The 134,798-nt window shown below is 42.2% G+C and overlaps 3 protein-coding genes across 6 annotated transcripts; 2 read left to right on the top strand and 1 right to left on the bottom strand.

Moving 5' to 3' along the window:
• Positions 1-15,037: 15,037 nt before the first annotated feature.
• LOC125303242 (aldo-keto reductase family 1 member D1-like) lies at positions 15,038-34,579 on the bottom strand. 2 transcript variants are annotated; one of them, XM_048256863.1, is made up of 10 exons: positions 34,123-34,579; positions 21,580-21,699; positions 21,085-21,252; positions 20,848-20,964; positions 20,568-20,645; positions 20,187-20,309; positions 19,852-19,961; positions 15,795-15,960; positions 15,389-15,471; positions 15,038-15,302 (listed from the first exon to the last, which is right to left on the bottom strand). In XM_048256863.1, exons 2-10 carry the CDS (start codon positions 21,670-21,672, stop codon positions 15,260-15,262), a joined length of 981 nt encoding a protein of 326 aa, XP_048112820.1. In that variant the 5' UTR covers positions 21,673-21,699; positions 34,123-34,579; the 3' UTR covers positions 15,038-15,259. The 2 variants fall into 2 exon arrangements, with proteins under 2 accessions (XP_048112820.1, XP_048112821.1); XM_048256864.1 differs by lacking the exon at positions 34,123-34,579 and having other exon boundaries at positions 21,580-21,751.
• A 39-nt stretch (positions 34,580-34,618) lies between these two features.
• On the top strand, positions 34,619-47,082 carry LOC125303241 (transcription intermediary factor 1-alpha-like). The gene is made up of 18 exons (XM_048256862.1): positions 34,619-35,277; positions 35,646-35,764; positions 36,042-36,186; positions 36,340-36,472; positions 38,161-38,277; positions 38,413-38,527; positions 38,671-38,817; positions 38,915-39,029; positions 39,421-39,809; positions 41,015-41,155; positions 41,449-41,524; positions 41,626-41,686; positions 41,841-41,949; positions 42,120-42,721; positions 44,638-44,764; positions 44,914-44,988; positions 45,245-45,400; positions 45,567-47,082. Exons 1-18 carry the CDS (start codon positions 35,001-35,003, stop codon positions 45,657-45,659), a joined length of 2,997 nt encoding a protein of 998 aa, XP_048112819.1. The 5' UTR covers positions 34,619-35,000; the 3' UTR covers positions 45,660-47,082.
• A 6,395-nt stretch (positions 47,083-53,477) lies between these two features.
• Positions 53,478-81,797, top strand: fbln1 (fibulin 1). Of its 3 annotated transcripts, none has more exons than XM_048257598.1 (17): positions 53,478-53,676; positions 58,058-58,169; positions 59,341-59,473; positions 60,307-60,490; positions 61,232-61,288; positions 61,438-61,527; positions 61,980-62,117; positions 62,469-62,606; positions 63,111-63,254; positions 63,413-63,538; positions 63,626-63,751; positions 63,977-64,096; positions 64,268-64,399; positions 65,323-65,446; positions 69,147-69,292; positions 70,592-70,732; positions 81,079-81,797. In XM_048257598.1, the coding sequence occupies exons 1-17, from the start codon at positions 53,622-53,624 to the stop codon at positions 81,216-81,218; spliced, it is 2,106 nt and encodes a 701-aa protein (XP_048113555.1). In that variant the 5' UTR covers positions 53,478-53,621; the 3' UTR covers positions 81,219-81,797. The 3 variants fall into 3 exon arrangements, with proteins under 3 accessions (XP_048113555.1, XP_048113556.1, XP_048113557.1); XM_048257599.1 differs by having other exon boundaries at positions 53,479-53,676; positions 60,307-60,460; XM_048257600.1 differs by lacking the exons at positions 69,147-69,292; positions 70,592-70,732; positions 81,079-81,797 and adding an exon at positions 66,175-66,999 and having other exon boundaries at positions 53,481-53,676.
• The last annotated feature ends 53,001 nt before the right edge of the window (positions 81,798-134,798 follow it).

Here is a 134,798-nt window from a genome sequence, read left to right as displayed (position 1 = left end):
AAGTGGAAAGACAAAGGCTATAACTTTTTTGTTTTTACCATGACTGTGTTTGAAGATGATCATGTCTGGTAGTTTCAACATTAACATGACTTGATATCACTTGTTAGGATGATATTAATAACTAGACTGCATTTCCGGCGGGAACTGCGAAAGTGTGCTTGCCCTGGTCCGGTCACAAACGTGAGCAGACAGTGACATACGCTATGCTGAACCTGGCTTGATCCAAGCATTCTAACAGTGCCTTTCAGTGTCGAATTTAGCTTCTATGACTAAAATCAAATCAATAAAATAAAACAACAGCAGTGATTGGCTGCAAAAATAAATAATGTCACACATCTTGCACCTCTCAAACTGGGCTATCAGGTAACCTAGAGAAAAAATTGAAATGATGAAATATGACTAAAGGCCCATTCACACCAAGAACGATAACGATAACTATAACTATAACCATAACGATAAAAGCGTTCACACTGAACAACGATAAACAAAGTCTCTCATTGTGTTAATAAATGTGAGGGCTAAAATTCGATGGGTTCTGATTGGCTATTAGCATTTTATCGTTGTGAAAATCGCTCTGAAAGTGATCCCCAACGATATCGTTCTTTATGTCGTTATCGTTATAGTTTATGTGTGAACGTCGTCATTCATATTAACGAGAACGATATTTATTTATAGTTATCGTTATCGTTTTTGGTGTGAATGGGCCTTAAGGCATTAAAATGCTGCTTGTTTGTCAGGATACTTTTTCACTGATTTATTTTAATATATTCCATCCCCTAATTCTGTTTTACTGGTTTATTTGACAAATAATCTATATGGATTTGCTCTATAAAGACCTTATGTCTGTTTGGGATTGTTTTGAGAGCCTATTGATGTATCTCAGAATAAAGGAATGTCCACAACATTAGTGATGTTTTTTGTGTGTGTGTGAATGTATTTTACTTAACTCATTGAATGTGGCAATGTAGCATTAACGCATGTTTCTAATAGCCACAATAGGAGTAATTTTAGCAACACCGTATTTTGTGTGGCCCATAACGACCCAGTGGATCATGAAAACGTGCTAAAAAATTCACATTCCTTGCTTGTTGTTGGTACATTTTAATCCCATATCTGTGATGTAAGAGTTCAGTATAGGTTTAAGGTCTGGGGCAGGGATTTGACATTTTGTGACTTCTTCATTGAGGGCTTGCTTGGCAGCACTGTCCGCTTTCTCATTTCCCCTCAGACCAACGTGGCCTGGGACCCAGCAAAAAACTACACTCAAGTTGTGGTTCTTTAGACGTTCTAGTTGATCAAGCTCAGGTTTGGTTGTACTTTTTGCGTGACATTAAAGCCTACTGGAAAGATTTTTAATTGCAATTTAATTGAATGCAATTTACTTTTACGATTAAATAAAATTAATTTATCCCTCTCACTCATAGTTTTCTATTTATTTACAAATGTACATAGGCCTACTGTAATTACATTTATACATAGTTATTCTACTGATCTTCATACTATTCATCCTGCACATAGACTTATTCTTACTACTCTTATAATGTTGTTTCTGCACTACAATGACACTGTTTCCACACTGCACATAGCTGTATGTTATGTACATATCTGTTATATATATGTCATATTGAATATCCATATTTATTCTGTTTTATTATATTCTGTTAATACACTGCATATATCTATATTATTATTTCTACTATTATGATGTTACTGCTACATCTACATACATTATTCTACCTATTGTATGAGATAACTGCTAATACACTGCACATATTTATATTAAATTCATATTACTCTAAACCACCTTCTGTAAATCAACTGTATACTACTGTTTACATTGCACTATATTTCTTGACCTGTCTCTGTATATTTCATCACCTTTCTATACTTTGCATCACATTGCATGCATACTGTATACATGAATCACAGCTAAGATCCTTGGTTGCTATAAAGGCCAGTCGTTCTAAATGGATGGTTGCTATCAAAGATTCTAGAGCGTAGCGCTCTAGAATCTTTGGTTGCTATGGCCAAAGGCCAGTTATCTCTGCCGTTGTCAAGCGGGCATATCCTAACTTTATCTTATTTTAAACATCTCTATTTTACATAGCCTACTTCCATACAGTGAGTCCCATTAAGAAGTGGCCACTTCATTCGCGCTTACCGTTATTCACGCAGCAACATTATTAAATTAATCTGTCACCATATGCCTATGCCAACGTTTGCAAAGAGGAGAATCTTTTAATTTGATTCACAATGAAACGTTACATTTAATGTAGGCTACATGTAAACAATGAGTAGGCTAGTTTTTGTTGTTGGTGGTGGTGTTACTGCATCCCTTAGTTATGCCTACAATGCAAAATTGTTCCCTTGTGATTGTTAGACGCATTTCAAAACATCGCGACGTGAAATCAAAGATTGTTAAGGCGGAGCAAGATATTTCATCAGGAGCCACTTCCGGGAACCCGGATCGCACGAGGGGGGAGGGGGGTCAAAATCCCCCTTTATGCAGAGCAGAGGCAGCGACTGCTCCATTGAAGTCTATGGGCATAGCTCAGAATTTCACCACATATGCTAAGGTCTTGGTTCTATAGAGTTAGGAATGTGAATTTCGGGCACATTTTCATGATCCTCAAACCCTTCTGAACATTTCAGGTACATTTTTAGCATTTTTGAGCAATCCAGTCTGGAGAAAATCAACCTTATATCAGGTGTGCGCAGGTTATTTCTGCCACTGCTGTTGGCCGGTTGCAACTTACGCTCGTCAATACGTCATCGACACGCCTCTTTATGCAGACAGGATTCGATCCCCATTTCGCGCCCATAGACATGAACTACGACGAAGTATCTTGCTCCGCCTTAACAATCTTTGGTGAAATACCACCACAAAACATTGTTTGTGAATCGGTCTTATTAGGAGTCCTCGCTTAAGCCGTCACAGATTCAGGCGCTACTTTTAGGGCTAAAATGCTTCCTGAATTACTCTTAGTAAAAAAAAAATAGGAGTCCTAAAGTTATGAGTGACGAAGTTACTAGTACAAGCATCTCATATCAAATGACCATGGCATTACGCTAAGCAACATAAATCCCATAACGTTACAGCAACATCTCCTCTCTATGACATAGCTAGCTAGCTTCTAGCCACACAAGAAATGAATGATGTTAAATCTCCGCTTAGCATTCTGATAACAGAAGGGGCACATTTATGTGGACCACTAGGCCTACAACATGACTCATTATGTCTGTAATTCTATAAAACACTTACTTTCATAAAGGAAGCACACCATCCAGCACATACACATGGAAACCGATATTTTAGGTACTTGGCCACAAACTCAAAACGTGTCTCTCTGAAGCTCTGTTCTAGAATCTTTGCTCTGAACGCTGTGTTGGTGGGCAACATCAAATAAACGAAATGAGAGTCTTTTCAAGGTATTAAAAGTGTATGTGTGATTACGAATGGATGTGTGTGGTTTGCAATTAGAATAAACAAGAAATAACATTTCCAATAATTTTCCATGATAAATTACATAATATTTGCACCTTCCTTACTTGTGAAGCTCACACCGTATTTCAAGTACACTAGTAAAATGTAATACAAAGTTGCCACCTAGCATTCAGATGTAGGCTATTTAACATTACCGTGACATTGCTTGCTTATTCTTTCGTCAACTCCATGCTTTTAGGAAAACAATCTTTTTATCATAGTTCCCTCTTCAATGAGCGATTACCAGCTCGTTTTTGTAACAGAGATAGCTGTTTATTGTCCCTAGGTTTACAGAAACACCTATTCATATTAATACGGATATCCTATGGAGTGCTGCCGACCACTGTTCATTACGGCCCAGAATGCCTTGCATGTCTTTACAACAAAACAACACAGTAAAGCCTAAATGCCCGTAAACATATGCATTTGCATACTTGTAACATTTTTAATAATACTCTCCCATCATGATATTTAACAATAATGAAAAATTTAATTTGAATACCGTGAATGTGAAAATAACTGTACTCCGTCAGAAATAAATAGCTAATGTTCTCCTTATTATTTCAGTTTGTAAGTCCATACTATCCCATGGCAGAGCAAGGATTTCATGATTGGGCAAGGTTGCCCAGAGACATTGTGCATATTTAGAAGGCATTGTGATAGATGTACAAGAACAACTGCAAGTGTGGAAGGTAATAGTTACCAAATACGGGTGGGTGGTTTGCCAAATGCTGGAAACTTTTGGAATGTTTTCTTTTTTTTTTTTAGCTTATGCACCCTCACATTGGAGTCCCGAGTTCAAACACAAAATTTGGTATCGATATGTGACAGTGTTCCTGAGATATGGACGACTTCCTGTTTCGGAGCTTCGCCGCCGATTTCATTTGTCTGTGACGGGCAAACGCTTTTGAAAATCAAAAATCCTTCTGGTAACTTTTGTGAGGCTTGTTCCAAGGATAATGTACGTCAAGTTTCGTGGCGTTCGGACCAAATTTGTGACCTGTGAAAATGTAGTTTCGCTTTCTGTTCAATCCAATATGGCGGACGAACGACACGCCCACCTGACGTCATCTTCGCGATCAACTTACACCGGTACTGACCGGATGATTTAAAGTTGGAACGGTGTCTCTGTCTCAAAGGGCCTAGGCGCTAGAGCTGACAAAAAATTAGGGAGACGGGAAAAATAAAACTTAAAGGGTGGTTCAGGATTTTGGACATAAGACCTTATTTCCAAGTAAGCAAGTGTGATATTTATCAGTGGAGACCGTTTTCAGCACGTTTCATCCAGTCCTTCTAATTGCAGAGTTCGCAGGTGCTAGGCTAGCTTAAGTCAACGGTATGTGCTAGCCTGCCACTAAAGACAGTCTTACCCACTCCAAAGTACACCTGAGGCAAATTCCAGACAATCGATGTAAATGTCTGTGTTGATAGAATAGTGTAAGAAATACAACTACCCTTGCATCGCGTTGCAATAGTTATACTTTGGTCCCTAAAGTTGTTAGTAGTCATTTTGCAACTCAGCGGCGGACTGATATTACCTGATATTTCGGCGCAGTACTACTAACCGGAGCAAGTATAATTCCGCCGCTGCTAAGAAACTAGTCCCTCAAAATGTAATGCGATCGTTGAAATGCAAGGATAGAATAACGTTAGAAATAACACTGTCAATACAGACATTTACATCGATAGTCTGGCGTTATAATTTATTTGCCTCGGGTGTACTTTGGAGTGGGTAAGACTGTCTTTAGTGGCAGGCTAGCACATACCGTTGACTTGCGCTTAGCCTAGCACCCGCTTAACTCTGCAATTAGAAGGACTGGATGAAACGTGTTGAAAACGGTCTCCACTGATAAATATCACACTTGCTTACTTGGAAATGAGGTCCTATGTCTAAAATCCTGAACCACCCCTTTAAGAAGAACAATAAGTGTGCTGCTTTGCAAGCACACTTAATAATACATAAATAAATGTTTAAAACTAAATAAAACTTTGATGACTTTGAAGGTGAAGGAAGTGTGAGAAGAATTTCTATGTGAACCACCTATCATATGAGTTACAAGATTCAGTTCGATGGCTAACGTCACAAAGTTAAGTGCGAGTCTGCGAAAATGCGATGGCAAAGCCAACTGAAAAACGCGCTCAATTCGGCGCCAGTGCCCTCCCATTGAAAACGACAGAGTCTGTTCGTCCATTTCTTTTACTGTCTATGGTTTCATCCTCTATACTTACAACCGGACCCGCGTCACACAGAGCAGGTTGTTTGCGCCATGCCCCTTTTGAGGGGAAAACATTCCCTCGGAACAAGCCAGAGTGAACCGGTAGACATGTACCAACCACACAGCTAAGAACCCTCCCCTGAGTTTTCTTTTGCCTACCATGTCCTCAAAAAAATCCTGACAGAAGAAAATTATGGCTACAAGCCATAAGAAGAGAAGACCGTATGACACTTCTGGTCACTGAGTGGGGTTGTTGCACCACTTCGTACTCAGGAGACTGAAGGGACATATTTTTATATTAATTGAATTAAGCTTTTGTAGGTATCTTTCACGGTCAACGACCGGCAAAGTGGTTATGTATTGAGTGTCATATTGATTTGTGGTATTTTTTGTTATTATTTACTCCTGCGATTTCTGTATGAATTACGTTTATTGACCCTAATTTGCGTTGGAGTTAATGAGAGGGGTTGTTTGTTTTCCCCCCGAAAGGAACACATTAAACAATGCTGCAGAAACACGAAAATATGACTTTGATATGAGTAGGCCATCATTTGAGTTCCTGTTGATATAGTACAGGATGGGAAATAATTTAAAGGAATCTAGTTGCCGTCTTGTAATCAGTGGATCCCTAGTCGTTGCAAAATCATGGTATTTGACTAGTCTGTGACTTAAAAACTCAATGAGTTGTCTTTTGATGTGAGACTGTAGTCTCTCAAAAAAAAATGTCCAAATCTTTTTTCCAAAGTTTTGCTAATATTTACATAAAATGTGTTTGCTTAGATATAAAAAGGTTGTGGTAGATTTAAAGTGTGTTATGCTAAATGAAATGTGCTTTGAACAAAATGTAAAGACAGAATGTAAGAACATAATGTACCAGCTGTAAGAAACTGTTTGTCAGCAAAACAAAAGTTGACTGGCAACTAGAAAAACCAAAAAGCAGAACCATAACTTAATGGCAAGGCAGAATACCAAACTAGGACATGTCCTGCCTGACCAAGAGGGGTATAAAAAGAGAACGGCCCCTTCATCAGGGTTCTTCTTTTTCCTTTTCATTTTTCTTTGGATTGAGCCTTTAGACTTAGAAACAGTTTTCTTTCTTTGTATTTTTTATTTGTATTTAACTCATTGAAGGCCAAGCTGTTTTCGGGAGCTTTGTCCTAGAGTGCCAGCAATCTAGACCATTGTTGATAAATTTTGAACACATACAATAGCTCGATTAAAAGGTGAGACTTTAAGCTCTCGGTGGGTGCAAACCGTGTATTTCTACACGCCTCTGTTCCTGAGAAATCCCAAGCTAAATAGTGGCTAGTTTTCATCAAAATCGCTGTTTTTTTCTAGAAATGGAGATATAACGTCTTTCATGAAATATGAAGTGTTGCCTGTTACTTACTTGTGTGAACTTTCCGGGAAGTGATCAGCGAGACCTGGCGAGACTGCCACCTAGTGATAGACCCACGAAAATGGCCTGGTTTTAACCTGACGTGCATGCGTCACTGATTCGACCCAAAGCGGCAACCGAGTTATGATAAAATGTCCAGATAAAATGGCCAGATTGTGCGTTTTCATGAGTTTCACAATCATAATATATTTTATTTCCGTTCATCACAGAGTTCCCAAAATCACATATAAGGTGTGTTAGAGTGTCTAGTTTCGTAATTAAAAAAAAAAAGCTAAAAACGTAATATTAAGTTTTTGGCACTCAACGCATGGGACGGAAAAGGCACTCAATGAGTTAATAAAAGTCAAAATCCTAACCTTTGGTTAGGGGTTTGTAAAAAGACCGTCTAGCGTTTTCTCAGATTTTTCTGCCTCTCCTGTCTTCGCTCCGGGTGAGTAGGCGTCCGTTTGAGGGCTACTTTCTAAGACACTGTATATGGGCAAAAAAAATACTGAGCACGCACTGACATACACAGGAGTAGTGAACTCAGCCAGGCATTTAGGAAGGAAAGTATGCTCCAGGGCAGACAAAAAAAACAAACAGGCTTTGTTAGCTAATTTATTTGTTGTGAAAAATTGTTTGTGAAACTAAGGTCTAGGACCCGTTGTGGTCTAAATGCACATCACACACCCAAGCGAGGATATGGAAATCTGTCTGATAAATACAAGTGTATTTAGAGATAGGACCTAAATGGTTATAGATCCGTTGTTGTCAATTGAAGTTCTTATATGTTACAAGAACTGTCATTAAAAGGAGCTTTATTTAATTTTGACAAGAATCCCCAAATAATAGGGTAATTGATTTTCTCAGATCTGAACAGGCAGACGAACATCTGTAGTGAGTTTCTGACCTCTCTCAGATCATGATGACAAACAACTCTTGCAAATACAGCTCTGAATTTCTTCCTCTTTTAGTGAAGTTAACCACATTTTGAAGTACGAACCAAGGGAATAGGGAACAGCGACTAAGAGATAGAAAGTGACTCTGAAGTAGTCCACCTTCCTTAGCCCCCAAACCCCAAATTAGAGAATTTGATTCAGATAGAGAAAACCTCTCAATCAAGTCAACCTTAACGTACATCCTAAACCCGTTGAAAAGGGGCCCTCGCATTAGACACACACACTAAGCGCTTTCAGACATACGTGTAAGACCGGAGGTTCTGCCGATGTTAAACGGTGGGGCCGTATATCTGAACGACATAACCGGTCATATGGAAGTCCGAATTCACCCGGTGTTTATACTACTCCCCCTAGTATTTCCTCCGGACATTATGTAAATGTGCTGTGTCTGAACGAGGAGTAAAACATGCGGTTAAAATTCACACCTAGTGAGAGGGTGTTGGTGACGTTTCTTTCGTAAGGCCCATGTGGTTAGATCTGACTTAAATGCCAGTGTTATGATGGAGTGGCATAGTGCTGTCCAGAAAATCTCCAACCTGGAAAGATGCAGACATCACGGAGCTACTGTCCATGAGGGCATACAACATTTTGATAGAACACCTGAAGGGAACGTTAGAGACACGTTAGCCTCCAACTGCATGGCAAGGACAAACGAATTCAGAAGACTGGATCATCAAGAGCAGAAGGCTGAAAATGCAGTAGCCTACAGCGACGCCGTTGACTTTACAATAACAGGAGTATTTAATAAATTGTTAGCCAACACGGTTTTCTGTTCATTGATAGCCTTCATGACCTGTTGAGCTCGCTGATATTTGCTGAGCATATATGCCTAGAAAATGAAACTAAGAAAACCCAACTTTGTTCCAAGCTCCTACGTAAATGCGACACATGGGGAGAGGATGCTTTTGGAAAAAAATAAACCATGAAAAACGAACAACTTCACTGTTATTAATGTTAGTAATTTGTTTGTTGCTTAAAAACGTTGTATGATCTTGAAGTCTTGAGTTAGCCTACTGAATTGGCTGGTAGCCTACCATAAAGTTTGTGCATGCTCTCTCTCCAACGCAAAACCAGATTTGGGGTTCTATAGCTAATTCTGGTACATAACGTTGAAAACAGATAAATGTGTTTATTTGAAGCACACATACAAATACTGTAGGCTAGGTCAATTTCAAGTGCGCACTTACGTGACTAGCCTACTTCAAGTATTAGCCTATGCACAATAGATTTCTCTTCTTTAGCCTACATAATGTATAGGCTACATTTTGTAAACAAAAAGCAGCTGTGACAGGCAGCGGCCGATATATTCTAAGGTCATATCTCACATCTTGTGAACTCTACAAGCCCCCACCCCTCACTCGACAACCACACGGAGATTCTGTAATGTGCGTGTATGTCGTTCACACATACGTCCGTATAAGGTCAGTATTAGGTCCGCAGGTTAGCATCATATCTGAATCATCCGAAGGGTAGGACCTCCGTTTGACAAACCTCCTCATATACTCCGGAGGTTATATCTGAAAGCGCTTTCTGAAAGATACTTCCTCTTTTACCCTGTGATATTATTACAGTACGAAGACAACTACACACAGGAGTAGCGATCTAAACTGTGTTAAAGGGAATCCCTTTAGACACCAGAGTAGCCACAAAACGCATACCTCCTCATTTACCCTGTGAAATCCTCACAGTCCGAAGACGAGCGCACCCACACCTACAGGAGTAGCGATCTCTACTGTGTTACGGGAGCCCCGTAGACAGCAGAGTGGACACAAAATGCAACATGGTGCCCAACGTGTAGGCAGTGATTGAGTTAGACGGATAAGTCACCATACTAGCCTGAGCGCTCGGACCCAAATACCCACGAGAGTATAGGAAACGATCACACAGCCTAAGCGCAGGAACCCAACATACCCAGAAAGAGTGTACAGGGTAGGCTTATACAGTCTAAGCACTCGAACCCAATATACCCGGAAAGAGTGTATTGGGTAGGCTTATACAGTCTAAGCGCTCAAACCCAATATACCTGGAAAGAGAGTATATAGGGTACGATCAGGCAACAAGAGCACTTCAGATAAAACCCGTAGAGCGCACCTACGCTAGGCCTACAAGCCCTTAACAAAGAGGAACAGTTTTTAAACAGCCGAGACTAGGGTGACATGGACAATGCAGCTGCAGATAGTGAATGGACGGATGACTCAGACCATGCCGAAGAAGCCGATGACGTGCACGACCATTTAACATGCAGGCAATAAGAAAAGCCATAGCCCGCCATCAAAGCCCAGTTAATAGGAGGCAGCGCCGTCAACCGGCAAGTATGTCTAATCCCACACGAAATTTCAGGTTGATCCTTGGAAGTGTTTTAGATTTAGACTTCGGCACTGACAGGAGCACATTCCTTAACCCCACAAACTTCCAACTGTCTCACTCAGCAGGAGTACCTGCTGCAGTGCAAGGACGATGGAGCAAAGAGACCCGAAATAATAGGGCTGAAGTCGGGAACAGTGGTAACACAGAAAATCATAACTGATCCACAAGTTAGCACCGTCCTACATGTGGCTTATGAGGCTGATGATGGGACAATGAACCACAACCAGCAAGTACAATACTTGCAAACAATACAATAAGCCGTATTAACGGCATCAGGGACAACAATAACCACACCATTTGGGTTTTCTGTTATGATGCAACAGCACTCAGGGAAGTGGAAGCACTCAGGAGCGTAATACTAATTCAGGGGAAAAGGTTTGTAGTAGTAGCGTTCACAGAAGAAGCCTTCCAAAGACTAAATACGGCATTAAGAAAACCCATGGCTCAGGCCCCTATAATTCAAAAGGAGACAAAGAGTAGTGTGACAAGCACCCCTACGGCACCCTTGTTAACCGACCTCACACCTCCACTGCCAGACACTCTAGCTCAGGCATTAGAGCCCGTGGCAGCTCAAACAGCTAGAACAGCCCCAAATACAGACTCAATTGAGCCTGAATTCCCAGACCCCCCTATAGGCCAAGAGGAACTGTAACTGTAACAGGGGGAGAACAAATGATATTATTAGCAGCACCACCAGATCAGGTGCCCTCTGTTATCATGGGAGCCTTAACCATATTAAGACAAGTTGACATTATGACAGACCCTCCCGAAGAAGCTGAAGTAAGGAGACATTTGGTTCAGCTAGATACCGTATAGCTCGTAGCACAGTGGCCATCAGCATAGGAGAGCCCAAACCGAAGAAATACAAAACAAAATGTGACTGTATTGAACTGAGTGGGCTATGTAAGCTGACTATGCATGTCCTGTCTGGATGGACAGGGCAGACCCTATAACATCTGCAGAATGGATCACATTATGACTGGAGACTGTTGTAAAAGGGATTCTATGGCCTAATCCTGTGCAATTCCAATCTGAAACCCCTGAACTCAAGTAGGGTTTTCAGCCACCCGGAGTTACACCGGTTACACAGACACAATGTGCTTACTGCACCACTCTGCCTGAGTGTCAGAGATAGAAGATTTTGGTCAAACAAGAAAAGGGTAAGTTGGCCCCTTACAACGATGTTTACCTTGGATACTGGATACCAGGCCCAGAGGAGGATTATGGAAAGGGAAGATGAAATAGAGCCTTTAGGTGGGCTTGGTAGACCTGTAGAAGGACAAAGGTTAATCAAACCACAAAAGTGGGTGAAAGAACAACAGTCCAAGTGCCCACGGGGACCCAGGTTCGAATCCGACCTGCGGTCATATCCCGATCCCACCCCATCTCTCTCTCTCTCTCCCACTTACTTCCTGTCTATCTTCACTGTCCCATCGGAATAAAGGCAAAAAGCCCAAAAAATATACTTTAAAGAACAACAGAAACTTCAAAAAGAAAAACAGGAAGTGCCGCACACTCACAGAATTTTTACTCATAATGACCATAGTGAGCGCCGTACTGGTGTTACTCATAATGACCATAGTGAGTGCCATGCTGGTGTTACTCATAATGACCATAGTGAGCGCCGTACTGGTGTTGCCATGGGTCAGTGCGAGGAGAACTGTCTGGAGAGTGTCGAAACCAGAAATAAAGTTGTCAGACCAACAAGCAATCACCCCTTATTATAACCAGTTACAAAATACTAGAAGACATCCCAATTCTCATACCAGGACAACTATCAGACAAATATCAACATAGGCTTGTCAGAAATTAGAGAAGTAGTGAAGCATGCCTTAAGCTTTCTGAGGCCAAACGTGTATGTCACAGACTACAAACCACAAGAAAACAGAACATCACTGGATTGTGAAAGCGACCAGTGGAACCAGTATAACGGGCCCCTATGCTAGGCCCTTTACCAGCCTACATGGTATGATCAAATCCAGCATGAACAATGTAATTGGATGAAACTTATTTGATGAGACTTTTTTGAAAGGATAAAGTCACCTGAACTCAACTCCTCATGCATTAGTGTAAACAGAGACGTGTGCACTGGAGAGGGGGGAGAGCTCAGAGCCACAATAATCTTCAAATGCACTGTTCTCACCTGCGCTAGCTTTATAGCACATGGGATAACCATGAACCCCTAGACTTTAGAGATAAGCAGAGCAGGACCGTTCAGATACGAGAACTGCTTATGTCAACAACACCTAACTAAGGAAGTTATTAGCCGCAGAATACCTGAATACTCAGAAATCCTGACCATGATGGTCAACATGCCTCCAAATATATCACTGGAACAAGAAGAAGTATCTACTATTAACACTTGGAGTTGTAGCATAGTTGTGTTGGTGAAATTATCCCCTTGCATACTACTCATTGTCATCCCTGAACAAACCAGTAAGATAGAAAATAGCAATTTCAGAAACAAGTGAGAGAGAAAAAGGGAAGTACGTGGAAAACTGACAGACAAATATGTTTATTGCTGTGGCAGTTGAACAGCCACATAAACTGGCTGGTTCAACAAAGCCACAAATCAAGACACCCAAGATGAACTGGCGAGACTAGACCTAGTGCAACAAATGTTTTCATGGGCTTAGGCGTCAAAAAGACAGGCCTTCCTGGTTGGGCAACCATTAATGCCATAATGATGTTGATAGGGCTGTCTAATGATTTGATGAAATATTACTTCCCTGAAGCATGGTGGGCCCCATTTATCGTACGGGCCACAGACTTGTTGGTATTGCTGATATATTTTGTCACAATAGCCTCAACTATGACAACAGTCAACCTCAAGGGTGAGATACTGTTTATTGGCGCTCAGCTCATAGCTCATTGACCACATGTGCTGTGCTTGAAGCACTGGAGCAACCCGCACGTACTCTTGTGTGCATATGTGTATGCTCATGTGTGCATATGTGTATGCTCTTGTGTGCATATGTGTATGCTCATGTGTGCATATGTGTATGCTCTTGGGTGCTCCTTGTTGGTGCCCCCCAATCCCAATCCTCCCCCACCTTTTTATGCAGCCCTTGCCACTTAATCTACTAAACCCTCTTCTACTGCACTTTTTACCCCCCATAAATGCACAAATAGGCTGACACCAGACATAATTTCACTGCATTTCTTACTTCCAGTAACTATATGCATGTGACAATAAACTTCCTTGTGTCCTTGTATCCTTGTATGTGTATTACACCGTAGGGAAGGCTAACCAAAGCAGACTCACTTCCACTATAGTATAGTTAGACGGGGAACCCAAAGGCCAACCACTATACTCTTTTCACAAACATCTGGATAATAAGTCAGCTAAAACCAGGACGGGAGGCAATTCTGCCTTCTGTGAGGCTTAGATCAGGCCCTTTTACACTCAATATTTTACCGTAGAACTTTGGGAAATCCCATTCAAGCCAATGGAGCGTTCTACTTGCCTTGTGAAGAGCCGTGTAATAACTCTGTATACTTACCACCACACAAAAAAAAAAACTAAATATCTTGGCAAGTTCCTTGATTCACACCTTACTTACAGTGAGCACATCCATAAGTTAACATAGAAACTTGCATCACAAACTGCAAATCACAAATGAGTGGTTATGGGCTAGGTTGAGGCAGGCCTTTGAGACCAACAGACCAACACTACTGGTCCGGTTACCCTCATTTCACTCAATTCATCTCTCCCTTGAATGTTTTTGTATTGTAGCTGTCATTGTCATTGTCTTTATTCCTGTTGACATTCTTTAGTTATGTTTTCTTTTGATTGTATTGTTGATGTGATCTTTGTTCTGACTGTTTCTTTGTCTTTGCCATTGTGTGTTATGTGTCCAAACACTGTTGACAGGATCATTAGCTTGCCAAGTCAATTACTTACCATTACATGATTTCTCAGATTCTATGTGCTATTTTTGAAGTTCGAGAAGTAGGCAGTGCATAATAAGACTGTTGTTCCTTGTCATTTGGAAGGTAAACATGTATTTTGGCATTTGCTTGGTGAAGTCACTTTAGTAATGACAACTCATGTGCACTTCAATATGGTGTGCCAAATGAGAAAATAAACTGAAAAAAAGAGTACCAAGGAGTGTGCGAACTTTTTTCCTAAAAAAACTTGACCTTTTTTTGTTCAGCACTTGGGATGTGCACAAAGTCTCCTTGGAAGTGAACACTTCAATATGGGCCATACACCAGTTACTTGAGCACACACACAGAATGAATAGGTACACAGCCATGTGCAGATTAAATGCTGAAGTTCACAAAAGCATAGACAAAAGCATGTTGAATTATATTTCAGGAGAGTACTTTTAAGTCTTTTTAATTTAGTGTCACTTGGGATTTTTAAATGTCTTTTGAACTTGAATATGTAGTACTTGTTGTGGCCACTGAGGGGCAGTGCTCCATTCCAATGGCATGTCCAACTTGCTTTGAATGAACTCCCCAGGCTCGCGCACTGGCAGAGTGTGTAATCAATGCAGCTGACGCCTTCTCTCTACGCCAATCACAACTCTTTAGATAAGAAGGATAACAGGAATGTACTCGTATCTTTTTGTGATATATTGCGAAGGACAATGATTCAGGAAAATGACTCAACATTTACACATAAACAAACGCCCATGTTGGGATTTGTTTTACTGTACACATCATCAAGCATTTCTCTGTATCTGAGAGGTTTCAGTATTTATTCATTATATATTATTCAGTAGCAATTGGTGTAGTGGTAGTAGCCTAGTACTGTGGTGGTAGTGTGGGTAGTGGTGTTTATGCTGTGTAGTAACATGACTAGTAGTGTTATTAAATATAGTACTTCATCTTCTGGTAATGTCTTCTCTTAATAGTCATCATGAAATGGGTATTCTGGATGGTCACTCCACCTTTTAGGAAAACAGAAAATTAAAAATGTCATGAGAAAAGTACCAGTAGGTTATTTCAAAATGAACATTGCAAGGATAGAACTTACATGAGAAGCTCAACAAATCGGATGTTTTTGTGTAGTCCTTCAATTGCTTTCATTTCTTCAGCAGTGAGTGAAAAGTCAAATATCTACAAAGGATTAGCGAGTTCAATAGTTGGATTCAACAACAACAACCTTACTCCCATAGTCACAGCAATGTAACACCTTACTCCCATAGCCACAGCAATGTAACACCTTACTCCCATAGCCACAGCAATGTAACACCTTACTCCCATAGCCACAGCAATGTAACACCTTACTCCCACAGTCATCTAATGCAAATATCCAACATTACAGTGGAATCTGTCTAGCAGTAAATAGATCACAGTATTTCACACTGACCTGTCATATGATGCTCATGTTTTTATTTACATCACAACTTTTAAGACAGAAGACTGTAACTCTGGTCAACCTGAAAGTTTTCCTTGATGCGTTGGGCAGTGAAGCTTTTTGGGATGACTGCCACACCTCGCTGTACATTGAAGCGTAGGGCCACCTGAGCACTGTTCTTGTTGTATTTCTTGCCAATGGCGACCAGCACCTCGTCCTCCAACATCGGTGGGCATTTCAAGTTGACCCTAAATGAGAAGGATTCAAAGATTCAAAGTAAGTTTCAATGTCATATGTAAAAAGTGCAGTGTGCCCAGTACAATGAAACTCTTATTTAATCTTATTTTCTCATTCTTACTGCTTGCCTCTCCATAATAGACAATTAAACAGAAGTACAACACTGCAGTACAATACATACAAAAACACACACAACAAATAATAAAATATCAAGTAAAGAATTTATATATTTTTAGTATATTATAGTTGAAAATACTAATATTCTTTCTAAGGAGCATGAAATCACTTTGCAAACCCTCCATATCTATTCTCCATCAGTACACTGACTGTTGATTAAGTGGACAATGTTTGAGAGCAATAACTTTTCTCTGCCTACGAGACATGCCATAATCTATGCTGACCTGCCTGTTACATCGTATAACCTAAATACTGTATCAGAAATGTACTTAAGAAGTCACACCTGAAATTGTCAAGTGGTACAAACTTCAGAGCCACAGAATGTGGGCTTAAAGCAATCTGATGTACAACCCCAAATCAGAAAAATTTGGGACGTTGCGTAAAATGCATATAAAAAACATATTTAGCAGCAAAAAGGACATATAAAATGCTGACTATTTCATGGAAAATATATGATCATTTGTAATTTCATGCCAGCAACATGTTTCAAAAAAAGTTGGGATAGGGAATGTTTATGTCTAACCCCCCCCCCTTCATAAAAGTGTCTGTCATCTGTTTACATGTTAGCTTTCACCATGAAAAGTGCTAAACAAACGGACTGTATTATTAGGGCCCAAGGACCCGAAGGGCGCAAGGCCCTATTGTTTTTGTAAGGGCTATTATTATTGTTATTCTACTTTTTTGCTTTCCTTTTTTGAGGTGGTTAACATGGTCGAAAACTCTTGAAATTTAGCACACACGTCAGGTGTCACGTCAGATAGGTACAAGAGCTTGGCCCCGGGCGTGGCCCAGGGACTCAGTAGTGCCCCCTTAGGTGATTGAGGCAGTGGTTGGCACATACTCTCAGCTAGACGCATCAAATTTGGTAGGTGTGTGTATCTCCCCAAGATAAACAACTTTCGTATGTACAATGCATTAGCCACGCCCAACAGGAAGTGAGGTATTTGGGATTTTGTGTGGACTAAAATGTGATGAATTGTGATGCCAAAAGAGGTGCTTCCCATCGGTGAAAACACATGAAATTTGGCACACACGTCAAGAGGTACCATGAATACACAGGGGAAAAGCCTTGGCACTGGGCTTGGCCCACGAACTCCATAGCGCCCCCTTGTGTCACTGTGACTGGTGGGTGTTTGTAACTCCCAAAAACAATCAACTTTTGTATTAACATGCCATTAGCCACGCCCACAGGAAGTGAGGTAATTGGGATTTTGTGCATTGTGGACATGATCAATTTTAACGTACTCCTCCTAGACGGTTAATCTGATTCATGTGAAAGTTGGCATACATGATGCCAATATGCTTCTGATTCTAAATTGTGAAGCTTTTTTTGATATGTTGTAATTTGACGAAATGGCAAAACTATGAATTTTAATACCCTTCCACATAAACAATAAATGTGTCTTAATTCACCATGCATGGCTTAAAATGTTTTAAATTCCACAGGTCTTTGAATACCATGGTAGTGATGATATTCAAATGCCCATAATGTATATTTGGCATAGCGCCACCACCTGGCAACAAAAAGAATGGCAATTACACTGATGTCACATGATCAATTTTAACATACTCCTCCTAGACGGTTTGTCAGATTCATGTGAAATTTGGCAAATATGATGCCAAGATGTTGCTGATGTGAAATTGCGAAGGGATTTTTGATATGTTGTAATATGTCATGATTTTAATATCTCACCATATAAACAGGAAATGTGTCATAAAGTCACAGTGCATTGAATGAATGGTCTGAAACTTGTCAGGTTAATAGATATTATGATTATGATGATATTCAGACACCTAGCAATGGGCCTGCCTGGCATAGCGCCACCACCTGGCCAAGCAGGAGAAAAGGAAATTGGTAATGCCTATATTGGTTGATCTGAAACTTTGCAAAATATTGGAAAATTGACAATTTCTAATATAGCACCACCATCTGGCCAAAAATTTCAGAAATGTTCAGGTTAACTGAAATATTATGATTATGATTATGATGACACACAATGGGCCTGCCTTGCATTGCACCCCCACCTGACCAAGCAAGTAAATGTGCCAGAAAATAACATGCAAAAACAAATAGCACATACATCAAATATGTACATTTTACAAATGCACCACGTCGGTGCTTTGTTGGATTCTGAAATGTCACGGGTTGCGGCCCACAGGTGCTCGGGCCCGCCATTGCCGCTTGCGTCTATATTTATTTATTATTATTATTATTATTATTATTATATTGTTATTAGGCTACCTCCGACGCCAACAAATGCACATAACCGCATGACGGCCTGCTGTCAGGGATGTTGGAAGTATTTTCTGAGAGGTGGTGCGGAGGATATTGGCGGGGGTCTGGGGGAGAAAATGTTTAAATTCTGACTGCTAAATACACTATTTAAACACAGTGTTCAGAGGGACACAAATACCAAGAGAGAAAGCAGCGTCCGTCTTCTGTCTGACTCAAGTGATGTGAACATTGCCTATAGGCCTACCTGCAATAGGCTGTCACTTCACTGCTTGACACTACCCCACATGGACAAATATCACACGTTAACAATGGAGAGAACCTTTCAGAAACTATGTTTAGTGCGAATGGGTTAGCAAAACCATAGTTTTGGTGAACGGACATGCAGATCATCCCCTCATTCATTTGTTTGCGCAACAGCCCATGTTCTGCATTCACTCCAGCAAGAGTGAAATAAATGTTTAGAAGCAGTGTCATCACCATAGGCTATTTGCTACGACATTTACCTCTGACTGTCACAAGTCGTGACTTATGCCCATTAAACTTTTAACTTACAACAGCCTAATTTCGAGTAGACTAGGTGTGATCCATGTCTGTATCACTGGGCTATTAATTTATCTGCGGACCAGAAATCTCCTCGTCGAGGAGGTCCTAACACTGCAGAACAGAGACAGAGAAACCATGTGGGAACGGAACACAGTTGCATGTCCAGTGTATTCATCTGTCTGTCTACACGAAAAATGGCAAGTGTCTTGGTGTGGTTAAATATTTTTAAATGAGATATAAACCATTATTTTCTTGGGGATGCTATGGGGGGGTTCTGTGGCTAATCCACATGGCGCTATAGCATCCCCTAGCACCCCTATAGCGCCGCCCCTGTGAGAGAGGGAGTGTATTGCGTGTGTGAGCAACCTACACGTTACTCATTTTGGGGCAGCTGTGGCCTACTGGTTAGCACTCTGGACTTGTAACCGGAGGGTTGCCGGTTCGAGCCCCGACCAGTGGGCCGCGGCTGAAGTGCCCTTGAGCAAGCCACCTAACCCCTCACTGCTCCCCGAGCGCCGCCATTGTAGCAGGCAGCTCACTGTGCCGGGATTAGTGTGTGCTTCACCTCACTGTGTGTTCACTGTGTGCTGTTTGTGTTTCACTAATTCACGATTGGGTTAAATGCAGAGACCAAATTTCCCTCACGGGATCAAAAAAGTATATATACTATACTATACTATTTTGCACTGGATCATCTTCCTGAATCTCATTATTCTCAATAAGACTGGGCAAGTATTTTGTAGTATATTTTAAATCCATACTGTATATCATACTGCCCATCCCTAGTCAGCTTTTGGATGGACAGTACAAGTACAGCAGGCCCTCCCATCTACTCTCAGCTTCTTCCTCAATAATAACGTTTATCTATATGTTTATCTATAAGGTGGATAAAACTGTATCTATGAATCCACTGTTCAGGTTTAGAGACAATGTGTTTAATTCGTACCAGGATGCATCTCGTGAAGTTCCCAGTGGGCTGTAGCCAACAACCACAATGCCATTTTGCTTACAGTACTCCATCAGTTTAGGCTGTGTGAAATATGGATGGCATTCAATCTGTACATGAGAACACAAGACATACCATTAACTTATGTACAATATCATGGAATATCATGATCACGGAATATCATCATCTTAACTACAATCTCATTATCAGTAATGTGTTGCAGCCCTGTAGTACACTCACCACCCACCCACCTAATAATGAACTATTAATAGTGTCTAAGACAGAAGATATGTACAAAATGAACATCATACAAAATGTAGATGTGTTGTACTTACTTGATTTGAGACAGGTCTGTGTTTCAGTCCTGGCTTTTTTAGTATAAGCTCTAGCTGCCTGCGATTAAAGTTGGACACTCCCAGAGACTTCACTAGTCCAGCATCTTTACAAGCCTCTAAGGCCTGTTAAAAGCAAAGTTCTGTATTACAACAGCAACAAATCACAACACAGGCACACTGACACAAATCTAATCATGGTATGAACTTTGTACGTCACCTCAATTTTATTGCTCTGGCCTTGACCCTGAGGCAGTTTTACATTGACATAAGCATATTATTCATACCATCATATCATAAATTATGTTAATACATTATCGAAATCTGTCAAATTGGGAAAGAACTGTATCATTCATAGAGATTAATCAAAAGACTTTAACTTACTTCCCACGTGGCACAGAGATCTGCGTCACCGTAAATGTACTTCCCATTCTCATCTTTGGGATAAAATACATCTCCAGGCTAGGAGAAGAACATACAAAGATAATCATACAAAGTAAGATTTTAATGTCAGTCAATTTCTTTTCTCATACAAAAATTGCCATCAGCACTGAAAATTCTCCATCTAACACGGTCATTGATTATATCAGACAGGAGCTTAAACACTGCTCAAGCCCAATCTAATTGCTGCATAATATGCTTATAACTAAGGTGCATTCCTCACCTTGAAAGCAATAGGAAGCTCGATGATGTAGAGATCTACATAATCAAGTTGAAGCGTCTTAAGAGTTTTCTCTAGGGCAGGTCGCACCATTTCTGGAGGGTGATAAGTGCTCCACAGCTGTCAGGGAGGACAACGAGTGTCAACGAAAGGTCACAAAAGATTTCACGTCTTATCTTTTAATGTGAATTTTTAAGCAGTTATGTTACCAGTGAACCACAGCCGAGAAAAATAACATACCTTTCCACAGTAAAAAATATCCTCTCGTTTTACGGTTTTATCTGCAATTTTCTCACGGATTGCCTGGCCAACCTCATGTTCATTGAAATATACCAGTGCGCCATCAATGTGTCTGTATCCCACATCTATGGCCGTCCTCACAGCTTCATAAGCAGTGCCTTTAGGTGTCTGATCAGAAAAGATGCAAAATGCCACTTACATATTCTATCTCCACAAATTGATTCAACAAAAATAGAGCAGGACCTAAGACATGAAAAGCATGCACCACAGTGACAAGTAAAATGGACCATTTGAAGGTAACAATTAGAATAAAACTCTATTGTATAGATTTGAATCAGAAGAGCATTAGCTCAATGTGCATGCATGTGAATGAGTGTGCACAGTGTGCGACCGTGTAGAGCAGAGGTTTAGGGAAAGAGATTTAGTATCAGACAAGAACAGGTCTAACAACTGATCGCATGAATAATGCCATTAAGATCAAATACGCAGCCTTACCGTCCTTGGGTCCCCATACGTCCCCAGTCCCATGAGGGGCATGGAGTTTCCATCAATCAGAGGGACAGAGTGCTTCTCCGCCGTCAGGTTCATCTCTGTTCCAAAGATGTAAAATCTGTCCTGTTCAGAAAGACCAGTCGAAGTTAATGAATAATGTTGTAGCTTACCTTTGCTCTCGTGTTTCACCTCTGTACATATTTATGTATAATCTGGGGTGAATGACTCCTAATGATCCATTTCTAGTGGGAGGCTTTTCACAGACTAGAGCATGTTTACGCCCACTGGTTTAAACCACACATGATAATATTCATTTTGTATATGCAAATGTAATGTACAACGTGATCTGCCTATCTGTTGTCTAGTTATCTATCTAGTAATAGGAATCCTCCTATTAACACTTCTAACAACCCAACACACATAACATGCACTTCCCTTTCCCTTTTTAAAAATACTTCAGCATTCAAAAGAACAAGTCTTTTTCTTTTTAATGTTTTGTGATGTAATGTTTATTTGGTCAATAATAGGGTATACATCCTTCGTATACATCCTGGTCACTACACTGTATTCCAATTTGCGTACTACTGTACTTATTATACCTAATTTGAGTGCATAAGTGTGTTCACACTGCCTCAACAGTCGCCATCTTGGCACACTTTACAAATGTACAAGCATGGTTATAACATTAAACTGTTCATGTTTTGACAGTAAGTATAACTCTGTCACTGTTGAATAGAGAACACCAGTTTAAATGTTGCGATCGTTATTTCTGTTAAGTGCACCGACTTGATGTTCCATTTGAAGCAACACTACCCTATGGACTCAAGAACACATTGCACATAGCGCACTGCATTAAAGTGTACTCATAGAAGTATGCGGATTGGAACACAGGTTGTTTCTCAAAGTCGAGGATCATCGAGAAGGACTGCTTGGTAGAACTGAGCCCTGCCGAGTCAAATCCTTCAAAGACGAGACCAGGCTTCTTCTTAGCATTCGGAAAACAAACAATGGAACAGATTAACAAGTGTGCAGGAAGCTGCAGGTGTGCGTTATTGAACATCATGCCTCTTGTCCATCATTCTCCCAGATCAATAAATTAAATTATTCATGATTGATTCTTTTGCTAAAATAAACCACATAATAGCAACCATTACGCAAAATTCCCAAGAGAAAAGTATACTAATTAGCTCGCAATTGTTCTCACTGGAAAAATTTTAAATACCCTTCCTAAATGCCTTCCTTACACGATTACAGTGTGAGAGTTCAAAGTTGTCAAAATGACCCGAGTTCATACTTCATTTCGGCTACTTTCGATAGTGACAATAAAATGATGTTTACATTGAAATGCATAGTGATAGTGACAATAAGATGATATTTACAGTTAAATGCATAGTGATAGTGACAATAAGATGATATTTACATTTAAACGCATAGGTCAGAGCCATAGAGAGGCTCTATGGCTCTGGCACAGGTTTTAAATCCTCCATTAATGTGCGCACAGGATTGTGGGTGTTCCAAGAACGCTGAGGATACACACGAATATGCGGCAAAACAAAGAATTTTGTCCTTGGTAGCATTCGGTACACTTTGATGGATATGGCAAGCGATTTTAACATTTACCCGCTAAGCTGGAATTAACATTGTAGATATCAACAACGTCTTTCTGACTAGTCGCAATTACATTGAATAGTTGGAATTGTCATTCAAGATATCTGTAACGTAATTGTGACTAGTCGAAACGTCAGATAGAGATATCTGTAATGTAATATCTGCAATACACATCCGCTAGACTGGATATGTATTGCAGATATCTGTAATTCAGTTTTGCTTAGTCAAAACGAACATTTTAGATATCCGCAACTGAATTCTTCCTATAGTCAGGACCAGATTTCAGGATTCTGTAACCCTGTAGGCATTTTTGAGGAAAAGTTGTTATACAGCATTTTTAGATAGTTCAAATTGTCCTTAATACAAATCCACCATATAACATTTTTTTTAGGTCCCCAGTTTCTCGGAATTTTTATTCAAAAATAGATGCCTTGCACTCAGGTGAGAAAAATATTGGTAGATAGGGTAAAATTTTAAACTTTTATGTATCACCACATAACTTTTACAGTTTGTCAAATACATTAAGAGAAGTATTTTTTGTATTACAAGTTTTCTGAAATGTAATGTTTAAATATGCAAATGAGGCTTAATCTACTGAAATATGCGCTAATATGCACAAATTTCCAAATTTGACACGTACACATTGGATGAAGCCATTTGAGGGGAAAAGTTGTTATACATGATATTTTGAAGGTTCAATGTCTCCTGAATATAAATCCACTATATAACATATTCTTTAGGGTACCAGTTCTTAATATTTTGTACTGAAACAATATGCGTCTCTCACACTTTCAAAACACCACCGTATGAATGGGGCAAAAAAAAAACAGATATCACCGTAAAACTCAGTTTTCTAAAATGTTACTTTTTACTTATTATTGATTCATACAAGTATCACATGACATTCTGCATTTGCAAGCAGCAGTACATGGGTTAGGCTTACAGTACAACTGCATCTTGCATTCTTTGGTGCAACCACAGGATATAAACTCCTCACAAGCATCCGGAACTGGAGGTAGTGACATGAGTTGAGGAACAAGTGAACTTTCCTCCATTTTCCATCCCAGGAAGTTGAGTCACTTCCAGTCAGCGCATGAAAACCTGGAAGCAGATCAAGGACCTGTGGTTCCATCTGCAAATGTTCCACTATTGCGTGCCTTCATCCAGATCTTTTGGCATGACATCATGTGGAAATGGGCAATAGGCAGTACCAAGATGTCGGTGTCTCTCGCTGAGACAACAATGTTTGATGCGTTGCTTCTAATGCAGTGAAGAACAATTCTTGTGTCTGCTTCTTCATGCTTGGCTTCCAAGCAGTCAGTGTTAAAGGTTGAATTAGAGGCTTCAACTCTCTCTTCATCACTGAAGCCACCTGCAGCAACTATGATCTTATTTGCTGGAGCTGTTGGGATAAAAAGTGTGCAAGATCAGCCTTGTTGTCTGCATGAGCAATAAAGTTCTCCCACTTTGCAGGAAGAGGCAAATCTCTGCTCTCAATTGGTCTTCTGATTGCCACCAAGTAGGGGTGGGCGATATGGACAAAAAATAATATCTCGATATTTTTGTGATTTTGACGATAACAATAATTAGTCGATATCCTTTAAAAATAATTTTAAAAGTCTGAGTTACTTTACAGCTCATTATTTATGAATAGCATCAATACAATAATAACCAATAACCTAACCTGTGACTTTTTAACCAAATCAACCAATGCATTGTCACTCTATGACACATTATAATATTAGAGAGGATGACTAGGCCTAACAGTGTCTCAAGAGAAAGTCTGAAGCTGAAGTTCCTTTCAAAAAACTTTACTTAGGATTCACTGTAAAACTAAGCAGACCAACAGAGTACATCTCAGTTATTCCCTTCGATGTTTTGTTTAAGAGAAATCATGTAGGCTAGCATTCTTACATAACTTGCACCACTATGCCACTTTCTTCATTACTCAGGTCAAACAGAACTACCCAAGCCTCTTATTGGCCTGACTTTGCACTAGTTTTTTATTGACTGTCTATGCACAATTTCAACAAAATTTTGCTGCTCTTATTTTTTCATTATTATATGTGCCCTCTTATTTACTTATTTACTTACTTTTTTGTTTACTTGAATGTTATGTTTGTCTGTGGACTTAAAATTGGTAAAATATGTCTTGTCTTCACCGTGGGATAGTGAGAAACGTAATTTCGATCTCTTTGTATGTCTGGAACATGTGAAGAAATTGACAATAAAGCTGACTTTGACTTTGACTTTGACTTTGATTCCAAGTTACAGAATAGAAACTAATGCGTTAGCTTATGGCTAATGTATATGAGAAATCCCATAGAGATGCTAACGGTTAGCATAATCGATACACGTAGATATTTAGAGCGAACTTTAGTCCATTTACAAAAGGGTTACATGAGAAGAGTTCTTTGTTTACAACTGACTACTAAAATACTCAAAGGCAAATGTTTTCTCTCCATATAATACCATGTAGGAAAAAAGGACTGTCTCATCAATGCTACGTGAACAGAAGTAGCTGCACAAAATCCCTTGTAGGCTAGCAGCTAGTTCTACGTCTTGATCTCACTACACAAAATAAACATTAGACCTGCCTGTGACAACGTGGACCCACTAGGGATCATGTGACACTTGTTCTGCTGCAATGGGGCTTCTCTTGCATACACCTCCTGGATTTAGTGAGTGTGGGGTTTCAATGCGTGATTTCGAGTGTTTTTCCCCCATAAGTAATTTAAATACTCGATAATGTAAATTTGCACATCGTTAAAACAACAATCACGATATTATCGCAGATCACCAAGTCTCTTCCACGGCGCTTTCGTGTTCCACTTTTGATGGAATGTGTGTGGTAGCGATCAAACAAAACATCAATTCGCTGGAATTGTGCTCCACTTCTGAGAACAGATTCCACAAAAACATCAGCAAGGTCCCCAAAACTCAGTTTTCACTGCTTGTGGCTTTCCAATGGCAATGACCAGAGCTTGACCATAAATGATGAGCATTGGTTCATCCCGAAGGTCTCTGTTATCAAGGTGGTTGGGACATGGAATGCCAGCAGCTAGAATCTTAGTAAACACTACCTTTGAACCTGAACGAAGCTGTCCATTTACATCTGCCAGAGACAAGGGCACAACAAATAGTTCATGCATCATAATGCTGTCAAGATTGACTGGGCGCCCTGCATCATATGCAGCAATGAGGCGTTGCAGAATGTTTCGTCTGCCTTGACAGTTTTCACCTTTCCAGTTTTTGGATCTGGCTTCTTAACTTCAAACAAAGACGCAAACGTTAAATACTTGTTCTTTTTAAGTTTGTCCCTGAACGAGACTCCCCCCCCAGATGGCAACAGCCTCTCAACAACAAATGTATCTAATTGACTTTGACCTTTCTGTGGTGCTGTCAACAGCTCGCTTTCAATATCCTGCGTGGCCAAGTTTGCAATGTTTTGCAGGGTCTGGGTAACCTGACCCTAGCCAGATGAATTTTGCTCCGCCTAGCTCCACTCATCCATCTGGAACCGATCCATTGAAGTGTTGCTTCAGAAGGCTGGGCCTCATCAAAAAATGCTTGTATATGATTGAATAAGCCACTTGTCCGTCATCTATTGACGTGCTACTTCAACCACTCACATCGAAGCCAACCCGTGACGCTAATAACAGTCTCACAGTCGCTTCTACCCATGGAGGTATTATATATAACTGGAGAGAGTGACTAAGTCCCGCCCTCCATACAAATGAATGGTGGAGGCTAGGCTAGTAAATCCCGCCAATTCATAGTCAACGCCATATTGAACACTGGGGTTCGGATCCAGCGCCAGTCGGCTCTGACCCACATGCGCCAAGTTACAAAGCTGGAAATGACGCATGGACCAACGTCGATTTTTATTGGATATTCTGTAAAAAGAGAGTCGTCCTCCAGTAAAAGGGTGGCGATAATGCACATAAAGTCCTTTGCCCTCATAACAAGAAGAAGAAAAGTTGCTCGAACGCCGCGATGGAGTCCGAGTGGAGTCGCCCTGAAGCGCAACTTAATTTCATTGATAACACAGTGGCTCTAACTAAGAGCGGTCTGCCTGCTGTCCTGCTGCAAATATGCATTCAACATGACGGAAATATCCGTAGTCGAACTATAAATAAACTATTCAGTTTTAGTGCCAAGTGTAGCGCATTTTACAGTCTATGATTAGTTTGTTTTTATTGTATTGTTTGCCATCTCATAGCTGGTGCTCTAAACGATTCTAGCTGGCCCATGACCAAATCAAGCCAATAATAGCCAGTAGCCACAATAATGACTGGAGCCAGAGCCCTCAATAGCCACCCTGTTTTGAAAATAATATTGAAGATATTCAATATTATTGAAGATAGTATTGAAGATAACGACAGAACGGTCAGCCTGAGCGACAATTACGCCCCTAACTCATCTAAAATGTGGTGTCTTTACTTTGAGTTGTACACCGCAGATGGTAAAGTAACGGTTAAAGAGAATGTTGTCTGCGGACTCAGCAAAAAACAGTTTACTTAACGATCCACGACATCCAATCTTCACGCCACCTGTGGAGTTACCATCCAAATGAGGCAGCGTATCAGAGGCACAGTAGACGGCCAGAGCATCGCCAGGAGTCCAACATCGTGATGATTGCACACTTTCCAGAAATCCTAAATTATGTCCAGGGTCTGCTATTTACTTAGACTGCAAAGCACAGGTATTTATTTGAGGTAGGCTTATTCGAGGCAGACCTTTATTTCTTACATTGTTCTTGTGAGACATGCGTTTTGTTTGGAGCGGCATGCTATCAAACGCAGACGATTTTCGGTTTTGGTATGGGATTTAATTTACTTTTTGACTTTTATTATATAGTTAAATGTTGAGACTGATGGGCATTTAAATCCAGAGGCTATTTGATGATCACTGTAAAGTTTCGTGTAGTTGAAAAAGTGTTGGAATTTCCAGCTGTTTATTGCGAGACAAGGCCTTTCCTTCATTCATTGAACGTGCGCTGTGCTCTAATGGAAACCTTATTGCATAGCGAAGTAGCCTAAATTGAGTTTTTTCTTTAATTATGCATGGTTTACTGTTTATTAAATTAGTAGGCTGGAATGCCTCGCGGCAATAATTGTGTTTAAATGTAGTAGCCTAGTGCTTCAGCCTCTGGCAAGCTCCAAAGGGGGCGGCTATAGGTTGAGAGCAACGTGTTGGAGACCCATGGTGTAACGAGACAAGGTTTTTATGCCGCTGTTGTGTAATTTATTGTCTTTAATCATGTTTAGGCTATGCTTGTTCGGGACAAACAACAACGAAACAAGATAAATACAATTTTCTTTACTTGTTTATTTGTCATATGATGGATAAACAACCATAATATGCCCGTCTTCTCATATGATCCTCAAGAAATACGCACTGAATAACGTTTGGCTGTAGCCGCCGGATAGGTACACGCCCACCAACATGTACGCGCATGAGAGCGCATGAGTGCCCAACACGGATTTTCGTGCATGGAGCTGGTTCCAAATGCTCCATGCAGCGCCATATTTGAAAATGGCGTATGCTAACATGCCGAAGCTAATCTGCACGCTCTTGACCCCCTGGGTTAGGGTCTGGGACAGTTGGCAGAGAAAAGGCCAAACCTCTGCAAGACTGCAAGCAAAGCATCTTCATCTGCATTGTCCCGTTTCATTCTGCCTTTTGTCTTCAAGACAGGAGCTGGCAGCAAGAATTGATGATTCAATGTTTACATTTACATACGATTACAGCCAACACCATTATGAATGGAGTTTCCTGTAGATGGTGCTGGTGCATTTAGTAGGCCTACTAATGTATGTAGGCTACGAAACAGAGATCAAGCCAGTTGATAACGTGAGAGTCTAATGAGAGAGACTGCTTTATTCTGCCTAGTCAAAACTGAATTAAAGATACTGTATCTGCAATTGTCATTTAAGATGTGTGACGAGTTGAATGTTGTTTTCAATGACGTGATGACAGATATCTGTAATTCAGTTTTGCCTAGTCAAAACTGAATTACAGATATCTCTCTCTGACATTTCGACTAGTCACAATTACGTTTCCAACTATCCAATTCCAACTATCCAAAATGTAATTGAGACTAGTCAGATAGACGTTGTTGATATCTACAATGTGAATTCCGGATAGTCAAACTTAGTGGTTAAATGTTAAAATGGCTTGCCATACTCCTTGTCTCTCAACAAACCTGCATGTACATTTAAAGAAAACATTAACAATCCTGCAATTGTTGACATAAAAGCCGACTAGCTAAACTGTGCTTAAATCTGCATCATAACCAAGCTGTGTTAATTTGTTAAAAACTGTTGCATTCAAGTTAATTCTGCATACCTACCACAAATAGAATTAAATTCTGTGGGAAACAGCTGCTTAATCAACATTTGACCTATTTTCATAACTTTGCACGAGTTTGTTTTTGTTGCGGAGTCTGGGCTGTCTACAGAGACCGTGTTTTTTTTTCCGGTGTGTTCAGGGGACAGGCTGCTTGCGGATAGTGAGCAGATGTTTGCTGTATGTGACCAAAAAAAATTAGCCTAAAAAACGTGTGACATCGCTTAGAGCACCTTGAAAAAGTGTCATAGCTTAGTCTAGGGTGCAATTGTTTTGGTTTGAATATTGTTTGATGATTGTTTGATTATTGAATGATCCCATAAATTAACAGTAGTTTGTAGTAGCTAGTTAAACACTACCCTAGTTCAACTTAAAAAGAGCACTGATCACCGATCTGATGAATGCTAAAGGAGAGGAAGGGTGGAGAGAAAAGGCAGTGCGTAATTTCTTTTAAAATTCCATGATATTCTGCAATTTTAACATCCAGTAAGCGATGACTCAACTGAGGATTAGGGATGTAACGATATGAAAATTTAACCTCACGCTTATAGTGACCAAAATTATCACAGTTTTCGGTATTATCGCAGTATAAAAAGATGCAGAGTGGCTACATGATACAGTACACGTTTTGCGGTGAAAATATTCCGCCTTTTAAAATCAGGTGTAAACTAATCCGAATCGCAGTTAAATACATCAATTAGACAACAGAATCAGTAGGGTACCAGTTTTTCTCATTGTACCAGGCCTACTGTATGTCAAAAGCAAGGTTGGATGAAGCTGGGAAGGATTAAACACACGGTTTCCACACCGTGGTAATCAACTGCGATAATTATGATATTTGAAAATGACATTATCATGGTTTACCATAATACCGGTAATCGTTACATCCCTACTGAGAATTATTGTGCAATAATCCTTGACATAAATGCTGACATAGGATATACTGTATGCAAGCATGATCACATCATACTTTCCCAGATATGGGTAGCATACTCAAACATGGGCATTATTTCAATTATATGTATTTAAAATACGTATTTAATTACTTTAGCGTATTTTGTAATTTGTATTTTGCAGGATTGGAAAAACTCAAATGTAGTTTGTAACAACATATTTTGAGGGATTGTATTTGAGTATTTCAACTACTTAAATGCTTCTCAAATAAGCCAAAATGTCATCACTCAATTAAATATACTACCCGCTATAACCATGACAATAGGCAATGCTTATCATAAAGCCAAAGGCCAGAATCTTGGTGAATCTGGTTTTAAGAATAGGCTGGGTGCCTGGAGATATCCTTTGGGCAATTCCCTATATTCAACTGTAAAGTTGACCTAAACATTTCATTACTTTTTTGGAAAAAAAGCATGAAATGTTTACCCATTTTCCATTTTCCTTGCTGTGGTATGCCACATTGTGACCAACTTAAAGGTGTTAGATCCAACTTTCTTCTATTACGATCCCCTCTGAACATGTGTAAAGTTGAAAAAAATGAAAAGAAAAGTCAATTGTGGGAGCCAAAATGGTCAACTTTATCACCCTTCTGTAAGGACAACATGGGGTGTAAACCCAATTTGTTTGTTTATGTCAATTTTTGTCACCCTGTAGACAACTTAAAGCCCCTTAGAACCCCTTAGAACATGTCAGGAAGTTGAAAGAAATTAAAAAAGTAACTAGAAGCTTGCATTAGTGTTGTCACGATACCAAAATTATGACTTCGATACGATACCTGCCATAAATATCACGATGCTCGATACTGAAACGATACTACGGCGAAATCCTAAGATATCTGGAAAAGAAAGGACTCATACCTCTTCCAAGTGTATTGAGTCATTTGTGTTGAATTCGGTGCACTTTTGTAGTGTGCAGGTCAATTCTTTGCTGAGGACTGTCGGCAAAGAACTATGTTTACGTTGCTGCGCGCGCACTCACTCAGAGCTGCCTGCTTGACACGCCCACTTGCCTAGATGCGTGCAAGGAGCAGTGAGAGCAGCAGTTCACACAGACACAGAACGTTATTCTTTTAATAAAGCATCGATTCTAAAACGCCGGAAATCGTGATCGCTTTTTTTTGCGGAAGGCACGGATGCCTTTTAGTATCGATACACAGTGCAACACTAGCTTGCATTGTCAGGTATGTTAAGTGCTACAAGACTAAAATTTGAGGGAAAATATTAGGACCACGGCCTTTGACCCAATAATAATAATATAATAATACGTTTATTTTATATAGCGCCTTTCTCAAACCCAAGGTCGCTTTACATAGTAGGAAGTCAGGGAAACACAATAACAAACAAACAAAACAATACAACAGAGACAAAGGCAGGGAAACACAATAACAAACAAACAAAACTATACAACTGAGACAAGTTATCTGTATGGAACTATGTGTTGGGTGTGGAGGAGAAGTGATCATTAAAGGGACACCAGGCAACGTTTTCGTGTTAATTAATCATCTTCATAAGTCGGTATATGGTTAAATGACTCATTACGGGGCGAATGAAGGCTCTCTCGCCCATGACCTTGAGTACCTAATAGCTGATGTTCATTCTTACTACAGGACAGTATTAAAACTTGGATTTGACATGAGGATTTATGTAAGGAGTAACATTCGCTGAGGTGTCCTGATATGCAGAAATAATGGAGGAGATGGAGACAAAGACCTCCCGGAGTGGAATTCTCTCCCAAGTTAATTCATTCCGTATATTGGGACACCTTATACTGTAGGTTGTTATTCTGTTTATCCCCCATGTTGCCAGCAGGCATGCATTTATTGCACAACAAGGGAAATGTAGTTCAGTTTAAAAGAGGTACTATTTAACTTTCATTCTGCTCTGGAAAAGCCAGTATTTGTAATTTGTAACAAAATAGTGTTTGATGTATTTGTGCCCACTTCTGCCTATAATGTCTTGAAATTTATATAGCCTAGCATAATAGATGGCCCTTAATGACCAAAGAGCTTAATAGTAAAATTGTTTTGGTGTGCTTTTGGTTGTTTGGTTGGTTGGTTTTTGGTTGTTTGGTTGTTTTGGTGTGCCACCCCAAGATTTGCAATGGCCTCAACTGGCCACCCCTGTTAACAATTTCTGGGGGCGCCACTGGCAAGCTAGACCTACAACATCAGTCCCCGCAGACCCTTATAATTAGCAATATAATCAGCAATAATCCGAGAGTAAAAACTAATGACATGTCCCTGTTAATACCAATTCATTGAAGTCCTTTTTAAGGTGTGATGAACATTTGTTTTGGCGCGCTCTATGCATGCGCATTACCTACAACCCTGAGGGCTATGCCCCCCCTGTCTTTCAATCCTAGTGAGGTCCCTGGTCAAAAGTACAGTATTTGTCTTTCAAATGTAGTAGAATGAAAGTCACAAGTTTCCACAAATATTAATACTCAAGTAAACTACAGTACTGTCCAGCTCTGGTAGTATTTAATATTGTAGTAGTATTTAATATTGTAGTAGGCCTACTATAAGGTCCCCTCTGCAATGTAGCTTGAATGTTATTGCTCATTATTGTAAGTCACTTTGGACAGAAGCTTCTGCTTTAAACAAATACATTTCAGGCATTAGGCAGGGTGTCCATAAACTAAGCTTTTTTAATGCAAAATGCTGGTAGGCCTACTATAGTACAGTATATGAATATTTACTGATGGAAACCAAATGCCCTTGCACTCTATCTCAACATTGTTCAGAAAGCTTCAAGTCCATTTGTAAACTTTGGCAGCTTTTTACCCTTGCCCAACTAAACTGCCAGTCTTGAAAGAAGTTAGAGGGCATATGCTGTGCAACAGGGAAAAGACAGTCGCAAAACAACCTACAGAGGGTTAGTCGAGTGTCCTTGAATATCTATCATTTAGACAAGACTGATAAATGACGACTCTATGCAATTATGGACACAACCACTTTAGTGGCACTGTCAAACATATGAATTCATATTTCAAAGAAAATGTCCCCAAACGTTTTGTGAAGGTGGTAGAGTAGAGAGATACGATACCCGATACCCTACAACGGGTCACTTGAATCGAAACTAAGCGTGCGCAGTGATCGTCCTGTAGGAGCAGTGGTTGGCATGATAGTAGCCTACAGGCAAGTTAGTCTGCGGGTAGCATCAGACAGGTTTAAACTTGGTCAATAATATTATTTAACATTCATGCATCTTAATTAAAAAAAAAACCCTACACAACTTCAGTCGCAATCTTTGTTAGAAGTTAGAACCGTCGCTCTTGGATTTGGTGTTTATAGAAAGGGTACTGTAGTTCAAACGCTCAATAGTAAATATGGGTGTAAAGTTTGGTGGTTGGAACTACTGGTTGAGATTGAGTAGTCGTTGTTGCGTCGTTCATGGTATTTTGCAGTTGTCAACATTTTAATTCCATTAGTTTGACTGGATTGACCCTCCATATTCATACTTGAACACCCTTCAACAGTATTTCACTTATCATTACGTTTTAAATTTGGCACATTCGTTCATCTTTGAGAGCAGGGGTGAAAACACATCTGCGTCCACAATATCCACTCATAACAACGGTATTCTCAGGCTACAAAACAATACTTAAGAGCTATTATGATACCTGGATACTTACTTAGCAGAAAGTCTGTGTGTCTCTCCTCGTGACTACTGGATTATTCCTCGTAAACTTCAGATCATTTTTATAGGCTTGCTTGACTACTCGTGCGTGCTGAAGACTGGACTGCTTATTTGGGGAGGGTCCATCATATGTTCCAAGTTTTCCCATTTAAAGCTGGCCTTAAAGGCTGCAGCCTAAAGCACGACTCTAATATTGTGAGCTATTGCTTTTTCTCTTGGTGATTTATTGAAATATGAACCCGAGGCTGGAATGGGATATGCTATTCTCAACGTTAATGCTACTCGAGCTTGATATTTTATCGGCCAGGATTCGCAGTTGGGTAGGCTATTCACACACAATCTAAACAACATAATTTGTGACTTGGTTATTGATTCACACATAGCCTATTAAATTAACATTGCGCCTACAATGCTTCCATATAGCGGGCATCAATCTTGTCCATCCCACCTCACCAGCGCATCAGTCTCCTCCCATTTCTTTGACACGGCTATTACGCGTTGTTTATTTAGCCAGCATCTATCTGGGCACCTAATTAGAAGAGGAGCATCAGAGGCTATACAAAATTGGACATCTCTTCCTGTTATTAACGAGCATGCTTTCCGTCAGTGTTCAGTCATTTAAATTGGTAAAGTAGGATAGGCTACCATAGACCGCTGAAGAACATGAGGACATAGCCTATCAGCATCGAGGAGGACATCTGAAGAAATTGCATGATGCTAATCTATACTACCCTTAAAATATTCAGATGCTGCATGTCTGGGATGGTCCATGATGGTCCAAGTAACAGCCTGCAAATTCTCTCCCTGAAATGGACAGTAAATTCATCGTTTACTCTCTTTGGATCAGCCAGTGATCGCTATTCTTTGTGAGCAATGCACGAAAGCTTCGAGAGAAAGGAAACTGTGGATGTTGCCTTAATGGAGAATGAGGCGGAGGGCGTATCAGTCAGGAAGGAAACTGGCAAGTTGCTATGCACCTTGAGCTATCTAGAAATCTGTGCAGAATGCAAGCAGCCTTTTCACAACCGCGAGGCTATGCTGTTGCCATGTCTGCATTCATTATGCAAGGCATGTGTGCCGTTGCCCTGGCGGAGTTTGGTGACCTCCGATCAACGAGGAGCTTCTCCAGCCAACGAAGGGACCAAACCACGTGAGCTTGTTTACAAATAAACCTGACACTTTGTTGTGTTCATACCAGCATGGATACTTTGCAGCAACCTGCGGTTCTAAGGTAGTAGGCTACTCTGCATTAGCCAATTATTCGTCCAACAATGAAATGTACTTTTTGAAACTTTAATTAAAGTTACTTGGTAAGTGCATAGGCTCACATTTCAGAAGCCTCAGCTTGGTTGAATGGCTGTTCAAAAGCAGTCATTGCATGGAGGCTGAACAACAGACCTCCCCTGGCCCTCATGACTTACTTTCATCATATTTTATATTTCAGTCATTTTGGGGCATTGTGTTTGTAGTCTACGTGCTTACCTGCAATGGGGAATCAATATTTCTGTTCCTTTCTAGTGAATGTGATCCGCTGTCCAGTGTGTCGACAAGAGTGCATGGATGTGGATGTGATGGAGAACTTCTTTGTGAGGGACTGTGTAGAGATGCCCAGTTCCACAGTGGATAAGCCTTCTCAGGTGCGAGATGTTCACAAGTAAAACAATAACATTGTTCATGATTTATACTTCAGGATCATGGATGAGATTGAGAAATGTAGCTATTAGTTGAACTGACAAATTAGGAAAAGAAAATAGAAAATGCACCGTTTTAGAAAAATGCTAGTAAGTCTAATGGTGAACTACATGGAAAAAGTGCCAAATTGTGTTTCAGGAGAGAGAAATAACAACAGTTCATCACCACTCTGCCCTCACAGGAGTTAGAACCATCTGATTAGATTATCTGTCTCCTCCACAGCTGTGTCTAAGTTGTGATGACAACACGGTGGCCTCTGGCTTCTGCGAGGAGTGTGTGGAGTTTCTGTGTGTCACCTGCATTGATGCCCACCAGAGGGTGAAGTTCACCAAGGACCATCACATCCGACAGCAGGAGGAGCTATCACGTAAGGGGTTCTACTCAGACAACCATTGTTAATGGTTAATTGTTCTTTGCTGTTGTTGAATTCATTCTAAATTCGAGGCCAATGGACTCTGGTTTTGAGTTTGTATCAGCTTTCACGTGACTGAATAGTAATCTCATCCATCCTGTTCTGCAGAAAGACGGGGGGTTTCCACACCAAAGCCAGTGTTCTGTGATGTTCATAAACAAGAGCCCCTCAAATTGTTTTGTGAGACATGTGATCGTCCAACATGCAGAGACTGCCAGCTGCTGAAGCACAAAGACCACAAGTACAGCGTTGCTTTTGTCTAGGGCTATTATTACTGTTTGTCTAGGGTTATTGTTTTACTGTTAGTCCATGAGCCAGGGGGTCGGTCGGTACCATCTGAGGAGAATAAGTCTCAGTGATTTTTGGTAAAGTATTCCACCCTAGAGTTAGAAAATAAGTGATAGCATTGCATTGGTTGTGGCTTTTTGTATGTTATCACCCTGTTTATGTCTATTATACGCTTCTGAGGGGATATATTACAGGTGAAGAGGCTATTATACGCTTCTGAGGGGATGTATTACAGGTGAAGAGGCTATTATACGCTTCTGAGGGGATATATTACAGGTGAAGAGGCTATTATACGCTTCTGAGGGGATGTATTACAGGTGAAGAGGCTAAAAACCTTAACCTCCACTGCTCTGCATTATTGTTATGTAAAGCTTATTATTTACATTTCGCTATTTTTTTTATTAATATTAAATATTATGAACACATATGAGTATGAGCCATTATCTAATGAAACATGCAATAATGTGCATACATTTCAAGCACAGAAATCCTAACATTGGATAAAGTCAGGTTCAAAATAATTTTGGTGACATATTTGAGTGAAATGTTATTCCTGAAATTCCTGGAATGCTGTATTTTTTGAGAATGTCTTCATTTGCTGAAAACCCATGTTATGTATATTCTATAACTTCTGTTTACTTTCCATACTATAGGTCACAAATAATATATGAACAGCCTCCTCTATAAAATCCTCCAGTATATAGGAGTATCTGGAAACTCTAGTGTTTGTAAGAACAATTGAAGAGAAGATTTCTGGTTCAGAGTTGTGAATATGGCGATAATAGATTTTCTTTAATGGTTATTGGCAGTATTTTTATATATTCAAAATACCCAAATTCAAAACATCCACTGTAATAACATTTCACTCTGATATGTCCAAAATGAAAAACTAAAATAATTTTGAACCTGATTTTATCCAGTGTCCACGGTTTCTGTACTTAAAATGTATGCAAATTATCATTATAATGGCTCATTTACATACTTATACATAACATTTCATAAAAGTTGCAATACAAAAGAAAATATTGACTTAATGTAGATAATCAGCTGTGGAAGTTTTTTGGGGATATCTATGAGTTAATTATTTTAGCCCATTTACCTGTAAGATATTCTTCCATAGACATGCAATGGACATAAACCAGCTGATAAGACGCAAAGAGAAACCCCAAATGCAATGCTATCACATATTTTCCAATTCTGTGGTGGTATACCTTGTCAAAAATCAGTATGAGACTTATTCCCCTGAATGGTACTGATTGACCAAAATTAGGGGATCTGGCTCAAGCAATTGTAGCAATTGTTTGTATCACCAGCCTTTATAATGGGTGTTTGGTAAATACATGGATTTAACTACGTCTGCTATAAAACTGATTCAGGTTAAATAGAAAATGACAGTCCATGTTCAATTTGCATTTTTAAATGAAGAATTTTCTAATTTGTATCTAATGTGCTATAACTAGCCAGTGTGTGTTGCAGTGCTGTGCTCGGAGGAGTTGGAGAAAGAAGCACTATATACAAATGCAGTCCATTTACTATTTACCATTTAATACTCATACTTAACAGTCCGTCTCATGCTACTTTGCTGTGACACTGAACCTTGTGACTGTTGTTGATGTACTCTTTTTTGTACATTTTTATTAGTTATCAGTTTTTAGAAGACGCCTATAGTAACCACAGAAGGAACATGGAGGATATGGTTTTTCAGCTACAAGAGAAAAGAAAATGCATTGAGGAAGTTTCCAACTTAATAAATAATGGGTAACTTCACCCCTGAAAAATGCACTTTCACATATGACATCATTTCATTGGTCACAAGGCACTCTTAAAGAAAAGCCATCTAGAAGTGTAGGCTATTTGTCAAGTGACTGTCCATGCACTATTTCTGTTTCTCAGGCTTGCTCAGGCTGATGAAAACTACACAACAGTTCACAATGAGATCAAAAGTTCAATGTGCAGTTTGATTTTAGAGATTAATAAAAAAGGGAAAATGCTGTTAAACCAGCTGGAGGTATGATTGCATGTTTAAGATTTTACAAGTAGTTTTTTCTTATTAGTGTCTATTTAATATGGATTATCTGTGGTCCTTTTAAAGTATTTCTAATATGTGTGTGTGTGTGTGTGTGTGTGTGTGTGTGTGTGTCTACTTTACAGAGTCTTACTAAAGATCACCGTAACAGTCTTAAAAAACAACAGCAGGATGTTAGTTCCTTATCCAGGCACTTGGATCATGTGATCACCTTTACTAAATGGGCCACTGGAAGCAATGGTGGCACTGCTCTCCTCCAGTGCAAACGCCTGGTGAGTTGGGGCCTCCCTGAAAGGACTGGGTGCTGGACAAACAGCCCAAGAATGTGTGTGAACTTTCGCCGTTATTTATGATGATTGCCTGTTTTAGATTCTTTTCCAGATTAGGAACCTGCTAAGGACCAAATGCAGCACGACATTTGTGCCACAGAGCATTGTCCACTTCCAGGGCAAGTCAGGATACTGGGCCTCCAATGTTGAACTCGGTGAGGTGATGACACGAACACATGGAAGAATGGTGTACAATCTGGTCCAAAACAGACTGCGTAACAGCTCCGTAACCAAAGTGATTGAAACTGCTAGACATTCTGTGTGACATGTTCTAAAGGGACAAATGCATTTGAATTGTGCAGAATGTGTAGTACTAGTGTAAAATGTAATGAAAACATAAGCACAAATAAAGCAGTCTTGGTAAGCATAAGGATGGTAAGGATAATCAGTGGGTGACTCTACTGCACCGATGGTGCAGGAGTCTATACATTACAGTGTGGCTTTCTCGAAAGTATCTCTTTTAAGTGGAGCAGCAGTGGAGTACACTCATTTAAATGGAGCAGCTTTTGCCTGCAGCATGCATACATTTCTTTATTTTTGCTGCAGGCTCTTTAGTGGTGGAAAACATCCCAGGTCTTCAGCTGAATGGCTTCCAGGGCCTCTGCCCCGCGACCCACCCCGGGCAGGGCTCTCCCGCCAGCCTGCCCCCGGGGCCCTCCCAGCAGCCCCAGACGTGGCACAGCACGCTGGCTCAGCTTCAGATGCAGGTGGAGAGGCTGGCACCACAGCAGCCGTCACCAGCAGCTCCCCCTCCCCACTGGGCGTGGTGCCAGAGTGTGCCCCTCCCTCGGCCGCCGTCCACCCGCCCCCAGAGAGGCTTCGAGGGACCGCAGGGCTTCCATCCCTTGGCTCATCAGGGCCGGGGGTTTATGCTACCCCAGCACCACCAGTTTCGCCCCAGCAGTGCTATGACAAGCCCTGGATCGCCAAATCAGGTGAGTGCTGCTGTTCATTATCCAGTCACTCGTTTAGTAAAGGAATCTGAGGTATTGAGCTGGGCTGATGACAGAGGAAGTGCTATGGACGGACTTCCAAACTGGAGGATTATCAGATACTGCACCAAGTTCTGTTTGGTTGACTTATTTGCTGAGAGAAATGATGATCAGCACCCCACCCCAAACTGAACCCATTGTGATGCCTCTGATGTCAGATCATAGAATGCTTTATAACCTCTAATCTTTTCACTTCATTGTGTTGCATCTGAATGTCAGCAAAATGGAGAGTTGCGTCTGAGGGTCTCTGATGGGACCAGGTCTTTGAGTGACATGAGGTTCCAACAGGTTCTGGCAGTAGATGAGGTTCTCCCAAATGGGGATGACAGCTGTCATGTCTTAGGCACTCTAAGCTCTGATGTGTCAAGATCTGTTAGAATCATAAGTCAGCCCTTACAAAAACAAAGACAGATCTCTTGACTATAAATCAGTGGAGGACCAGCTGGTTACATGTGTTGGGGAAAAAACACTGAATGTGAGCTGATGTCTGGGGTATAATTTGTTTAGTCTAGCTTTCTGCTCACTTCTTTTAGCTCTTAAAAAATAGTTCAATAAAAGCGATCTTGTTTAATAAGCAATGCTTATTTTCATGGGCACAAAGCAATTATACTCAAGTGTTTGGTTTTAGGAAATGAAAAAGTTCCCAAATACATTGCATCATCTTCCCATTAATGAGAAATGTGCCGTGAGATGTGTGTTTGGTCATTTTGTAAATATAAAGCCTTACCAAACCACATTATCATTTTTAACTAGAAGAGTATCTCTATGGTATGAGTGAATAAGGCATATCTACTTCTACTACATGCTGTCTTTCACTAATGCTTTTGTTTTGTCCCCAGACTGAGAGAAGCTTGCGAAATGTAACCAGAGTGCATAATCTTTCCCTGAAGTAGCCTCATAGCCAAGTCCCCCACCCACAGTCAGACTCAACAGATGACAAGATAAATGAAAATAGGCTCATATGCACTGTTGCCTTTCTTTGTCTGTGGAGATTGTGAAAGATCTAGTCAAGCTCTATTCAATTTTCGAGAACTCCAAATCATACTTTATTTGGACAGCTCAATGTTAAATAGTTCTTGTCTCACATAATACATTAAGTAAGACTTATTGTACTACTAAATTTGCACACTTCATCCTAAATCCTCCAGAATTTAAGGGGAGTTGTGATGAGCCCTGGCTGTTCACCCAGACACATGGACGTTATCCAGACTCGGAGCACACTCCTGTACTCCCACTGTCCACCTCTGGCTAGCCATGACCAACTGAGCTCTCCGTTCCCCCTACACCAGGTGAATGGCCATGTACACTTAACACACACACACATATCACCACAAAATGTATGCATGTAGGTAATGCTGCATATGGCTAGTCTAGACTTAACACACACACACATATCACCACAAAATGTATGCATGTAGGTAATGCTGCATATGGCCATGTAAATCCTTGCACGGCTGTAAACTGAAAAAAAGTATAATAATAAATCCATTATACAACACGCACCAGTCCAACCTTTGACTTATTCATGGGTTTTTGTGAGTTTGTTGACCCTGGTATGCTCTTGTCTTGATGTCTTCTTCAGAGGAATGACATGGGTTTCTCCTCCCCCTTGCCAAGACCCACCCTTCCACAAACAACCTTCATTCCAGGAAGTGGTGGTAAGAGATTTCATTGATGGATGATGGTGTTAATATGTTTATTTATTTATGTGTAGTTTTTTGTGGTAGTCTCGTGTTCAAAAGATGTTCTCCCTTTTCAGCTCCACCAAGCTATCAACATCATTGCAAATCTCCTCATGCACAGCCTGATAGAGAAACTAAGTACAATCTTTCAACTCCTTTGCATTTGTTGTGGTTATGTTGGCCTCTATTGGATAGAAACGTGCCATGCTAAGCTCATGGCCTATTGATATTGATATATCGCAATTCCATAACCCTCGTTCATTTTAATACATTTTCTACATTCTACCCTCAGGGTGTCTGTGGGGCCATGCAGCTCAGTAGCGAAACGCCGCAGGCGGTCATCTCCGGGCCCCGTCATCATCATTAAAGATGAGCCTGAAGAGCTGGACGACATGAGATATGTAAGACAATGAAATAGCAAAGCAAGCTTACATGTGATAGCACAAACCATCACTTCGCACTTAGTATTTAATTCTCAGTCAACGAAAGCTGGTGTTTGATGGTTTTTCTGTGTCATGATTTTAGTGCTAATAATGAAACAGTTGTGCCCATATGACATGTGCCCATTAAGATGCAGCGCACCCTGAGACCCAGTCTTCCCGACAGCACAGGGGATCAAGGCCAGACTCCACAAGATGTGCACAGAGACGGTTCTCACCACAACACGGGGGTCCAAACTGTGGTTTCACAACACAGAGCGCCAGACTGGCCACTAGTTGTTCAGCACGGGACTAAAGCGGAAACCTCGCAGGTTCCACAACAGGGTATGACTGACCAGTCCAGTGTTTCCTTACAGAACTCAGAAAAACAGACTTTGACCTCTCAGCAGGGTCCTGAAGGTCAGTCCTCTCTACACGCTGATGCAGAGCAAACCCAGGCCACAGAGTCCAGCTCAGGACCACTGCCTTCCTCTGATTCTTCCTCTAATGACTCCACGCAAAGCCCTCTCCAGAGCGCTGAGGCCCAGTCCAAAGGTCACGGCCAGAGAGCCAGCACCCCACCGGCCCCTTCAGGGAAGCATGAGGCTGTGCAGACACCAGAATCAACAGAGGACAGAGGAACAGAGGACTGGTGCAGTGTGTGCCAGACAGGGGGAGAGCTGTTGTGTTGTGACAAGTGCTCTAAAGTGTACCACAGCTCCTGTCACATCCCCGAGCTCCTCAAAGCCCCTCGGTAAGAACTCCAATGGGTTACTCCTTTGGGACTTGTGGAGGTTTACATCACTGGGAACTAAATCTCAGTGTCCAGTCTGTGACAATTGTGTAACCTTTTGCTTGTTTTTCAAATTGCTATCTGGGAATGCAGCTGTTCTATGTAAGCTTACGCAGCAGCAGTTTTTTGCTTTAGTTTTTAAGGTGTCTTTTGTAGGAAAATTCTATGTATTTTGTAGGCATACTATGCAACTTTTCACCTTTACGAAGCCAATTTGATGGTAAACAAACTTGTAAGAGGCGAATCGTTCACCATAGCTATACAGCATAGACCAGGGGTTCTCAATATTTTTGGTTCCAAGGACCCCTTTTTGGGGGAGAAAATATTCCGAGGAGCCCCTCATAACCATAACAATTAAGCATGTCATTTGTATTCTCTGAAGTTGTGGACAGGTCCACTATCCCATGTTTTTTTGGCAGATGTGCAACTTCGTCTTTTGTCAGTTTTGGATTTTGTATCACTTGACAACATGGACTGACTCAAACATTTATACATATTCATCAGCTAGCTGGCTAATAAATAAGCCAGGCTAAGCAGTAGTAGGAATGGTTCCTCATCATCTAAGTTTTATGGGTGAAAAGGGGCATCATCTGTAGATATTAATTTTTAAAATGATAAAAATCAACTTTATAATTTCAAGCAAATTATTTTGCGGACCCCTTGGCTATGGGTCGCGGACCCCACTTTGAGAACCACTGGCATAGACGTAGCGAGTCAGTAGATATAGCTTTTTGGAGATAGTGCATAGTGCGCCTTTAAATACCTAAACCTGCATAGTGCGCCTTTAAATACCTAAACCTGCATAGTGCGCCTTTAAATACCTAAACCTGCATAGTGTGCCTTTAAATACCTAAACCTGCATAGTGCGCCTTTAAATTGATATGATTGGATTTGGAAAAGTGGCTCTTTAGGTGCCATTTCAGCCTGAGTTGCATTATGATGCGTTACCCTAGTAATACACAAGTATTCAGGAACTGTTTATTGTCCCATTATTATACGGCTCTTCACAATGCAAGTAGAATGCTCCATTGATTTGAATGGGATTTCCGAAAGTTCTAGCGGTCATTATTTCTTGGGAAAGGACCTCTGAAAACAAGAATGACCGCTGTCAATGGCAACGGAGTTTGCGCTTGGAATTTCATTCAAAAGTGAAAGCAGACGGTTGATCAGCTGTGTTCTAAAGAATGTTTGATTCAAGTTCAGCGTGTGTTGCAAACTATTTGTTTCTCAGCAAAAGCCACAACGAAATGGTAACAAATAAGTGTAAAGAGACATATCATGGAGTTTATTTTTCCGTTTTGGCAAGTAGCCGTATAATAAGCGGGATAATGTATAGAACGCCGGTCATCATGGGAAAATAAGTCCCTTCAGGGTGAAACAACCGGTTCGCCCTGTCGGGACTTATTTTCCCCATAATGACCGGCGTTCTATACATTATCCCTTACTTATGTTGAGGTACCTCCTGATAAACGAAAGGCAAGCCCTTTGGCACATATAGCAGTTGTTTTTAGTTGGTTTGTTAAACCATAACACCCTGCAGCACAATGTTCTTACTTTTATGGCTATGCAGGAATCACTTCATATTTTTTGTGGTCAAAACATTTCAGAACAGTTCTTCAACTCAATGGCTTTTGGCTGCCAGTGTACTGAAAACATGTCCCATCAGATGCATATTCAAATTTTAATTTACAGTCTTTTAATGAGTTGAATTTTTTGTTACATAATTGCACAGACACTAAATCATTAGCCCTTGGTTTATTAACTTACATTAAGTCTGTGGCTTCCTCTCAAAAATAATTTCTGACCTCTTAACCTCCCAGAAAGTAATATTTGTGTTGAATCCTTCAACCCTCTTTGTATTACATGTTCCTCTCCAGTGGTCAATGGTTTTGCTCACTTTGTCGAGACATCTACAAACCTGAGATGGCGTACGACAGTGAAATTCTTACGGAGACCACAACGGAGACTGAGACCACTGCCATGATGGAGCCTGTGGATAGAAGGGTCAGTGTTGGTCAGAATGTACACTCCATCTCCATACTTACACTTTCAGACTGCAGAGAATGAGCCTTTTTATTAAACTAAGTTATAGAAAGCTAGAGATACAGTATGTGCACATCTTAAGTGTCTCATGTTTCCTTTTCCCCATGCAGAAATGTCAAAGGCTTCTACTACTGATATATTGCAGTGAATTAAGTGCAGAATTCAGGAGGTCATTGCCCCTCACAGTGAGTCCTTCCTGGTTGAATGGAACATACTGTAATTTGTGTTGTGCTAAGTAAGGGATATTGTATAGAACGCCGGTCATTATTGGGAAAATAAGTCCCGACAGGGTGAACCGGACCCCGATGCGCTAGCGGAGCTAACCCTAGGAGCAATTCATAATATTGTCCTATTCACTTGATCTTAAATCAAATAGTCATCCATGGCTAAGTATACTCTTTCCTGGAAACTGAGTTCAATCAATATTTTTTTGTGTTGTAGTTTGAACACCAACAATGTGACACAGATAAACCTCCAGTGCAGCTCTCCGTGGTGAAAAGCAAGCTCGAGTCACAGCAAAGTTCATGCTACTGCAAGCCAGCTGAGTTTGTCTCTGATGTGAGAATCGTCTTTAGAAACTCTTTCAACTTTTATGAGGTAAGTCTGGCTTTTAGCAGTAATGAGTTACTGAGACAAGCGCAACACAATGTAAATCACGTCACTAATAGACTCAATATTTACAAATACACATAAACACATGGAGAGTAATGTGAAATTGTTATACATGGATTGCTGTATATTGATAATCATTTCCCTTATTCAGACAGACTCAAATGTTAAGGTTGCAGCAGCAAACCTGGAGAAGTTATTTGAGGAACAGCTGAAGAGTATGTTTCTTGAAATCACATTTCTTTAAGTCTGGTATGGGGTGAGGAATTTATAGCTCAGACCACTTTTTCAATGGTGACAACTACTAAAGCATTTCAAAGAGTGCAGACAAAAGTTCTGACTCTTCACAATACAATGAGTACTGTGACTTGAGCCAGGAGGGCAGTTAATGCCAAAGGCCTCAAATCAAACCCATGGCTCACCAGCGCGGTCATGAACACAACACGACATTTAGAAATGAATGACGCAGACATGTGTCAGCAGTGGGGACATTCAGATGGTTTATTTACAATGTTGTGCTTGTTGTCATGCCAGAGCCACAAAACACACAACTTTAAGCAAGCTTCAGAAGAACAGAGAAATGACTTCTTTGACTTTGGGGCAGTGTGTTGGGCTTCTGTTCTAATCTTGAGGACGTTCCAAAACATGAGGGATTAAAGGGTTTAAAGTAAAGAGGAACCCATGCCAAGTTATCTTGACATAGAGACACAGCTGCCCTGTAACCCTTCCAAATCTACTCCGACAGACTAGAGCTGAATTCCAGTCAATAGATGTTAGATGTCTGTATGACGAAAACACAGATAAATCTTTCAATAATTTGTATCAGATGAAAGTTTATTTACAAAAGCATCCATTTTGATATGTAGTTATAATTTGCCTTCTTGTAATGTGACTGATTGGCAGGCGTATTGTACTGTGAAGCAGGGTATGAGAATATCTCCTTCATAGGAGTGTACAAATCTTTACTTTTTAATATGGTTTTATAGCGTTTGAAACAACCCAGACTACAGACAACACTCAATTGAATTGCCTTGTTAACAAACACAGAACCTTTACAGAATCTTCTGATATCTTGGGATTTGCCCTTTTCTCTTGGACATACAGAATAATAATCTAATGGCAGCCCTTAACAAGACAAGCAGCAAATCGGTAATGTACGTTTTCAGATGTTTACATGAGGCATGGATATGGGCTTTCCAGTTAAAATACAGTAAAGTTGTAATTAGTGTTTTTAGGATAACACACATCTGCACCTAATGCAAACCAAACAGATGTATAACCAACAGGGTGTTTTCCACAGATGTAGCAGTGGCAGTAAAAGTCTTCATTTTTTAGAATATGAATTGGAAAGCAGCCTACTGATATTTCTGTCAAATGGTGCAATCAGGGTTCAGCATAGTTATGGATTTTAAAATCCATTGACATTTTGTTTACATAGTTGGATTTGTTATTATTTATCTCTTAATGAATGTGTATAATGTTTTTGCCCTTATAATTGGGTGCCTCATTTTGTAGGTTACCGTCATCAGCATGAAATGTGATGGTGATTATGAAAATACATGTGAATGCATATATGGTCTATTTAAATATACGTTCAAACGCTTAAATATGTCAAATTGTTTATAGTAAATAAAGACAAAAGTGTTACATACATTTTGTGTATTCAGTGATAAACAGTGCATTTAGTCTTATTTTTCTCATAATTTGTAGCCAGCATAGTAATGCAATGTCATTTAGTAGGAATGTTGCTAAACCTTTGGGTTTTAATGAGTGGTTGCTGCATGAGTCAGCTCTTGCACAGTGTAACGGGCCAGAGTGATGGTGCTGGCTGGAGAGCGGGGAGGTGAGGGGCTAAGCCTTTAACTTGACTTGCAGGGTCTAGTGGTGCTCCTGGCTCTACACTGCACTGGCAAATAGTTTCAGTCGTTAATGGCCCACCGCTGAGTGACACAAACATGGCAAGACAAGGCAAGGTTTGCTTCAAAAGGAGTAGACTGCCCTCCAGAAGATTATCGCTGTTTAAAAGGTGACCTCAACTGCAGCAATTTCCCACATCCAAGAGACCCAGAGTTTGGACGCAGGCTGTTTCTTATTAAATCCTTCCGGGGGAGGGTCAATGGAATGAAAAAGTGGCAAGGATAGATTAGGAAGAGCCGCAAGCTCTGCAAGAACCCCTCAGATCTCAATCGTGCTTTGGTCAACCAGGGCCTTGACCTGTTTGTTATTATGGGGCATTATTTGGGGACCTTATATGGTAGTGTTTCTTTTACTGTAAGATCAGGTGCAGGTCAGTCACAAATCATTCAGTCTGTGGTTTCATCAAAAAGGCCGAACAGGGAGGCCACACCGGGCCTGTAACTGAAGCGTTCCATTTGCGATGCATAAAAACAATTTTAAAAGACTGGTCTATTTTTTTTAATGTTTTTTTAACTGGTGTAGCCAGTTCCATTGATCATAGTGGAAATGAATTGTTGCAGCAGACGCAACGCAAACGCAGCGCTTCAGTTACATGCCCGGGGTAGCCTCTCTGTAAGACTGGTTTCATCACAGGCTGAGAAGATTTGGTACCATTGTGTCAAGAATCAGACAATGCTAATTATCATTTCATATTGTATACATGGATGATAAATACACACATACACTGGGAAACACTAGTGATTTTTTGAAAATTAAAGGATCCACGACCACGTTTATTTTTCTCTTCTATGGAAAATCAAGAAATGAAGGATGGTTTATTGTGGAACTGGCCATATATTATAACATAGTTAATACTATTTTGGGCCATTTTTCAAAGTGATCTTGTTGATCAAGGATCCTACCACTGGTATTTGATAACATTAGCTGTCATGATTTGCCTGCCTCACAATGGTAGTGAGATTTCCCAAAGTCTTTCCACATCTCTTGTAGTGACATTTCAGACAAGGTTTACCACATACCAGCAGGTGGTGCTACTAACCTCTACTCCCTTGTGATGCTGCCAGTGTTTTGACATTATTGTATCGTATATTGGCACATACAGATGACAAATTGAAATCTTAAGTCTTTTTTTAGCCATTCTAAGAGGTTTTTAAAGGAGATAAATTGATTCAATACCATTCATGAGGTGAGGAATCAAAAGAATTTACATTCAAATCAACGGAACATTGAGGCAACTATTTTCTTTTATCTTGGTGTTTCTTCCATACCAAACATTCTTCTTTCTCTGAAGAAAGTGGAGCCACAGATATAGGCAAGAATTTAAATATCTAAATAAACCCACCGCCATCTTGTGACCACCTGGGTATTTATGTCCTCTTGAAAAATAAACTTCTGTTGCATATACAGTATGTGTAATGACATCCATCTTCAGTTTTTGGCCTGATTAGTCATCTTTTGACTTCAAAGGTTCATTGATCATATCATGGATGAAAAACATATAGACCAAAACATGGAGATGCCAACAATAGAGAAACGACAGAGAACTACCACTAATTTTAAATTACTATCTATTCTACTTTATTATATGTGGCCTAATCCAACAGGCCTCATTTTCTACAGTATCATGGCCTATATAGTATTGGTAAAGCAGGACTAAAAATATTGGTTAATGGGCAATTCCACGGAAAATGTCACATCCATAACGCCAGTGAAATTCCTTGGCATTTGTATGATGTGAATGATAGCATTCATTTTTTGTGCATTTTTTCTCATTTACATTCTTCAGCCAAAAAATAGCTGAATAAGAGAATAAAATTCTCAAATTTCATGTAATCATTCACATCATACTATACCATCACATTTTATTGGCGTTATGGATGTTACAAAAAATGTAATTTTCCATGGAATTGCCCTAATACTACAACAAACTAACTGAAAATAAGTCAGTATCCTCTGTATCATCTCCTCTGTATCGTCTCCTATCTCACTACACATGTCATGCCCAAAGAGGAGAGCAGTGGAGGTTTGTGCTGAGCTTCTGCTGGTTTTCATTGGGGTCATTCTTAATGTGCACAAACGTTCAACAGGCTATCACTTAGAGTTGCCTGTAAAAAGATATGGGGGAAATATATTTCCCCCCACACAGGTTCATCATCTCATCCTACCTCACAGACGTCAATCCTTTTGCTTTTTTCCTGCTACACATAGAGAAAAGTCTAAATTCAGACTCTGTCAGATTGGAATGGAAAATCTGCTAGAAGCATTTACACTGATTGTCCCAAGTGCTTTTATAGGGTGTTGTCGGTTAAAAACCTAGTCGATTTGATCAAACCAGTCACTTTGGCTCCTGGTGTTCAGCTCTGCAAGCTGACTGGTTTAATTTGATCCACAAACTGCAGTAACAATTGCCTTGTCAGGGCTTCCTCAGTGAAACATGGTTTTTCAATCAAATGGGGAACTATCGAGAATGATATTGATATGAACATCAAAACAAATATACTCTCTGTTTTTATGTGATGTGATTATGACTAAGGATCTCTCACCACCATCTTATTTGTGGTTGAGCAGCTACCTGACAGTGATTCCTTGAGACAATGTTTATCAGGGAAATGTCGTTGAGTTGTTGGCCTTCAATAAGTCAGAAGCATCAAAGAAACTTTTAAAGGAGTAAACAGGATAAGATTAAGTTGAAGAGGCTGACAGTGCCCATAGGCTGAAATGGAAAGAGTGCATCTCAAGACAGCTGGAACCCCTTCACCCTATGGCCTTTTGTCCTGAAGTACCCTCTGAACCCAACTGAACACATATTGATAAAAGTTTAATGCCTTGTCTGTGCCTTAAGTTACTTTGGACAAAAGCAGCTGCAAAATCAATGTTACCCACTTTTGTTAGGCCCCTGTGTGATATCAAATAAACCGCCAACAAGGTGAATGCACAAACAGTCTTTTTAAATACCCTGTATATAGCATAGATGTGTAATGATTTTTGAACCTATAATGGCTTAAAAGTATGATTTACTTTGATGTAGCGAAGTTGCCCACCAATGGTTATGCTATATGCTATAGACCCCTTCAATGTTTGTAAACATCCAGGGCCTAGGTTGGGTGTGTGTGGGTCAGAAAAATGGCACAGCTAATAGACCGGCATTTTAAGCTGTCATGAATTCACTGTCATTGTTACCCAAGGGCCGCGAATAGTACCTTAATAAATGAGTCTTAGCTAATGGCGATTGTCTGCCTGATTCTTTGCTGATAACAGAATGGGTAGACGACGTTAGCAAGTGGCCAGAGATTCATTAGCCCGACATATACCGCTATCCGGTTGACAAGCCCAGCATGTATACATGCAAAAAAGTAGTACAAGTAAGCATTTTTCTTGATGTTTCCTTGACGTTTCAGTCAATTCACACAATTCAATGGGATGGAAAGCTTTCTGACCCCCGACATGTGCACACCTTTTCTGTGACGTGGACCATGAAGGGATCTATTCAGTTCTAAATGCCTATTCTGGTCTGGTCTTACTCAAAACTGCACTGATATGTGTTGTTTTGCACCCCCAAAAAAACAAAACCCTCGTTATCATCCAGAAATAAGTTGTTGTTAGACTGGAGTTTCTCTTTAAGATCAATTTATTGGGTCACTGATGAAAGTGGGCTGCCTAATTCAAATGCACTATGGTATGGCCTAAACAGCTGACTTCCTTCTACTTCCTTCTGTTTGCTATGCAGAGGTAGTGTAGTGAGGGAGTGAGCAGGCACCATTTGCCATTCCCTACCATGAGCAGAACTATTTCCTTTTCATTGCTTGTCTGGCACTGGTTGGTTGCACACTCCTCTCTATCTTTTGTGGTTACGGGAAAGCCTTTCCCAATAACAGAAGCCCCATTGGACTGGCATGCAGTGCCTTATGCTCTATGCAAACATGAACATGTGAGTGCCAGTGGCAGAAAGTTAAGTGATGATCTAGAGTATGGGGTGGTTTTAGAGAGGTCAACCTTGGACATTCAGTCTTGCTTGTAAGTCCTGTGCACACTGTGTAGCGATTTCTGTTGCCAAGGCAATCTTGAAAGGCCCTCTTGAGCATCTACTCTCTTTCAGATAATAAATGTCACTAAGAGGCGTAGACAAGCTGACCTCTCAGTCTTCCCCCATCTCATATGATATTTTACTCTAGCTTCTACTGATTGCTAAACTAAGCTATGTATTTAGCCATTGACTTCTGGCTGCTTATTTTAGGGTAAATCAGACTACTATATCTGTATGGTCTGAAATTGCCTTGGACGGAAATGTTCATTCATTAATTTCACTAGCTGCTGGTATGCTTATCCTTCATCATCAGTGTCATTAGTCTTGGAAGAGCTGCTCGTGTATTTCAAAGTAATAATGTTAAACTGTCAGTAATCGTGTTTTTTTTACTGATACTGCATTGCTCTTCTTTCAGTGTGTTAGTTACAGTATATTCACTTATCTTGGCCATTTTGAACCTCAACATTAAAACAAAGGAGGTCTCTGCCCTCACTGTTCCAAAGGGACCTTTCCAACATATGCACATGTGCTACTGTACCTCTGGTAGAGCTAATGCAAGATGTGACGCTTGGAGTGAGGACAGTCACAACTGAAATATGTAGCTTTTGTTTGTAGAACAGTAAAACATCCCTTTTTGACATGAAGATCAGCATTAGGAAAAACACAAAGGTTGCTTTGTTTTTGTTGCTTTAGTTGGGCATTCAGGCTACTGCCAGCGCATGTGGTATCATTAAGGAGGTCCTTTATGGATCCTGAGTACAGCATGAGGCGTGTTTGCGACTGCCACAGCATCACATCATATTGTGTAATGTTAAATATGTTTGGGTGTTGATTGGCCCCTGTGGAAAATTCCCTACCTATAGCACATGGTACAATTTAACAGCTCTCCTGTGTGTATCTGAAATCAAGTTTAGCACCCTAAATATGCATTGACATTTTAGGAAAATTGAATCATTCACAGGTGTAGTATGTGATTTGTTACCTTAAAATATAGTTTAGTTTACAGTAGCCTACAGTTCCATGAGCAGTTGGCAATTTGAAAAAGATGTTTCATCCGAGGCTTCTTTATAGAAAAGACATGTGGCTTTGATTAGTGTGTGTGGCTTACTTTCAGCTCTGTCACCTTGCCCAGAACCAAAAGGGTGATTGAAACAGCAGACTTCGATGGTATAAAAACTGTTTATAATGTCCCCTTGCAATCCTACTTAGTCCCTCCACCTGGAAAGAGTGGTGATGATACACGACTAGTCCGGCGTCTGTCCACAACATAAAATATTTTAATTCTTTTTTTTTGGTTTTATAATATTTCATAAACACACAGTACCCCCAATATCTCCCGAGACAAAAAGGACATTGACCTGGTGTCAATACCTGCACAAACTAGATAATAAAAACAGTTTCTGTCTCTGCGTCTTATAAAGTGTTGCAGAAAGTTGAGAAGTCTGGGGAAAAGTCTAGAACTGCCTTTTCCACATGTCTGCGACTACTTCCCTAGCGCATTGGTTCTGCCTTTTCCACATGTCTGCGACTACTTCCCTAGCGCATTGGTTCGATGAAAGCAGAGGCTCACCACAAAGACGTCTGGGAGGATTCAATAAAATCAATCAGCTTCCTTGAGGGAGAGTTTCGTCAGCCGAAAATATTGTGGCGAGTAATTACACAAAATTGTCTACTGTGAAAGATCGTAAATATTACAAAATATGGAATATGCATTACATACTTCACATTTCACCTAACCAAAAATGTTTAAATATTTATTACACTGCCGTCTGGAGAAAACCACAACACATTTTGAATCGCCACAGACCCACTCCAGATGTTCAATAATCAGTAGGATTATGGCGACACAGCCAAAGAGCGTTTCAGAGTTAGATACCAATCAAACGAATATGTCGCTTAAATCAACATGGCTCTTGAGTCCTGCAATGTCCTTATTTTATCCAAGGGAGGGGAACTTTATTCGCTACAAAAGTCAAAACAGGTTTTCAGTAGGATTTGAATTGCTTGTTTCATATCTGTTTTAGCTTTAATGTTGGTTTTAGTTTGATGATAGCATGCTTGATACTTGTAAATGACTGATTGCGTATTGTGGAGCCCGCCCACCTAAAGGGACCGGTTAAGCTTAAACGGACTAATTAGGCGCTCTGAGACAGTCACGCTGCCTTACCGTACCGCTCGTCTGCAACCTTAACCAGCACTCTGCAGCGTGCAGCCAACTTCATACATCCGAATATTACAAGACAGACGATTTCCCGTTTGATTTTTTCCATGGCTCCCTTGATATTCATACTTTTTTCTATTTACGGAGTTCTCAATGGCCAAGGTAAGTCTCCCCCTTTTTTTAGTCATGTTTTGGTGCTTTTAATTGAGGTTAAGTTGAAACATCTGTGATCTATGAAGTGTGTCGTTTTTGAGATTCTGGTAATTTCACCAGGAAATTATTGTTAACATTGTTTGTTTGTGTGTCTCAGTGTGTTTAATAGCACATATATATATAAGTAGGCTATAGCTGACTTAAGACGCCAAAAAAGTAGGCTATATGTCTAAAATTTAAAAACTGTTATCCTATTAATCGAAATCCAGTCCTTTTGCAGAGGATATAAGTGAAGTCAGCGCTACTACCCACTACGACTCAAACCCCACTCATTTAATCAATATTATATTGACCATGTGTGGGTGAGTTGTAATTAAATTGGTGTTAAGTGAGTACATTTTTCTAACTATGGAGGTGTTTTATAGAGGTATACAAGATCATATGGATATAACATGGGATATTTGAGAGAGTGAGGAAGTGAGTGATAGAGAGAGGGTGAGAAAGAGAGAGAGAGACAGACTGGTGTTGCAGGTGATTGAGAAAAACCATTCCATCAAGACTGATTTACACTCTAACTGCATCAAGGGTCAGTGAGGCGTGGGAGTGTCTGTGCTCTGGGGCAGGGGTTCTCCAGGCTTACTGGGGGACATTCTCGTTATCAGTGGGGTTCCCTACTCCAAATGCCACGCTATGAATCAGACCGACACAAGGGTCACCCCATGGCACTGCACGCTTTAATGTCAATTAGAAACAGACTAACCACACTGATGACGATGACCCCTCTGGAAGTTCCAGACTGGCTCCGATGCCACCTTTGCCACGTTCAGTCCACTCTACTGCAACCACTCAATAGCACTGCTACTCAAATGATTGCGATGCATTGTGCACATTAAGAGAGTGACTGATTGATTGGTTGGACATTCGTTCAGCACGGGGCCCCTCAGCAGCCAGGCATCCCCTGAGGTGAAAATAATATCTCATCAGCAGCTGTCATTTCGTCTCAGGCAAAGGTATTTACACAGCGACGTGCTGACACCAATGGGCCGACCACAGAACGGCACTTATTGTAGATGACAGTGGGCCTGCTGGACACTGTGGACTGTGCAGCGGGGCATTCAGGAGCTGTGCTGGACGCTGTGGACTGTGCAGCGGGGCATTCAGGAGCTGTGCTGGACGCTGTGGACTGTGCAGCGGGGCATTCAGGAGCTGTGCTGGGACGGGGGCTCTCTGAGAGATGCGATTGCTCCAGACTCATTAGGGCGTGTTTACACACGAGCTCTCGGAGCGGGCCTGCTGTGTGCAGACCCAAACAGCGTGGCCCTTAAAAATCGCAATGACGTTCCAAGGTGGCAGCCAGCCTTTGCAGACAATGCATCACTGATGGGGGAAGGCCTGTGAGATCACTTGGGCTGGAGTAAAAGTGTCTAGCCGGGTAAAATAACAACAGCAAAGAGGGATGGCTGTTATGCTCCTACTAAAAGTTTGGATGGATAAGTGAGCTGCAGACCATCACCGATGAAAAATGACTCCAGGGCTCGACAGCCAGAGTAGGGTAGGATTAGAACAGCGTAGGACAGGATACTTATCTGCAAGACAAAAGCTCCATAAAACTTGTGCAAGAGACCGCTGCTTCTCGTCAACCCCCACAAAAAGCCTTAGTCACTCAGTGCTTGGAAGGGAACAGTTTTAATGCTTTGTCTAGGGGTTGGTCCTGGAAATCTGAATTTGTAGAGGCTTGCCTCCTCTTTAATAGGAAACCTTTGATTTCCAAGAAGAAATTTGGTGTGCTGGTGGTGTGTGTGTGTGTGTGTGTGTGTGTGTGTGCGCGTGTGTGTGTGTGTGTGTGGGAGGGGGTGGCTGCTAATGATAACAGACCAAAAGGAAGTCTGAAGAGCCAGCTAAAAGCAGTTTCTCTGTTGCACAAGAGGTGCCAGCAAATGGCTGAATGTTTATGTGCCTAACTAATCCCTGTAGGTGACCTCTTGCTTTCTAAGAACAGCCCTGTTGTTGGCCTCAGCACAGCGCGTAAAGTGCACCCTTATCTGTGGCGAGAGCGGCTCTCTAATAGGGATCCCACATGAGAGTTCGCAGGGGGTTTGTTAAAAAGGCCTCCTCATTTCCTCCTCTTGCTTTATTACCCAGAGCGGGAAACTCTCCACTCTGGCACCAGCATACACAGTCACTAACGGGGCCAGGTATGGGCTTCAGCTGTTACTCACTGGAAGCCGACCAGTCCTGACAAGCATGTCTTAATGGCTGGTTTTTACCATTGTCCTAAAGTGATTTTACCGATAACATGGTCTGGGGAAAGAAAAACAAGGTTGATAAATCATACAATTTGTCATGGGGTACATGAAAGCCCTCTAGCCCATAAACTTCCACCTAAATGTTCATTCGGTTGTGGCATTTTGTTTGCATGTGGTAACATGCTGGGTATTTGACGGCTCTTTACATCTTGATTTCTTGCTCCATAAAGTTTAATCACAGTGCTTGCCAGCACACGAGCAACTCCATCACTCTAAAAAGACTCTGCTGTATCTTGGGTTAGCAAAAACTTCTGTTCAGTCTTGTGTTCATGCTTCTCAAAAAAAGACTATTAATGCTTATTAAAATGACCACAATGCATCAGTCAGTCTAATCCTAACCATCATACACCATGGACTCGTGTTGTTTACTGGTCTGTTTGTTGATAAAGTACGAGTAGAAAGGTTCTTGACTGGCCCCACTTGTTTGTGCATGGAGCATTTTCCCACATTACATTTAATTAACCTGAACAATATAAAACTGTTCTGGTAAACAAAGTATGTGCTGAAGTTCTTTATCTAAACCACCGTTTTCTTAAGTGTTCAGTAACCTTAAACGTAAATGTTTCATAGACCAGTATTTATTTTGACATTTGGGGCAAAGAAAAGCCCAGTCCCAGAGTTTGGCTGGAAACAGTCCAAAACAGAACAGCAAAGACAATTTGTGTCATGTTTAGAAGAGAAAAATCACAAGATATGGTCCTTATTTTGGAGACTTAGTAGAGATAATACCTATTTGGCAGTAAGACTATATTGAGGCCTAGACCAAGAGTCCAAAGGACACATCTGCCAAAATTATTCCCAGCTTGGCGGATCACATAAACCACAACGTAATGAGTCTATTTGTTCGGATTGAGTCGGCCAGTTGTTGTTTTGAGGCCTTAGATATTTGCTGTTGTCAAGTCTTTGAGAGATATTTGAACTTATTCTGCAGATTAAATGACCCTGCAGATCACTTTCTCCCAGACCATTTGGTTTATTGGGAATATGTACAAGGAAAACATTTACAGTAGGCTGTAGCTTGCATACAGGTAACCTTCCAGGCACAGTCTACATTGGGAGAGAAATAAACACATTTAACATTGTCCAAAACATGTCTCTATCAATTATAGCCATTTCACATTCTTCGCAGTCTTTTATGGAGTTAAACAGTCTTTTTTTTTTCCAATATTTTTTTTTTTTTTTTTTGCCTTCGGATTCGGATAGGACAGTGAAGAGTGAGACAGGAAGTATGTGGGAGAGAGATGGGGTGGGACCAGGAAATGACCACAGGTTGGATTCAAACCTGGGTCCCCGTGGGCACTTGGGTCTGTAGGTGGTATGGGCGCTGTAGCCTGTCTTTTTTATGGAGCTTATCTTGAACCATTGATTGATGACTGATACAAGGCAATCTCTTTCTTGTACTAATTTCAGCCCTGAGAAAAATATCAGAAAGGGTGTGGTGAGTTGAACAACTAAGAGCACTCGCCCATCCGCCTCTCTATAGACAGCTAGATCACTCAGTTAGGCAGGCAGTGGGCTTTGATGGCTTGGGATTGTTTGAGTTGGGAGTGTCTGACTGTTCCAGAGAAAGGGATGCCCTGTGTTCAGCCCACTGATTACCCGCGATGATATACTTGGAATCTCACAGGCAAGGCAAGTCATGGCATATAAGCATATTTCAAACACACTCTAACAAAGGAGGCTCTCACCACTTCATATGAGAAAACCAATACAGATGAGTTCAAAACATTGAAGGACTGTGGCTTCATGTCTCCATAACATATTATTAATCTGGTCTTTGAAGTAAATTTCCCTTAGTTCCTAAAGCTTGTACATTTTATTTTTTGTATCTTTCAGTACCCATGTTTTTTTAATATACTCATCCTCAATCCATTTTGATTCGCTGAGCCATCTGATTTCCTCTATCAGTTCTTTCACCCTGGACAGAAAACACAGTCCAAATCAGCAAATCCAGATGGTTGATGCAAATTAGCCCTAGGGAACAACTTTCTGAATGGAATTTCAAAGAGCTTCCAAATGTAATCAGTGATAATATGAACCTGTTTTATTTGTCCTTTCCAACGCATTTCACATTCGTGCCTCAGAGAGCAGAGACCCCATATCCATGGAGGATTGCTGTAAGGACGGACGAGACCGAGGCCAGGAGAGTCAGGACTGCTCAAGCCTGCCACTCATCTCCGAGTCCACTACCTGCAGGTCAGTGGTGACGCTTTCATACCCACACACCCACTCTGTTACCTGGTGGCCCACCGCGTCTTTGATCCTCCGACACAGCTTAAACCTCCATGAGGAAGACGACCAGCCAGCACCACATCATTTGTCCTCTGCAAGTCCAGGAGATGCAGTAACTGGAGCAGGAACAGCAATAATAGGGAGTAACTGGAGGAGATGTGGTGGCACATGGGTCTGGGCGATTGCAAACCAAATCAGTCACCCAATCCGCCTGCCACCAGCAAAAGTGTTTCTTTTGGAAAGCAGCAGGATTTAGAATTTGTTCAGAGTAGAGTAGTGAGAGTACTGGGTGGGGGATGGTTGTATGGTTTTTGTGGGAGGGGGTTTAGCAAGGGGGTATTTCCAAATCCAGGAAATACCTAGGAGGTGAAACTATAGTCAAAGAGAGGGCTGAAAGGAGCAATAACAGGAAATCTGAGGATTATTTCAGACACATGAGGAGGAAAAAAATGAGGCAAAAAGAAAACGAAGACAAGCAGTGAAAAGAAAAACAGCAGCCCATGCCTGTGCCCTTAAAAGGCTCTGTTGTGGCTAAAGAACGATCCCCCGTTTATATGGAAAGCTTTCCTGTACGGCTCGATAAAGAGGCACTTTGGATTGGACAAGAGCAGGAGTGAGTGTCCCCTTGTGTCCGTCGGGCTGCGAGAGGCTGGCGGTGAACTACAGACCACACGCTGGCCTCAGGTTCAAGCTCAACCTGATGAGTAGACGAGAGGTCCACTGACCCATGGAGCTTGGCTCATGCTCAACCTGATGAGTAGACGAGAGGTCCATGGAGCTTGGCTCATGGGTGCATGGGGGCTGTCAGAGGCACTCTAGTTGTAGAGGGCCAATTCACTGCTCACAGTTGTCGTCTTCATAAAAACGAGTCCTGTGGTTTTGGAAGACCTCTCCTTGGGGAGACGTGATGCAGTGCGAAAGGGAAAAACAATGGAAAGTAAACACCACGAGTCTTTCGCAACTGCTGAAAGTATCACAGTGTCAGACTGGCTAGTCTTGTTATTGTTCCTTGTTTGTTTTCTTTTGACTTTTGTTGTGTTTCTCTTTTTCTCTCTCTCATTCCATCCCTTTCTCCGTCTCTCTCTCTCTCTGTGTCTGTGTGTGTGTGTGTGTGTGTGTGTGTGTGTCGTGACAGAATAGCCCAGGAGCAGTGCTGTGCAGCAGTGCTGGAGGACACCAGCTGCACTAGTGGCATAAACATGGCCAAGGACCAAGGTGCCTGCGAGGCCCTTCTCACAGGCAGCACCTGTGAGGCAAAGACTGCTAAGGTGAGCGATGAAATATGGAACTCCCTGCTCCTTTTCGTAACTCCAACATAAACTACATGTGTGTGTGTATTTGGGGAGGGAGGCTATAATAGGATGCACCTCCATTAAACTGTAAATAAGGCAAAACAGAAACAAGGGAATTTGTGCAGCCTGCCAGAGATTGTCTGTACACTTTAAATTGTGCTCACCTAGAGCGGATGTGCTGTGTCAGGACAAGAGCGATTGTTCCTGCCTGTGTTTACACTAAGCAGGATGAAACACGTTGCACAGAACAGCACTGGAACGTGTAGCTGTCGGTGTCGGATATAAATCTGAACCGTAGTGTTCTGTGGGCTCACGGCTTTGTGTCATGCACAGGAAACCAGGTTAATAACCGGGTGCTCTGTAGAAACCAGGTTAATAACCTGGTGCTCTGTATCCCTAATGTGATTACTGTGGTCTATGTATGTTGCTCATTGCCACTCATTACCACTCAGTAGCATCTGGACAGCTTCACTCAACATTGAGGACGGACGCCAGACACAGTGTGTCAGCCCTGTTAAGGATAACGAGAGTGCATGCCACAGTTCTTGACTGCTTATGATAGGTATAGACCCTTTCAACAAGGTAAACACAAACAATGCTTGAACATTCTATTTGGGCCCCAATCTACTTCCTCTGCATTAAGATAACATATGGAATGTTAAATCGGAAGCCTTGTGGGGCCAACTATGATGCTGATAATGGAACTCTCCTGAAAGGGTCCATATGAGCATGAATGAGAGTGATGTCACGAGTGGCTGGTTTGAACTTGTGCCTCCTCCACCCTTATCTCCCCCCTCTGCACCCCTCAGATGTGCTGCGACTGCTGCTTGCTAGGGAAGGCAGCGCAGGAGACGGGCATGGCCTGTGACCACAGTCTCTCCGTGAGCTACCAGTGTGGCCTGGTGTCCCGCGCCTGCTGCAATTATGGGAGCCCGGAGCTGGAGGGCAACGGCACCCTGTCAGGTGACGCCCAGGACAACAGCTCTCCACAGGGTTAGGGGCTCTAACGCTCTACACAAGTAGTAGTTTAATTCCCTGAGTTGTGCACCCTGTCAGGTGACGCCCAGGACAACAACTCTTCACAGGGTTAGGGGCTCTAACGCTCTACACAAGTAGTAGTTTAATGCCCTGAGTTGTTAGGGGCACCCTGTCAGGTGTGCCTGCCAGGTGGGACAACAGCTCTCCACAGGGTTAGGGGCTCTAACGCTCTACACAAGTAGTAGTTTAATGCCCTGAGTTGTGCACCCTGCCAGGTGACGCCCAGGACAACAACTCTCCACAGGGTTAGGGGCTCTAACGCTCTACACAAGTAGTAGTTTAATGCCCTGAGTTGTACACCCTGCCAGGTGACGCCCAGGACAACAACTCTTCACAGGGTTAGGGGCTCTAACGCTCTACACAAGTCGCTAGGCAACAGTGTATACGAATCAAGCATGCTGTCAGAGATTCACTTGTAAGGGCTCAGACCAATACTGACCCCAGGGAAAATACCATTGCAGTGTGTGTTGACTGGTGACAGAAAACTCTACTCCAGAGATGAAATGCATGGAGATGACCTAAAGAATACTATAAAGATCTCCCGTGAATAATTGACTCAGTAGTAGTTTAATGCCCTGAGTTGTACATCTTAGAGACTAAACCAAATTCCAGACATTTGTCAACTGTAGTCTGACCTCTAGTGGTAGCCTAGGCTATTACCAGGACATCCATGCTGACACCACTCTCTCCATATAGTCTCAGGCACGGGATCTGACTCTGCAGACCTCTCAGAGCCCAACGAGCTGTGCAAAGGTAAGCTACTTTGTAAAGTGTAGCGAGTAGAGCAACATGAGGGAGGGGGTGTCTTCTGGAATCTTATTTTGAAATGTCGTACTCTCTGTCTTCCGTCTCCCTCTCTCTACATGTGGCCATGGATGCATGCCTTTCTATTGGACTGGCAGAGGCTAAGTGTGGTCAGAAGTGTGAAGGTAATGGCACCTGTGCCTGCCATGCAGGGTTTAAACTCAAACCAGATGGGAAAGCCTGTGAAGGTAAGTGAGACGACTTCCTCTTCAACTCCCAGTTATTTTTACAAGCTTACCGAGGATCACACACATACATGCCCCAATAGTAACCTCATGTAACACCCGAGGCCAATGACATGCTTGCCCTGACCTCAGACATTATAGCAAAGTTAGACTTCCTGACTTCCTCTTCTTGATGATAAAACACATCACTACTCCTAAGTGCTAATAAACATATTACTAAGAGAGGCTGTGATTGGAGCTCTGTGAACTTTGAAGATCTAATGCAGTAATTTGTAAAATTACAGCATCATCCCTCTTCTCAGTGTACTGCAAGTTCAAAAAGTGTAATTTCTCTAAAATAAACACCGTGTGATTGATTAGGTTGAGTATTTGTCACTAGCGTGTGATTGATTAGGTCGAGTATTTGTCACTAGTGTGTGATTGATTAGGTCGAGTATTTGTCTTCTCCGGCGCAGATATAAACGAGTGTCTGCTGGGCAGTTACAGCTGTCGGCCCGGGGAGCGATGCATCAACACGCTGGGCTCATACCGCTGCCAACGTGATGTCAGCTGTGGCACGGGCTACGAGCTAACCGACAGCAACCAATGCAAAGGTCTGTTTCAGTGCTGCCACCTGCTGGTAAAAAGACCACAGTAAACTGGACAATGGCTGTGTCCCATGTGAAGTGGGTTTGGAGTTAGTACTTTACTTTAACCCAAAATACCTATACCCAAAACACAAAATGGGGTTCTCTCCAGTACACCAATACTGTTAATACACTGTTATATGAGCCAATACAAAACGTTCAGGGTAATTTCAGGTACTTAATTTTTATGATCAGTGTAAATTGTATATCAATCTGAAAATTCTCATTTAATTTGATTCTTCTTCATTTGATGGCTATGCTTAACTAATTTCTGAGCGCTCAAACTAAAACCCCGCTGTTTTGTTGATTTACCTCTAGACATTGATGAATGCGAGACTGGTACACATAACTGTCCTGCAGAGTTTGCATGCCAGAATACTCCGGGATCGTTCCGGTGTCGGCCCAAAGTGCAGTGTGGAGATGGCTACATACAGGACGCCCTGGGCAGCTGCATTGGTGAGGGAAGAGCTCAGGAGTCAGGAGTCTCTACATTCAAGGCTTCCAAAAAATCATTAATATCCACCATGCTCAGTCAAAGCAAATAGACCTATGTTGTCATAGTGCATGCATTAGTCCTTCTTGCTCTGATAATTCTTTGACCTTGTCAAATACTTGTCTATACTGTACAAAGAAACATTATAGTAATCACATTATTCAATAAAACAAGCATTAGGCAAACATTATGCAAACACTGACTGGATGAGTGTACCACAGATTGCCTTAACAAAATATTAATTATTATATATATATGTATAATATTCTGTATTTGCTGCCACACTGTCACTTTATAATGGATAAATGAATACAGGAAGGATAACACACAGCTATATGTTCCCAATATATTTGTGATTGATCCTCTCTGTACATCTTTAATCACCTGCTGCAATTGAATGCGTTAAATGGATGTATGGATATGTAATTTAGCACCTGAAGCTCCATGACTGTGTGTCTCTGTGGCAGACATTAACGAGTGCCTGAGCCAGAGTGGGCCCTGTCCCACTGGACAGATGTGCTTCAACACCGTGGGCTCCTACACCTGCCAGAGAAACTCTGTAAGCTGTGGACGTGGGTACCACCTCAACGAAGAGGGCACTAGATGTGTGGGTGAGTCAGATACCAGGTCCCTTCAGCTGCTAAAAGAGGGCCACACTCTATAACACACCTCTTTGTTATCATGGAAACATACTTCTAAATTATACATTAGATCTCTCCAGTCATTCTTACGACAATTATTGAGCTGTTTATCATGTGTTGTGTGTCAGACATTGATGAGTGCAAACAACCTGATGGTTCCTGTGCTGGCCATGGCTGTATTAACCTGGTGGGCTCATATCGCTGTGAGTGTCGCAGTGGCTACATCTTCAACAGCATCTCCAGGGTCTGTGAAGGTAAGGAGTGCTCCATTAGTCATCCCTTCCATGTGTTTGTGCTGTAACTGGCATGTTAACCTGCCTTTATTTACCTTTGCAACTCAGACATCAATGAGTGCAGGCACTATCCTGGCCGCCTGTGTGCCCACAAGTGTGAAAATATTCTCGGGTCCTACAAATGCAGCTGTACCACAGGCTTCAAACTCTCCAGTGATGGCAGAAATTGTGATGGTAAGGGGTGCTTCAAAGAACCAGAAACCTTAACTGTATGTAATGGTGTAATTGTCCTGTCTCACATTCCCAGTGTCACCTTCTGAATAAGACATTTTTATATGTAAATATCACAATATCATTGTAATTGTTACTAGACGCTGTGTAATTGGACATTTTGTTTCTGTATAGTATGCCTATATGTTTTAGTCATTCATTAACTTCATGTGATATTATTGTGTGTAGATGTTAATGAGTGTGAGAGCAACCCTTGTAGCCAAGAGTGTGCCAATGTCTATGGCTCCTACCAGTGCTATTGTCGCCGTGGATACCAGCTCAGCGATGTAGATGGCATCACCTGTGAGGGTAAGCTAGCTATGGATTGGTCACCTCTCACACACCATAGGAGATGTCCACAATTAGTTTGTTTGTTCAATTTTTGAATATCCTGTTGCAACAAGAGGGAAGGGATATCTTGCCTCGAGCGCTCCACCTCTGAGCGCCTCTTCACTCTTATTGGGTTGCTCTGTTTTCCAGATATTGACGAGTGTGCACTTCCCACTGGGGGGCACATCTGCTCCTATCGCTGTCACAACAGTCCGGGGAGCTTCCACTGCTCGTGTCCTGACACAGGCTACACACTAGCCCCCAATGGACGCAGCTGCCAGGGTGAGCAATCCCACCACTGTCCAGTCAGTCACTGATACCATAAAGCATGTTATGTAATTTTACCTAGGCAACTACTAGTATTTGCCAATCTCTCTTTCAGTTTAGTACAGGGATTACAAGAATGTAGGAAACTTGTTTGTGTACATCTAGAGGTTGCTTATTTCTTGCACTGATACACAGGTTTGGTGTCCCATAACCAGTGGCACCTTTGAAGACTGCAAGCTCTTTCCAGCAGGGGGTGCTCTAGAGGCTCTGTCTCTGGGATGTACTATTTGTTTGTCATGCACTGTATTTGATGACCTAGTCCTTTCTAACTCTTCATCAATGGCCATTAGCAATTAGTAACATTGCAGTTCTACTACAGTATCTCTTCCACTGTGGAGCTGGTGAGATCTAAGAGAGAGTAGTTTCTCAGGCATGTGTTAAACCCTTCAATTTCCCTCTGCTGGTAGGTTGCAGTGGTCTTTGAGATGTTTCATCTGAAGATCAGAAATAAGTCAAAAATGCATTTTGTGTTCAAATAAAGCTGCTTAATCATTTAACATTCAACATTTCTGAAAGGTACCAAGTAGGCCAAAATCTCCAATGGCAGGTTAATGTCATAGCGAATAATCTGACACAGAAAAATTAATAAATATTTATGACATTCTTCTTCTTCTTTATTCATCATTATTAATATTATTGCATAATTAATAATTATTAATTATATAATGATATTATACTATCACATTGACATAAGTGAATGCAGTAAAAGCATGACTAGGGATTAGCATGCTTGATCATTTTCATTTTCTACCACCATACATTGTTTTGACTAGTTTTCTGGAACAATTTTCTATCCTATATCAAGCCTCCACTGTACACACACATGCAAGCGAACTCCAGAGGTTAACCATGATTTTCATCCTGTCTTTTGTGCCCAGATGTGGATGAGTGTTTGGCAGGGACACACACCTGCACAGAATCAGAGAGCTGCTTCAACGTTCAGGGTGGATTCCGCTGCCTGTCGTTCAACTGTCCTCCCAACTACCGGCGCTCCGGAGAGACGTGAGTATTCCGCAGGCTTCTGCTCACACCCACTCTGCCCCCCAAAAATGCAGAAATCACTGCTCACAAAAGCAACACAACAACACCTAAATTGGACATATAAATCCGGGAGACTGCATGTGAAAATCCATCACACACTACGCTGTGTCAAAGAAACATGGTTCATCCTTATTGTTCACATTAGTTATAGCCTCACTGAGACCTTCTGTCTGTGTGAGGTGTAAGAGAGAAAAAGATAGTTTCTGCATGTGTTGTTGTCAGAGATTTTACAAAGAGAGTGAACGCCCATTGTGGGTACTCTGGAACAATTAAAGCTTCTTACTTGGCTGCAACGATCTGCATGTTCAATGCTGATGAGTTTACACATCAATCACAGCATGCATGTGTTCTCAGAGAATGGAATGCAGGCACATGATGAGATGAATAGAGGAACTGTTGGCCTGTGACAAATATGTGAATGCCAGACTTTACTGCACCTTTGGATAAAGTAGATGCATTTGCACTGAGGAAGAAGTTTGTTTGTGAAGCACGTGAGATAGAAATTCAAGTCTTGTGTGGATGTGTACCAGCCAACTTCTCTACCACACCACTTTGGTTTGCTTGCATGCCACCCACTGCATTCAACTCATCAACTCTTCCTCTGTGTCTCTCTCTCTCTCTCTCTGCTGTCTGTTTTTGTTTCTCTCCGACTCCTCTGTGTGTCTCCTCCCACTGTCTCTCCTTCACAGTCGTTGTGAGCGCTTGATTTGCAATCAGAGTAGCGAGTGCCTGACCTTGCCTGTGAGAATAACCCACTACCAACTCACATTCCCCATCAATATCCGTACGCCCACCAACATCTTCCGGATGGGGCCCTCCAACATATTCCCAGGCGACCAAGTCGACATCGCCATTATGGAGGGCAACGAAGATGGCTACTTTGGCACACAGAGGGTGCCCTCTGGTGGCGTGATGACAGTGCAGCGGCCCATTGACAAACCAAAGGACTTCGAGGTGTCTCTCGTGATGACGCTCATTCGGCATGGCATGCTCAGCACTTACATGGCCAAAGTGCTGGTGTTTGTCACCGAGGATCAGCCAAGCCTGCCTAACACTGTGACCCCTAACTGAGCATCACCATGGTTACTGAGATCATTTATGTAATCATCATGACAGATGAACAGATAACTCATATAAGAGAGCCACTGATACAGTCAAGTACTCACTAACCCACTTCTTCTCTCCTTCCGTTGGTTGAGGACGTTCCTAGGAGATCTTAACACATGCACAGGCTTTGAAGCACAAGTAGACACCTCGTATCTTTAGTCACTAGGTGGTGCTTTAGGGCTAAGAAATATTCTAAAAGGCTAATAAACCACCCAAACTACCTGACTACTTTAAAGAGACATTTGTGTTGTCCTCAAGTAGGTGTCAAATGTCTTCATTTTCTATTTTGTTCATGTTATTAATTATTTAGAGATCTCTCCTGTCACTAATGGATTTAATTTACAGCTTCAAGATAAATTAAGATTTTCTTGCTGATATTAAAAAAGAGATGTATTTCAAGAACTAGATACAAGTTGTATGTGGTGATGTTTTGGTTTGTTCAGCTCTCATGAGGATAAATCTCAGACACCTAATTCCATGGTTATGAAGTTTTACTACCACATAATTAAACAAATGACGGGGCACCAGTTACCGTCTTGTTTACCAGTCTACACTGATGGGCTAGCGGTTTTTGAGAACTCAGGGTAGGGGGACCTAAGAGAGCCACTCATTGTTTGTGATCAATTATAACTAGCCAGGTAGGCCTGAAACGGCAGAAGGAGGTGCGTCTCTGTTTTGTTCCTAATGTAATAGTATGACAGAGACATTTTTTTCCTTCTGACTTTCTGACATTGAGTTATGGGGATCTGGGTTCTGGCCGGTGGTCTGAACAATTTGTGGTGGAGCAACATCACCGCTCTGAACATGAATGATGGCCTACAGTGTTTATGTTGGGGCGTTATCAATGTCCCGACTATAAATAATTACCTAAAAAAATGAAAAAATTTCCTACTTGACCAGAAAGACTTCCATCCAAAGAGCTGTTTTTATTTCTGGCCTAAAATATTGGGATTTTGTGTCGAGCCACGTGAGCATAGAACTGCAGACCCCTCCTATGGTGAAGACTCGCAGGGCATAATTAGCCTTCCACTTGCTGCCTTACTTTGAAGTTGGTGCTCCGTGCCGAGTGGCAGTTCACCCAGGGTCATTATTTTCTCGTAAATTCACCCGATCGCCTGTCATGGTGCTTCGCCCAAATCCCTGGGGGCTTCCTCTCTGTGCTGCGCCTGAGTCGAGGTATTATAAACTAGGAGAACATTTTGTGGCTTGGCCTGGCCCAAAGCAAAACGTGGACCTCCCCGCTAATTGCTAATTATAAGTCGGTACCCAGCAGTGGCTTGACTTCTTGTCAGGGGCTTCTCCCAGCTCTTCATGAAAGTAAGCCTGCAACCCAATATTGGCTCAGGGGTTTCACCAGCATACAATCATGCTGAGGGAGCTCTGAGGGGGTGGGATATGGAGTCTCAGTGTGCATTGGCGCATTGAGACTCTAGACTCTACAGTAGGGCCTACCAACTGCAGTGGACCCTAGACATCGCTGTGGACTAGTTGAGTTGACAAATAAAAGGGATTTGCCTGGCCGCTTCAGATACAGTAAATGTAGATAGGGTGTCTCACTATCAAGATATAATTTAATGTCATCGTTATCTTCAGATTTGCTGCCTGTCCAAACATCTTAAGATCCCTTAATTTGTGACTTGTGGAGGAGCCACATCTGCACAAGCAACAACAGTTCTGGCACAACCGTGAAACTGATACGAAGTGGGTAAGACAGTGCAGTTTATTGAAGAAACAAGGCAAGGAAGATAACTTCTGACAGACCCAGAGGGAGTTTTTTAAGAGGCCTGCCTTTCTCATCGACTTGCAAGACCCAGATGTTTAAAGCTGAGGCCCCATTCCGGCACAAGGCATGTGGAAGTGGGGATCGTGCCTTGTGGCGTTGTCGTGGGTGCGTAGGTGGGGCTCATAAACAGGGCAAGCTGGAGGTGTGTGTGTGTGTGTGTGAGGGGTGGGGGGTGTTGCCCTCCAGCATACCCAGTTCAGACCCCAGAGCTGCCACTGATTAGGCATTGAAATAAACAAAACCCTAAATAATGGTGAGAACAAAACTGAGAGACAAGGGAGTTGTCTTGTCATGTTTTCCAGAATTTAGCACTCCCTTGCCCCATAAATTCTCTACGAGAGATTATCGGATATGAGTGCTGCGGACACTTCAGCAAACCCAAATATTTTCTCGTGTAGGCTGTGGAACAGTGTCTGACTGGGTGTAGCGTTTCATTCTCCACTGTGAATGCATCAAAACCATGAATGGCAGGACACAAGTTGACCACCCCATTTCTTACTATGTGATTTTTGGCAACTTGTTGTTTTATTGTTTTTCTTCCTCAGACACGATTGTTTGATTTAGAGTTCTATATCCAGCATGCTCTCTGTATTTGTGCAAATAATATTTGTGTAGTGGACATTTCGCTGGCCTGCTGTGCCGCTGATTATGTGGTGCATTGCTCCCTGAGATGCCCTGTCATTGTATGCCTAAGGGAGGATAGCGGTCGGGCTGTGAGGCCTTTTTATAGCCACTGCAGAAGGTCAGGAGCTTTTGTCTCCCCTATATTAGCAGGCCGAGGGTCGAGAGAGCTGACACCATCCGCTGTGTCAAGTCCTGCCAGCCTAACGACATCAGCTGTGTCCTGGACCCAGTACACTCAATTTCCCACACTGTCATCTCCCTGCCCACCTTCAGAGAGTTCACCAAACCAGAAGGTAGGCCACTTGGGTTCTTTCAGTTCACATCTGCATGTTTTTGTTGGTAAGGATGTTGCAATGGTTGCTATGGGCCATGGCTAATAAAACATTGCTAATCTCAGTACTGACATTTACTTAAACTGACATCAGCATTTCATCTGTAATATGTGGTCATTTTGGACTAGCTCAATCAAATCAGTTTTGTACTTGGATGAGAAATAGTTGTTCAGCATTTGCAGTTTGTTACTTATTTATGTATTAGTAAAACAAACTGTATAGCATATACTAAAAGCCTTATAAACTAAAAACCGCAGTAATTTTTCTTCATGACTTAGCTTAATGTTTGGGTTATTGTTCAGCAGATCAATCTGTGTGTAAGATATAAGTATGATAAATGGACACTTATGAGCTGCACATTAAGGAAAATCAGTTCTTTTATTTTATGAAAAGTAGTTTCGACTTAACATTTCTTTCAGCACCCTCTGAATTCAAGAGAAGCAGGGAGCCTTTACCAGACTTACCACAGCATTATTCTGAATATAGTTTTCACTCCAAGTGCTTATGCTTCTTATGATTCCAGGGTCCGACAGTGTATTCAATTTCCCCTAGTCTGATTTTACACTACACACAATTCCCCTGCACCCTGGTATAATTGCATCTTCAAAAAACACTTGCTAAATTAAATGTGTATGTTCTCAGTATATCAGAACAAGACTGTGGTGGATGTTAACACCTGTTGCTGTCTTAACTTTGTGGTATACAAGAGTATACAATACAACTGACTGGCAATTGTTTGAAAATCATTTCAAATGACTGCTTATGTTGGCTCACACACAACCAGACGGATGATACAATAGCTATGTAGCTTATTATGAATAAGAAGACCTTTTGTTTTACAATTTTACCTATAGTTTTCTCTGACAGAACGGCGAGGCATTTAAACTGCTCTTGTTCAATTAATTTGTAACATTCACTGCAAAGTTTTTCACTGAAAAAGGCTCAGTTTTCTCCTGATTTTCCAGTATGCTCTGAAAACCCTGTAGGCTGATTTTGGTGCTGAGCTTTTATTTTGGTATCAAACTTGATTGGATTTACTCTGATTGGCCAACATTTTTTAGGGATCTTCCAGGTGAATTGCTAAATATAAAATCAGTCTAAAAGTCTGAACCAATGTTTCATCCTCGACATGTTGTAATTCAACAGCTAATAGTTAAACCAGGAGCTTTGTTTGTCCTCTATATGTGTCTCATGAATTGGGGAAAAGTTTCAGTGGTAACAACAACCTTTATTTCTGTTCCCAACTGTCCTGTCCAACAGAGATCGTTTTCCTGAGAACCATGTCTCCAGCACACTCACTGCCTCAACTCGGCTCTTCAGACATTGTCTTTGACATCCTGGAGGGGAACATGCAGAACTCCTTCGACATCCTCAAGCGCTATGAGCATGGAATGATCGTGGGTGAGTGGCACTCTGGCATCCACTTGGCTAGCTAACAATACCCAGGGACCATTGACTAACCCCCGAGGCCTCCCTCAATTAAATTTGCTGCGAGACACAAAAGTGGTTTTCTGACCTAATTCTACATTATGATACAGCTCTTTATTCAACCAAACGAAATGCACATGTGTCTCTGTGTGAGGCCAGAAGGAGGGTTGGGGGTGGATGGAAATAGACCATCTGAAAAGCACAAAAATGTGGATGCTTGCACTACTTAAGTGGTTCTTTTAAGTTGCAACTTCACATGCCCTCTCTTGGGGAAAAAAGAAAAACATCCATGTGTCTATGGTTTAAGGCTGATGAAGCCTACTCCTCACCAGGAACTTGGCTTGATTTGTATCAGTTCAATTCCCCTAGTCTAGACAGTGCTATGGCATTTAGTAGCAGAGAATCACAATGGCTAGATAGACTCAGTGCAGAAAAGGATCCCAGACAGTAGGAGAGGACATACGTCTCCCTCCGCTGGGTAACTAAGAATGCAGACTGGAAATGGAAAAAAAAAGCTAAACCATAGTCTGTGAGAGTGGAGAAGAAATAGTATTAAATCTGGTCCACACTGTTAGGCGAGTCCTGCCCTTATAATTTATCAATCATTTAAAATAAATGTCTTTTTCACAAAAGCTCAACATCATACAAGATTCATAGGACAACTTTAGTCAGCTGCAGGAGTGGCGACGAGCTTAATTAGGCATCCCAGTGGACAGACGGAGCCAATCTTATTGTTGATGTCACTAATTCCCATTAACTGGATTTTTGTATACGAATGTGTGTGTCTACTGTACCCATGACTATGTGTGTGAGTATGTGTGTGTGCGTTTGTGAATGTGAATGTATTCAGACGTAATTCTGGCTGCTTTATTTCATGTGGTTGCCTGTATTGTTAGATGTCCTGTCGCGTCCTCTTGGTGTCTCGTCTGACTGTAGAGCTGTTAATTGCGGACCACATGAAAGGCGGTCTTGCACTCGTTGTAAAGAGAGTATTCTCACATGAGCTTTGGCTCCTTGCTGGATGCAGCTCTGGTGAGTGAGTCGCTGCTGCCCGCAGGTTGGTCCATTTCGCCAGAGGCCCCCTATCAAAGTCAGATGGCTCTCATAGGGTGCCTGGTGACGTGAGGAGGGCTCTGTTCATTAAACTCACTGGAGGTCGTCTGGCTAATGTGGTGACAGAGGTATGTCAGGGCCTCGCAATGGAGGGTACTTATAAATCTTCAGAGAAACATTGGGAAACATTGGCCACAGTGCTGTCAGAGATGGCGGACAAGTCATACAAGCAGGAATGACTACAGCGCGATTCCATAAATGATCTTCCGTCTCTTGGGTTTCCAAGTAATTAACAATACGTTGTTGTGAGCCATGCAGTGAGTAATGTCTATACGTCCTTGGTGGCCATGACATCGCTTTACATTAAGGAGCACAAGGAAAGCACTATTAACTGTACATAACTGTACGCACATAATATGTCCTCAGGGTAGTTTAGTTGTTATGACCATGTAGATAACCAGAAACACTTTGATCTTGGTTTGTTAGACATCAAGTGACATGAATCCTAGTCCTGGGGTCAGAACACTTTGAAGGTCTAACTGAGGCAGAAACATAATTTTATTCAATGTGTGAGACCCCTTTGAAAAAGATAAGTACGCATTATGTATGGCTAGAATGTAGGATATGTTAAAGTCTTTTGAAGTCACCATTGAAATCAATTAATGGACCTCATAGTTCACAGGATTTCAGTTTTCCTGTGCAGTAATGTAGAGAACAGGCAACCACATCCCGCCACATTCGATTTGGGTAATGGCTGGTAGTTGCTTGCTAAGATGCTAACACAAAGTAGGTGGCTGACAGATATATTGTACTGTATATAGCCTATCATCTCAGATGTATTTTTTGGTTACTAAAACAGATTTTTAAGATTTAATAGTGCTTATTTACTATTAACTTAAAACAAAATATAAGGGCAAACATATTTGTTTTATATTGAAATACCTTGTCTATGAGTTCCGTGACATCTGTTGGCAACAGTTTGTTTTTTGTTGAGTGGCGCTTTTTGCCTGAACACTTTACATTTATATAGCGCTCTCAACACTCAAAGCGCTTCACATGGAAAGGAGGACCTCACTAACCACCACCAATGTGTAGCACCCACCTGGGTGATGCATGGCAGCCAATATGTGCCAGAATGGTCACCACACACCAGCTTGAGGTGGAGAGTGAAGGAGTCAATTACAGTGGGGGATGATTAGGGGGCCAGATTGAATGAGCCAGGTTGGAATTTAGCCAGGATAACAGGAATCCCCTAGTCTTTGCGATAAGTGCCATGGTATCTTTAATGACAGTGAGTCAGGACCTCGGTTTAACGTCTCATCCTAAGGACGGCATCTCCTACAGTACAGTGTCCCCATCACTGCACTGGGACATTGGGATCTATCTTTTTGGCCAGAGGGAAGAGTGCCGCCTACTGACCACCCACCAACACCACTTCCAGCAGCAACCTAGTTTTCCAAGGAGGTCTCCCATCCAAGTACTAACCAGGCACACACCTGCTTAGCTTCAGTAATTCAGCTAATACAAGGTATCTGTTGATCTGGCTGGTGGGAGATGACTAATGGGAGCATAATTGCCTTCAAGACAATGAACAAATGGGTCGTAATATGAGCAAATTATGTGGTGACCAGCTGAACAGGAAGGCAACGCAGTGGTAACGCTACTAAGATAAAATAAAGTCTATTTAAATGCTATAGATTTCTTTCTATAGGTTTCTGTTCCGTGGACCAGCTAAAGTGGCCAGGCAGCTACAGTGCTACACTTTGGCGGGATGAACATTTGGGCTGATGAACATGGCGAAATTCCCCTTTAACACATATTTGTTTCATGACCTCAATGTTTTTGATGCCATTGACACTGGTTCTGTTAGGAAAACCATGATTTTCACTCTCCTAAAACACATAAGGAGGTGTAACAATGAATTAATCTTAAATCTAGAATCTGTAGTGTTGCATTACATGTAGCATTACATCTGATCTGAAGGCATGTTTAACTTCAAAGCCCTGTAAGATGCGTCTATCGGCAAGAATGAAGCTATTAGCTATTTATTCCTGATTTGACAGTAAGGTTACCATAAGGTATCATTTTGTAGCAAAGCACACAACTAATAAAGGTGGCCCACTGATCTCAAAGAACACTTGATCGCCGAGCAATTGGATATTCTTGCCCTATCAACTATGAGGACAAAGAATGTTGAGTAGTCTTTTTTAAGACTACTATGATATTAAAGTAATGGTACATTTATTAGGGCAGTGTGCTCATCTATTGTTGCCATACATTAGCAGTTAAGTTTGAGTTAACTCTGCTGTGATTTTAACTAAATTCTACAGCCTAGTTGTGAGAATTTCTGACAATCTTTGACATTGGACAATGATGTTGCCCATTGATTTTACAGGGAAGCTACACCAGGCGTGTAACCAAAGTCCTTTTAGGCAAGTCCCTCCACTCGGCGGCCATATTGCAACACTTTTTGGGCACTTATCAGGCATCTATTTTGGCAGAAATGTGCGTGCGCAAGGCTTCATGACAATGTACATGACATGGCTCAATGTATTCACAACACACCACATGATTGGCTCAATGTATTCACATGTCAACGTTTCTGTAGAGGATTTTTTGAGTGCTGTGTCTCTGGCGTAACTGAAGCGTTCCGTTCGTGACGCATATTTTTTTTTCCATTGATCGTAGTGGAAGCTAATTGTTGCAGCAGACGCAACACGAATGGAATGCTTCAGTTACACGCCTGATGTAGCTCCCCTGTTACAGTAATGAATACATAATATGCATAAAGCAAGCATATCTTGCATCACTCCCATGTTGATGCGAGTAAATTTCCGAATAGAATATGTTGCTTGTTAGACAAAAAAAAATTGTGGACAGTCTAGCTTTTAATTGGTGTTGAAATACTTTAATCAATTGACCGCCCTAGAATAAATTTATTGAAAGGTTTCTAAATCCCTCTAGTGTATAATTATACCTTTAGCTCACAGAAATGACCTGGAAAAAAAACACCCACCCACTCTTTCAGTGTTTCCCCAGCTCCATCTCCCTGGCCTGTGTGATGCACCACACACTGGGAGGACTGGAGCTTAGTTTGCCTCGGTCATCCATCACTGTCTGTCTGAGTGGAGGTTTTCTTTTGGGATTCACGTCTGGATGAGAACGTTGGCAGTCTGGTGCATCTGTACAAACACTGCGGAACCCCGGAGATCATGAGACAGCTTGATTGGAGCTATCAAACGCTGAGAAATCCAGCATGAAACTTCACCCCTCCATTTAGAGTGAAAGAAAAAAGATATTTGAAAACATATGCAGGCTCAAACCACCCAGTAGGTATCCAGACCCACGCCTATTGATAGTATATGAGCACAAAAACAACACCCCTCACATATCACACACATTTTCAGAAAGACAAACAGGAGATGAATGCATGACTCACACAATCATCCATCTTTGATTGGGATAGATTGTTTTAGCAAACCATCTCTCAACAGGCAGCTGTTCCTTTGGGCCTTTTCAAGCTATCCACCTCTCTGGTGTGTGGGCTGGCAACAGGTAGTGGTGGTGGTGGTGGTGGGTGGGTGTGTGTGTGTGTGTGGTGGTGGGTGTGTGTGTGTGTGTGTGTGTGTGTGTGTGTGTGTGTGTGTGTGTGTGTGTGTGTGGTGGTGGGTGTGTGTGTGTGTGTGTGTGGTGGTGGTGGGTGGTGGTGGGTGTGTGTGTGTGTGTGTGTGGTGGTGGTGGTGGTGGGTGTGTATGTGTGTGTGGGGTGTGTGTGTGGGTGTGTGTGTGTGGTGGTGGTGTGTGTGTGTGTGTGTGGGGTGTGTGTGTGTGGGGGTGTGTGTGTGTGTGTGTGTGTGTGTGTGGTGGTGGTGTGTGTGTGTGTGTGTGTGTGTGTGTGTGTGTGTGTGTGTGTGTGGGTGGTGGTGGTGTGTGTGTGTGTGTGTGTGTGGGGCATAGATGACGTTTCCTTGTGCTGATGCAAGTACAGAATTGCACGTACCCAGCCTCAGTGACCTGTTCAGCTTTTCCAAACAGGAGCGCAGGCCTCCACTTAGAGACCAATATTAGTGGAGGACCGCTCCCATTCTCATTCACTGCACGGGCTGCCAGTCAGTCAGCGCAAACCACGCTCCGGTAGGCAGGCAGGCTCTCTGGGCTGCGGATGACATAGCAGCCACAAAAAGAAGAAATGCCCAGGACTGCAGCGTTTCCCACCGACTATCACGGGCATGAGGAATTCACCAGAGCAACAGCAAGCGGAGGAGCGGAAGGTCCAGTAATCATTGGACTGAAGGATGTACAGCCAGTGTGCAGTACGTGTCCAGTAATCATTGGGCTGAAGGATGTACAGCCAGTGTGCAGTACGTGTCCAGTAATCATTGGGCTGAAGGATGTACAGCCAGTGTGCAGTACGTGTCCAGTAATCATTGGGCTGAAGGATGTACAGCCAGTGTGCAGTACGTGTCCAGTAATCATTGGGCTGAAGGATGTACAGCCAGTGTGCAGTACGCGGTCCAGTAATCATTGGGCTGAAGGATGTACAGCCAGTGTGCAGTACGTGTCCAGTAATCATTGGGCTGAAGGATGTACAGCCAGTGTGCAGTACGTGTGCAGTAATCATTGGGCTGTCTCAAGGAAGGATTCACAGCCAGTGTGCAGTACGTGTCCAGTAATCATTGGGCTGTCTCAAGGAAGGATTCACAGCCAGTGTGCAGTACGTGTCAACCACAGATGATTCCAATCATTTAAAACACCAGGTAGAGAAAGACTTCTATGGTCAGGGCCTAGTCCAAACAATAAAAACCCTTGATGCGATACTGTTGCCACAGCAGTGAAAACTTGAATGGAGATGTAAATTCGGTCTGGGCTTAGGTATGTGTCATTTGCTCGTATCCTTCACAGGCCACAGAGGAATTTTGGTTTGAGATATTAGTCCTGTTTGGGAGGGGTGGGATCACACTGAGGCTCAAGCAGGTGAATTGTTGATGGTTTTCAAAATATCCTACAAGCAGTGTATAAAACATGAGCTCAGATGAAAGTACTTGAGGAGAAATGTCATAAAAAAAAACAGGCCAGTCGGAATTCTACAGAGTTATTATTCATCACCAATTTCAAATCCTCTCACAAAATGCGGGAAAATGTGCTTTTATGGTTCACTGAACGTGCGAGTTGATGTATGACGAACGAGGAGAGTGTTGGGATCGCAGAGCAGAGCAGCGCAGCGCAGCGCAGCGCGAGGGCAAGGCAGGGCAAGAAGCCGAGGAGGTCTCCTGATGGGAAGAGCTGTCAGGGAATGAATCATGAAATGGCATCATTAGGCACACACAGACGGGCCAAGCCCACGAGGAATCCCTGCTCTGTCAAAAGAGGGATTACCGGAGATAATGAAAACAGTGTCTGCCTCGCTTGACAGCAGGCGCGTTGGCCGGGTGGTCTGGGCGCCGAGGCAGATATCACTCACTGCATGTGTCCCAGCGACTCCACAGAGACAGGGCAGAAACACTCATCATCTGAGCCCATTGATTTATTATCGGCTTTAATTTAGTACAGTCTTGGGTGCTTCTCTTTATATGTGTATATGTTTCATTTGACAGGCAAGAGCGATGTTGGATATTGCAATGTGAGAAAATATGGTGGAAATTAATTTTTTTTTTCATGTATGAACGAACAAAACAAGTATGCACTTGTTCATCTTTGAGAGGCAAGCAATTAGCTTACGTTGCATGTAAATCTTAACAAAGTGTAACTTTACGATAAAGCAAAAAGGTTGCGATAAGGTTGAGTAAACATCTATTAACATGTGAGCTCCCCACTGTATATGCACATAATTCAGCAGGAGCGGGTTGAACCAATCCTGCCACTTTATTTAGCTGACCACTGTGGGGAAAACACTTAAAACTTAAATTTGCAGCTCCATTCCACCATGGAAATACTCCACAGAGAGAAGTGTTCCAGAAAACTCTCCCGTGCAATTTTCGGAGATCAGTAGCAATGAGTCATCGTTAATTGACCTTAAGATGATACCATCCCACATGCCGTGCCTTTTAAAGGGCACAGGCCCAGCTCAACGTCCTCCTTTCAGGAGTGGCTACGGGGGGTGTTTGGTTAGGGTGACCAGAGAGCAGTAAGCAGGCGGGGGGGAAGCACACAAGAAACGAACGGGCCCATCTGGACCATGCCGCCGAGCCCTCTGGGGCCTGGATCACAGGTCTTCCCTGTGTGCGCTGGGCGCCGCTTGGGGCCGGACGAAAGGCTTTAACTACGCCGAGCCTGCATCCCACAACAGCCAGCGTGTCATTATACTACACTGTGGTGAGGCCTGAAGTCAAACTCTTCATTTGTCCCTGGTGTTAAACCCACTCATTTTGGATTTTGTCATACACTTCCTACCCAGGGTTGTAAAAACCATAAAACCCAGAAATTGTACTGTTTACATGTAACCCTTCAATATCGCAGCCCTTGTAGCCATTGAGGATGACAAATGCCTCCTGGCATTCACTTGACTTTGTTTTGAGGCAGTGCCTGTGTAGCTACCATACACTTAGGACTATTTTCTCTTCACTGGCTACTTTACAGTGCCACAAAATGCGCCGAAAAACAGGGGTTATGTGTAGATGGTTATGCGATAGTAGGGTCACCTCTGCAGCCACCACAAACATGACTGTGAAGAGCCCAAATGGCATGAGTGGTATGCTGCAAACCCCAAACTGCTCAGTGACCACTACTATTTAAGTGTCATCAATACTTACAAGGTACCGGAAGAAAAGATGAAAATTTATGAGCTAGCCGCAAATATCCTATCATGAAACAAAAAAATAATTAAGGACGAACGACTGACCACATTTTGCTGTTAATGTAAGAGATTTTGACAACATAAAAACTGGTTGTGTTAATAATACATTAATCACTCTTGTGTAAATACTGGATATGGACGTGTGCAAAGGCTCAAAAAGACTTAAGGTTTGGTTGACGTTTGTGTAATCTGGTATTTCCAGAAAAGTTCATATTGCCATTCTTAAACTGGACTCTTGTGGGGTGCTATTCTTAGACTCAGCACAGGCCAGAGGTTTGCTCTGGCCTTTTGTTTTACACCCCTTTTCAGTCACTGGTGCTCTTTTTGTCTTCATCTCTGACCACTCTCTGGCCTTCCTCAAGGAACAATCAGAAGGTCAAGTGTGGTCAGCCCATGTGAATGTGACATTTTATGTGATCCAAACAGCGAAGCTATTTCAATGTGAAATCAAGTATCATATCATTATGTCATTGCCATAGTACACATTGTCCAGTACATGTTCAATGTTAAGTATAGTGGTCATTCGGAGATTTCTGGTAAAAATATGGGAAAACGATTGAGGCACAGGATTTGAAGTTCTGATCAGTGCAAGCCAAGACACCTGAACTTAACAACTCAGCATCACTTCATACATTTGTGCTGAAAATTCATTTTCAAAGGGAAAATCTTTCCATGTCCCTCAATACTCAGAACATTACCACAGCTCTGCGTGAGTTCACAGAAAGGTTCCTACCCTAATGGCGTTCATGGTTTGGAAACAATAAAACCCCCATCCCGCTCTTCACAGTGGAGTGTCACTATGCAACAGAGGCCCAAAACACAAAAACAAGTGTGGCAACTCCTGGTAGCTGGGCCTCTCTCCTCGCCGACAGATGCTTATCGCCGGAATCTTCGAGCCCGCCGCAGTGATCTAGACGAGGAGGCTCAGTCGCTTTGCACGCACACTCTCGCCGGGTGGAACTGAATTGGGAGGCCCAGAGGAATGCCGACGGGGACTGCGGATTGCGTGACTCTAACACATGGGACTCATTTACCCTCCTGTGCCACAAACAAGACTGAGGATGAAGTGGCAGTGGCAGAAGCAGCCTTCCCAGTGCATCTGCCTCCCAGTGTGCTAATATCCCATTGGCCCCCCCACGCATTCCACTCATGCCCACATGACCATCACTTCTGTAAGGCCCCACCCAGAACCGAGATGCTGATCGCCTTCTTCTAATCCTGCAATGGCAGCAGTATCATGGAGGAAGAGTGAGAGTGTGGTAGGAAGCTGGAGAGCGACAGTGTCAGAGTTGAGGGTTGCATGGTATTGATTCTTATTCTGGCTGTGAATGTCTTCAGCCAGGTGCCTGATGTTCTGTAGGTGAATATAACCCAAAAGTGTGTGAGAGTGTGTGTGAATATAACCCAAAAGTGTGTGAGAGTGTGTGTGAATATAACCCAAAAGTGTAAAGTGTGTGAGAGTGTGTGTGAATATTACCCAAAAGTGTGTGAGAGTGTGTGTGAATATAACCCAATACGTGTGTGTGAATATAACCCAATAAGTGTGTGTGAGAGAAGAGGGACAGAAGAGAAGAGGGACAGGGGAGAAAAGGGACAGAAGAGAAGAGGGACAGGGGAGAAGAGGGACAGAAGAGAAGAGGGACAGGGGAGAAGTGTGTGTGAATATAACCCAATAAGTGTGTGTGAGAGTGTGTGTGTGTGGGATGGGGGGCATGGAAAGAAAAGGACAAAAAAGAGAGTAAAGGACATTAAGGACAGAAGAGAAGAGGGACAGAGGAGAAGAGGGACAGAGAGAAGAGGGACAGGAGAAGAGGGACAGGGGAGGGACAGAGGGACAGGGGAGAAGAGGGACAGGGGAGGGATTGTACTGCTTGACTGCATGCTGTCGATGGCTGTTCAAGCAGGACGGAGTTTAAATGTCACCAGTGCACGGTGGGGAGAAAGCTAGCGCTGACAACTTGTGTAAACACAGCCCCCCCCCTCCCTCCTCTGTAATCGCATGTTCACTTAAAAAGATCTTCCAGTGAATTCCTCTGGCATGGGGTAATCCTTGGTCGGGGCTGTGTTTTCCCCCGTATCACTCTCGAGCAGGGTGTCTCGCATCCGCAGGGAGAGGGAGGAGCACGCGAGGGAGGAGAGGGTGTACAGGGACATGGGGGGATTGGAAGAAACAAAGGCCAGATTCACAAGAAAGAGATCTGACAGTCCTGTCATCATGTTTAACCGAGGTTAGCGTAGAGTCTTAGTGCCTGACTGTGCATTCGTCCATCGCCCTCATCACTTCCAGGCGTTAAAATGTCCAGGCGGTTTGAGTCATGCTTCTCTCCCTCAGCGGGGTGTGTGTGTGTGTGTGTGTGTGAGTGTTTATGAATCCGCTGTTGAACAAAGAAGAGTGAGAGGAGTGCTGCCATGTTTGTTGACTCCTCTCACTTCCTCGTCTGACTGCTGCTTCTTTGTGTGTCTGTGCTCTCAGGGGTCGTGCGTCAGGTGAAGCGCGTCATCGGCCCAGTGGACATCGTGCTGAAGCTGGCCATGAACTACGTCACGTCTGGGGTCGTCTCGCATCGGAACATCGTCAACGTCCACATCTTTGTGTCCGAGTTCTGGTTCTAAACGGGGGAGACGCCTACTCTTTCCCATTCCCAGTTCCGTTCACACCATCCCCTGAAGTACATGCACCCACACATTTAGGCGAATGCAACAATGACATGCACACTCACTCACGTACCCAAGCACAAAACTGACATGTTCAAATTCACAACAACACGTAAGATGTCGAAATGAATGAGTTCACGTGATTATTATTTGCATGCAACATGTAAAAAGCTCATTAGCCTGGAAGATCTTACATGTTTGTGTTCTTATGGTGAGAAATCACTTGCTGCTTTTTTTTTTTACCTTTTTTTTGATTATACACAGAACAAATCTTCCTGATCTTTTAAGATGCAGTATGCTAGGTCTTAAGTGCATGGCTGAGTGTGCACATATAAGCAAGCTTGACCATGCCCAAGCTTTATGACATGGTGTAAACTATGAGGACTTCACAACATTGGAATGATGAAATGAAAAAATGTTGAATGTACCTGTGATCCTTGGTTGTGATGTATTCATTCATATTGTATTCAGTTACATATCACAATTCATTATGTAAGGATCAATTGATGAATAAAATGTTTACTATTTGACTTTTAATTGTGCACTATTTTCTGTGCAAATGGATAATGGGACCGTAAACCATGAATTACAAGATGGCCATGTTTTTAAATACCTGGTGGCTAGAAAACCATTTCCATATCCAGTTACATCCAAGTCTTTCCTACGAGTTATTCAATAATTCCCAAGATTATAGTTTGAGTATATTTCTGTTGAGTTGTTTCAAATCATTGATAAATTAAACTTTCCATGTAACTTGGCCTAGGTCCCTTCAACAGTAAAATAATATTACCATCTTCCCCATTACCAAATATTAGGAAGTAAAGTGAAATGTCAAAGAAACCATTGCATTCATGCTCTTTGCTGCCTTAACTATTTTATATCTCCGCTCGTGTTCAGTGTTTAAGTTTGGTTGGATTTTATGTCGGGTTTTAGGACCATCTGGAGGGGCCAAGCAGCGTAGAAAGTGGAGCCTTTGTGACCACAGCCCCTCTAGCATATGTCACTGAACCTAAACTGCCTTTTCCGTGAGGGGACATGAGACAAACTCAAACTCACTCAACCAGATGTCGGTAATGGCCTTACCATGGATCTCTAATCATCACTGTGGTCAAGCCAAACCACCGCTGACCAACGCTTCAAAGACAATAGAGCTGGAGAGCTATCTGTCATGGGCCAACTCCTATGCATAGACTAATGGCCTGTGCAGATTACACATTTTTGTCTTCCACGATGGTCTTTTACAATTGACCATGTCAGACTAGGCGATCAGAGAACCCCAAATTCTTGCCTGCGTCTTGGTCGGGAGATTGGCCACATTACAAGATCATGTAGCCTATCTATCGTAGCCTTCTCATCGCGTGTCGTCATAGTGTCAGTGTACACACGGGAGTCATAGGAGATTCCCCAAAAATTCTGACATGTTAGACTTTATGCTTTAGATTTTGAAATCGCGGGTCATTGAATATCTCACATTACAAGGCGCTTCCTCCTTCGACGTCGTTCTCAACTTTTAATATTAGGGCACGACCCTGGAAATTTGTCAGCTACGACAAAACCGTGGTTAAATCAGACTGAAATCATGTAGTCTGCATAGGGAATAAGACACACAATGAACACCTCAAACTCTAACGGGTTTTCCCCTTCTGAAGAGAGAAACGGAGGCCAAGAGGGCCAGGTTTGTGGTTTGACATGAAAAGTTCTTTCAAAACCCTACCCAGCATATATGCATCTGAATGGCTGCAAGTGTGCACATGTGATTGTATATGTGTATTGAAATGAACATGTATGCTTGCGTGCACACACTGAAACTCTTCCTCTCCCAAGACCTGAGGTTCCCTGCAGCCCCTTCACCCAGTAACATTATATTCTTGCAGCCGAGCGCCTTCCTTCTCCTCTGGCCTCATTAGAAGCCGCTGATGTGCCCGGCACCCTTAAAGATGGTAACACGACACTAGCTTTTAGTGAACAATAACCCACAAAAGCAGATGACATCAGCCAGCAGAAACATCACAGGGCCAAGACGAGCTGCTTGCTGTGTGGGGCTTAGCGTTGCAGGACAGCACTGGCAAAAACCACACACATGTGAAGGGGGAGGGGGGGGGGGGCTGGCTGCGCACCGCTCGCCAGACAGCTGCCCAGCTGCCAGGAGCCACTGGCATGGCACAGCTCAGCGCCAAAAACACTGCTCTGGGGAACAAACATAGACTAATTGCAGGATAGTGGACCTGTGCGAGTTTGTGTTTTTCTTTTTGCTGTTTTTTTCCCCCTCTTTTGGTCATGGTGGTGATTTGTACATGTGTATTTCACTGCGGCGCGATGCTGCAAAGGCATTTGAGGGAACGGTAGCCTCCTGGCTCCTCTGAGGGAGTGGGGTATGGAAGGTATCTGCCGAGGCGAGGCTGCCAGGACCAACCAGAGGCCGAGGGCCAGGAGCGTGTAGACTCTAGTGGGGGCTGCTGCACACGCACGTGCTCCACGGACTCCCGTGCCTGCTTTTTTCCTGGCTGCCTCCCCCGAACTTCACCGCAACACATGTTATAAGATATAAGTGAGTTCTTTTAATAAAATCAGGGTATTTCTTTTTTATTTTACAAACCGCTATTTCTCATTACAGAAAACACAAAAATTTGGCTCAAGTGAATCCTGCAGGCTGCAAAACTCCCCTTATATGCAGGCCTGGTTTTGCTTGTTAAAGAGTCTTACAGGTATTGTTCTTAAAGCAACAGCCTCCCTTAATGAAAGAAAAATAAATCAGCATGAATCCAACTGTGCAAAAAAAAAATTCTTTATTGGCAAACTGAATATTTGAATCCACAATTGTACTTCTATAAATAATTGTAATTATGTCATATTCCTATTCCATCCATATTTTTGACTTGCTTCTACGCCTCCATTTACAAATGCCTTAAAGAGCAATTACGGGTGCATAGGAATGTACAGACAAATATTTCAGATCTTATATTAACCTAATAGGCTGCTTTTGCTCTCCTGGTATTTTACGAAAGTCCAATAGGTGGCAGGCATATACAACATAATGACAGTCTTCTCATTGCAGTGTCTATCTGCTACGAGTCAGAGCTTCTATTAAGCCGTGCACCACCATTCACTGGAAACTACCAGTCTTTGGCTTCCCAAGGCTCTGTTCAAGGAGCAATCATGCAGACCCTCCCAATGGCGCTTGACAAGGAATCAATGAAATTCACTGAGGTTTAAGGGAGAAGTGATTAGCCAACAGCTCCACCTTCACCCGAAGCAGTGTGCTCAATAGAGGCGAGTGACTCCCCATAACTTACTGCTCTAGACCTAACCACCTTCCACCAGAGCTGAGCTCAAAGCCATGCCAGAGTATACACTAGGGCGATGGAGCTCAGAACAGGGGGATCGAAAGCAACCCCACACTCATGAAAATTCAAAGTCGAGGTTTTTCTGTTGTTGTTGTTCCTCTGAAAAGAAGACCAAAGTGCTACTCCTGAAGTTCAAAGAGCACTCTGTGACGTCCATGCAGCATGGGTGGATGGATATCGTATGGCCTAAAGGAAAGATGAGGCCCAGTGTACCTCATATGGTCACAGGCTACCTAAAATAGATAGTGACATCAGGTTGTAAAAGTTGCTTTTCATTTGGGATGCAATTGATGGCTTTAACATTGCTTTATTTATGACGGACACATATTTATTCTACTTTTATGACTTGGGGTGACATTTAAAACAAATGTGTTCTTCATAAGAATGAAAAGCACATTGTTTATTGAAGAAAATAAGCGTGCGCCAAATGACATACTGGCTGCGAGTTTGTAAATAGCCAATAATGGAGAATGCCACTTCAAAAGATAAAAGGCTTGTCTGTTGAAAATTATATGTGTAAAAAAATCCTCTGAGGCATGTTTTCCTTCTGCTGCCAGAGTTCTTAAGGAACTGAAATGCTATTATTTTCAGGGGGATATGTAGAATGGCAGCAACATTAGGCAGCGTTTTTAAGTTAGAAGATAGCTGTACCTCAAATGAATAGAATAAACAATATTAGAGTGTATGTAACATTTTAGAAGTTACTTATTTGTAATTAAGCTAAGGTGACATGAAAACATTAATGCATGAACATAAAAGGTCTTCTGTATATTCAGTGGTGGACAAAAATCTTTTTGTCTTCCAGCCAATGCCATTAGTGCAGTGTTGCACTGAGTGACTCAAAGAAGGCAGCAGTTAGCGCCAGATTCTGCTTTAGCTCTTCTGACATCACTGACCCTTTCACCCCGGAGTTTTAACTTTCCCTATTTTGCAAAAACAACTCTGAGTTTGCTGCGTCTGTCAGTGTGTTGTTTTGTCTTTGTCGGCAAACACACACCCTACTGTCCTCCCCTCGTGGACGTAGTGTGCTGTCTCACACCTCCCTACATGCAGCACGAGGAGACAAGGAGAGGGGGCCAGAGGGGGGAACTTTGCCTTTCACTGGGTGTCACACAGTGGGTCTTGCTTTGGACTTAGGTTTCAAAAGACCAATTACACAGAAAATGTTTTGATTTGTGGTGTCACACCAGCAATTGTACTGAACTGACATTGCACCTGCCCAGAAAAATCTGACACTTGCCGTCAGCATTTACAGTGAGTGAAATGGCATCAAGTTATCCATTTCAATTAGTAAACAATGAAGTCCAGACATGAGAAAAGGGCAGAGAATATAAAAGACTAATAGAGATCAGGCTACAGTATAATCTGCAGACCTGTTTTCCAACAGCGTTTATCAATCTTTATGGTTTGAAACACAGTTACAAATTTTAAAAGTACCACTTTGTCCTCCTCATTCAACTTTCTGTTTCAGATCATCTCTATGAAAACTGTGAACTGAATTTTAACATCTCGTGATCAATGATCCACAAACTGTATTTCCACGAAATGATCGAGCAATTCAGAAGGGTACGGTCTCCAGATCTGTGTCGTACCACTACCAATGACTGCGTTTACATGCACTTCAGTATCAATATCACTATTGGTATTTTGAATCCCAGTTTTGTGTTTGCACATGTAAACATCATATCCTGATTTCAGGACCCCAGACAAGCCCTTATCCCGATTTTGAGAAATCCGGTTATGCTAGCTGGAGTATGGCGAAAGAATCCGGGATCCTGTTCCATAGCCTACACATTATCCTGGTTCCTTCTGCAAACATGCGCTACTGTGCTAACAGAACTTTATTATTTGTAACAGGGATACTAGTATTTATTATGTATAGAGGGTTATTAATAACCACCTTTCTCTCTGTTCATATACACACCATACCCTGAATATGATCAAAATCAGAATAAGCATCAGAATCAGGATACTCAAGTGCATGTAAACACAGGCTATGTCTGTTTAAAACACAGAAAGCTAAAAGAAAGCTTTAGAGTGAGAGAAACTCCATGACACACATTCCAGCTGGAACATTAGATTTACAGAGAGTTTAACATTTAGCTGCTGCAGTCACATGATGTTCCTGTCAACTCCCCAGTTCCCCTTTTCAGCACCGTCACAGCTTTGAACCGCCTCCTGCTCTGGACCCACTTGCTGCACGTCTGCATGATTTTATTTCCTTTTCCAGCCGCTGAAAAGTACTAGACTGGGAGGCTGTTAGAAAGAAAGAGGCTGTCCCCCTGTTACAAATGAGTGCGAGATGTTTTGAAGTGAATATGTAATGAATGATTGGTGTGAGAAAACAAAATGTGGCAAGCTATTGCTAATAATTACTAATTGCCTGCATTGGCTCTTGAAAAGTGGGCCTTGGCTTCTTTTTGTTTGGGCACGCCAGGGTGAAATCCATCATTGTATTTTTGTTTTGGTACTAGTTAGCACACAGTCATAGCTGTTAATGTTTAATCTTATAGAATGACTGTGTGAGATATGCTGTTCCATCACCTCCTTGTTCTTGTCACAGAAGTGCATGTGTGTGTGTGTGCTTGTACGTGAATGAATACGTATATGCATGTGTATGGCAAGTAGACTCTGACCATAGTCTGTGTTGATTCAGAGCTCTTTTGGAGTGTCCACATTCCTTCTTCCCCTTTGAACAAAAGAACAAAGTCTTCGATCTCAAGTATGCCTCGGCCCCTTAACTCCAGCTCCCAACCGAAGTGCAGAGGAAAAATGCGCAGATGCAAGTACAGCTGTTTGCTAAGTTATAAAAGCCAGCATCCAGTTTGAGTGCATGGAAATCCCTTTCTGCCAATGGGCATATTTAAGTATTGTTCTAGAATTTGTCTCCAGGCTCTAGTGTCAGTGATGGAATTTAATGGTATTCGATCTAAACATTGTCTTTTGTCATTTGACATACAATATATCGGCTACCTGAGAAGCAAGTCTAGGTATTAAGTATTCTTCTTTGCCATTTCCTGGCATATTCCAATCATAGGGGATTAGAGTGAGGGGGTGGGATGGGGGGAGTTCGCAGTGCAGTGCAATCAGCAGACTGGTCGGATTTTCTGTAACCCAACAGACGACCCACCTCAGGGATCCCCCTTGACATGCTTAGTGAGAGGGTTAGCGAGGAAGTCTCCCCCATGTCTCAGCCCTTTGTTGTGGTTGCTGGGGCAAACGTTTACCAGCAGTGCAGCCGAATGGAAACCACTTGCTCGGCTCCTCAGCTGCATTAAACTATTAACCAGGAGATCCTGTTACTGTGGCTGGCTGGGGACATGGGGAACATCAAGAGAACCATGGATCCTTTCACTCCACTGCAATGCAAACAGTCAACCAGCCATCAAAGCCTGTGCCTTCTGCCCCCCATTTCCATAAGAAAAAACAGCAATATCTCTCAGCTCTGTCACCCTAAGTCAAGTAGGATATCCTATTATCCTATGCTATATATGAAGAAAACTAATGCATACGAATATATTAGAATATATTAATAAGATTATATATTAATATATAAGAATATATTATAATAATACATCTCACATAATTCCTCTCTACATGTCCAAAGTCTTTAAAACTCTCAAGACAATCCACATAAGCCAAAGCCCATTCCAGATCTGGTGTACAGGTTGTGTGATCCCAGTCCTACAATGTGGTGTCCTGGACATTTTTATATCCCACAAGTGTCTCCTCCAGAGGCAGCTGGAAATAAACAACTCTGACGACAAAAATGGAAAACAACAAGTAAAACGGGACTACTTGTCTCACAGACGAGGCTGTCTGGCTCACCCACTGCAGCTACAATGGGGATTTTTGTTTAGGTCTTGTGGCTTCCAACCCCAGAACCAGTTTCAAATGTGAGCAATAGTGCAGGAGAATGGTGGTTTACTCAGTCCCTTTGTTTTCCAGCAGGGCCCCTGTCGCTGAAATCTTGGCAAAGCCTGGTTCTATCTGCCAAGCCAATTAAAATCCGTGTTTTGTTTTTTGAATTTGTTTATTCTTTCTTTCTGTGTGAAAGTAAAAGTTTCACATTCCTAGCCAATGATTCTTGACAGCTTTTTAAAATGTTGTTTTGTGGCTATTCTTCCATGGAAAATGCAGTCTCTGCGAACTACTGTACCCCTTGTTTGTCTCAGAGATGAAACAAAAAAAGGAATGATCGCTGTCGCCACAATTGAGTGCAGAACATCTTTGTCTGGGGCATTGCAGAATTTGAGCATCTCTCCTCTCAACCATGTCAAGTTACAATGGGATTATGTCACTGTGAAAATATGAACTCTTCACAATCATACAGCTCTGAAGTTGATGTGGACAACATCGATCAAGGACAACACAGTGATGAAATCGTCAGCAACTCAGAAAATATTTTCTTGCCCTCAAATCTTGATCAACTTCTACATGAACACCATTGAGAACATACTGACTAGCTACATCACTGTCTGGTAATGCAACAGATCCCCTTGGTGACCATAAGGCCCTCCAGAGAGTGAGGAGAACAGCAGAGAGCATCATCAGCAACAAACTCCATCTATCAACAACAACGTCTGAGGAAGCCTCACAAGGCACTCATCAGGGACTGCAACCACACAACCTGTTCTGCCTGCCATCTGGTAGACGGGACTGCAGCATCCAGAACCAACGGGTATGACCTCATCTTAATGAACTCATCTAATACTTCTAGTATGCTAAAATGGTTCAATAGCACTTCATCTCACCTACCACTGCTAAGGACTTACTTGGATTTGGGAAATGACACTTGCTGTTTAGATCTGTGACATTTCACTTCTTCTATTACGGTGATTATGTTAAACCTTTTCAATATATATCACTAATTTAATAAATAATATTATTAGTATCATTAAATATTTGGTTAGGCTGTATGTTAGGTTATGAAGAGATGTGCATATCTGAATCTCACCGCAAGCATTTTATTGTACATATGTTCTTGACACTTTGTGTGCATATGACATAAACTTGAAAGATTCTGTTTTTCTGCTCATCAGGCTATGGCCTATGAAGCCTGACACTGCTCGTGGAATGAGTCATGTTATGTTTAATTAGAACAAATAATCAGATGTATGCATGAAGGACATTTTTTAAGCCATGGCAGTTAGTATGTGATTATAGTGGTAAGTTTCATCTTTCTAAAAATCAGCACAAAAACTGTGTATTTTGCAAGGTTCTTCCAGATTTCCTAAATTATGATTTCTTAACTTGAGAATGTGTCATTACCTCTTATGCACCATTGTGGATTTGGCCAAAGGCCTCAACTGTCCTTGGAGCTGCAGAGACCACACACATCACCTTGCCCCAGGCACGTCCTGGCCAGTGCCCGCTCACCATAGCAGTGGCTGGGGGATGGCAGCGGGCTCTGAGTGGGCTGTGAATGGTCACTGGTCACTCTAAGGCCTCAACGTCTAGCCAAAGCTGGAGGATCAGCCAAGCCAGTCTTTCTCTCACACGCTACTAGAACACATGAGGAACAACTCTACGAGAGGACCGACTCCTCCTGGAACTTGTCAAATACAGGCAATGCAGAAAAGAGACAACGGATTTTTTTTTTTTAATCCTGTTTTCACAATTCCACTGATGGTGTTATTTTTAAAGTGACTTGTCAGTGTACAGTAGCTAAATTGGTGTGTGAGTAATGCCATTTTCCATGTTGGCCAGGAGACATGGGATACGACTGTAGCACATCCCACGCTTCCTTACTCCAGCTCAGGAACACTGAATGCCAATTTGAGGGAAAGTCAATTAATTCCATTAAACCCACCAGTTAGAGAACTTTGTTGCCAAGAAGATGGTTTTACAAACTCGGGGTGAGTGTTGTTATTCTAAATGGACTGTGTGTGGTACAATAATTGTAGGGGGCAAAGGGGATGGCATGAAAACATTGTGGATTTTGCAAAAATGATGCTTTTCATTGGCAAGTGTCAAGTGACTATGGTAATTTAAAGATTTAGACAGCTCACGCTTGTGGATGGGCAACGGTCTACGTGGGGGCGGGGAGCTAATGCAGCACACCCCAAACCTGAACCATGTCAACACTTCACGAGCACGCCATCAATACACTTTTACTAAGGATATTACAGTATACAGTTTTCTGGATATTACAGAATCCAGTTTTCTGGGTATCAAACAAAATCCAGTGCATGTGCAGTTGACGATAGTGTGGAGCCAAAGATAGTGGCCCCTCAAACCACATCATTACACTGCAGCATTCATTTTTTTCCCCAGTCAAATACACTCAGGCGAACCACATTACCAATATGGAAACAACTGATATAGTTTTGGAGACATCCTAATCTGGCCAATTTAAAGGAGCTATCTTGCAGTCCAATGGCTTAAGACTGACTAACAGTGGGCTCCCTAGGGGCAGCTACAGTATGAGCATACCTTAGTCACCCAACTGCTGAGGAGGACCACATAAGATGGACGTTGCACATTTGCGGGAAACGTCACCTGAGATACATCACACTCCTCCGCTCCAGAACATTGGGTTTGTCTTTCCAATTTTCTTCCTTAACCTCAAATGGTCAAATTTGCATGCTGTAAGACTTTCCACGAAAAAGAGCTAAGACTCATGGCTTAGTCCGTAAACAACACTGTCTTGTGCAGTTATCATGATGTTATTCATATCATGTAATCATCCTGACCCAGACGGATCACATGCCTATGCTGAACAGCAGAGCGTATGAGAGGTAAACATGTGGAGGGCTGTTCCATTAAAAAGAATTTCACTCGCTGCCTCCATTGTGATGCATGGTGCACCTAATTGTCCAGTGGTCACCCACGGGTTATAAATATGGCCGGGAGACCACACAGTTTGACACCAGTCCACAGGAGGGAACTCTCACAGAGCTCATGTATCTGTAAAGCCTTTTTTGGTCATTGTTGCTTGTGTGTGATTTCTATTTAAAACATTTCCTTTCTGTGTCTCTAATCAAGTCCAAGGGGTGAAACGAGTCACCTCGACTTAATATACTGGGACACTTCCATCTCTCACTCTACAGTATAATCATCATAACTTGATATACTCACATTTTGGGGGCATTAAATCCTACATTAATCCTACACACAAAATTAGGACTAAAATAGCAGATTACGGTCATTATTGTTTGCATAAGTCATCTCCCAATCTCAGGACTGTTCCTGCCGTTAACCCTGACCATGATAAACAGTGCGGGAAGAAATGGTCATTTGAGACACTAGTCCTGTTCCCTTACAAACGAGGTGATAAGTAGCCAGCCGGCCAGAGGGTCCCCTTCATGCCACGCCTCTAACGTCCAAGCAAGTGATGTCTTTAGGAATATGTGGCTCTTGTGCGCGCATCCGCTGGCCTCGGCTTTAGGTCCCCCCCGCCCACTGCTAATGTCGCATTCAAATTAGCTGCGGTTGGGCTTTCTTCAAATACACAGTAGATTCACACAAATTCCTCTCCTCACCTCACCTCTCCTTGGTCTGGCGCGGCAGAACCACATGCCTGGGTCATTCCATTCCCAACCAGCCAAACCAGACCCATAATTGTGCTTTTGTTTCAGATGCAGCCTCAGTGCCTCAAATATAAGGATGGAAGCAATGCTTAGGAGGTCACAGCAAAGAAAGAAAATCAGAGGATGAAACGAGTGAATGGTCTAGCTTAGCAGGGCAGTGTACAAACTTTATGTACAGGAAGTGTTCTTTAATGTCAAGAATGGCAGTAAGGCCAAACCGCTGATCATTATACCCAATTACTCTATTTATGGCCGAGGGTCCGTCACATTAGGTCACTGTTTTATTCCCAGCTCCGTTTCTGTAATGGATAAAAGCACACTGTGTAATGTCAATCAGGTCGTTAGTATTTATTTGCCCCCTAATTGAAGTTCAGTGTGGGTTTCTTTCCCTGCCCGTGGCCTACAGCAGTAAGTGAATGACAGTTAAATAGGATGGAAAAGTGAACTTAATGACATTTTACGACATGTGATGAATCTACGAACAATTATGGCTTGTAAAGACTTATTCTTGTTTTCTTCCCATGATATTGTTTATGAGGGATGAAATGGTTCCTTTTATTCTTATTCAGTGGTTAAACATTACCATCCTGTATGTGCTTGCCATAAGTAATAAAGAACAATAATTCAGTTCTTAGTCTCTTAATATTTCTAAAACCGTAAGATTTACACCCTCTCTTGGAGCAAGGTCAAATCATTGTGCTTTGTTAACATAAAACACCTTAAGTAAACACAGAATGGTGTTGTGTTTAGACGAGGCTTTTAGTGACAAATAGATCAGCTACTAATTCTGTTTATGCTTAAACAGACACTTTGGTACCTGCGAGTCAGAACAATTTTATGCTTGTGAAAGGATCACCATAGCACAGCTTATAATAACAAGGCTAGGCCTTTTCTGTGTCAAGATTAGATCAGTTCTTCCTTCTGACTCAAGTCCATGGAGCTTTCTCTATTTGGTAACATTTTAATCAGTCATTTTAATAAGGCTTTCATGGGGCTTTTCTTATTGAGAACCACTTTATTAAGGGTAGAAGTTTCCATTTTGTTTGCTTTTGTTTGCTTGTGTAATAACTGTTGAAGTCTACACCCTGCTATTTCTAAAATAAGTGCACTGTGGAGACTTATATTATGATTCAGTGCAACATCCTCAAATATTTTTACACACAAAATACCAAGTGGAAGCACACGACTACGAGTGTAGGAGAAAACACTTTCTCCTGAGCCATACTCAGAAACCACTGTACCTACAGTAGTACAATATAATGCTTTCCATCTACTATCTATCTATCTATCTCATTTCACATTATGTAACAGGTTGTGTAATATATCTTAACCACAATAACATTATATGTGAAAGTTGGTCATTTCGACTAACTTTGATGATGGAAATTCTCTTTTGCCAACTTTATGATTGGTTTTGCATTCTACAACAACATGTATGTTGGCTCTCATAAATGGTTATTAAGCTGTGTAGACCTTCTCATACTCTCATCCACTTCTTTTCCAACTCCACATTTCTGAAAATGGTTTATGTGTACTTCAGGTCATTACGCGTCTTTACATACTTCTCTATCAGACAGTGTGCTGATTTTATCTCCTCACACACTCTTTTTTTTCCCGCTCTTTTTTCCCCTCGCCTGTTTTTTTGTTTTTCCTTTCTCTTCTATCCTGTCACTGTGGGCCTCAGCTCCCTGGAAACCTTACTGTTGGAAACCAGGTTTGCAAAGATGACATCTGGAAGCCCAGTTTTCCACATCTCTCAGTGCAAGTGTTTATGTTTTCAGACCACTGGCAAGTCTAATCTTGTCATGTTTTATTAAAGCCTTTATTAGGGAATCTATTCAGCGTAGACCAACATGACTACTACATAACTAGCCACTATTCAGATTTCCATACCAGAAGCTTTTGTGTCCAAGCAATGAAAGGGCCTTAAAACTGATAACCTAAATTTAGGTTACACAACATTTTTGTATTTGGCAACTGCTTAGTTCTGTCTAGGCACCTTCTAGCTGAATCCCATTCATGACTCCCTGACCATTCTGGTCAGAAAGTGTCTGGGGGAAGCATCCAGCCTTTTTATAGACTGAGTGATGGAAGATTTAATATCAGTTTAAAAAACACTTTGGAAAAGAACTCACTTTCACAATGTTACTGTTTACCACTATGGCCACATGCAGCACAAGCCACCTTTATACATGGGCCCATAAAGTATGCAAGGAAGTCAGCTTCTGCTCATGTGAACTACATTCATACCCAAAAAGGTTAAAGGAAAATTCCGGTATTTAGCACTTTGAGTCCCTTTTTTGGTTTGTTTTGGATGAACTAGAGTGGTGGACACCGAAATTTTGACGATTGGTCATGTCTCGACTTTTCTGACTCGTTTTGAATCGCCTTTGACTACTCAGAGTGGCTGCCAACAGGCATACTGTAGGCTACTCAAACATGTCCTAAAATAACCCTTAACGTTCGTTTTCAAAACTGTGCAACTCACAGAGTGGTTAGTGGTGTTCGTTGATTATTAAAAGCAAATATATCGGCGCAATGTATGATTTCCAGCCGTCTTATTTGCTATTGTGGAACTATTTATTCAGACACCTCAACCGCTCAATATTTGAACCTGAATTTTCCTTTAATGACAATGACAGAAGAAGAACAGCCAAGTGTGTTAAAACAGTACTATCTACTTTGAAAAAAAGTAGTTTGTTGCCATCATAATTCTGTCTGTAAGCTATAAAGAAAATGAGTTAGTGAACCAAGCATGTCAGAATGTGTCTACCACATTATGTACTGTATACCGAGTTTCACAACCGAATACAACTCCGTTATTATGGTCATACCTTACCTTTGTCCGTCCCCCATCATAACATCACAAATTGGATAATATGCTAGCTCAGAAAGATGAGGAGACTGTGTGATTTCCCAAACAATTTCACAATACAATATTTTCTTGTGTTACTTGTCCCAACTTATGAATTCATTTTTCGCATACACTTTTAAGTCTGACAAATATACATTAATATGAATATGAAATTAATATCTCATGAAACATAGATACTTTAAAGCAAATAGTGGTAATTTATCAAAAACCCCATATTCTATCACATATTTGTGCATAACTCACCAACTCTCTCTCTCTTTCTCTCTCTCTCTCTATGTTTATGGGCAACACATGTTAAATATGAACATGTTTATTTATTGCTACTTTAGAGATAGATAGATAGATAGATAGATACTTTATTGATCCCCGAGGGGAAATTCAGGATGTTGATGTAGAGGACTTTATTATGAAGAGTGGGTATCTCCAACTTTCATTGTTTTACTAAGAATAATCACCATATGAAACCGCAGATGAAATCACTATACATGTAATTATGTTGATTGATAGGGTCAGCCACGGGCACAATCACCTTTGTTTGAAGGTCTAGCTTCCTTGACTAGATGAACTGCGGCGGACGCGGGCATGGGAAGTATTCTGATTGGCTTGAGAGCAGCATGTTGATAAATATTTTTCTTCATTTACGGCCTGGAGTCTCTGCACACTCAGCTGATTTTACCCACAACTACAGAGGGAGAGTGGACGCCCCAGTGGCATATCGCTTACCTGGATCACATGTCCGCAGTACAGCTTTTCTCCTTGGCACCTCTCTTGGGCTGCAGATTTGATCCCTGGCCCTGGCTGCCCTCACACAGTACCCCTGACCCGCAACATCCATCTCCTGCTGAGGATACAAAAAGAATACATAGAAGAGGACTTTACTACACATCAAAATTATGCCTCTAAAATAAGGCCATGCACACTTTCCTGGATATTTTTTAAAACATTTTCTTAAGCATTTGGGTCTTTTGTCCACATGTAAGCATTTTAGCTCACTCAAATTGCTATTTTTTAAAAATGCCATTTTGCTATAGCAAGACCCGTAGCTCAAGTAATGTGTCATTTAACTCATTAATGGCAAACTGTTTTCAGGAGCTTTCTAGAGTGCCAGCAATCTAGACCATTGTTGATGATTTTTGTACAGCCACAGCATGTTCTGTGTTATAGCTATGAACACATACAATAGCTCGATTAAAAGGTGAGACTAAGCTCTCGGTGGGTGCAAACAGTGTATTTCTACACACCTCTGTTCCTGAGAAATCCCAAGCTAAATAGTGGCTAGTTTGCATCAAAATCGCTGTTTTTTTCTAGAAATGGAGATATAACGTCTTTCATGAAATATGAAGTGTTGCATGTTACTTACTTGTGTAAACTTTCCGGGAAGTGATCAGCGAGACCTGGCGAGACTGCCACCTAGTGATAGACCCACGAAAATGGCCTGGTTTTGACCTGACGTGCATGTGTCACTGATTCGACCCAAAGCGGCAACGCCAGTTATGATAAAATGTCCAGATTGTGCGTTTTCATGAGTTTCACGATCGTCATATATTTCATTTCCATTCATCACAGAGTTCCCAAAATCACATATGTTAGAGTGTCTAGTTTCGTAATAAAAAAAAAGCTAAAAACGTAATATTACGTTTTTGGCACTCAACGCATGGGAAGGTTGGCACTCAATGAGTTAATAACAATTCAACCTTGTTGTCCGTCCATAGAGCCATAGAGATGGCCTACTTACAGCTAAACAGTGACCGCCCACTCCGATTCTGGAAGTAAGGATCCAATTCATTTAGAACTGCAACTGGAAAATCTGCTAGTTTTATTCTGTAGTGATTTTGAATGCGGAGCACTTACAATCTCAAACTTTGTAGAAGTAGAGTCCATGAGGGAATGTTTATGCTGTACCATTTAAAATGGTTAGCTGTTTTATTCAAAAGCTATAAGATCTACAAAGTTGGCCTAAATAGGGATTTTTCTGTAAAAAAAAAAAACAACAATTTTATTGTTGAAAAGAAAAAAAGAATGTCAACTGAGGAAGCCAAAAGGGTCCACTTCATGCACTCGCTGCAGGACGACATACAGTACGGGCAACATCTGCTTGTGCCAATTGTATGCCACATATACAGTACACAGCTTATAAACATTAGATCTAACTTTTCTGTTTAATCATTCCCAAAGAACAGCTGAAAAAAATAATATTAGGAGCTTACAGTCAAGTGGGTCAGGTTACATGACTGAAAATGTCATGATAAAAATAGTAAAAACTGTGAGATAAGCACAACGCCAGATCTGCCCTCAGACCAGCTTCTTGTGTGCAATTCTACTTTTATTTATTTTTTAGATTTATTTCACACTACTTGGGCCAATGGTAGAATACTCTAAAAGCAACATGGGATGTTGATATTTTATAAAGCCATGAATGAACAAAAGTTCATCAAGCCAATGATCCAAATATACATGATTAAATAGTCAGGCCTACTGACAGGCAGAAGTGACATGCTAAATTCTCAGCTTTTGTGTCTTGAAATTATGTTTGAAAAAAAAGACTTGTATTTTATAAGTTAGTGAAAACAAGTTGATTAGTAGGCTAGTTGAGTTTGTTATAAATAAACATAACAACTAATGTCGGGATGAGCAGGAGGGCTACCATAAATCCTCAAATTATGCCCAGGATTTATTCTATTTATAGCCGGACAAATAAAAGCCATCCCCAAATACAAGACGGGGTAGAACACATAGCCTAATGGCCTTCAGTAGGGCTATCAATCCACCTCCCCTTCGAGCTTAGGCTGAAGTATAGGTTACTAAACACAATTGTTGCCGCGACTGAAGGCATTCCAGCCTACGAATTTACTAAAAAGTAAATCATGCATAATTAACCAATAAATCATTTTAGGCTAGGCCTACTTGGCTATGCAAAAAGGTTTCCATTACAGCACAGCCCTCAATGAACGGTTGTCTCGCAATAAACAGAGGTGGAAACTTAACGGGACAGTGTGGAATGTTTTCAGTTATTTGTTAGCTACAACCCCAAAACAGAAAAAGTTGGGACGTTGTGTAAAATGTGAATAAAAACAGAATGTAATAATCTGCAACTTTCTTAAACTCATATTAAGTTGCAAAAAGGACACAGACAATATATCAAATGTTGAAAATGACAAATGTGACTATTTCATGGAAAATATATGTTAATTTTGAATTTGATACCAGCAACATGTTTCAAAAAAAGTTGGGACAGGGCTAAAATGCTGGAAAAGTTGTGTAATGATAAAGAAAACAAAAGGAGGAATATTTCACAGCTAATAAAGGTAACTGGCAACATGATTGGGTATGAAAAAGAGCATCCCAGAAAGGCAGGGTCCCTTAGAAGTGAAGATTGTAGGGTAGGGGTATTCATCACTCTGTGTAAACCTGTGTGCATAAATGATGAAACTATGTAATTTAAATGTTTCTTAAGATGCAATTGTGAAGTATTTGGGGAGTTCGTCATCTACAGGACATAATATCATTAGAACATTCAGAGAATCCAGAGAAATCTTTGCAAACAAGGGAAAGAGCTGAAAAACAAATTGGATGGCCATGGTCTTTTGGACCTCAGATGGCACTGCATCAACACCAGACCTGTTTCCAGACCTGTCATTGTTGGGGCTCAGGAAAATCTCTGATAACCATTTGATACTCAATTCAAAAACTACAGCCAAAATTGTAACAGTCAAAACAGCCAACATTGTATTGAGACATGATACAGAAAATACCACCGTCTTATCTGGGGCTAAAATGGACTGAGGTAACATGAAACAGGTCCTGTGGTTAGACCAATCAAAATTTGCCATTCTTTTTGAAAATCGTGGACTCATCTGGGCTAAAGAGGAGAGGGCCTATCCAAGTATCCAACCTATCCAACTTGTTTTAGTCTTCAGTTCAAAACCCAAGATCTATGATGGTGTGGAGGAGCATAGTGCCTACAGCATGGGCATCTTGCACATTTGGCAAAGCACAATCAATTCTGAATGATGTATACAGGTTTCGAGCAACATATACTCCCATCCAGGCAATGCATTTTCCAGGGAAGACCTTGAATATTTCAGGAAAACAATGCCAAAATGAATTCTGCACATATTTTAGTATTTCTCCATAGACCTAGTCCAGGTGCTAAAATCGCCTGTCTGCAGTCCAGATTTGTCAAATTAGGTGCATAATGAAATGACAAACATGACTTAGAATACCCCATACTGTTGAGCAACTGAAATCCTATATTGGGGAGTAATGGGACAACATTTCACACTCAAAACTCTAGCAGTGATCTCCTCAGTTCCTTAACATTTACAGAATTTTGTTAATTAAAGACTTGAAGCAGCACAGTGGTAAACATGCTCCGGTCCCAACTTTTTTATGTTGCTGGCATCAAATTCAAAATGAACATATATTTTCCATGAAATAGTCCAAATTTTCATTTTCAACATTTGATGCATTGTCTATGTCCTTTTTGCTGATAAATATTGGTTTGGGAGACTTGTATATTATCACATTCTGTTTTTATTTGCATTTTACACAATGTCCCAACTTTTTCTGTTTTGGGGTTGTAGGCCTAGGCCTATATTAACAGTTCCCATTCATAAATGTCAAAGTCAAAGTCTGCTTTATTGTTAATTTCTTCACATGTCAAGACATACAAAGAGATTGAAATTGCGTTTCCTACTATCCCACGGTGGAGACAAGACATCTTTTACCAATTTGGTCCACAGACAAACATAACATTCAAGTAAACAATATAAAAAGTAAAAATAAGAAGGCACATACAATGAAGAAATAAGAGCAGCAAAATTTGGCTGAAATTGTGCAATTGTGCATACAGTAGAATGTGGCCTCATTCATGTATAATTACCACCACCACCGAAGCATACATGGGTGATTCTCAACTACAGGCACTTTTGTGTCCTTGTGGTTGTTTTTGTGGAAAAATATAGCCTAATATTTTTGTTTCAATCATGTCAATTTCCAAAGGCCAGATCACCAGTATCCTATAAAAAATTAATCATGCCTATATATTCTGATTTACTGCTCTTAGAGGGGCTTTTATCAGTGGATTTGGTTGTTTTGAGCTTGTCCCCAACCCAGACTTGTAACCTTTAACTGTTAAAATACACTAAAGACCTAAACCTAGATGATTTTGTACCATGTTTGTTGCAAGAAATAGTTAAATAAACACATACCATTTCAATTTCTAATGCAAATAATATATTTATACTATTTTTTAGGGAAAACATCAGTGTCCCCAGGTTTTCCGTCATTTCCACCACACAAACTATTCACCCCGCAAGTGACGTCACATTTTGTTCGCGCCACAGCAAAATAGCCTAGTGGACGGCAAGAACACGAATCAAATCAATGGGTTGTAATGGGACATATTGCACAGCTAGGAGATTCTAGTGAGATTTAACCGTAGTAATGCCCTTCCACGACTGTTGGCTTATTGTTTGGAATACAACAACATCCCATGTTCTTGCATAGATATATTTTGGGTTGTTTTCTTTGTGTTTCGGGAGTATTTCAACCACAATTGCATGCTTATCTCCTCAGTGAATGAAGCACAGCAGCGGTTGCTATAGCAACCAAAGACTCTGAACAGGACGGCAGATAGCACTTAGGCAAAGTCTTTGGCAAGATCTGAATGTAAACAGATAATACCGTTCAAGTTTTTTTTTTAATTTCCTATTTCTTTCAATTCTTTAACTTAAGACATGTAAGAAGTAAGTTTATTCGCTGGGCAACGTACAAACTGACGAGTTACATTAGCCCTAGCACTATGAGCTACGATAAACGTTAGCTAGAATAGCTAGCTTCTAAGTGCGGCAACTAGTTATTAAGACCGCCGCGCAGCGAAGCGGCGGTCATATAGGTTTAGTCAGATTATTTTTTTTTTTTTTCTTTTCGCATTCCCAAATTTCCGTCAATGATTCCCGGGACACTGAAAGACCGGAGTACACGAAACTTGGTGGACATGTAACCCTACATGGATAGCATGGAACCATTGTTTTTCGTTTTGATCTGTAGCCCCCCCGCTGAATTGGACCCCCCGAAAGGAGGGTAGGGCAGACACAGTTTTCTGTGAATATCTCGAAAACCGTAGGGTTTAGGAGGACCATTTTTTTTTGTATGTTGATCTCAAGGGGACATGTCAACCCATTCCATAACCACTCATTTCATGTATAGCGCCACCTAGTTAAACACCAAAAAGTAAAAATGAGGTGGTGTAATTGAAGGTATCTGTGACCTAACATAGTCAAAACTGCACGAAATTGGAAGTGTAGGATCATTATGACACCCTCTGTATGCACGCCAAGTTTTGTGGAATTCCGTTCATGGGGGGCCACACATTATATTAATTTATGTTACACCAACTGGCCTGTAGGTGGCGGAGACAGTTTTCTGTGAATATCTCGAGAACCGTGGGACCTAGGAGGTCCACCTTTTTTGTATGTTGGTCTTAAGGGGGCATGTCAACCCATCCCATTACCACTTATTTCATGTATAGCGCCACCTAGTTAAAAATTAAAAAGCAAAAAATTAGGTGTTTTCATCTCAATATCTCTGGCTGACAAGGTCAAAACTGCACGAAATTAAAAGTGTAGGATCATTATGACACCCTCTGAATGCATGCCAAGTTTTGTGTACTTTCGTTCATGGGGGGCCTTACAATAAAATAATTTATGTGTACATTTAGTGACGTACACCAACAAGGATTCCCGGGACACTGAAAGACCGGGGTACACAAAACTTGGTGGGCATTTCCACCACAGTCCCCACAGTCATTTCCACCACCAAATGACCATCACGACATATGTTTTAAGGGAAAAAAACATAATTCCAGGTGACATAGACTTATACTATTTTCAGAAACTATAATCCATACTTCATTATTAATAGAAAAACATGTGAGAATCATTTATGTATACTTTAAATAAAGAGTATTTTTGATTATGAAAAATATAATTCATTGTACCGAGCAACATAAGCAATATACATTTAGTTCACAAAGTCTTAGGATTTGTTATGTGGTATGATTAGGTAGTCATAGACATGGTAACTGATATATAATGTAACATAATGAATTATATTGTATAATCTGCAAATAAAGGACATAATTTGAGGTGTGGTGGAAATTACATTTTCCTCTTACGATTTAGAAAACTGATAAAAAATAACAATATTCCATGTCATGCAATTGTGCCCAGTATCATACTTTGTTTCAAGACATATTAATGAGTGTATCAATGATTTTGAATGTGTGTTTGGAGATAATTAATTTTCTAAAAGTTGAAAGGCCAAAAGTGCCCGGAGTTGAAGAAACACCCACATATGGGCTTAGAAATCGCATAACATACATATCAGAACTCCCCCATTACCGTCGGTCCTGTATTTCCGCCGTCTTGTGTATGTGTCACTTAATATCCATTTCTATACAAACCAAGACGGCAGATTCCTAACGAAACACAAGCACCCACACCATAGGTGTATCTAAATGAGCTATGTACCAAAAATGACATTTTACCGTGACTCAAAGAGCTGAAAACAGTGTTGTAAGGCTGCGTGTACACATCCGCTTGGAGCTCCAGTGGAATTTTAATTTCATGACGAGAATTCTCAGTCTAACCGTTCATGTGCCATTGAAACGGCGTAAATAGGCGACCCATCAGGCCAGCACTATAATTCCGAGCGTGGTAATCAAAATCGGATATTTCAGGCAGTAAATGCTCCCGTTAAGAACCAAACCAGATTTTGTTCAAATCTACAAAAATGAAAAATGTAAGGTTTATTTAGCAAATGTTATTTTGAAGTGTTAAAAAACATCGTTGTTTTAGAATTTCCTAACTAAAGTGGTGATAATTGGGGTTGTAACGCTCCATCTACGTGCGCCATTTTAAAATAACGGTGAGCAGCTGGGGACATTTGTGAAATACAGCGCCTTCTTTGGCATGCGAAGAAAAACTTTCTTGGATTCATCTGCTGAATTTCCCTACATTCAGTGATGTAAGTTATGAACTAATTTTCTACAAACTACATGTCTTCGTAACATTCCAACATTGGCATTATATTTTAACGAAACACATATTAAGAGAAAAAATAACTTTATTCGTGATCTGTCACTGTCTCAGCAAAGCTCTTGTGCACAGCCACCTGTTCAAAGTGCTCTAGACCCAGAGACAGTTACAGATAAACTAACCTACCATAGTTTTGCTAGAACTAGCGGACTACCACACAGTTGCTGAATGTATGTTATTTCAGGTTAGTTTGCAACAATGTATCATACATTGACATACATAACTGTTCAATGCCTCACTTAAGGGAAGAGGAGAGATAGACTTCTCTGCATAGTCTGTCTGCCTCTTCACCCCCTCCATGTTTGGTACTGTCTGTCCACTAGCCACTTGTACCACTGTCTTTATGCCTCACTGTTTGCGTGCTATATTAGCACATTAGCACATATGCATAACCCCCCCCCCCTCCATGCCACAGCCGAACTGTGGCCACACTTTACTTTACACACTTTTCTACACTTTACTTTACTTTATTTCTGCATTGTTGCACTGTTGACTTACTCATTTGCACTATCACCATGACCACTATCACCATTGCACTACCACCATGACACTCCTTCACACAGAGCACCTTACCATACCTTACTATGCACAGAGAATCACAGGCTCAGTCCCTGCCTCAGTCATTGCAAAGCCTCTGATTTATTAATCACCACTATGTGGATACTGTTTTTAGAATTGATTTAGATTAAGTGTTAGTATAATTTGTATTTTTGTAATTTGTATTTTAGTATATTTTTATATATTGTATTAAGTGTTAGTATAATTTGTATTTTAGTATATTTAGCATATTCTTTATCTTCTACTGTCCTTACTGCTTAGTTGTGTTTTTATATTATATACTTTAATTACTCTTTCTGCTGTTGAAGAATGTGTTTGTGTTGTATGTATGCTGCTGAGACCTTGAATTTCCCCTGGGGATCAATAAAGTATCTATCTATCTATCTATCTATCTACATATAGGTTTAACTAAAGTCTTTAGCTGCTACCTAGCTAGCGAACATCACTAGCCATCATTCCCATTCACTTTCAGTTTACTATGCTAACGTTACCTAACTAGCTCGGTTAACAGACAAAATTAAATGATTTATTCCATGTCCGAAAGTGTGTTTCATTGGCATCACACACAAGCAATGACAAAAGAGAAAAGTTTATGTTTTGACACACCTATTTAGGAGTCCGAAACTAGGGCCATCATCTAGGTAGATTCGCAACGAGATGAGCTGCGACTAGATATAGGTAACGTTAAATGCTTTCCAATGGCTTGCAACAGCTGGCAACAACGTGCACCATTTAATTCACACAGCTGCAACTCCTTCTGCGACTGTTTCGTCTCAACGCGGATCTTTGGTGTGAATAGGCCTATCTCATCTAAAAATGGCGTCTCTTCCGTTTTGCGATGTTAAGACGGATCGCTACTTCCGGTCATGCGGAGCACCATTCACGGTAAATGGCAATGGCACAGACGATTTGCACAAGGCGGTATTGTGTACCTCTGTGTACCAACAGCAGACCAAAATAACCATATTTGAGCTTTCACAATTTTCCCCGTGATGTGGACCGTCGAAGAAAATGGATTTAAGCCATCAGGAGAGAGGAAGGCCCACTGTTTAACGTCTCTAATTGCACAGTCGTTTCTAGTATGCATTTTCCGTAGCAGTGACCTGTACAAAACACCTAGTGGTTTTAACAAACCAGAGTTAAACAAGACGTGGTACCTTTTGTTTTTTCATGGGTCTCTGACACAACCCAAGCCAGGAAGTCTGTTTTTGAGAGGACAACTGAGAGACTGGGGTTTGATGTTAATGAAGTCCAACAACCTTGTGGAATCGAAGATGTTGATGTTGCTAGCTGGCTTAGCTAGCTAGCTTAGCTACGGACCACGACTACGACGCACGACCATCCCCTGGTAAGATTTGATCTGAGTAGATGAACTGGCAAGGAGATAAATAGCCAGATGTACATTTGCATATACATTATGTTTATTTGGAGGATTTTACTGGCTCTGTGCACTAGATAATGAGTACTTCAATTGTACTAAAACGTAAGAAATACCGTTCCAATGTGCAAGTGTTAAGCTTCTTAAAACCATGGGTGACTGATGAGCACTGGTGTGCCAGTCTGCTCGGTTTCAAGTCGATATTTAAACGCAATTTTAGCTTCCACCTTTTTCCTAAATACACCAGCCTACGGCATGATATGAAAGACGAACTTCGTGTTTGTGTTATGGTGGGTGAACGGCACACGTTTCTCGCTCGTTGTAATCGCTTTAAAAAAGCACCTAAAGATGAATGCTTCAGTTGTGCCAAAATGTATGAAATACAATTTATGCAAGTGTTTTACGCTTCTTAAACCCGTGGGCAGCTCCAAGGAGCACTGCTGTGTGCCAGTCTGCTCGGCTTCAAGTAGATATTTACGTGATTTTAGCTTCCACCCGCCCAGAGGTGGAAAAAGTACGAAAATATTGTACTCAAGTAAAAGTACCAATACCTTGATGAAATATTATTCAAGTACAAGTTAAAATACTGTAGCGTCGGTGGATGTACATGTTTAACGTTGAATGAGTGTCTCCCAGAATGCAGTGCGAGTGAATGCTAGAATGTGTAATGTCGGTTATAATAGTTGTAGTTACGTTTAGCATGTTGTGTATTTGTTAGCGTGTTAGTCTCTTTGGTTGTACCTCATGTGTTTATCCACGTGTTGATGTGTGTGGTGAACCCTTATTGTGTGTTACATGTGCGGCTGAGACTACCCCTGTGTTGCCCTATGTAGTTGTCTGATTGTGTCCGAGTCTTCCTGTTCCAATAAATGGCCGTCCTGGCCAAAGGTGAATCTTGTCTGAGGGTGAGATCGCTACAATACCGATCTGAAAATGTACTCAAGTAAAAGTAAAAAGTAGTTCATTTAAAATGTACTTTAAGTAAAAGTTACTTAGTTACTTTTTTTTTTGGGGGTACCAGAACAACTAGTTTTACCAGAGACTTTCTAATGAGGAGATACAGCACTCAAAAAATCCTCCATAGTAATGCATGGGGTTAGTTTGTAACGCAGTTGTCTACACATATCACAACCCTTCTACGGCAAAACGTCGACATGTAAGTACATTGAGCCAATCATGTGGTGTGTTGTAAAATACATTGAGCCAATCAAGTGGTGTGCTGTGAAGACATCGTGCCAATCATCTGTTGCGATCTCGCTGCTGGAGCAAGATTGGTGTCGTGAAGCCTTACGCACACGCATTTCTGCGAAATAGATGCAACGATAAGTGCCCAAAAAGTGTTGCAATATGGCGCCCGAGTGGAGGTTCTTGCCTGATAAGGACGTTGGGAAATGGAGATCTATGTGAAAAATCACCGGAGTTCTCCTTTAAGTTTGAGCAGTAGCTGATTTTCAAAGTTAGCTGCACTCATCCTTGGGTCACTTTGCAGTGAACAGTAATCCAGCACAACTGAAAAGCCCCTCACAGGCAGCTGAGGCAGGCAGGCCAATGTTGAGTTGCAGAAAGTTTTTTTGAAGAAACGCGAGCAGAAGGTTTTTTATATTTGGAAACGAAAAGCAGAATTGAAGAAATTTTTATATGTGTGTTAATATAATGTGTGGTGAAAATTTCGAATATACTCACTGAAAGTTTAGGCTAATTACTGAAAAACAATTAAGCGTTCAATACTTATTTCCACCATATATTTATTTTACCTGAATATTTTAACTTACAAATTAAATGTCAAAATGAATGTCAGACGAAATGTAAAGTTTGACTAACTGGATTTTGTATACAAAACATAGTGAAAACTGTCTAGTTCACAGTCACGAGTTGGGTCACGATAGTCTGTCATTTTTAAAAAGTAGGTCCCCAGAAAAAAAGTTTGAGAAACACTGGTCTAAGGTCACTCTCACTCTCCCTTGCTAAAGAGCTAAATGGTTTAGTCCACCTGCACGATTCATAAGGTAGTCTATCTTTTGTTTATTTAGTTGAGCACGCTTAGTGGACCGCTAATTGTTGTGCTGCTGGTGCAATGTCTTTCTCCAAGAAAGCCAAGTAAGGTTACTAAAAACAAAGGCCAAAACAGGAAAAAGAGAGACATCAACATGAGGGGAAACAACTGCTAATAAACTTCTTTCCAAAGAAAGGTGAGCACAAACGCCAAAACACCTAAATCCCATGGTGTTTGCTTGAATATCTCCGCAATCATTGGTGCTAAAACGAACTGAGACAACCCATTGGAATAGCGGAAAATACACTTTCATAGGTTAGGCTAATCTGATGCATCTCGTGATCCAGCTCCACCTCCATCACTTTCCGAAAGACTGCATGGTGCCAGCTTGATTCATGTTCTGTTGTAGGCTACATGCTGATCATTATCACTAGGCTAGTGGTTTAGGGCGCGATTCTTTTTCTCTCCCTTTCTGTTTTCGTTAGTCTTAACTTTTTGTTTTACTCAAGTAACGGATGGGATTTTTGATGTAGCGAAGTACAATACTTCACTCAAAATGTAATCAAGTAAAATTTAAAATACCAATTTTACCAAACTACTTAAAAAATACAAAATACACAGAAAAACTACTCAATACAGTGACGTGAGTAAATGTATTTCGTTACTTTCCACCTCTGCACCCGCCTACGTGCACTAAGTGGAGTTTGTCTCTACCTAGTGCACAGAGCCAATAGCCCTAGGTAACAAAGCAAAGATATAGATAGTAATGTTAGCTAGGTTTAGACAGCAAATTGTGTTAGTGTGTCTGTGTCTGTTTTAAACTAAACAAGATTATTTCATGCTTATATATTTCATACACCTTTTACTGAAACACAGATTATTGTGATTCATTTTGTGTCACAGCACTCATAACTTACTACAGTATGTCATCATTGCACACTACAGTAATTGTAGTGTATCGTAATTAATTAATTAGCATTGTTGTTTACAGTTTACCAGGATGTCAGCATCAGGAAAATAAGCTATTCTTGATATGGACTGAGTTTAAAGAGGTGTTGTGATCTGTTTCATTATTTCTCTACTTGTCTATTTGTTTGCATCAGGTAGGTGCACTGGATGCAGCTCACTCGAGGATAGTGGAACTGGAGGTGCTGGTGTTGTCACGTGAGTATTTTCACTTCCCTGCTCTTCTACATGCATACGCACCCATTCACTCCCACATGCCAAGTTGTTAGTAATAATCACTGAATCCAAAATCAAGAAAATACATCAAGAAATACGTCACACACACATGCTGATCAACAGAATAATTGTAAAACAGACAAATTGAATTTTTTACAAAACATGCACGCATGCACACACACACACACACATACTATTGAAGAAATACATCCATAAATGTGGAATGATAAAAAAATACCTTGAGTACCTTGTCTCTGTGATAGGACGGCTCCTACGCCGGTTTCGGAAGCATCGACTTCAACCACAAACGGTCTGGAGGGATCCGGATGTTTGAGCAGGGGGGCCGAAGTGAAGCGCTAGGAGGGACCCGGATGTTTGAGCAGGGGGGCCGAAGTGAAGCGCTAGGAGGGATCCAGATGTTTGAGCAGGGGGGCCGAAGTGAAGCGCTCCTTTAGGTTGTGGAAAGCAGTAGCAGCAGCTTCTCCCCAGGCCAATTTGCGTTGGTCCCCTTTCAGGAGTGTAGTGAGAGGAGCTGCCACAGTGCTAAAACCCTGGATGAAGCGGCGATAAAAGTTGGCGAAGCCTAGAAACCTCGTCAGCTCTTTGATGGTCTTGGGTTCTGACCAGGTCTTGACAGCCTCTACCTTCTGCTCATTAATTTTTACACCCTCGGCACTGATCTTATATCCCAGGAAAGAGATACTGGATTGATGAAACAAGCACTTCTCCAGTTTCACAAAGAGGTGATTGTCAAGGAGTCGCTGGAGCACTTTCTGGACAAGAGGGATGTGTTCGTACAACGTGGCAGAATGAAGGAGTATGTCATTAATGTACACCACCACCTGTCCTCCCAGCACGTCACGAAAAATTTCATTAATGAATGCCTGAAAGACAAAAGGCGAGTTAGACAATCCATAGGGCATTACCAGATACTCATAGTGGCCATTGGTGGTCCTGAAAGCAGTCTTCCACTCGTGTCCTTCGCGAATGTGGATGAGGTTGTAGGCACTGCGGAGGTCGAGCTTGAACCCCGGAGTTGTTCAATGGCAGATGGCACCAGAGGGAGAGGATATCTGTATTTGACCGTCACAGCATTAAGACCTCGGTAGTCGATGCATGGCCGCAAGCCTCCGTCTTTCTTCTGCACAAAGAAGAATCCTGATTAGGCAGGAGAGGTGGAAGGCCGAATAAACCCGTGACTCAGTGCCTCTTGGATATACTCGTCCATGGCGCGTGACTCAGTGCCTCTTGGATATACTCGTCCATGGCGCGTGTCTCAGTGCCTCTTGGATATACTCGTCCATGGCGCGTGACTCAGTGCCTCTTGGATATACTCGTCCATGGCGCGTGTCTCAGTGCCTCTTGGGCCCATGGGCGTGACTCAGTGCCTCTTGGATATACTCGTCCATGGCGCGTGACTCAGTGCCTCTTGGATATACTCATCCATGGCGCGTGACTCTGCCACAGACAATGGGTAGATCTTGCCACGTGGAGGGGAGGCACCAGGTAGGAGGTCTATGGCACAATCCCATGGAGGAGGTCTACGGCACAATCCCATGGGCCATGAGGAGGCAGGTGGGTAGCCCTAGCCTTGGAAAAAACCTCCTTCAGGTCGAGGTAGGGTTCAGGTATCATGGGTTGATGTGAAACTGGGGGACTCTCCACTAGGGTCGAACAGCATGGCAGGCTGACAATTCCTCTGGCAGAAGGTTGACCAAGTGATACTCAGGTCTGATCAGGAGATGGAAGGGTTGTGAGTTGGAGCCACTGGAAAGCCAAGAATTATTCTATGGACTGGGGCTTGAATGACTAAGAAGCTAAGACTCTCCTGATGGATCTGGTCAACAGTTAGGGAGAGGGGGTCAGTAAAATGTGTGACTAATCCTGTTCCTATGGGTCTTCCATCCAGGGCCTTCACTGGTACTGGAGAAGTCTGACTGGAATCTGTAATTCTTTTGCTAAAGCCTCATCTATGAAGTTCCCAGCAGCTCCAGAATCAATGAGTACTGAAGTGGAGAACAGTGTCTGATTGCAGGAATCAGAAATGACTGACAAGGGATTTGAAGGTTTACTCACCCCAGGAACAGAAGTTGTTCTGTCTGCATCACCTCTGGGATTAAACCTGGCTTGAGATGGTTTCAACTTGCAGTCCTGTAGTTGATGGTCAGCCGCACCACAGTACCGACACAGGCTCAATGGAATGCGTCTTCGCCGCTCTGCAGAGGGTAGACGGGCGTAATCCACCTCCATGGGCGGGCATTGATGTTGTGGTGGGGAGGAGTCGTGGATCCCAGCAGCGTTCTCGTAGTAGCTTATCCAGCCAAATTGCTAACCCAATAAGAGCATGCCATGCGATCATCTCTGCAGGCCAGTTCTGTCTGAATATCTGCTCGCAGACCTCTTCGAAAAGTGTACACAGAGCCAATTCATTCCAGCCACTTGAGGCTGCAATTGTTCGGAATGGAGTGCATAGTCTGCTGCTGTTCGTGCACCCTGTCGCAGCTGCAACAGACGCTCACCAGCCTCTTTGCCTTCGGTTGGGTGATCAAAAACTGATTGAAGCAGTGCCACAAAGTCATTGTAGGAACGAAATTCTGCATCGCCCTGCTCCCAAACAGCAGTAGCCCACTCAAGTGCACGTCCAGTCAGTAGGGTGATTAATGTGGAAATCATGGAGGAATCTGAGGTGCCTGCATATGCGTAGTGAGCAAAGTAAAGAGAGCATTGTAACAAAAAGCCCTTGCATTTGGAGGGGTTACCATCATACTTGTCGGAGAGCGCAGGTTTGGGCCGTTCAGAGGTTATGGAACAGTAACAGAAGAATTAATGGTATGGGAAGTGTCTTACCATGTACCAGAGATGTTCGAATAGGCTCTGACCTTCGGTCTTCTCTGCACAAGGTGTGGGTCTGTCTTTTTATTGTGCCGTTTGGAAACAGTGTTGAAGTCAGTGGAACAAAAGTTCCAAATAGTCTGTTGGCGTTAGTCAATGCAACTCTGATAAACTGAATAACTGTGCTTCATGGTTCGCTGTCAGATTAAACATAGCCGATCTTATGGTAGAATTAGAATTATTTCCATTTTCAGTTGAACAGGTCGGTATTTAGACTTTAACTTTACAGAGATACATTCCATGATTCTAATCACTTTTCAAAATCAAATTTACTGAATTGCTCCTCACAGACTGGGACATGGGAAACTTTTTTACTTCTAAAAGTCTTGGGGTGGAAATCATTCTTATTCTTCAATCTGAAAATTGAATCATATAGGCTCGTTTTGTAGTCCTCATAAGAAATATAAGCAATTTTACAGGCAAATGTAGTGGATGGTACATTGTTGCAAAAAATATGCTTTCACACATAATGGTACCCCCACCTTAATCTACATAACTAATGAAATAAATGAATCAGTATTTTTTATGTAAAGGGAAACCTGTTTTATATTTGTTTATTATGAAATATGTCATATATTACCTAAATGCATTTTGTATGCTATAAAGGTAATAAAAAGTGGAAATAACATTTATTTGACCGGCTCTATCACATAGGGCAGTGATATGACTGTGACATGGCCTGATGTGACAGGTTCTAACAGTCACCATCTGAACTGCAATTGTGCTGCCTGTAAACATGCTAGAATCAAAAGTGACATTTTTGTTTTACAAAGACACATTTTTTCTGGGATGTTTTAATCTGACAGGACCTGACTCTTAATCACGTCCTGCTAAGATAAAAATGCAGGTTTTACCATCACTTGATACAAGTCTATGACTCAATCAGAATCAATGTGTCACCTTTGTCAAATGATTTCATTTCCTCTGAAAGGTGTATTGGACACTTTTTATGTGGTGTTTTATGTAAACGTGACAGGACTTGACGAAACCATGGGGACAGTTGTAAAATACAAATGTAGGCATAATGTTCTATTCATGTTCTGTTCAATGTTCTGTTCATAAATCTATTGCTGTTCATTAAGCCCCCAAAAAAAAAAAAACAAGACAGTCCATTTTTTTCAGGATTTTTGTAATTTTTCTGTGAATTGTGCAGACCAATCAAATTGTCCGGACGGGCTTTATAAAATGACAGATGAGCAACAGTGCCTATTCTTTCATGTGACCTGAGTGTCTGTTGTAAGATATGGCCAGCGCAATAACTTAAAAAAACAAACAGAAAACATTGATTAAGGCTGATGTTCAGACTGTTCTCTGCAGGATTTACAGTAGGCTATTTTGTTGCTCTGGTTAGGTATATCAAATTGTGTGCAGAGGCATTTTTGATCCTACAGTACTTTTTCGCGTAGAACCCATTTCTGCGTGGGACATTTTTATATCACGCATAGTTAATGGGATAATTTACATATTTTAATACATTAGTGAATATAAATGCATAATAAAGAAATGTATTGATAATATAGCTGTAGATGGGTTAAATAATGAGACAGAAGAGTAAGTCAAGCGGTATTGCAGCTTTATTGCAACAGGAAGCTTATGTCTCTTCACAATTGTAACAAAAAGGCCTAAATATAGCACTTAAAGGAATACGCCACCCCTAGGTGAAATTGGGTCACTCCCCGCAGTCCCTAGAGTTAGATGAGTGAGCCAAAGCGTTTTATAGCCGACCCAGCCATTGTCCTATTCTAGAAACGGCCCGGTTAGCTTTAGCTTAGCGTAGTCGCTGTAATCCGGCGATTCCAGATAGCATGTCGTTGCAAAAGTGAATCAAATAACTCAAGATTTTTATAATTATTTCTTATGTTATGTGCTTGGGCATTACTGGCCAGAATCATGAATAGGCTAACGGGTGAACTCAAATGGGTTATCACACTCCACACTCAAACACCACCAGTTCGTGTTTGCTCACCAGTTCTCTCATCCGTTCTCTCATCCCTTTAACTAGTCGCTTAACGTCCTCTCTTCCCAGATCCAAAGCTCGCGAACTCCTCTTAAGTGAACTCAGGTTCGAAAAGGTAGGGTCTTGGATCTTGGTAGTCGAAGTCATCATCTTCGTCTATCGTGTAATCTTCCATATTCATCGCCATTAGAACTCTTAGAGAAAGCCCACCTGTCAGTGTCAGCCTAGTAGCAGAGAACTTGGTAGTCACGCTGGTGTATTGCCGGAAGTTGAGGGTTTTCAGATGCTGCGTGATGTTTTTTATGCCTGGCAGCTGTGCTTTGCCGGTGCTCTTCGAAAAATAGTTCCAAATCTAAATTGGTCTAGTAAATCCCTTCATGTTAATTTGCATTGATATTTGTACTCGATGTGAATGTACAGGTTACGAGAAATAATTATAAAAAATCTTGAGTTATTTTATTCACTTTTGCAACGACATGCTAGCTGGAATCGCGGGATTACAACGACTAAGCTAAAGCTAACCGGGCCGTTTCTAGATTAGGACATTGGCTGGGTCGGCTATAAAACGCTTTGGCTCACTCATCCAACTCTAGGGACTGCGGGGAGTGACTCAATTTCACCTAGGGGTGGCGTATTCCTTTAACATCAATTCTCAATTCTTAACCATAAGCACCTCTCCTTTAGACTACAACCTACCCCTTCTGAACATCACTGGCATCACAAGAATTTCAGTCATTCAGATATTTTTCAATCATACCATTTTGTATTATTTTTTTGACAGTTTTTTGTGTACATATACATATGATGTGTCATTTGTGTCCATGAGTATTTCAGTCTTTGTCCTGTTTTGCATGAGGTTTGCTTTTTGTTAAAAATCTGATTGTTAAACTACTGAGGAAATTATATCTGTCACAACTTCCATTTTCATTGAAACACGTTTTCCTAAGGTTTCCAGGCGCTGTGTGTGTGTGTGTGTGTGTGTTTGTGGTATTTATTTTTATTTTTTTTTTTTTTTTTTTTTGGGGCATCATATGTGAGCATTTACTTCAGGCTGACAAATCAACTTTGTCAGTCAAAATTAACAAATGGAATGCCTCAGACTGTGGCAGTAATTTCCATAAGGTTAGCCCCTTTCAATTAGTGCCCTAGGCCTCAATTTTACATAAAGGGCCAAATCTGTGGTTGTGTGGACTGCACAGTTATCTTTTCCAATCAAATGTCATGACACTTGGGTATTTCATGCCCTTATTATGTTCAATTAAATATACTTTTTATTTCCTAGTAGGAAGGTAAGGCTCTGGGTCCATGTGTTATCGCTTTGGCTTGATCAGTTTACTTACAGGGAAATCAGAATACTGAGGCAATTTGGCAAACATTAGCATTTAAGTATAAACTGATGATAATCTTAGAAAAGAAAAAGTCTCTTTGATTAGACTTTGGCAATGATTCATAAATTGGAGTTCTGCATATCAGTGTTTTACATTTTTGATTCCTCAGTGGGGCAAGAATAACTAGGAATGTGTGTGATGGAGCATAGCTTCAGTCTATAATCAACTTGAATTTTTGGCAACTTTAGTATCACTCTTAGGGGGTTCATCAACAAAAGACACATGAAAAAAACAGTTTATTTGGCTTCATAGTAGATTTGACATGTTGACTCTTCATTTTAGAAACAATCTATTGCAGAGGCATGCATGGAGTGTAGCATGTGCCATTTGTGGCTTATTTCAATAATGGATGTTTGTGTTGAAGTCCAACCACCAACATTTACTGCAAACTGCTTGACTGACTCCCTGTTGGGTTCCTTTGTCCTAGTTAAAGGAGACCAAAGTGTTTCACTCAATCCACAAAAAGAATAAAAAATCATATGACAAACTAAAACCTGCCAGGTCCTATAGCTTAGTTTCACCTCTGCAAACACAGTTAGCCACTGGCAGCCAGAGAGGCCAGATGGTTAAATAAAAATGTGAAAATGGAATTGTTTGTGGGTCACAGACCAGTTTCCATGAAGAATTACTGTAAGTAATCCCGTTCTCTGCATTGCACTTGCAGTTCATGAGTCAGCACAGTAACAGTTTGTTCATAGTTGTGATGCTATGGCATCAGCAATTTGTACACAGTGTGTTAGGCCAATGTATTACTAAGATTAACTTTTATAAAGCCATACAGAAATATTGAGCGTTATGTGCTTGGGCATTACTGGCCAGAATCATGAATAGGCTAACGGGTGAACTCAATTGGACCTGTATATTAAATGTAACAGATCATACTAATTTGAGGAAATTATTTAAAACAAAACTGCCATTTGAGGATACTGTTTTGACCTTGTGTTAAGGCCACAACAAAAGGAGGGAGATGAGGATGAATTTTTAACAAAAATTGTTTAATTCACTTCATGACAAATAAGCCAAGACTGTGAGATGTGTCCAAGTCAATCATTGGTAATGCATGGGTGTTGTTCGGTTTGAAATGCGGCTGAGCGCTGTGTGGTTTGTTCAAAACTCAAAGAATGACCTCCAAACCTAGCTGTTCTTTTAACTGGAGACACCTTTCCACCTACACACAAGTGTACCTCATCAGCCATATGCTGACACACCTGCAGACCAACCAGCAGACAGACACAAAAAAAGCAGAAGGCCTAGCAGGCCGTAACAGTACAAGTAGACATTTGTTGCTCTTGTGAAATAAGCTATGCACCTTCTGTTTGAAATACTGCCTCCAACAGTGGGGAAAAGTAGAAGTGTCACTGAATAAGGCTTCATAGTCTGTAATTAAAGTAGGGATGGGCAAAGCGAGGCTTTATGAAACACTGAAACAGTCGAAGCAATTGTGCCGAATTGTTCCGAAGCTTCGAAACAATTCCGACACCTCAGAGCTGTTTAGGGTGAAACAAATCTGTCAAATGCTTCATATTGGAGATGTAGTCTTTAAAGTTCGTGTCTCGCTGTGTTACCTGTGTTCAGTCTTTAAGCAGTCATGAGCTTGAAGTCACAATAAAGAGAATGTTATTGCTGCCACTAGTGTTTTCTAAATCACTTTCTTCTTATAAAAACTCTTGATTTTTGACCATTCTGAGAGTTTAGTTGAAACTGTGTGGTTAATGATGAAGTAAGAAAACATAAACAGATACGATCTGAAACAATACCTTACAAATCAAACGGGGATCGAACCACATTTGAGCAGCCTGGGCTACCGTGCAAAAAACACCCTCACTAACCACTACACCATCATGGTTATTGCTTAAGAAAAGTTTACACTGTTAATTGAATGGGCGGGCACACCTGCCGACACCGGTGAAATGCACCGAAGGTTCACTTAACTTTGGTCACTTGACATTTTGAACGATGTTTCGAAGCAGTGGTCACATGACATGGCTGTTTTGAACCACGTTTCAAAGCAGTGTTTCCAAACACTTGTGCTTCGAAGCCTCGACACTGATTCGAGACGTCGGTTTCAAAAGTCACACCCCTAAATTAAAGGCTTGCATCTAACCCTCAAACCGTCTTCATAGTTCATTCAAAATTGTATAAAGGACACAACGACCAACTATCCCTCCTCCCGAAAAAGAAAGTGAAATTTAAAGATATTCATGAGATGGCGAGCAGTTGTTCACAACAGCTACAGTACATCTCTCATCAGCAATCCCAGTTATTCACAACAGCACAGCTACACATCTCTCATCAGTTATCCCAGTCCTCCTGCATCTGAGGGCAGCAGCCTGATGTTTCTGCAATGTGACGAAAGTAGCATTAAATAATTTCTTGTATGTGCCTCCTGGAGTCCCAGGATCTCCAAAGTATGCCCCATTGCAAAAACTCTCAGAACAAGCCCACTACCATGGGAACCAAATCAGTGCCAGGATCAACCAACATGTCTTGCCATTGCGCACTCTGGTAAACTCATGGCATTTCATCACTGATTAGTAGGATATGAACAGTTCATTGCAGTCAGGTGATGAATTTGGAAGAATTTGGAAGTGATGTATGTGAATACTTCTGGTAGTTCAGTGGTGGGTTTGTGTCTGAAATGATATGTATGTGCATATTAATCATTTGACCATTTAATGGTTATTCTGGTAGCCAGACTTTGTTGACATATTTAATAAAAACTCTTTGTTACAGCTGGATTAATCTCCAGGAAAACCTCAGTCGTTTAGCCAGTTGTTTTCTTGTCGGTGTTGAGCAAGGCATTTTTGATAAATTAATTTCCTAGTGGAACGATACAGTAAGCCATGTAAACATCACAAAAATGAGTATTTACTCTCTCTTTTAATGAATCCTTGTGGGTTGTTAACAACGCCCAAAGTACATATTATGTATGGAGAGAACACAACGAAATGGATTCTCTGGACAGAGTGTCTGCTGGCAGAAGTGACCAGTGGAATGCACTGGATGAGTCGTATGTGTGAGCCTGAGCGTCAGTGTCTGAGCCATCCTCTTCCTCTGTATGTCCCCCCGCTTGGAGTTTGGAACCCTGCTGCAGCCTCTAAATCCACCTCCCCTCTTCTCGCTGGTGGGAGCAGACTTCCTGAAAACAATGGATTGGACTAATCTGCGGATTTAGCGGTGGATTTTATAAAGGCCGGTGTTCCTGGCCAAAGTTTCTCTGACCTCTTGTTAAAAACTTCTCATCTCTCCCTCCCCAGTGCTTTTTTTTTCTCACTGGACAATGGACTGGACTGGATGGAGAGTGGATTAGTGGAGGTGCTGTGTCTCCAATTAAAGTCTTCTCTCTCACACACCCCCTCCTCGCACAGATATCCCAGACCATTAGCCAGGCTGAAAAGGCCCATGTCGCCGTGTCACAAAGGTGCCGAGTGCTGCAGTGCCAGGCCAAAAGTCAAAGGTCAATCCCGGAAGGCCAGGGGACAGGCCTAAGAAGCAGCTCTTCGTAAAAAAAAAAAATGTAATCTCCCTGAGACTGCTGGAGAATCCACCCTGCCCTGTTGTCAACTCCTTGAATCATCCAAGACTATTTGAGGAAGTCTTTTTTTGTTGTTGTTGTAGTTTGTCTCTCTAGCTCTGTTTGGTAAGATGGCTTTGCTGTTCAAAGCTGCACTTTTAGGGGATTAATTTAGTTGAAATTTACTGCCACCCCTCATCTCCCTTCACGCTCGCCCCATGGGTCCTCACAGAGCGCTCCCCAGCCAGCCAATTTGAATGTCTAACTAGTTGATTCCCAAGTAACAATTAAAATTCCACCCTTTGGCTGGCGTTCCGCGGGCTGTCATGATGTGAATAACACAGGCTGGCACAGGCTGGGCGGCCCTGGCATGAGCTTTCAAGATGAGGGTATTATTTTAATGGAAAAGAGTTGCCTATTCATTATTTGCATGCGGCCATCACCAGGACACAAAGCACAGATAATGAAGGGGACCAGAAGCTGGCAGGCAGCCATACTTGCTAACGGCTCCAAACCTCGACCCCTAAACCAGGCAGCACAAGACAATGCCGCAGTAAACAGTCTTCGTCCAGGGCTTTGCTGCAAGGCTCATTTCATAAACAGCTCATTTGTTTCTTCTTACTTTACTATTATTTTATAGTCTGTCATCTTACTTAAAAATCTCTATGAAATAACTTATTCCCTAAAATGTTGCTGTGTGTGTTCTTTTTTTTTTCTTGATGGACTCCTGGCTGCCCTTCTCTGTCTTTCCCAGAAATAGTTGCCTTTGCAATGAAGACAATTCACTCAGACATATGCCAAGCTCAAACAGAGGTGGCAGAATGAATGGGGCCTTCTAAAGCTCTCAGGCTTCCTGTTTATACACAAGTGCTCTTTTTCATATGCAGAAGTTGATGTTCTATACATGCTGTGTGTGTGTGTGTGTGTGTGAGAGAGAGAGAGAGGTTATGGTGTTTTGTATGTGTCTGCTGGTATAGGAGAGCCACACAAGCAGTGGCGCATGTGGAGTTCTCAAACAACAGACCACCTTTCAAGAGATGCTTGCTGTTTGAGTGCTTTGTGAACCACTGCTCAGACTCTAAGTCACAACATGTGTCTGTTCTGTACGGAGTATTTGTTTTTGGAGGAGACGTGCCTAGATGATGAACCCACTGACTGATGATCTTGCAAAGCACCCATAGGCAAGCAAAATGTGAACCATGTGCATGATGCACTCCTGGAAGGAAAGCCACAATGGCAGGTCAAGGAGATGTGGTGTGCAGGGCCACTGAGAGGACGGAAGTGACATATTCAGGACTTTCAACCTCTCCGCAAATATAAAAGTCTGGGGAAGGCCCACGTTCATGTTTTTCGCTTGTTTATGAAGCAACCGCACTGTTATTGTTTTCCTGTCAATATAAATTACTGTAGAGTGAGAGGAGCCCTCTTTCTTGTGCTTCAGACGTTTTCTTGACTGCAGTTCCAAAGCTCCTCTGTTAAAAATACTCAAGCTTAGGTCATGCATTTAACTGTCCTTGTGCATGGAAATAAACAGAGTTCAGCAACACTTTCTGTCCCAGACAAAAGCAAGCTTAGGAAGATTTTGAGAAGATTGTTTGTATATTTTAGTCAGTGAGGGACGTGAGCCTGATTGTATAGTGCAGCTGCCAGTGTACAGGTGGGTAGCAGGGCTCTTGCCTGCATTCACTAGCCAGACTTGTAACCGCGGAGGGACGCTGGCTTTCCCTTCTTTGATAATGACTCAAATATTGGTCATGAACTTGAAAGACAGTTGAAGTTGAACACTGCAAATTTTTATGTAGAACACTCATGATTATGTGTCAAAGGACTGAACATACTGAATGTTGTACTGCAGTTTGAAAGTTTTCTTTTACAACTGGCAATCTACAGTGTAGCCATGTGGAATCACTTCATTGATTTTTCGCTTGAACCATAGTGACCAAAGAAAAGTTACTGCAGCTAAATTACAGCTCAGGATTGATGCCCTTTGTGTCCAGGGTAGGACAGTGAGACGTATCATGTGGCTCTCTAGTGTATGCTATCTCCACCCACCATCTAAACACAAAACATCTTTGGAGAAAGAAAGACCATTGGATCTTCTTTGTAGCTCTGGGAACTGGCAGAATCCTCCACCAAATTCAAAAATAGAAAAAAAATATGGAAACATATTTCCAGCTTGTTCAGGAAAAAAAAAATTGGACAAGCCGGTCAAGAAGGCAATATGAACCATGGAAAGACTACCCCAATAGAAAGACATACTTTTACTGCTTGCTGAGAGCCCAGAGATGTGATAATTGAAATCAAGCTAACAATTATGGTTTCCATTGTGTAGAAACGTACAGAGGAACATGGAGATGCTGGCGGCTGGACTGCTCTTTTCCCCTGATGTATTTGACTTGGCATGCCCCACCGAGATGGCATATAGAGTCTTTAATATCTCTCCAGAGAGTTGTGACCGTCTGAACTTATGGGAAGCTATGCTTCGCGCCAGATACAACTCCACCATGTTGCTATTAAGTTAGAGTTGAGATGCATTGAAGACATTTTGAAAAGGGTCTGTTTAAAGTTTCCCTCAGACACTTTCTGTGAGACACATTTCTTGGATTGCACAACTTCCAATTGTCTCATGACGATGGTTTTAGACACAGTGGAAAGTTGTTTTTTTTCTTTCTTTAACTCCTCTAATGTTTCCCTGAGTACAGTGGCTGTAGTGTTTTGTTTTCAAAAGCTTAAAACAACACAATGTCCCAGATGTTCAACAGTGTAGCTGATGAGTCTGTCACCGTCTCAGAAACACAGGCTCTTGAAATCGGACGCAGTGAGGACCAGGTCTATAAACACGGGGGAGTCCTGCACAGCTAGTTCCTCACCTGCTATTTCTTGTTATCCGATGATCAGCGGTGTTCTCTGAGTAGATGCAGTGTCCCTGGCCGCAGGTCCAGCATCATTTTTCATGTTCTCTTTATGTTGGTTGAGATGAAAGAGGTTGGAACAGCAGGTTCCTGATCACTTGATTAGGGACTAAAGTAACCAGAGCCTGTCGAGCTAGCACTATAAGCTCTCCAATTATCTGATTTGGCGTCTCTCTAAATCGGAGGGTATCTTGGATGCATGGTAGGCTGACAGCTTATTTTCATCTAACATGTAGGTCATTATTTTACACCGAGATAAGCTAAGAGGCTGATATTCATTTTAGTCACTGCTGTTTTTCCATGGACCACACCGTCGCCCTGTCCCCCACTACTACTACCCTGCGTTGTATTTATCTCAGGCTTGTGCAAAATTCCAGAATTTAATTGAAACTGCCTCTTAAATTTAAATTCAATTCTTGAATTTCACTTGCATTTCAATTGAGGTAGCAAACAGGAAGCAGAATTGCAATTCGAATTTTGCACAACCCTGTTATCTACATGTAGTTATTGTACATTGTAGTTGTATGTAGTTATTCAGGTTAGGCGTCAACCTTGCAAGTTGAATTGACTAATGATGACTTGAAGAAATACTTATAAGTCCTTTTACAGTGTGAAGCGTTAAACAAGCCATGAATATGGACAAGCTCTGAAAGAGCAGAACATCTTACACAATACAGTGTGGCTTTAATTTCCTCCCAAGACTCATTCTCTGTTTGGCAGGATAACCTTTAATAATGTATTTTCCTTTGCATTTAAAGAGCTAGTATTTTAATGCCAGTCTACTGCATGTTGAGGCTGAGTGATGGCCCACACACTGGTCCATTGTTTGGTGCCGGGCAGTGGTAGTCGGTGTTTGTCTCCCACGTGTGTGCTGATATGGATTTAGAAGGCGATGCGTACTAGTCTGTGCTCCATGCTGGCTTTTGGAGGGGAAATAGTGAGGAATGGTTTGCAGGGCTGCATGCCTCAGTGTGGTCAAAAGTTATTTCAACACTGGGTCACAGCTGCTCCATGAAAGCTGCGTTGGGATGTGTGGATTGCGAGCTCCTGACCCTCCTGCGGTCTGGTGTCACCCGAAGGTGTCCGATGCGCTTGGCTGTCACGCTCGAGTGGCCTTCCCCACAGTTCGAGGTTTGCACTGCTACGCACAGATTAGCAGCTATCTCAACTGGGCTCCAAGCTTTTCTTGGAAGCTCGATTTGTTGATGTTGTTGTTTTTGGATTTTTATTTTTTTGGTCTCAGTTTGTGTGCTCTGCGTTCTAGGTTTCAGGGTGACCCGGCAAACCAGAAAGCTCTCCAGATCATTTATGCGGTGAGTAAATCTGGTTGGAGCCAGGAGTCTTTGTGTTGAGTGAGCTGAGATCTTGGCCTGGTAACCTATACTCCCGCATTCCACAAAGGTATGAGACTTAATTGGTAAGGCATCCGCAATGTGAGATTACTAGGTCTTTTCCTTGGAAGTTGTAAACAAAACTGCATCTCTTTGTCTGCCTGGTTGCAACGGTCACTGAACTCCACCCTTGCTATCATAAACTGGTAGCATAAAACAAATTATATTGATTTGTGCACATACTATTTAAGCAGGATGATTGATTCGCGGGAAAACTTTTCCAGAAACAAGTCATTATTAAATCCAATTTTCTTAGACCAGCACAACTGCTTCCAGTAAGACTATTGTTTTTAATTCTTTATTGCAACACAAGATTAATGAAACATTCAATCATTCAGGAGGAAAAACAGAAATCCAGTTAACATCCATCCAGAGGCTAGTTAGCTGTATGAACCCGCTCCAGCTCTAGGAACCCTGTTGCCTGTGTGGGCCTTGGCAGGGTGGGGGTGGAGGGGTGGCTGCCATCCCCTATCCCCCTGAGCCATGATCCTCAAATGACAATGGGGTAAGCCAAGCCCAGAGCCTGACATGGAGTGAAGCAATCAGCTCTTGGGTTGCCAAAATACAGTCAGCAATACCCCTCCAGAGGTTTCAGCATACAGCCCAAACATCCTGATAAGTCCTAATAAAGCTGTCATGTGATAGAGAGGAGCTTCTCTTTCAGTGCCTGATTGTCTTGAGCCTTTTTAGTATAGATGAACTCAGGCCAGTGCCCACATAATAAGGCCCGGAGGTTACTGCTGAGACATGGCTTGCGCCGCTCATGTGTATTCACTGACCCGCCAAGCCTGCATATTACCCAGAGTTCATATCTTGAGGGAACCTCAGAGAGGTGTCTCTTTTCACCCTTGCTCACAAATATGTTCAGTTGTGAGAGAGCAGTTTCTGGTTTCCGCTCAATCACATTGTTGCGCCGCTTTATTTGCAATTCACCAGTAAAGTTGTCTGTGACACCTCATTATAATGTGGTGATAGCTTAATAACATTTGACTACAGCCAGTGGCAGCAAATTGTGAGACTCTTAATGGGTAAAGTTGATTTCTAATCCAACCCAACTTGATATATGGGGTGTGTGTGAGAGAGAGATAAAGAGATTGTTTGTTTATGTGCTGGACACCAGCTTCCTCTGGTCTCTGGTTGTCTGTTTTTAGTTCTGATTTCAGATATTTGTAGAGGGAGTTTATTCTCTCCATCGCAACTAGCAGTTGACTATATTTATTATTAGTTTCACTCTGTATGACAAATAGTAATATCACTTTGGATATGTTTCTGTCTTCTCAATGCTGTCTCGTTGTTGCCGTGGTTGGCAGTATATGAGGACAGGGCATGGGTGTTCAAGACTCTTTGGTGCAATAAGTGTGAGGGCTGTCACAGCAGCATTCTCAGAAGAGTGTGTGTGAGAGAGGGAGAACGAGAGCGACTGGGAGAGGGCTCTGGTTTGAGTGTGGGAGGGAGAGGCACGGCGCCAGCCCGTCTTTTCACCAGGGGATGAGCCACTAATCTGAGTTTGTGTCCCTCTAATGGAGCTTCCTGACCAGTGTAGGAAGTTGTCATCATTGGTTAATGTTGGACTGGAGCATGGGGCAGGGCAGGGAACATGCCTGCCAAGTTGGCGCTGCTAAATGAATTGATGCAGCGGAGGGGTCACTGTCAGTCAGCCGTCGCTTACCCGTTCTCACCTGCTTTTTGCTCCACTTCCCCTGGCTTCTGCTTAGCCATAATTGTTGAGTATTGAGTGTTTTTTTTATTATTAAATCAGATTGCAGTGGTGCTCAACAGTAAAAAGTGGTCTCTCAGCAGTCAAATATTTGTGCATTTGTGTAGAGATTCTAAAGGTACTACACCTCACCAGGGTGAAAAAGCCATTTACTGCTGTGGTCACCTCAGACATGTTTCTGGTGAGGATTATGGCTGGCCCTTGAGAACATTGCCAACCCTAACGCCCACCATCCAGACAGAGAACATGTGGGACGGGTATATTTATTCGCTTTAAAGGTTGCAAGCGGGCATTTTGGATGGCACAGGGTGCCCACCGTTTCCATACCGCAGCCGAGGTATCCCACTTTAGGGAGGGAGCAGGCACAGCACATTCCCTCCGGTGGAGGCTGGTGCCAGGCCGCGCTCATGGGGGGAGAGAGATGGATGGGCACCCTCATGGCGTGGCCGGAGCCTGGGGAGAAGGCTAGACTACCACCCGCGATACAGACAGAAACTGTATTGTCTCCCTTTCATGACTGTGGGTCTAGACTAGTCTGCCACCTCACTCTCTCTCTCTCTCTCACCACAGACAGATAAGTCTGCCCCCCTCCTCACTCTCTCTCTCTCTCTCTCTCTCTCTCTCTACTGTATTCAGTCTCCCTTTCAGTCTGTCTGTCCCCCCCCTCACTCTTCTTCTTACGCACACGGCCTCCCTACAGGCTGGAACATGAGGTAAGAGGGATGGGGAGCCTGTCTGCTCCTCCTCACACCACGGGAGTTACTCAGAACTTCTGCTCCTCCTCACACCACGGGAGTTACTCAGAACTTCTGCTCTGTCTCCTCCTCACACCACGGGAGTTACTCAGAACTTCTGTTCCGTCTCCTTCTCACACCACGGGAGTTACTCAGAACTTCTGCTCCGTCTGCTCCTCACACCACGGGAGTTACTCAGAACTTCTGCTTCGTCTCCTCTTCCTCTCCGTCTCCTCCTCCTCCTCCTCACACCACGGGAGTTACTCAGAACTTCTGTTCCGTCTCCTCCTCCCCGCACATCACATCAGCAAACACATGCTAAAAAAAGGAGCCCCCTCATACAGTAAGCTGTTCAGCATCTGCTGAAGCCTGCATCCTGCGGCAGACGTGAGCTCGGAGCTGGGTGCAATAAATCCTCAGGCATGCCACACCACTGTCCGCCACTGTATTCACCCAACCAACGAGAGGATGTGGCAGGTTTTCTCTGAACTGGTGTGTGTGTGTGTGTGTGTGTGTGTGTGGGTACTCTACTGGGTTTGGTAGGTCTGGTATGGCTGTGGTGAGATTAGAATGGGCTCTGCCCTTGTGACCCAGTGTGAACTGTGTTCACCTGATTACAGCCTACATAACAACACAAGCGAACATTGTTTACACTGAACACAGACAGAGTGACAAAGGAGAAGCATGTAGCCATAACATCGTGTCCTCATCAGTCCTGTTTTACTTTTCCATTGATCCCACAGCACTGTAATGACTAAAATAAACAGGCGAGACAAAGCAGCGCACCCAGTGGGAAACTCTCACTGGCTCCGTCTGCTCCACCTGTGGGGCCTGGGCTCGCTGACAGCTCCCGCTCGGAGTGGTGGGAGACTGGCATGCCCCACACACACACACTGCTGCTGTTTGTCTACCATCATTACGCAGCAATGAAGCAGCCCTTCATCTGTCACTCGCTCCTCGTTAGATACACAAACTCATCCATGCAATCAGATTCCCCCCTCTCGATCTCGCCCAAACCCCCCAGTTCATTCTCTCCCTTCTGGGTTGGCTGCATACCTTTGATATGCCTGGGCATGACTGGGGCACAGGTGATGATGAGCCAGTGTCTGTCTGTCTGTGCGTGTGTGGTGTGTGCGTGTACAGTACTTGTGCATGTGTGTGTGTGTGTGTGCTGTGTTTGTGTGTGTGTGCTGTGTGTGTGTGTGTGTGTGTTGGCTAAGAGGAAGAGACCCCCTGAGCCACACAGTGTAAGTGGCAGGCTGATAGGGGTGTGAGGGCATAGTCACTTTCTTTTATGTGAAATACCATCATGAGGAGAGGTGTGTGCATACCTCTCAGCACCCTCGAGCTGAACTGGAATTTACAAAGATAATTATCGCTGTCATTGCTACTGGGCGGATGGATTGGTTAGTGATAGAGTTCCTGAGTGAGTGTGTGTGTGTGTGTGTGTGTGTGTGTGTGTGTGTGTGTGTGTGTGTGTGTGTGTGTGCATGTATGTGTGCGGTTTTGTATAGTAGTTTCACATTTGGTTTTCACATTGAGATTCAAATTCTTACACTTTTACTGTGTGTTTGCATCATGTGTGATGAGGCCTTTCTTTCTCTTTACATGTGAACATATAGTATGCAGTTTGTTCATCGCAGTGTTTAGTCTTTTTGAGCTCCAATCAGATCTGCATCTGATGACTACAAAACTATTTTTGCAGTTGATTTGCATAGTCATTTTCACATAGTAAATGAGTAAGATGTGAATCTTGGACATGTGATTACTACTCAAACACTAGATGGCAGTGTTGTGTCTGACTCACATGTCAAGAAATCACATCACCCCGCTGCACTTTTGGACTCATGACATTTGACCTGGCGCTGCCCACTGTCCTCTTCCTCACTTCTCAGAGGCTCTCAGGGATGTTTGTCTACTACAGTCAGGGCAGGGTTAACCCAGCAAGCATAACTGTGGTCTCAATGAAGCGACACTCAGCTCAAATCTGCTATTTATAAGCTATAAATGTAAGTATTCTGAGGCGATGTGAGGCAAATGTTTGAAGCTGATGTTTGTCCTATTAATGCATTAATTAACTTAACACTCCGTTTTCCGCTTGGGGTTATGAAACACTCCATAAAAGGGCTCTTAAATGAGATTAAAAACACTTGATAAACGTTCTCAGAGCACCACTTAATGTGCAGTAGTGTTCCCATGTTCCCATTCCTATCCCAGAGTAGGGTTGCTTAAGCAAATTGGCAATGAGACCGGATGGGTTAAGTATGAAATGAATCAAATGTTTAATCATGCGCCTATGTATCATTTTACTGAGATGTTAAAGAGCTGCTTTCCGCACATTTCCTTAAACAGTTGTACTCCTATCCTATAGGTAAGTGTCAAACGCCCGCATAGCTTAACAGATGAGTCAAGTGAAGCATCCTAAGATGTTACTGTTTTGTACTGTTACTGTTTTGTATGCGTTGGCACTAAACTGACAGGTATACTTTTCTTATACCATCTTGAGCCAGTGAGATTCTGTGTGTTGTGAGAGTGTCCAGCTCCTGGCGAGGACACAGATGCCTTGACAAGGGAGGTTGACGGGGTGCAGGACCTCGGGGGCGGGGGCGCTTTGTCATGTCTTCATCACAGGGCCAAGGGCTGAGGGTGGAGGGGAGGAAGTTCTGCAGAATGTCAGGAATCTAATCTCCCGAGAAGGAGGCAGGGCATTTGACCTCCCACGGCCCACAGGTTTAACCTCTTCCTCTTTCCGTCTGACTTGAGCGGACTGGCTCTCCCTGGGCACGACTCCCCTTTCTCTCACTTTTCTCTCATGCTCACACAGCCTCTATCTATCCCATTGTCCAGTCGCCTGGTTATACATTCAGTCATCTGCCTATCCGTTCACAATGTGAGCCGACGCAACGCCGTTGTGTTTCTGCAAAACACCGCTGTCCTTAATCACCTCTCAGTCTAGCGCAGTCTTTGTGGACGCTGTGGGCAGAAGCTGTGTTTGCCACTCCTGTATGTCTGGTCAATTTGCACAGGGCTGTTTGTGTCTCTAACAGGGGTAGAGGGTCCTCATTCGCCTCTCCCCTCCTGTTGCAACCTGCCTTCGGGCACCTCTGCTCCTTCTGAGCAATTAGAGACCAGCAGTTCATTAGCATGTGTGATAGACTAGACTAAGTGGTCTGGCACTCTTTCTAGCGGGAGCTTTGTCACTTTACCATGAGAAGACAGAGGGGGACAGAGACAAAGACCTGAATGAGAAGGAGAAAGGGGGGAGAGAGGAGGATAGACAACTGGAAGGGGAGAGGTTTTTTGTGCTCCACAAATGCAGTGAGTTGTTTTTAACTTGAGAGCCAGCTCAGTGTGCAAGATCTGATTCTTCATTCCACTTATGTCAACAGCTCCAGATAACCTCCACGTCTGACTCACTGTGAGAACATTCCAAGTGATTTTGCTTTTTTTAAAAAAATATCATCTCTGGCTATCGGACGGGCGGCATTAGCACGCAAGAGAACTTTTCCTGTGTCCTGGGTTTTGCGGTCAGGTGATACCGATCATGGTAAACAGTGCTATGGATGAGGAACGCTGGTCCCACTGGATGAGAGGGCATTGTGTTGTGTTTCCATGGCGACAGGACAAGAACACACACCACACACACACACACACACGCACGCACGCACACACACACACAAGCATTGTTTGTACTAGGCCTCACACAAGGTAATGGCTAATCTTTAAAAGAATAAATAAAAGGAGAAGCTGACTGTTTGAGACGCAACCTCATTCACCTGAGCTCTTCCGATTAAGTACATTGCAGGCCAAAGTCCGTGATCATGCTTTAGTTTATTCAAGTAGCAGTGGACAAGTGAATTGTAATCTCCATAGAGACCTGGTGTGTTCATTCAGAAAATATTCTGTTATTTGCATGCATTGACAAGTCAATATGATACTGCTGATGTTTGTATCCTCTGAAATTGGAGGAGAAAATTAAGCTCCCTGTTGGTAAATGTAGGCACAGTGCAAGTGAAATCCGACAGCTGTCAACTGGGCAAGTATTTAACTTGCCTGGGGCAATGGGAATTTGAGCAGTCATTACTGATGCATTAAACATGACTGACAAATGAAAATCCCAGACTCCTAAATCAGCCAGAGATCAAAGGTGGCTGGGACTGCAGTGTGGGGCTCGCTTCTCCCATTCTTGTGCAGTGGACTTGCAGAGATGACAGGGCTCACTCATCCTGCCCAGTTTAAACAGGCTCGCATGAGTCCGGCGCAGCTGAGGTGGGAAGGGCTGGCTGGCTGGCTGGCCCGTCTACTAGCTTGGCGTACCTTCAACACCGGCAGGCACAAAACAAGCCCCTGTTGTAACATCCTGCTTTTAATCTGTGGAGATCAATAGCTGGTGCCTACTTAATCAAAGCCACTCCCCACCCCCCCCCCGCCCAACACCCACCCCCATCCCTTTGGTCGCCGTGCCCTCCGGCACCCTCTGATACTGTGGGGGGATTAACGTTTGATGGAGATCAGCTATTTAAGTAATATGCAGCCAGAGCGCCGGTGACATCGCTGTCAGTGGCCGGTCTTATTGAAGGCAGGAGCACCTGTGCTACCTGCCATCAGCTCCTAATGTGCCCCACGCAGCAGCCTGCTAGGCTGGCACCGACTCAAGCCCTCCCGCAGGGCGCTGCTGCACTACCGCTGCTCACTGGGCCAGACAGCTCCCCGCTGACACACAGGGCCTCGGGGCCACGCCGTCTCATTCCAGGCCGGGGCCCCGTGTTTCCTCGTACGCCAGCGCGGCCAAGCACGGCACCAGCCGCACGGGGCCGCCTCTGTCCGTGTTCGTGGGGCCGTGGACGGGGCTGCGGAGGGCCGCTGGGAGGAACAGAGGTGTATCTGTGAGAGGACAGAGGGGACATGCGTCATGGGGGACACCTCGGTCCTCTTAGTGCTTGATTGCTGTTTGGTTTATGGGGGGGGGTCGGGGTGGGGAGAGTGGCTGTAGTGTTTGCCCTGTGAAGTGGAGAGGAGTGTTTATTTGCCAAGGCCCATGCTCTCAGGCCCTGTCTCCACCCGGCTCAGGCCTCCAGATTTATGGTGTGCTGGTTGCTATGATACAGCTATGCATTGTGAGCCCTTAGTGGACCCAGTGACTGCGGATGTTTTCTCTTTTTCCAGCACATAACCTGGGAGAGACACTAAGACAGCACTGGCAAACTGTTCCCGTCACTGTCAAGACGTTTTGCTCCAGAGATACAGCTTTAACAGAGACCGTAATGGAAGAAGAATAGTAGCAAACCTGGTGCATTGCATTGGAACCACTGATGTGTTCATGAAAAACACAAGGGTCTGTGCTCAGTGTCTAACTTCTGAAAAATTATGTGTTCATTCAAGATTATACCTCTGAATTTCCTTTTAAAAAGGATACTTACCCAAAGAAAATGTTATGTTGGGATTAGTTTTTTTTTATGTTAAATGGCCAAATGTGTTCTTGTCTAATAAATGTACACGTAACAACTGCATTCATTTACCTATGTAATGTGGGTAGGAACTAACGCTATACAGTCCCACGATATGTGAAAGCAATGAAACTAGCTCTGCCTTTCAGAGCTGGTCCTCCACACTCCTACAGCTCTCTACCTATCCTCTGACACGCCGGATAATTACGACATAATGACTAAATGAGAGCTGTGGGTTTGACTCAGCAGGAAACAACCGTTCTGTTTAACATCCAAAGCTCACTCTGGGCACATTACTTAAATTATTAAATCTGGACCATGTGCACTAGGTAAACCCATGGATTGGCCATAAGCGGCGCAGGAGAAGTCGTGTGGTCGGGGGGGCACAATACCTCTCTATCCAACCTACTGTATGCTTCAGGTCTCAAGAGTTTGTTGGGAGCCCCAGAGGTGACGTGCAGCTGAAGGTGACACTGATAGACTGCGTTTGCTGTGATCCTGCATTGCCTTGTACTTTTCACAGCGAACTCTTTGGGCTTATGTAAATGGGCCACCCAGGGTCCAGTGGGGCAGAGGGGGGTTAGATGGCCCTTCTGGATGATCAGAGGGACTAAGCAGAACCTTGTGATTAGCCGTAAATGCAGCTGAGACCACTTCATTGTCATTCCAGGCAACTGAGACAGACCAAGCAGACCAAGCATCAGCATGCTAATCCCATCCATGCCTGAACACCCCACCCACCCCCACCCCCGACACACACACACACACACACACACCCCATCTGTTGGTGAATGAGCGCAACACAGATGCTCCCCGCGTGTCGTCCTCGCTCACGCAGCAGACAGTCGACAAACACACTATTTCCACACAACATCAGCACAGAGCACAGCGATGCTCAGGCCAGAGTGAGGGAGCCCCCTTGATGAGCCTCGCTGGCTGACAGGCAGGCGGGTCATGTTCAGGATGAGTGGAGTTTGGGCCTGGGGTGGTGGAGGGGGGCTGGATGCTCACTCAACAACCCACTGAAGAGAGAGAGAGAGAGAGAGGGTCATGGCCAGTCCTTACCCTGGGATCTAATAATGTATTGTGGTTGCCTGAGAGCTTGCGGGTTCCTCAGGGACGACCTGGGATGGCAGGCTTCATTTGTTTGTGACAGAGACCGCATTTGATCTCGCTGTGGGGATGGGATACATAAAGCTCCGATAGAGCTGGGGAAAAGGGAGGAAGCGCTTCCCTGTTCACTTCCTGTGAACAATGGCTCCATTTAAGAGACGTGGAGTGTCAAAGAGATTGGGCCAGGGTGGGAGGGGGCCCAGGCTGTGGATTTCACCCTTGCAGTCTCTTTGCTCTCAGCCTACCTGTGCTGGCTAATCCTGGGGTCCCATGCAGCATAATTGCAAGAGAGTGATGAATAGTGGCATTTAAAAGGTTTTTCGACAGACTGTGTACACTGAGGTGGCATGGTAAATGTGTGCACATGTGTGTGTATGTGCATTGGCTTGTGCCGGTGTGTGTGAGTGTTTGAGCGTGCTCCAAGACAAACTGCTTCCTTGAGAGGGGTCGAGGGTTTTGTGAGAGTAGATCGTATGAGCTATAATGCACCTGCACCTGTTCGCGTCTAACACACACTTTTAAAAGCACCTCTTTTCTTTTGAAGCAAAGGGACGTAGTTTTTGTGCATTAGCCATAACACACACAAGTTCATCCATTACAACAACAACACAAAACATAAAGCATGCAGAGAGCAGACAAAGGACACAGAGTACATCTGCAAAAAAAAGCTGTTTTTGTTTAGTTGCTGTGGCAACTACAGCACATCATCTTTTTATTCCAGTTTGTTCTCTTAAAGGGGAAAAAAATACTATCGATTTCATAACATTTGACTTTCATTCAGCAAGTTCATAAAAATGGCAGGGCCTGTGATTCATGCGTGGACAGAAGCATATGAAGAGGTGTCCTTGAGTTTGGTGTTTGGATTGGCTCAGCCAGGGGATGTTTTTCTGCTGGGTTAGCTCTGCAGGGCACTGTTTCTTGCCTCTCTTTGCAGAGCTATGGGAGGAACTCGCACGACACTTTTATTTGTGTTTGCTGTTCTGAGGTCTCTTGTCATGCACATTTTATGATGTTTGGTGAGGCTTTTTGGGGGAACGGGGGGTCTGGCTTGTGGTTCTTTGCATGAGCTTAACATGTTCTTTGTTTTGTTTTGTGTTGTTTCTGAACGTGTAATCAGCAATTAAGCAAGAGCTGTTCCATTGGCAAACCTTCAGTTGTCCCCTCAAAAAGGATCCTTATGTGCTTTTGATGACTTCAACTTTTTTGGTTCGGCAAAAAGAACAATCGGCCAATGAGAGATGAGCTTCTTGACCTCAGGCGTTTGAGCCTTGCTGCATGAATGACATTTATTGTTGGCATATGACTTTTGAAAGACAACTGACCAGAAATCTTATTCAAACCTCATGACCCTCTCCTAACCAATGTGTAATTGCCATTGTCAGAAATGCTGGGATAATGGATCTAGAGGAAAGGGAGTTATGTGTCCAAGGTTGTTGCTCAATATTTCAGTATGGCCTTTCTCAGTCACTGGGAGGAATGAGGGACTGTTGAAAAGTAGTAACTCTTTCTTGCCCTATAATATTTTCCAACAGAATGACATCTGTATTTTGGGCATCCATGTTACGTCATAGTCTCAGGGAAGATATGTTTCCACATTCCAGCTGAACACACAGGTACTTACCATTGTCTGATGATGTACCAAAACAATGCACTTAAACAACAGCCTTCACATTTCTGTCTTATTCCTACATGTCATGAATGTGCCAGGGGTTATTAAATTTGTCCCCAGACATCTGAGAACTTCCAGGTGGCAGGAGAGAGCCTTGCCTTTGTGAGGGAGCCCAGCTTTGACTTTTGACCGGAGCTGAGTGTGGAATGAGACTCCTGACCGGTCTGGTGAGGTCGGCGGCGTGCTATGATTTGTGTGGCTTCATTCATGTGTGCGCGGTTTCCTTGGGGCCGTTGCATGCCGTCATGCGCAGGGGCACGGGAGACTTGCCGTGGGCTCCCTGGCATGTGTTTGCTCATAGCAGCGCAGGGTGGGTTTTTTCTGTTTTATTTTGGTTTGAGCCTGGGGTGGAGGATGGGGAGTTCAGCCGCAACTTTACCTTTAGCCAACATTTAATTAGAAAAACAGGCTTGTTTTGAGAATACTTCTCACAGTTGTCACAAGTGGAGCAAAAGAAGAAAAGAGTCACAGAAAGCATATTCGTATGTGACTCAAACGAATGTATTAATATCAAAATTAAATTCTCTGTTGTGTCTGTTACACAATTGAGGGGATCTTGGTCATTTTTTGTGTGTTGTTTGTTCCACCATCTAATTTGAATATTTCTGTTTTCTAAATCGTAAAGCGTGACCCTTACCATTTTGTCCGTGCCAGGAGGTTCAGGCATCTTGGGCTAAACCTTGTAATGTTTAACCAGCCATTGTAGCATGTGTGGATGTGGAAGTGGTAAGGTGTGGGTGCTTGAGGGATTTAGCACAATTTCCATGCATGCAAAACATAGACACAAACTCTCTCTCTCACACACACACACACACACACACTACACCCCTCCCCCCACACACACACTTCCTCCCCATTGAAGTCTTAAAGGATTATCTGTCATTTCTTGGAAACTATTTTGTCATCAAGAAGATCACATCTTTCAGGACTTTTCATTTGTTTCTTTGTCTTTAAATAGCTGTATTTTCATTTGCATAAAGATGAATCAGCTTTGAGAGAGGTGTTCATGGAAAGGGGTTCATGAATAACAAGCATACAAGTTTGCCCATTGCTTTATCATTGATTTGCAACCAGGTTTGCCTCATTTGAATTGCCTTTGGACATTTTTATGGTGTCTGCTAAAATAGCAATGTGCTTTTAAGTGTTTAGGGATTAAAGACTTTCAAATGGGTTTAATTTTTTCCTCTAACAACAAGGGATTAGCCCACTAGCTCACTTGCAGTTAAATCTCTTTTTACACCTTAGCCCCTGGTCCATAGACTCGGACCTGACAGTGCATGCTAACGGCAGAGCTCATGTAATATTTATGACATGACATTAAGTCTTTCTGTGAAGCCATCCAGAGACACTGCATATTCATGTTTGAATAAAAGTGTCTTTCCAATTTAAGTCAATCCACAAGTAAAAGCAAATAGAATGCAAAGACTTTCAAAGACACAACATGCCATAAAATGATTTGGTTTGTAGATGGTTAAGTTTATTTTGTATCCTTTTAGAGATCAGTTTCCTGGTTCAGTGTGTCTCCTGCGCCCACTAATTGGACATTACCATCAGAAGGAGTTAAATCTTATGACCCATGACCTGAAAGACAAAAAGCTACCACTCCTCTGTCTCTATGGTTACTATCCCACTGAGATCTTCAGTTATAGGGGAAACAACATTCTGTGCAACTGACACAGGGGAAATGAAGATTGTCCACTTTCATGGATTATTTGGGGCAGCCGTGGCCTACTGGTTAGAGCTTCGGACTTCGGAGGGTTGCTGGTTCAAACCCCAACCAGTAGGACGGCTGAAGTACCCTTGAGCAAGGCACCTAACCCCTCACTGCTCCCCGAGCGCCGCT

This window comes from Alosa alosa, chromosome 11 (genome assembly GCF_017589495.1).
Source record: "Alosa alosa isolate M-15738 ecotype Scorff River chromosome 11, AALO_Geno_1.1, whole genome shotgun sequence".
NCBI classification, from domain to species: Eukaryota; Metazoa; Chordata; class Actinopteri; order Clupeiformes; family Clupeidae; genus Alosa; species Alosa alosa.
The sequence above is the reverse complement of the archived record's forward strand: the minus strand, read 5'-3'. Positions and strand labels throughout refer to the sequence as shown.

Coding starts and splice junctions, on each gene's coding strand:
- LOC125303242 (XM_048256863.1), bottom strand. CDS start 21,672: ATGAACCTGACGGCGGAGAAGCACTCTGTCCCTCTGATTGATGGAAAC. Junction 20,310..20,567: donor ATCTCTGTGCCACGTGGGAA/GTAAGTTAAAGT, acceptor TGCTTTTAACAG/GCCTTAGAGGCTTGTAAAGA. Junction 19,962..20,186: donor ACAGACCTGTCTCAAATCAA/GTAAGTACAACA, acceptor TCTCATGTACAG/ATTGAATGCCATCCATATTT.
- LOC125303241 (XM_048256862.1), top strand. CDS start 35,001: ATGCACGAAAGCTTCGAGAGAAAGGAAACTGTGGATGTTGCCTTAATG. Junction 44,765..44,913: donor TGGAGCCTGTGGATAGAAGG/GTCAGTGTTGGT, acceptor TTCCCCATGCAG/AAATGTCAAAGGCTTCTACT. Junction 45,401..45,566: donor ACTCTTTCAACTTTTATGAG/GTAAGTCTGGCT, acceptor TCCCTTATTCAG/ACAGACTCAAATGTTAAGGT.
- fbln1 (XM_048257598.1), top strand. CDS start 53,622: ATGGCTCCCTTGATATTCATACTTTTTTCTATTTACGGAGTTCTCAAT. Junction 58,170..59,340: donor TCCGAGTCCACTACCTGCAG/GTCAGTGGTGAC, acceptor GTGTCGTGACAG/AATAGCCCAGGAGCAGTGCT. Junction 64,400..65,322: donor CAATGGACGCAGCTGCCAGG/GTGAGCAATCCC, acceptor TTTTGTGCCCAG/ATGTGGATGAGTGTTTGGCA.